This window comes from Neovison vison, chromosome 13 (assembly GCF_020171115.1).
Source record: "Neovison vison isolate M4711 chromosome 13, ASM_NN_V1, whole genome shotgun sequence".
Taxonomy (NCBI): domain Eukaryota; kingdom Metazoa; phylum Chordata; class Mammalia; order Carnivora; family Mustelidae; genus Neogale; species Neogale vison.
This window is the reverse complement of record NC_058103.1, coordinates 44,569,744-44,700,978: the sequence shown is the minus strand read 5'-3', so window position 1 is coordinate 44,700,978 and position 131,235 is coordinate 44,569,744. Positions and strand designations below refer to the sequence as shown.

At 37.8% G+C, this 131,235-nt stretch overlaps 3 protein-coding genes and 1 pseudogene across 6 annotated transcripts; 3 read left to right on the top strand and 1 right to left on the bottom strand.

The window, feature by feature from the left end:
* Positions 1-22,059: 22,059 nt before the first annotated feature.
* On the bottom strand, positions 22,060-87,531 carry WDHD1 (WD repeat and HMG-box DNA binding protein 1). 2 transcript variants are annotated; one of them, XM_044232177.1, is made up of 26 exons: positions 87,457-87,531; positions 87,152-87,244; positions 76,981-77,092; positions 69,831-69,982; positions 68,566-68,677; positions 68,345-68,395; positions 67,460-67,555; positions 62,781-62,873; positions 61,642-61,748; positions 61,141-61,282; positions 56,744-56,954; positions 53,445-53,632; positions 51,907-52,091; positions 47,893-48,134; positions 44,654-44,791; positions 42,355-42,511; positions 36,042-36,156; positions 35,023-35,154; positions 32,450-32,667; positions 32,235-32,353; positions 31,792-31,848; positions 29,837-29,880; positions 29,072-29,242; positions 27,844-27,974; positions 24,393-24,531; positions 22,060-22,321 (listed from the first exon to the last, which is right to left on the bottom strand). In XM_044232177.1, exons 2-26 carry the CDS (start codon positions 87,226-87,228, stop codon positions 22,121-22,123), a joined length of 3,390 nt encoding a protein of 1,129 aa, XP_044088112.1. In that variant the 5' UTR covers positions 87,229-87,244; positions 87,457-87,531; the 3' UTR covers positions 22,060-22,120. The 2 variants fall into 2 exon arrangements, with proteins under 2 accessions (XP_044088112.1, XP_044088113.1); XM_044232178.1 differs by lacking the exons at positions 76,981-77,092; positions 87,152-87,244; positions 87,457-87,531 and having other exon boundaries at positions 68,566-68,660; positions 69,831-69,863.
* Positions 76,201-76,376, top strand: LOC122894838 (annotated as a pseudogene).
* A 100-nt stretch (positions 87,532-87,631) lies between the features above and the next one.
* Positions 87,632-110,422, top strand: SOCS4 (suppressor of cytokine signaling 4). The gene is made up of 2 exons (XM_044229877.1): positions 87,632-87,913; positions 104,135-110,422. Exon 2 carries the CDS (start codon positions 104,227-104,229, stop codon positions 105,550-105,552), a length of 1,326 nt encoding a protein of 441 aa, XP_044085812.1. The 5' UTR covers positions 87,632-87,913; positions 104,135-104,226; the 3' UTR covers positions 105,553-110,422.
* A 2,914-nt stretch (positions 110,423-113,336) lies between these two features.
* MAPK1IP1L (mitogen-activated protein kinase 1 interacting protein 1 like) lies at positions 113,337-128,588 on the top strand. 3 transcript variants are annotated; one of them, XM_044232062.1, is made up of 5 exons: positions 113,337-113,501; positions 115,370-115,522; positions 121,533-121,554; positions 122,442-123,146; positions 124,183-128,588. In XM_044232062.1, the coding sequence occupies exons 3-5, from the start codon at positions 121,537-121,539 to the stop codon at positions 124,192-124,194; spliced, it is 735 nt and encodes a 244-aa protein (XP_044087997.1). In that variant the 5' UTR covers positions 113,337-113,501; positions 115,370-115,522; positions 121,533-121,536; the 3' UTR covers positions 124,195-128,588. The 3 variants fall into 3 exon arrangements, with proteins under 3 accessions (XP_044087997.1, XP_044087998.1, XP_044087995.1); XM_044232063.1 differs by lacking the exon at positions 115,370-115,522 and adding an exon at positions 115,180-115,214; XM_044232060.1 differs by lacking the exon at positions 115,370-115,522.
* Positions 128,589-131,235: the final 2,647 nt, after the last annotated feature.

Below are 131,235 nucleotides of genomic sequence, written 5' to 3'. Positions count from 1 at the left end.
CTCTATTTGACCACCATGGCAACCATTACATTCCTGTCCATTTATTTTGTTAATTAGTTCATCTACACTCTAGGTCTCAGCCTAGCTAAGCCCTGATGGTCATGTACTTTCTACTCCGAAAAGATATTTTGCTTATCATGGACAACTATCTTCCCTGTAAAGAATTCTATATTAACCCAAACTAACATTTTCAACTCAAACTAACATTTTCCCCTCTACACATATGATATCTCAAAATCCCAAAGCTTCCTCAACAAACCTGTAGCCATTTGTAGCAGTTCTATATCATTTCATACCTATGGAAAATCTTGGTCCACAAAGGAAACTCCTAACTGAAGATGCATGGATTGAGTTTATCCTGTTACATGATAAAGTGAAGCATATTAAATTTTCAGGATTTTGAGCAAAAATTGATTCCAGTCAGGCAGCACCAAACTGGAAGTGGTTAGGAAGGCTCCACCAAAAAGAGCCAGGGAAAAGACTTTTATAGAGAAGATATGGAAGCAAAGCAAGGAAATTATTTGGTTGGCGATAGCTTAAACAGTTGCCTTATTTGGGAAAGTGTAGTTGGCTGTTTGTGATTGATTGTCCTTGGGATTTGATTTATTTACCTTGAGTCATTTACAAGCTTGAGTTTTGGTTTGCTTGCTCAGGCCACAAAGACATTAAAGTTACCTCAATCTAATGGCCTCCTTGTTTAATTAACCTAACAATCTAAAACCCTAACAATTTCTTCATACTCTGACTGTAGAGTACAAATTTTTTTTCTAAATCTAAGGAATGTGATCATTAATACCAATGTTATATATGTTTGTTTAAACCCATCAGGTCCCAGAAAAACACTCTGAGTTAATGTACTGTCCTGTTCAGGTATCAGACTTAAATTTTCATGAAAAAGCCTAGAGACAAAAACTGTTAGAATTTAGGCTGGTAGGGAGGTATTCTTGAGCAGGGAAGCCTCAGTGCCCCTCAGTTTTCAATGAATAAGAAACTCCCACTCCCAATCTTCAGCCTCTAAATAGAGCTGTCTTTGGCTTTCAGGTGCTACGAGGTATGAAGGAGATGGGAGAGGCTTCAATGGAATTGGAAAAAGGGATATATCCCAGCAATCATAGTAAGTCCTGGGTCTTGGGAAATAGCATCACGTGGGTCTATAAATCTGCAAAGTTGTGAAGAATCTACAAGGAGAGCTGTATAATCTTTCCTCTGAAGGCTAAGTCAATTTCCTTCTCTTGACTCCCTGTTTTTACTTGACCTGTTTCTTTCCTCTTCTTTTGTCTTCTTCCACATCTGCCAAACTCTGCCCTCTCACTTTTGTTATATACCTAATATTAATGATTATTTAAAGAAATGAAATGTATTTCCAAACTGAGTGTGTTTGTGTATAACAATAATATATACATCTATCTCCTTATTGAAAGCTACACAATTTTATAAGAGTAGGCAGATGTAACATTTGTGAGTTTGGGAAATATAGTTTACTTAGAACAGTGAAACCTCTCAGAATGCTAACACAATGGGAGTGTGTATTTAAACAGTATATTCCAAGCTTTAGTCATTCAAGTAGCATCGGGCTCTCATGATTGTCCTTATTTCTGAGGATATTTTAAAAGCTCTATGAGCCATCGCACCAAAAACTTGGAGGGGTGTACAGAGATATTCCCAACTTTGTATGTTGTAATCACCTACCTCAAATATGATTCAAACCATAAAAGAGAACAGGCCCTTTAATCGCTAGGCCAGGAATGGTGTCCAACTAAATAAGGATCAAACACAAATCAAGAAATGACCAGGGGGTGCCTAGGTGGCTCAGTCGTTAAGCGTCTGCCTTTGGTTCAGGTCATGATCTTGGGGTTCTGGAATGGAGCCCCACATCAGGCTCCCTGCTCAGTGGGAAGCCTGCTTCTCCTTCTCCCGTCCCTTCTGTTGGTGTTCCCTCTCTCGCTTTGTCTCTCTCTGTCGAATAAATAAAATCTTAAAAAAAAAAAAAAGCTTTAAAAAAATTAAAAGAAAGAAATGACCAGAAGGCAGAGAAACTCAACCCTCACCCTATATCCCTGAGCCACACTCCCTCAAGCCAAAGGAGAAAGTCTAGCTACGCTCTAGGCTAATAGAGCCTTTACATGGAAACCTGTGAGCAGTGGCAGAGATTGAGAAGAAGAGCCTCCAAAAACCATTCATCCTGATCTAGGCAATTGTGTAGAGAGAAAACAGTTTGGCATTCAGACAAGCCTGTGGAATTACAATTTAGCCACTTATTAAAATCTCTGCCTTGGGCAGATCCCTTAACCACTCTACTTCATTTTCATTTTCTGGAAAATGGGACTAATAATATCCTCCTTATAAAGCTACTGAAATAACTTTTTAAAATATAACATACATGATATGCTCCCATTGATATAAATTCTACAAACAGGGAGAACTCATCTGAGATGTTAGAAGTTAAGGTATTGGCTGTCTTTGAGAGAGGGGAGGGTCTTCGTTGAGAAACGGGAACAGTGATAACTGACTCAGCTTTCTGCTCATGTTTTGGGCACATTTCTGTATGTAAGTATATTCAGCTTTTGTTAAAGTTGAAAGAAATGACCTGCGTAAGAGTCCAGTACTGTGCCTGAGAGATTCTAGGCCCTTGGTGAATGGCAGTTGTTACTTGTTGTCTGTTTTAGATGTTAAAGCCTGTTGAAAGGTATGCAGTTGAGAAATCAATAAGACTGAAGCCAGATTTTAAGATTCCAATAGTTTGTGCAGAAGCACAACATGTCATTAACAGCCCACATGGGCATTTCAGAAATACTGTTATTAGCACCAGAGGAGGAAGTAACTGCAAGGTGTGAAAAACCATATTTCATATAATTGAAGAGGATCTGTTGTACTGTTAATACAGCACTTCGCCTAGTTCCCTTGTCCTACTAGAGATACCCTGAAATCTTTCCCTCTATTCTGATCCATTCACCATTTAGGCCTGCTTATGTCCATTTTAAATGAAAATTCAGTTTCTGCTAGTTAAACACACAATTTTTTCCATTGAAAAACTGGGGCAAGCCTTGTTCTAGTCAAAGGGGTTGATCTAATCAAGCTTTGATTGGTAGCCCTTCTTGCAACATAATAGAAGAAGGCATTTAAAATGAAATCTTCAGGGATGCCTGGGTGACTCAGTCAGTTAAGCAGCTGCCTTCAGCTCAGGTCATGATCCCAGTGTCCGGGGATCAAGTCCCACATCAAGCTCCTTGCTCGGCATGGAGCCTGCTTCTCCCTCTGCCTCTGACTGCCACTCTGCCTGCCTGTGCTCGCTCTCTCTCTCTTCCTCTCTCTCTCTGACAAATAAATAAATTTAAAAATAAAATGAAATCTTCATTTTCATCATTTTCTTTCACTATCACAATTTTCTAATCAGTTTGGATACAGGATCTTATCGATTTGAGCCTGCATTTATTTGGATGTCAGCAGTTGGAGGACTCCATAAAATGGAGTAGAGAATAACAGCCTCAAGTTACTTCCCCTTGATGCCTAATGCCCTCTTTCCCCTACCCCACAATCCAAGTTTCCCAGATTGTCACCCTTTAATGTGTCAAAATTAAACTGAAACATTAAGTATTGCAAAAAAAAGACAGCTATAGAGGAGTGAAATGTACCTTTAAGCAAGATATGAAAGTTCATTTAATTGGGCTTAGCCCGGACCCCGGGGAAAATTAGGATTAGATCTCTGTTATCAGCTGACAAGAACAGATCAACATGAGTTGCCAAGTTTAAATAAATGAACAGGGGTAATTGGTAGGAAAGAGGCCAGGGAAATTTAGCAGGAAGCAGCATTTCAGAGGTAAGGATTGTTATTCCCATTTTACAGAGGAAGAAACTGTTTTTTATTTGCTGAATGTTACTAATTTGTTCTGCTGGTAAGTATCATGAAGCCCCAACTGGACCAACCCACCTTTGAGCCTTTGTGGTGAAAAAAAGGCAGGCCAAATGATCAGCAGTCTCTCTTCTAGATACAGTGCCTGCCCTAGGAGAAAGAGAATGGAAGACCTCCCTCCTGTCTCCAATGACTCTTGGAAGACCCAGGGCTGACAACCAAGAGCCTAGATTGTCACTGGGACACTTTCTTCCACACACCATTTGTCTTCCATCTGTCGCCTTGCCCTAAGACCAAATTCCAGTGGGATGCATGGCCATTCCTGTATCATTGATGTACCCCAGTCCTTGGATATCAGCCTGTGGAAGTTTTTTTTTTTTTTTTGTCCCACTTCCTCTTCATAACCCCTGTCTGACTTTCTCAAAAGAATGTAACCCTCCTTAGGCATCATGCTATTTATCTATGATACACTGCAAAGAGGCAGTTAAGAAGGTTGGCATCTGTATGGTGAGATGCAAGTTAAATGGTTCTCACTTGTTTTCCTCTAGTATGTATTAGGAAAACATCAGAAACACTTTTCATTGGCAAACATACATCCAATTCCCACAAACAGAATCTAAAGCCATGTCCAATATCCTCTGAGCCCATAGAGAAGTTTCTTATTGTTTATTTTATTTTATTTTTTAAAGATTTTATTTATTTATTTGACAGAGAGAAATCACAAGTAGATGGAGAGGCAGGCAGAGAGAGGGAGAGGGAAGCAGGCTCCCCGCCGAGCAGAGAGCCCGATGCGGGACTCGATCCCAGGACCCTGAGATCACAACCCGAGCCGAAGGCTCAACCCACTGAGCCACCTGGGCGCCCATTGTTTATTTTATTTTAGTATTTTCCTCTAACCACAAGGAAGATGATCACTTGGCAGCTATGATGAGAAGAATCCAGACCGAAGTCTGACAGACCTAGATTCCAAATCTTCTAACTCTTCTCTATACTGTGTGACCTTGAGAAAATACTTAACCTCTCCTCTCTGGGCGATATTTTCCTCACGTGCAAAAAGGGACAATTTCTTTTGAAAATAATGAATGCAAAACTCCTTGTTAATAATTATTATGATTATAGCAAATAATTTTTTAAGATTTTATTTATTCATTTTTCAGGGAGAGAGAGAGAACAAGCAGGGGGAGCAGCAGGTAGAGAGGGAGAAGCAGGCTCCCCGCTTCTGACCGGATGCAGGGTTTGGTTTGTTTGTTTGTTTGTTTGCCAATAGTAGGTTATATCAATTGTTTTCACATAAGAACAGCAGATTTCAGGCCTATGATTTCAGGTTTTGATCCCAGGGTCCTGGGATCATGACCTGAGCCAAAGGCAGACGTTTAAACAACGGTGCCACCCAGGCACCCAATAGAAAATAATTCTTTATTCTTTTTTTCCCTTAAAATCTTTCATCACCTTTAAACAAAATAAGAGCAAAATAATTGTATTTCATATAATCTTTCATCTCTCTAAGAACAAAAAGCCTAACTGTGTGCGTGTGGCTGCACCTGTCTGTTCACTTGCATAGTGTCACCATTTCCCAGGAATCAATACAATTATTTGCCCCTAGACATAGTTTCCCAGCAACACACATCTTGAACCAATTCAGCTGAATTTCCTTTGTCATTTATTGCCACCTGGCTCCAGCATCAAGTGACTCTGTAACCTTCCACAAACATTAGGAGTATGCCTACTTAAGGGAAATGAGTAAATGTTATGTTTATACACTGTCTTTCTCTTGGGATTCTACGATATAGAGCAAAAAGCCATAGTCAAGGCCACCATAGTCTGTTCAAAGGCAGCTGGGTAGGTATTTTGGTGCCACGCAAACAGAGCAGAACAAATTCTCTCCCAGGGTTTTCTGACCGGGAGGAAAGGCAGGACTTGCAACAACTATTGATGATCAAGAGAGACCCAGGAAATAATCTGATTTTTCTACACAAGAGTCTACCTTGACATTTTCTCTTTCTTTCCACTGGGAACAGGCTGACAAGTACCTTTAAGGCAAAACAACAGTCAAGTTATTGCCAAATAGTAATTTAGCAAATAGTATATAATTTTTCCATGTTTCAAGTGTAAATATTCTTCACTTTAAATTCTCTTTATCTTTTCAAATCAAATTTTTAAAAAATATTTTATATATTTATTTGACAGACAGAGATCATAACTAGGCAGAGAGGCAGAGAGAGAGGAAGGGAAGCAGGCTCTCCGCTGAACAGAGAGCCCGATGCGGGGCTCAATCCCAGGACCCTGGGATCATGACCTGAGCCGAAGGCAGAGGCTTTAACTCACTGAGCCACCTAGGCGCCTCCCAAATCAAATTTTTAAAACTTCATTTTGTTTGGATTCTTGTAGGCAAGATGTTTACGTTGGTATTCACTATGTGATTGCTAAGCAAATTAATCACTTTAAAATATAATGTACAGGGTTTTTTTTTGAAAAATAATGATAGATGTTTTTGATAGGGTTAAAATCTCCTATAACTTCACCACAGTTGTTAACAATTTGCTATATTTCTTTTTAATCTTTTTATTTTCCTGTATATAGATGGTTATTTTTATTTCATATTGTTATATTCCATTGGCAACCTGCTTTGTATTCTATGAATTTTTCCATGTTACAACAAAATTTTTGTAGCCACTTTAAAAAAAAATGGCTTACTATCCAGTTAATTTGATAAATCTCTTATTAACAATAGAGTACATCATTATCCACTATCACTCAGGGATAATCACTCTCAAATGACCTTTGCCAGGGTCTTAAATTTGTACCAGGTATAGATAAGTAAATTACTCTTTACTTTTAAGGTACTTTTCCTTAGCTTGTACTTGAAAAAAACCTATATTACAAATGATGTGAACTTGCATAAGTTATTTAGCTTCTAAACTCAGCCCTTTTATGTGTAAAAAACGAGGATGATAATAGAACCGCGTTCAAGATGATGTGAGATCAATTCCTCTCATATACTAAGCAATCACTGAATGCTACTGATAAATGCATGGTATGGGTTTTTGTTGCTTTTGTTTTGTTTTGATTTTAAAGATTTTATTTATTTGACAGAGAGAGTCACAGCGAGAGAGGGAACACAAGCAAGGGGAGTGGGAGAGGGAGAAGCAGTCTCTCTGCTCAGCAGAAAGCCCGATGCGGGGCTCCATCCCAGGACACTGGGATCATGCTCTGAGCCAAAGGCAGACGCTTAAGGACTGAGCCACCCAGGCGCCCTGAATGGTATGTTTTAAGCGAGATTCATCTCCAGTCAAAACAAATGGAAAAAGAACTGTTGGACTTTTAGTAACAGATATTAAATTAGGTTATGATCTTGCCCCAAGTGTAGGGGACAGCCCAAAGAAATGTAAGTCATACAATAAATGGACAATGTTAACTTCTGATCCAGCAGTGTCCAGCTTGCCTTCGTCAGGCACTGCCAGCCTGTCTCCTTGGTAGTCACAGACCACAACACAGCGAAACAGCGGCTCTCTGCGCTGGCCAGCTCAGTGCCTCCAAGGCAAGCTAAGGCCAGCTCCTCTCAATTGTCAAGCAAATCCTGAAGCTCTACCAGACAAACAAGATGCCTTCCTGCAAAGAGCAGCATGTATTATTTTTCTTTAGCCTTTAAATGTCTAGTTGTTATTCCAAACAAAATTATATAATGGGGCCCACATTTGGAATTTACTATAAGGTATTTTCCAAAGATTCTAAAATGCCTTGTATGGGGTTGAAGAAAAAAACTACTAGATTTTTCAGGTTTTTAACAAAGTTGAATTTAAATTAAAAAATTTTCATGGATGCCTGGGTGGCTCAGATGGTTAAGCGTCTGCCTTCAGCTCAGGTCATGATCCCAGCATCCTGGAATCGAGTCCCACATCAGGCTCTGTGCTGAGCAGGGAGTCTGCTTCTCACTCCCCCACTGTTCCCTCGGCTTGGGCTCTCTCACTCTCTCTGTCAAAAAAATAAATAAAATTAACTCAATAAAAATAAATTTTTTTAAAAGATGAGAAAAAAAAGAAAAATTCAAAGAAACATTTTATTTTTAAATAATTTTAAAGAAAATTTGCAAAAACAGCACAAAGTATTCCCATATACCTTTCTATGAGATCCCCTAAATGAAAGCATTTTATTGTGCTTGCTTCATCATCCCTCTCCACTGTTTTAAGTCACTGAATACTGTGTATGAGTTCAATGTGTGTTCTTCCTTTTTTTAAAGTAAGCTCTGTGCTTACTTAAAAACTCAAACTCATGACCCCAAGATCAAGAGTCACACACTCTACCAAGTGAGCCAGCCAGTGGCCCCTCAATGTGTTTTCTTTTTTTTTAAAGATTTTATTTATTTAGGGGCGCCTGGGTGGCTCAGTGGGTTAAAGCCTCTGCCTTCGGCTCAGGTCATGATCCCGGGGTCCTGGGATCGAGCCCCGCATCGGGCTCTCTGCTCCGCAGGGAGCCTGCTTCCTCCTCCCTCTCTCTCTCTGCCTGCCTCTCTGCCTGCTTGTGATCTCTGTCTGTCAAATAAATAAATAAAATCTTTAAAAAAAAAAAAAAGATTTTATTTATTTATTTGACAGACAGAGATCACAAGTAGGCAGAGAGGCAGGCAGAGAGAGAGGGGGAAGCAGGCTCCCTGCTGAGCAGAGAGCCCGACGCGGGGACTCGATCCCAGGACCCCGAGATCATGACCTGAGCTGAAGGCAGCGGCTTAACCCACTGAGCCACCCAGGCGCCCCCTCAATGTGTTTTCTTTACAAACACTTCCTTCATGTGAACTGGTACTTGTTTCCTATAATTTACAACTCAGTGTTTGATTTTAACATATATACAAAAGTATACACACACAGATACATACATTTATATTTTTTCAAAGTGATCAACACATATGGCCAAACAGTCAAATGGAAAAGATGGCTTTGTAATGGAAGGCTGTAATTCTGCACTCAGCTCTGCTCCTCAGAGGCAATAAATATTTTAACCAGTCCTTTTTACTTTGGGTTCTTCCCCAGCCTACACATCTCTAAATCATACACTCCTACTGTTATTTTTTACTCATCAACTTTGGACATTTCCTTTTAACTTTCTACTTTGAAAACTAAGAATTTAGCCTACTTACTCCCTCCCTCCCATAGAGGTATCATTATTAAATACCAAATCAATTAAATACTAATTTAATAATAAATTACTATTTACTATTAAATACTAATCAATTAAATACTAAATATCCACTTTTGTTCTATAGAAAGACAACTGCTCTCCCACTTTGTAATCAGAGGATATTAGCATTTTAATTATTTAACCTCTCCCCTTCATCTAAAGTCTGCCCCTTTATTTTTTTTTTTTTTTTTAAGATTTTATTCATTTATTTGTCAGAGAGACAGAGAAAGCACAGAGGGAGCTGCGGGCAGCGGGAGAAGCAGACTCTCTGCTGAGGAAAGAGCCTGAGCAGGGACTTGATCCCAGGACCCTGTGATCCTGACCTGTGCTGAAGTCAGGTGCTTAACCAACTTCTTGGCCATCCAGTCACTTACACTGTCAATTTATAACATTTTCATCTTGTTCCATAACCACCATTCAAATATCCATTATTTGTCTAAGTTCATCTTACGAAAGGGAAAACTAATATGAATTTACATTTCCATGATGATGTAAACATGAGTCATTGCAGAGCAAGTAGCATCTAAGAGCCCTTCTCCACAAGGCCAAGATCATGACCCCCTGTCACTTAGTGGAGAATGTTCCCCATGTCAAATTGAAATGGGGATTCTACCTTTCACCTCCACCAAATCCCTTAATGGAATCCCTTATGGAATCTTCATGTTTTCACAACTTTTTACTATTACCTGATCAGTTGCTGTCTGGGTATCTTTGGGCTTACCTCTTCTTTCTCAGGTTTTGTGAGCACAAAGGAACCCCTAAAATTCCAGAATGTGCTTCTCTGGTTCTCCGTGGAAAATTTTCTTTCTTTCTTTAGAGCAGCCTTCCATTTTAATTGGTTGCCAAGAATGAAACCAATTCGGAAGATTTCACATAAATTCTAGATTTCTGTCTTCTATTGAAAAATTACAAGATTAGTTACGTGGACTCAGATTCTGCAGTAATGTGCAACAGCACTGTTTTCCTTCCCTTTCCTTGTCTGGCCCCTGAGGTCATGGGTTTTCAACTCTTGAAATACAGACTTCCACTTAATCTCCTTGGCTCCAGCCCCACATCTCACTTCTGCCTCTCTTAGGTTCCAGAGGGCAGGCCATGACTTTCGGGAACTGTAGCACCTCCTTATGTATTCCCCCTAACTTACTGTGTGGTCCACAAACCAGAACAGTTTCAATGGTATCAGATGCAGAAGCTCATGCTCCATCCTAGACCTACTGAATATAATCTGCAGGTTAACAACATTCCCTTGGTGACTCTTAGGCAGATTAAGAAAAGAACTGGTCTAGACGGTAGTTTCCCTGTCCTTGGACATTCCTCCCCACCCCCTTTTTGTCTTCCTAGGTTTATTCAATTATCTCATACTTGAATGTTCCCCACCCCTTCCACTTCATCATCAATTTTGTAGATGTACTTTTAATTTTCATTTATTTTCCATTATTTAATAGGATCTCTAGAGACAAGGGGGAAAAAAATCTGTGTGGTCAGTAAGTCAACAATTTGATAGCTCTTAAAACACTAGAGCAATAGAAAATTTTGCCATGCCCTGTTTTTGTTTTATTTGCTTGCTTATGTTTTTTACCTCTCCTCTCAATAAGAGCACAGATGGGAGAGGCGATGGCAGATGTTTATGATCTTGATGGAACAGTTCCTCATGCAGGAGTCTCCTGATGCCCTCTGGTTGATTACTTTACACCTGAAAAACTCAGAGACGCTGCTTTCTGCAAGACCGGTGGCCACCATTCTGCCAGAAGTACTGGCAATTTAAAAAAAAAAAAAGCAAACAAAGGAAACAGCTTAGCGGAGACGTGCAAAACCATGTTTCTTTGTTGTTCTGGGTGTATTTTTATTTTTAGCCTCACAACTGCTACTGTACATTTGTCCCAGCCAGTCATCCAAGTATTTGTGGAAATTAACTGCAATGTTATGAATGTTTCACAGATGGATGAACCAAAGCTGATGAGAAAACAAACTGGTTCTGATCTTTTCACCATTTTGGGGATCTGAGTTTTATCTGGCTGAAAATAAATGTTTTCAATCAGAAACTGTACGGGAATGCCTGAGTGGCACAGTCAGTTGAGCCTCGGACTCTCGGTTTCAGCTCAGGTCTGATCACGGGGTAGTGGGGTTGAGTCTCACGTTGAGCCCTGTGCTCTGTGCAGAGTCTGTTTGGGTTTTCTCTCCCTCCCCCTTTGCCCCTCCCTACCCTGTGCACTCTCTCTCTTTTTCAAATAAATACAACTTTTAAAAAGAGAGAAAAAAGAAAATGTACCACGTAGAGATTTTTTTCTTCCTGCCGGAAACTGAATATCCTACTAAAAGTAGCTTGAACTAGTGTCTCTCAAAATTGGCTGCACATTGGAATTAACTGGGAAACCTGGCTCCCACTGGCCGAGGTCTGATCTCATTGGTTGGGGTGTGACCGAGGCATCGAAAATGATTCCCAGGTGCAACCAAGGATGAGAACCACAGACTGAAACGATGCGGACACTTACTGTTTCCTTTAACCAGAAGTCTGGAGATGGCACTGCAGGCAAGGCCGGGGGTTCGGTAATGTCATCAAGGACCCAGGCTCCTCCCAACTTTCTCCTTAGTCATTCTCAGGGTCTCCACCCTGATACTGATGGCTGCTGTAGCTCCAAACACAGAGTGGTCAAACACAGCAGGAAAAGGGGAGATCAAAACCACCGGCCTCTCACTTGTCCCTCTAGAAAAACTGTCCAGGGAAATCCCACCCTGACCCCTTTACCTCAAGAGATTTCTCCTTATTTCATTGGCTAGAAGGCTCTTAGACCAACGGCCAGTGAAGGAGAATGGCTTCTGTCAATTACCCTATTGCTTTTACAAAACAAAACGAGGGTTCCCTTAAACTAAGTAAAAAGAAGGGGATGACTATTGGGTGGGCAACTGACAGCGTCTGTCTCTGTAACCTTGTTATCTCAAACAAACGAACAATAACTCATCATTAACCTATGGATGCCATCAGCTCTGTAGGACCCCATGTTAATCTTTATTTTCTTTATTTATTTAATCTTTAAATAAATCTTTATTTATAAGAAGTAATATTCCATGACTTTTAATTCTTTCTTAGAGGTCTTCCAAAGAACAAAGAGAAATTTAATTTAAAAATAAATAGAATAAAATTCATTCCATCTTGGTGGTTACCATATGGGCTCATTGACACTTTTTTTTTTTTTTTTTAAGATTTTATTTATTTAGGGATGCCTGGGTGGCTCAGTTGGTTAAGCAGCTGCCTTCAGCTCAGGTCATGATCCCAGCTACCTGGGATTGAGTCCTGTATCAGGCTCCTTACTTGGCAGGGAGCATGCTTCTCCCCCTGCCTCTGCCTGCCACTCTGTCTTCCTGTGCTCACTCTCTCTGACAAATAAATAAATAAAATCTTTTTTAAAAATGTAAAAACAAAGATTTTATTTGTTTATTTGACAGACAGAGATCACAGGCAGGCAGAGAAAGAGGAAGGAAAGCAGGCTTCCTGCTTAGCAGAGAGCCTGATGCGGGGCTCAATCCTAGGACCCTGGGGTCATGACCTGAGCCGACAGCAGAGGCTTTAACCCACTGAGCCACCCAGACGTCCCTGATTGACACCTTTTATAAATTTAAGATACATTATGGGATTTTATTGATCTTATTTTCATTAGTTCATGTTTTGCCATTTCATCATTTAGGGAATTCTCTTATCATACCCTTCAAATTTTTCTATCTATATTTTAAAAGGCAATTAAATTATAAGAAAAGGGTAAAATGATGGAATCACCCAAAAGGATGATGCAAATCAGTGGTTAAAAAACAAAACAAAACAAAACAAAACGAGAGGCGCCTGGGTGGCTCAGTGGGTTAAGCCTCTGCCTTCAGCTCAGGTCATGATCTCAGGGTCCTGGGATCGAGCCCCGCATCGGGCTCTCTGCTCAGCAGGGAGCCTGCTTCCTCCTCTCTCTCTCTCTCTGCCTGCCTCTCTGCCTACTTGTGATCTCTGTCTGTCAAATAAATAAAATCGTAAAACAAAAAACAAAAACCGGCTATCCTTCAGTTTTCTTATTGCATTGCCCAAAGTATTGCATCAGTTTTCCAGGAGGAATAAAAGAAGACTGGAGGAACTATTTTATAGTTTGCTTTAAGATTTCACAGAACAAGATTTCTCATTCTCCAACCATAGCAGCAAACAAAAAATTGACAAGATGAGATGTTTCAAAATTGTTAGATGAATCAGAAGATAAATGCAAAGACACAGATAGCAACACTCTAGACTCTAATAGTGGTGGAATTGATCATATAAATGAAACCACAGATTATGAATTTTCAGATGATTTCAGGTGTTACCGATGAATTTTCTCAAACTCAAAAATCAATAAGTGACCTGTATTATTTCTTAGGACAGAAAGGGAATGTGGCATTTTCATCCAGTTGGCCATTCATTCGACAGGAAGCATGTTATTACTACACAATATTTTGTGACAAAAACCTGGACTCTCTTTTGCTTAAAGGACATATGATGGCATTCTTTATATTTTTCCTGTTGTTTGTGTGCCAATATTCGTTTGAAGTGGTGGTTATGTATAAATTCTTGTGAACTTTCCTAATAAAGGTTTGTTTTGTTTTGTTTTTACTTACTATCCCTTTATTTTTCTACAAATTAATATCATGACTTTAAAGTGGTATAATGAATATCATTCTTGGTGTATTGGCAAAGATCATTCAGATTACCCAGTTGTGGCTCAGAATCCTTTATCTGTGTCAATGAGGAAAACATTGTTTAGGAGAGGTACTGTGCCAAGCTTTGAAGATACTCAAAAACAGGTCTGCTCTCAAAGAGTTATAACCACTGTTGTATGTCAGGAATATAAATTCTCTCCCGTTAGCTACAAATGTCAACTGTAGGATATCCTCAGTATTTTCCCCTACTTCTCCCAATGTTAACACCTTAAACAACTGTAGTAGAATATCAAAGCCAAGAAACTGACATTGGAACAATCCATACAACTCATTCAGATTTTACCAGTACAGATTTATTTGTGTGTGTGTACAGCTCTATGCGATTTTAACATATATAAAGCCTCGTGAAACCATCACCATGATGAAGATATTCAACGGTACCATCACCACAAGACTTGCTTTATAGACATATCCCCCCTCCCCATTTTAACTCTGGTAACCACTAATCTATTCCCCAACTGTATATTATTTTAAGAATAGTATATAAATGGAATCACATGGTAGAACAGAAAATAAAGTATCTTTTGAGACTTTTTTTCAGTCAACATAATTTTCTTGAGTTTAATCCAAACTGTTGTATGTATCAGTATTTTGTTCTTTTTTGTTGTTGAATACTGTACTCTAATGTGAATATACCTTTTGTTTCACCATTTAGCCATGGAGGGATATTTGCATAGTTCCCAGTGCAAGGCTATTAAGAGCAAAGCTGCTATGAACAGATTTCCTGTCTGGTTCGTTTGGGATAACAAGGTTACAGAGACAGAAGTAAATTTTCATTTCTCTGAAATAAGTGACTAAGAGCTCAATTGCTGGTCATATAGAAAGTCCGTTTTCCTTTTGAAAGAAATTGCCAAATTATTTTCTAGAGTGGTGGTACCATTTTACATTCCCACCAGCAATACACGAATGATCTATGTCCTACCTTGCATTTGGTGTTGCCACTATTTTTCATTTTAGCTGCTCTGATAAGTGTGTAATGGTGTCTCATTGTAGTTTTAATTTGCATTTCTCTAATGGCTGATGAGACTCAACATTTTATCCTGTGTTTATTTGCCATCTGTAAATCCTCTTAGTGAAATGTCTGTTGATGTCTTTTGCTCATTTTCTAGTTGGACTGTATGTTTTGTTTCATTTTTAATGCTGAGTTTAAGAGTTCTTTATATATTCTAGATATACCCAGCTACTATTTTTAATCAGCTGCTGTAGCATTTAATTTGAGGGAGAAATGATGTCACGAAGAGTCTCTATCTCATTGAGCCACACGAATACTCCTCCCTCTTTAGAAAAACCATCTATATCAATTCCAATCCAGCTGTCTTCATCGTGGACACTCTTGGGGTTGGGGGGTAGGTTCCAACCTACAGCAAAACATTTCATTTGCTATTAATCTGTTCCATACTCTAAAAATCGAGTGCCAGCTCTTCATCCTTCTTTCTCGAGGGTTTTTCTTATCAGAGTCCCAAAGCAGTTAAGATAATACCGACACAGAAATTTTTCTGTATTTAATTTCTACCCCCTGCTTTTCCACTTTCATTAGATGGGTTTCTTCTGCCCATTCATTTCTCTGCTTCCGTAGAAGTTTAGTTTTCCCCTGCTATGGCAATGGCACTCACTTCTACACTCAACTTCTACTCACTCTACTGAAACTTTGCAGCTCAGTTCCTCAGTTTAACTGATTCTGCTTCTGTATCCAAATTCCAAGTTTCTGGGAGAGAGACTGGATCCCTGAATATTGGGGTCATTTGTGCACTTTCAGCACAACTGTGGCCTGGAGAAGTGAAGTCAAGTGGCAAATGATAGGTTTGTTTCTAAATTCATCTAGCCTGGGACGCCTCGGTGGCTAAGTCAGTTATGCGCAGGATTCATGATTTTGGCTCAAGTCATGATCTCATGGTCATGATCTCAGAGTCATGGAGTAGAGCCCCAGGTCTGGCCCTGCTATGCATCGGGCTCTGTGCTCAGCAGGGAGTCTGCTGGAGATTCTTCCTCTCCCTCTGCCTCTACCCCACCCCATGCTCTCTCTCTCTCTAAAATAAATAAATCTTAAAAAAAAAAAAAGTTCATCTAGCCTGGTATTTTCTTTTGAGACAAATTTTAAATATAGACTAAATTTCTAAAATTGGTTAGACTATTCAGATATTTCTTTCTTCAAATCAGTTTTTTAAATAACTTCATAGAAGACATCCCATACAGTCACCCACTTAAAGTATACAATTCAGTGGTTTTTAGTAAATCAGAGTTGTGCAATCACTGCCACTACCCAATTCCAGAACACTTCATCACTCCAAAAAGAAACCTTGTCCCCATTGGCAGTCACTCACCCTTTCCTCTTAATCCATACCCTTGGGCAACCACCCAAACACTTTGTCTCTATAGATTTGCCTATTCTGGACATTTCATATAAATGGAGTCATAGGGTACATGGTCTTTGTGACTGGATTCTTTCACTTACCATCCTTTCATATTTTATCCATGTTATAACCTGTACCAGGATTCCCATTTCTTTTTATTGCCAAATATTCCATTGCGTGAATATACCAAAAGTTTAACCATGCATCACATGATAGACATTTAGGTTGTTTTTACTTTTTAGGTATATAAATGATGGTGCTCTGAACTTTCATGTACCAATTTTTGTGTATACATGTTTTTGTCACTCTTGGATTTATACCTAGTTGTGGAAATGCTGGGTCATATGAAAACTCTAACCTTTTGAGGAATCACAAATCTGTCATGTTCAATTCCTACATTCCAGTATCTGAGGATTCCAGTTTCTCCATATCCTCCTCACCAAGACTTGTTATTGTCAATCTTTTTCATTATAGCCAACTTAGTGGGTGTGATATATCTCTTTGAGGTTTTTATTTGCATTTTCCTGCTGGCTAGATACTGAGGGCTTTTTCATCTGTTTATAGGGCATTTGTTTATTGTCTTTGGAGAACTGTCTGTTCAAGTCCTTTGACCACTTTTAAATTGGATTGTCCTTTAATTATTGAGTTTTAAGAGTTATTTATACATTCTAGATGCAAGTCCCTTAGCAGATATTATTTGCAAAAAAAAAACTGTTCCCATTCTGGCTTTTTCACTTTCTTGATGGTGTTTTTGAAGCACATTTTAAATTTTGATGTTGACTTCACCTTATTTTTTAATTCCAGTTAATTTACATACAGTGTAATATTAGTTTCAGGTATACAAGATAGTGATGCAACAATTCTGTGCACATCACTTCGTGCTCATCATGACAAGTGCATTCCTTAATCCCTATCACCTATTTCACCCATCCTCCCACCCACGTAGTTTTTCTGCTATTTCTTTCTGATGTTATATCTAAGAAACCATTGTTTAATCCAACGTCATAAAGATTTACATTTGTTTTCTTCTAAAAATTGTTTGTAGATTACATTTAAGTCTTAATCTATTTGGAGTTAATTTTTTTTTTTTAAAGTAAAAATGTATGGGGATGCCTGGGTGGCTCAGTCAGTCAAGCATCTGCCTTTAGCTCAGGTCATGATCCCAGAGTCCTGGGATTGAGTCCCACATTAGACTCTTTGCTCAGCTGGGAACCTGCTTCTCCCTCCACCTGCTGCTCCCCATGCTTGTATGCATGCTCTCTGACAAATAAAATCTTTAAAAAAAAATATGCACGTGTTTACATGTATCCAGTTGTCCTGGCACCATTTGTGGAAAAGACTAACATTTTCCCATTGAATTGCTCCACCAACCTTGTGAAAAATCAATTGACAGTAAATGTGAGAGTTTATTTTTAGACTCTCAATTCCATTGCATTGATCTATAGGTCTATTCTCCTGCCAGGACCACATTGTCTTCATTGTTATAGCTTCATAAAGTTTTGAAATTATGAAGTGTGAATCCTCCAACTTGTTCTTTCTTTTTTAAGACTATTTTGGCTATTCTGGGTTCCTTAAATTTCTATATGAATTTTAGGATGAACTTGTCATTTTTTGCAAAAAACAAACAAACAAACAAAAACCAAACCCAGCTGGGGTTTTGATCAAGAATGCATTGAATCTGTAGATCAGTTTGGGGAGTATGGCCATTCTAATAATGCAGTGTTAAGTCTTCTAGTCCGTAAATACAGGGTGTCTTTGTATTTATTTAGGTCTTCTTTTATGTCTTTCAACAATGTTTTGTAGGTCAGAGTATAAAGTTTTGCTTATCTGTCAAATGTATTCCTAAGTATTTTAGTCTTTTGATGTCTTAAGTCACTTTTACTAAGCTCTGCTTTTGTAGGTACTTATTTCATCAAAATTTTCCAACTTACTGTCATAAAGTTATTTATAATAAGTGATGAAATGTTTGGAGTGATGAATTAGTCAGTGTTCAACCAGAGAAATAGAACTAGCAGGAAAATACATTAGAAGATTTCTTGCAGGAATTCACTCACACAGTTGTGGAGATTAGAAGAGAAGTCTGAAACCCTAAATACACAGTGTAGACCTCTAGGAAGGGCAGGCAGGAAATCTGGCTTGAGCTGAAACTGCTGTGTACAGGTTTATTTCTTCTCCCTCAGGAGAGCCTCAGTTCTGCTCTTTAAGAAAGTCTTTCAACTGATTGAATTAGGCCCACTCAGATTATCTAGGATTATCCTACTTATTTAAAGTCACCTGATTATAATATAATCTGTAAAATACCTTCATAGCAGTACATAGGTTAGTGTTTCACTGAATAACTGGCAGATGTGGCCTAGGCAATTGACAGACAAAACTGATCATGATAGGCCTCTTTCAAAAATCTGTACCATTTGTAGTTAATACATTCCTTTCTATTCCTAGAATCACTTATCACTCTTTTTCTAGTATGGTTAATCTTGCCAGATATTTTCCAAATTCGTCTTTCAAAGAACCAACTTTTGGCTTTCTGATCCCATTATGTTTATTTTCAATTCCATCACTTTTTACCCTTTATGATACAGGGTATCATAAACAACAACAGGACCATCACCAGCAAAAGGCAACACTTCAAACTTTAGGTTTGTTTGGTTTTCTTTTGGATTTTTTGGGTCCTTTTTTTATACCTTTTGGGACCATGAATTTGGACAGCATATCTATGTGAAAGAAAAAACACATGCACAGAAGAAAGCCTGATGACATACACCAAAATATTAACAGTGGTTACCTCCAGATATTAGGATTGGAGGGGATATTCCTCCTTATTCTTCCCATATTAAAAAGTTGTACTTCTGGGCCCTCTTGGTTGCCATTGATTAAGTGTCTGATTTCAGCTTAGGTCATGATCCAAGGTTCCTGGGATCAAGCCCTGTGTCCCTGCATTGGGCTCCCTGTTCAGCAGGGAGTCTGCTTCTCCCTCTCCCCCTGCTTGTATTCTCTCAAATAAATTAATAAAATCTTTTAAAAATTATGACTTCTGTTATAATGCATACATGTTGAAGAGTAATATAAACTAATAATTAATATAAATTAATATAAAACTAATAGAATACTGTATGTCAACTCAAACTAAAAAAATGTATACACTTCTAATTAAGTGAAATGCCAGATTTTTAAAAAGATTTTTTCAATGCAGGATTCTTGATTGATCCTAGATTGGGTGGTTGGCAGGGAGGGAAGGCTAAAGGATGCTTTAGGGGAAATTTTAATATGAAATGCATTTTAGGTAATAATGCTCTTCTGTTAGATTTCTTTGGTATAATATATTGTGGTTACATAAAAAAGAATGTCTTTTTTCTTAGGGGACACAGCTTGATGCACTGAGGGTGAAATATTATGATGCATATTTCAAACGGCTTGGGAAAAACCCTATTTATAAAGCATATATTACAAAATGTCAACAGTAAGCCAATCCTCAGATAAAGGTTGAATTATGTTCACTGCACTACTTGAAATTTTCCTTAGGTGTGAAAATTTTCAAAATAGAAACCTGAGGAAAAACTACATACTTCTATAATAAAGCAGTTGGAAAACAAGAAAGACCCATAAGACAACCAGTCACTGATTAAGATACTTTCTACATGGATGGGTCGCATCTTTTTGTCTACAGGGATCTGTTTCATGTTGGTGACAGTGGCTCACCACAGGCTGCTGCACTGATACGATAGGCTGTAGATTACCACAGCCCCCAGAGGTGGCAGGCATAACTCAGTGCTCACTCACTTGCTCTGGAATAATCAGATGATGCTCTTTTGATGAATATAAAGTATAAAAAGAACCTCCTCTTTGAGAAGTTTTTACTATTTCATACAAAGAACGAAATTAAGCAAATGGCTATATTCTACAGCACATAACAAGCTCAGAATGGGCAATATTATTGATATCATGATGGTGGTTAATATATTCATTCACTTCCATTTCCATTTTCCCACTCTTAAGTCCCAATTCTCTGAAAAAAATTCTTTTTAAAGGTTTAATCTTATATAGCAAAGGAATAAAGGTAATGTTTCTTGGTTTTCAAGTTCTGATTTAAAATTTAAACCAAGTCAATACAAAAATGTTCCTTCAACCAAATAAAAGCCCTTTTTGGGACACCTGGTTGGCTCAGTTGGTTAAGCCTCTGCCTTCTGCTCAGGTCATGATCCTGGGGTCCTGCGATCAAGTCCCACAAAAGGCTCCTTGCTCAGAAGGGAGCCTGCTTCTCTCTCTGCCTCTGCCTGCCACTCTGTCTGCTTGTGCTCTCTCGCACGCTCTCTCTGACAAATAAATAAAATCTTTAAAAAAAAAAAAACCACCTTTTTCTTTTTCTTCAAATCCTTAGTATTATCAGATTCCTATGGAACAGTAATAACTGAAGGACTATATCCTATGTACAACAAATAAGTTGAGGAAATAAAAATAAATGTATGTCTACAAACATGTTTTCCAAAGTACTATAAACTTTTACCTCAACTTCTTGAAATAAAAATTCATCCAGTATTCAGAACAAAATCAAATGATGAAGCAACATCAAATACCCAATAACATAACTAATAATAGCCAACATCTGTATAAAACATTACTATGTACTAGGAACTAAGTGCTTTTATCTCATTTAATTCCCATAACCCTAAAGTAGGTACTATTATTATACCCACTTTACAGATGAGTGGTCAAAGGCTAAAAACTTGTCCAAGGTTTATTCGGCTGGTAGGTATTACAGGGAGTTTTCAGACCCAGGTTGTTTGGCTTTGAAATCTGTGCTCCTAACCACTGCACTATAATGTCTCTCTATACTAGCTACTAATTAAAGAGTCAGAAATGCATTCCTTCCTAACCTTAGTCATCATGATAAAGAGTACCTTTGGCTTCTACATATCTGAATTTTCAACATTTTATATTCCTTCCAACATATAATACCATCCTCAATTCTGAGCCACCTGATTTATTTTTACTATAACCCCCCTTTCATCCCCACCCCTGTGTACTCTGCTCTCATTAAGTGGCTGCATTTATATTAAACTCTGCTTAGAATAATAACCAAAAATATATGAAATAATTAAATCTTGTTTGTCCAAAATTAAAGAGGAGTTCAACACTTTCCCTAACTCTTCAACTACTCTCTTATCAAGGCTTCAAAGACTTGCTCAGGAAAGTACTGCTGATGATGATAACCAGAGTATCTTACCAAGAACACACTATGCCCTGGGCTGAAATACTATCAAAACAGTATCCACAATCTTTTTTTCCATGTGTATGATGCTTGGCAGGATGGGGATGATGGTGGAAATTATGGCAATAAATATAAACTGTATTTTCTAGAAACACTTTCATTTCATGGAAATACAATGTTAAGACCACAGCAAGCTAAATATGGAAACGTGAAAGTCATTTATTTTTTAAAAACCAGGCAAATATAAAGACAACTGAAACCCATATATGAAGAAATTTCTGAAACAAACAAAAGAAAAAAATCTCATCTAAAAAATTATTTACATGTTTAGGGTTCATATTAAAAAACATGGTCCCTAGTTCAGTATAGACATAGAGAAGAGTCTATGGTAACAAACCTGGAGGACAACTTCTGTAGTACTTCTCTGTACACGACATAAACCGAACAAGGAAACCCCTTGAAGGTACTTCAATGTTCAGAGGTTTTAAGACCTTGGCTTTGATGATTTTAAAGGTAAGAAACAACACCAAACTGGCTTCCACTAGGACATGCCAGTGGCTTCACATCAGTGACTAATCACAGTGTTTCTCAATGTCCCTCCATTTGGGAGCACAGCAATCTGCAGAGATGACAGTTTTTACACATGCCCTGTCACCTACACCAATATAATCATGGTGTAGAATGAAGACAGGTAGTTGTCACTAAACTCTCAAAAATATATAATGAGTTTTCTAAAGTTTTTTTTTTTTTAAAGTCCAGGTTTATCAATGATGAATAAAAAATCCATTACCAACTTTCCCACTTTCTTTAACTCTATTCCTGCTTAAATGCAAAAGCTGACAGCTTCTGATTGGTCGAAAGATCTAAAGGTTTTTGCTTTTTAGGCAAATTCAGATTCTCCTTTGCTTTTTCCTTCTCATTTTCAGTTTCATAACTTTCATCAACCACATGTTTTCGCTTCTTTGCTTCAGCTCCATCACTTGTAGTTCCTCCTTTGGCCTTGGCAGCCCATGCCTTTGTAAAAATATGGGAGGAGGAAAGATTTTTAGGCAGTAACAAAGAAATAGGAAGGAAATTATTTCCTTTCTTTTCCAGGTAAAAATCCATATATAAAAGAGCAGAATTTTTTTTAAAAAGCAGCATAATTAGCACTTGAATTGTTAAGCTAATCATTAAGGGTTCTCATTGTTAACAGATTTTACTTAATTGCAGAGCACGTTAAAAAATTTACATTCTACCTCTAATATTTCAATCTAAACTCTGCTTGTATTTAACCATATTAAGTGCAAAATACTATAACAGCAGCTACTTTTTAAAAAATGAAACTTTTTGAGATTATTTATAAGCAGTTGTAGGTAACAATACAGAAGGATCTCATGTACCAGTTTCCCGGTTTACCCCAATAGGAGCATCTTGCAAAACAAATGCAGTATCACAATCAGGGTACGGACATCAATACAATTCCTCTCTTTTTTATTTCTACTCCTATGTGTGTTGTGTATATTTAATTCCAATGTGTAGATTCCATGTTCAAGATACAAAACAGTTCCATCATTATAAGGATCCCTCATGTTGTCCCCAAAACCTACACGTCCTACCCAGGTCCTCACTCCTGGTAATTGGTGCTCTGTTCTTCATCCCTATCACTTTGTCATTTCAGGAATGACATTTCAGATATTCTTTAAGGATTGGCTTCTATTCACTAAGCAAGAACCTTATTAAGTTCAGTCGTTTCCATTTGTCTCTTATTCACTGACTGAATGACTGATTTTTTAAGGAGGAGACCAGCATGGAGACCAACGAAGGGCTTGAACTCACAACCTTGAGATCAAGAACTGAGCAGAGATCAAGAGTCCGATGCTTAACTGATTGAGGCACCCAAGCGCCTCTCCATCAGTCTCTTAAATCTATTTTAATATGTAATAGTTCCTCCTTCTTCCACTTTGCTTCTTTTCCCGTTTCTTTACTATAGAAAAGGAACCCTTTGAAGCTGCAGAATTTCTCACATTAACAGACTGGATTTAAGAAAACGTTTAAGATTTACCTTAACAATACTAATTACATTTTTAAGTATTCAAATACACAATCACAACCTTTACCAAGTCTCTTCCTCTTCTGCTGTATAAAACCATTCAAGTGCCATTTTATCGAATTCTTTAGAATTTCTATCCTCTTATAAATTCTTATAAAAAATGAGAAGTATGAAGTTGCCAGTGAAATTCTAATAAGGCTAGAGGTGGTTAAACCAGTTTCTAGCCTCCTCATTTTGTAATACACTTTATTCTTAAAACCCAGTTTATTGAGGCAGGTATCTATTTCACCAGGTGCCCATGCTGTGTACTGTCAGCCCTGGGGAAGTGAAATCTGAGGATTTAACTGATATACCCTGAACATTCCTTCCCCTTGCACCAGAAAGCTGCTCCTAGCCCTCCCTCACATGGCAGAAATTACATGAGGAGCAACAGGTACAAGCCACCTGTCCTAATTTCCAAGTGAAAGGCTATAATAGAACACTACCTTTTCTCCCCAAAAGCAGTATTCTCATTTTGGGTTTTTTTGGTGTTGTTTTTTTTTTTTTTTTCCTTGAAGTAAGCTCTATACCCATAGTGAGGCTTAAACTCACAATCCCAAGATCAAGAGTCACTTGCTCTACTGACTGAGCCAGCCAGACAGTCCAGTATTCTCACTTTGTATTCAATGTGGAAGTACACAGCATTTTAAAAAATTCTTCTTAAATTACAATAACCTTAAAATCCAAACATGTGAATTTCATTCTTATTTATTCACTTAGTTTGCTTTTGATTTAGAAGTAATGTAATTTTTCTTAGAGTAGCCTACTAACTTGCATTATATAGGAACTTATATACAGATATAAACAGTATATCTACCCCAAATTTAACCCCGGCACTAAATTATTACACACCCACACAGTCAAAGCTGACATTTCAGTTATTTAATTCCCTCTCAACCAAGAGTTTACCAGAGTATCTGCAATTTCCAAAAACAGAAAAAGGGAATTTTCTGTAAGAATTTTTAAAATCTGGGAATTTAATAAAGATCTCAATCTCAGCAAAATTATCCTTACCTTCCTTTCTTCAGCTGACAATACTCTAAATCTCATCATTCCTTCTTTTATTATGTCTGCTTCATCTGAAAAGTTAGGATTGTCAGACAAAATACTACTTCTGTTTTCTTCTAGCCACATCTGGAACCCAGTCTTTGGCCTAAAATAGCAATTATGTGAAAAAAATTTTATACTTAAAATGCAGTTTAAAGTGCTTTATGATTTTTCAGGTTAGTAATGAACCATTAGTCTTTGCATACCTATATAAAGTAAGAGAGACACAATTAAATATTTTTTTTGAAGATTTTTTTTTTTTTTTTTGACAGAGAGAGCATAAGCAGGGGGAACAGGAGAGGGAGAAGCAGGGAGCGGGATGCCAGCTTGATCCCAGGACTCTGGGATCATGACCTGAGTCAAAGGCAGACACTTAACCAACTGAGTCACCCAGGCACCCCGAGAGACACAATTAATTACATCTGTTAATATTCATACTACATATTACCCTGGAGACCATGGGAATAACGAACTGAAAAATCCTTTGTAAGATCAATTCAAAGATTTTACATATTTGTATTTTCCAAGTGGAGCAACCATGAACTCTACCCTTTTAGCTCTTTTTAGAATACCTACATGCTCAAGATCTCCAATTCCCCTCAGCCCTGCTGGGCCAGTAAAATTTTTCCAAGTATCCTTGGTGGGTTCTCTTTCCATTTCCCAAACCAGCTATTTGAAATTCTTATTTCTCTCAAGATCCTTACCCAACCCCTCTCTGCTCTCATAGCTGACCTGGGAGTGGGGGTCCTTTCTTGTGCAACTATTATGTAAAGCATAAACACAGCACACTTGTCAATTTCATTAGACTTTACTTCTGACACAATTGTCTTTAGGTCATAAGCAAAGGTTTGACATCAACATCTAATATTTACTGAGCACTTACTATGCGCTAGGCATTGTTCTAAAAGCCATGTATTATCTCATTTCACCCTATGAGATAAGTGCAATTACTATCTCCATTCCATGGATGAGGAAATTGAGGCTCAGAAATGTGAGATAACTTATTCCAGATTACACAGCAGAAATCAGACCCGGGATTGAACAATTTGGCAGTCTGACTCCAGCGTCCCCATGCTTAACACATCAGCTCTACTACTGCCCCACACTACCCTGTAGCCAAATGGAGCCTGAATAATAAATTTAAGGACACAGCAAAAATTAGATGCAAAAATACCACAGAAAAATATTTATGATAAAATTTTAAATGGAACCAGAAAGACAGGATATAACATTATAGCTCTAATACAAATCTCATTAAATATAACATCTTAATTTTACTAAAAAAAGATTAGAAGGGAAGAATTACCTTTATGAGTAATTGCGGGATTTTGCCTAAACTTTTTAATTTTTAGAAAAACAAGCTATTAAAAAAATATTATTAGTCTGGCTAGAACTACTTGCCAATTTCTGGAAATATCGTAATATAATTCTACTTTCAGAAAAATAATAGAGCAAATAAAAACAAACAGCAACACTAAACAAAGGTTCTTGAATTTCTAGAAATATTCATTTTAATCAAACTTGGGGCAAGTCTAGCTAATAGCTTACAATCTCTCCCCAAACAGCTATTGTTCAAGAGAAAAACAAAATTGAACATTTCTCTTCTGATTGAGTATATCAACATTTGTGACAAAATATTTAGTTAAGGGGTGCCTGGGCGGCTCAGTGGGTTAAGCCTCTACCTTCAGCTCAGGTCATGATCTCAGGGTCCTGGGATCAAGCCCAGCATCGGGCTCTCTGCTCAGCGGGGAGCCTGCTTACCCCCCTCTCTCTGCCTGCCTCTTTGCCTACTTGTGATCTCTCTCTCTCTGTCAAATAAATAAATAAAATCTTTTAAAAAAAATTTAGTTAAGCAGTGATAATTCTTTAATGAAATTTCATGTAAGTTTTCTGTATAGCTCACTGATAGTAAAAAAAAAATGGAATCTTCTTAAATAAAATCTTCATCATTTAATATCTGATTTGAATTCAGGACAAAAATGGGAAAAACAAAAACCAAAGCTACTCCTCAGATTAAATTGGTTAACATGAGTGGCACCTGGCTGGCTCAGTTGGTAGAGCATGCAGCGTTTGAACTTTGGGTCATGAGCCTGAGCCCTATGTTGAGTATAGAAATTACTTAAAAAATAAAACCTTTACGGGGCACCTGGGTGGCTCAGTGGGTTAGTATCTGCCTTTGGCTCAGGTCATGATCTCAGGGATCCTGGGACTGAGCCCCATGTCGGGCTCCCTCCTCAGCGGGGAGTCATCTTCTCCTTCTCCCTCTGCCCCTCCTCCCTGCTTGTGCTTGAGCGCTCTCTCACAAGAAAATAAATAAAAATCTTTAAAAAAAAGAGAGACCTCAAGAATGTGGTAACATATTACACTGGCAGACAAATAGGATACAGGCAAATAAGAACTCTCATATTGCAGGAGGCACAGAAAATGATACAATATCAACAGAGAAAAATTTGGCACTATCTATTGAAATTACAAGTGCACATTAACTTGAAGCATACAGGAATCCATCTTATAGCTATAGGTGTATGTGAGAAATGACATTCATATGAAGTTATTCTTTGTGCTACTGTTTGTACTAGCAAAAGACCAGCAACCACCTTCTGTCCACCAGTAGAGAACTGAATAAATTATGGTATATCCATTCAGTGTATGTGAAAAGATTAAAGAAACTCTTTATGTAGTAACATGAGATGTTCTATAAAAAATGTTAAATGAAAAGAAGCAAGGGGGCGCCTGGGTGGCTCAGTGGGTTAAGCCGCTGCCTTCGGCTCAGGTCATGATCTCAGGGTCCTGGGATCGAGTCCCGCATCGGGCTCTCTGCTCAGCAGGGAGCCTGCTTCCTCCTCTCTCTCTCTCTGCCTGCCTCTCTGCCTACTTGTGATCTCTCTCTGTCAAATAAATAAATAAAATCTTTAAAAAAAAAAAAAGAAAAGAAGCAAGGTACAGAATAACATGTATGCTACCATTTCTGTAAAAATAAAAAAATAGATAAATCTAAGTGTTTGAACATGCACAAAAAATATTGGAGGGCTATGTGAGAAATCTGTTGTAGTGACTGTGCAAGAGGGGAACTCGGTGGACAGGAAAGATGTTTACTCTTTATCACACTTTTTTTGGGTAACTTTTCACTTTCTCCCATGTAACTATCTATTTTAAGATAAACAAAAAAATTATAAAATATGTACAATTTAAAACACATATAATTTATCAGGGTGGATCTTATTAAGTAACATAAATAGACATTAATCAATATTTATGGCTTCCTTTCCTTAAAGTTATGTGTTCAGAATGTCCACTAACAGTGTCAATGTATTACTTGTAATAATGAACAAGAGGGTTGAGTGATTTTGTATTGTTTCTGTATGCCTTTTATTGGGATATTATATCTTAAGAATAATAAATTTGTTTATGTACTGACCTTTGATTTTCAGTGTTTTGAGGAGACATAGCTGGTGTTTCAGATGCTGACTTTTTAGGATGTTCTTCTTTTACATCCTCAGTCTTATCAGTTTGGGAAGGTCTTTTCTGGAAATAGGATGCTGCAGATGCCTGTAAAAACAAACATAATGAATACTGCAACAAAATCTAGTAAGATATCATATACTACAATCAACTTTTGAAAAGCGTGGGAAAATATATGTAGAATTCTTAAACCAACATGTGAAGAAGCCCCCTGAAGTTCTCAGCTGAACATAAACAAGACTACAGACACAAAATCCCCTAAAACTACAAATTCCGTATTTTCTAAGTGCTGAATTTTACTATATGAAATGGAAAAGAAAAAAGATCTATTGTACTAATGACAAATCTGGGATGAAATACAAAACCTGGGCTGAAACCAGAAGGCAAAATCAGAATACAGAACAAGACTGGGGGGTGCCTGGGTGGCTCAGCTGTTAAGCGTCTGCCTTCAGCTCAGGTCATGATTCCAGGGTCCTGGGACCAAGCCCCACATTGGGCTCTCTCCTCAGCGGTAAGCTTGCTTCTCCCTCTCCGCTCCCCCTGCTTATATTCCCTCTCTTGCTGTCTCTCTCTCTCTCTGTCAAATAAATAAATAGCATCTTCAAAAAAAAAAAGATTGGGGGGTGCCTGGGTGGCTCAGTGGGTTAAGCCTCTGCCTTCGGCTCAGGTCATGATCCCAGGGTCCTGGGATAGAGCCCTGCATCAGGCTCTCTGCTCTGCAGGAAGCCTGCTTCCTCCTCTCTCTCTGCCTGCCTCTCTGCCTACTTGTGATCTCTGTCAGATAAATAAAGAAAAAAAATCTTTAAAAAAAAAAAAGATTGGTGCCAGCTACTACAGCATCATCTTTAAACAAAGATAAGCATCAGAATCATCTGGGAAATTTTTTTAAAAGACCAAATGTGTGTGTGTGTGTGTGTATGTATGGTATATATACCATATATACATATACATATGGTATATATACCATACATACACACACACACACACACACATATATATATATATGTTTTCTTCCCCCCCACACTCAAAAAGTGATTCTGAAGCAAAATCAGATTGGAGAACCACTACCCTTGCCAGACAGTCAATCATAAACAACTGGAGCTTCCTGTCCCATACCTGAAAGAGTGAACAAAACAAACAGAATATGTGCTGCTTATTGTTAATGTGGGTAGTTGAAATTGTACCTGCTTAGACTTTGGCTTTGGAACTAAAGGCTTTATAACTGGAGACTTTTCATTATTTGTAGCTCGATTAAGTGCAGTAGATTTCTTGGATGATTTGTTCATATTGTCTAAAATATTACTTGAACGTGCTGAATTCACTGAAGTGGTTGGTTCTTTGGAATTGGCTGATACCTAAAGAACAAACTATTAGCATTTTATATTTAAAGAAGAAAAAAAATCCCAAGAGATTAATTTTTCCTTAAAGTATGTCAGGTTTATATTGTGGTCTCACATTTAGAATTGAACACATTTTGTACAATACAAATTAAGACTGATACACATATTAAAAATACCACATCCCCAAGGAAAAGAGGGAATAATCTTTCAAAACTATCAGTATTTAGGAGCACCTGGGTGGCTCAGTTGGTTAAACAACTGCCTTCGGCTCAGGTCATGATCCCGGAGTCTCGGGATTAAGTCCCACATCAGGCTCCCAGCTCTATGGGGTCTGCTTCTCCCTCTGACCTTCTTCCCTCTCATGCTCTCTCTCACTCTCTCTCTCTCTCAAGTAAATAAATAAAATCTTAAAAAAAAAAAAATCAGTATTTAGAGGGTAAGTAGAACATATAACTCTTAGACCAAGTGTGAACTAGTGCTGCTTTCATGAAGATCTGCTTTAGTCTTTAATGCCTCCAAGTCTGGAGAGTGTCATCTGGCAGTCTGGAAATACTTCTTTGTATAAAAATGTACTGAAATACATTTTAAATATCACTGGAAAGAGTTTACCTTGAAGGGGTTTACTCGTCCTTGGTTGCTACAGGTAACTGCACCTTTCGTAAGAAAGAAACCCTCACTTAATAGCGGCAAAACATAGAAGACTTCTGACCTCTCTAGTAATAGATGGAATATTTTAATCTGTATCATACAAAAACAAATGTACTTTGCAGCTTTAAAACTATTAACAACTATATATGACCTCCTACCTCTTTCCAAGCTAAAATACAAGCTAGTAAATGGAAACTACCCCAACTTGTTAATATGAAATATAACAACCCAATATTCATATAGATCTATCCTTTTCTCCTATTACCATGGAAGAACGGTGACTCGTTTTAGCTAAGTTAACAATTCCTCTACTTGTGCCCTAGATCCCAATCTCTCCTGCTTTGTCAGGAAACTCACCCTATCAGTGCCTACACCATCTTTGGATGTATACTACTTTTTCCTCTTTATTGGCTACTCAAGTTTCCTAACTTAAACAAACAAACAAAAACAAGCCCTCTCAACCCCATCGAGCCAAATTCGAGAGCTGTCAACAAAGCTATTCCCAGTTCCTCAAGGTTCATACATTCCCACATCCAAAATATAATGGCTTCCAGCCCTACTATCCTATAGAATCTGCTCTTGCTAAGGACCCAATAAAGTCCGTGTGGCCAAATATGGTGGGTAGTTTTCAGTCATCATCATTTTGACCCACTCAATAGCATTCTACATAGCTGAGTGTTCCTTTCTTTTTGATACTGTTTCCTACCCTTGAGTTCTGAGATTCCATGTTCCTATCTCCTTCCTCTCTTACCTCATTTTCTTTTGATGGTTCCTCCTCTGCCCAGTGTTTAAATGCTGGGGATTCTCCACCCCCTATGCTCACTTTTCTTCTCACTTTATATCCTCCTCCAATGCTCAATCACCCATGCCCATGATTTAAATTGCTATCATTATGCCAACAATTTTCACTTGATATCTCCCTCCCAGACTACTTTCCTGAGTTCCTAACCCAAACATCCAATAGTAGTTCATCTTCCTCCTATCTAAACCTGAGTTTCCCTAGTGTTTTCTAACCCAGTAAATGGTACCATCATTCATTCAAATATTCAAGCTGGGAAACTGAGTCATTCTGTATATCCTGAACTTTCATTCTCTACATTTTCTTCAGCAACACTTTATCAATTCTTCTTTCTTTCTCCCATTAGTCACCACCACCCGAGTCTAAGACACTATTCAATGTCACTTGGGCTGTCTCCTTATGCGCATTCCTCCTCTGCCAGTGTGCACACTCTGCCTCTGCTTTAAACCTACAAAGGCCTCCCAGTGACCTCAGAATAAAGATCAAAATCCTTACTGTGGCCTCCATGGATCTGCATGATTTAGCTTCCGCCCTTCCCTCCAAAACCACTCGGTGTCATATTTCTCTGCCTCTGTGCTCTTAGCACTACTCTTACAGTCTTCACAAATGCTATTCCTTCAGTCACACGCCTTTCCCTTGCTTCTGCTCTCACCCACTTCAGCCTAGCTGATTCTTATTCATCTCTGCTTTAAACATTCCATGAGGCCTCTCTTGGGGTCCTGACAAAGCCCTTACCTCTGACTAGATTACAGCACACTGTTATATGTTCTTATAATACTCTGTACATGTGTTTATAGGTAATTTTTTAAAATCAAAGGACCATGTACACATGGTTTAAAAATTCAGTTGATACTATGTAAGATTTACGCAGGAGTCAACCATGCATGTCTGCCCGACTTCTCTATGTCCCACCTAGTCAAATACCTGACACACAATAGGCACTTAATAAATATTTGTAAAATTAGCAGTTTCACAAACAATATTTCTGATAAAAACAAACCAAGGGCAGAAGAGTGGAGGTGGGGGTGGGCAAAAGGGGTGTATTTGAAAAGATATATCACTTTAAAGACTACTTGTACAATTTTCTTGATATTACAGAATCACAAATATTTCTTACCTGACTTAATAGCTGGCACATCAGCAGAATTTGCACTTTTGGAAAATGGATTCTGTCCTATAAAATTTAAAATACAATGTAAATGGGGAGACAAAGTTACTCTCTATAATCAACAATCAGCATAGATATATTAACAAAGCACTGGTATTCAATTTTCCTCAGCCAAGTAAAATGGGGAAAGCCACATAAATGACATTTCTCATCCTTAAATTGCCTTAAAAATGTATCTTATGGGGCACCAGGGTGGCTCAGTTGGTTAAGCATCCAATTCTTGATTTCAGCTTAAGTCATAATCTCCAGGTTGTGAAACTGAGACCCATCTGGCTACTCGCTCAGCGGGCAGTCTGCTTCTCTCCCTACGTCTCCCTCTGTCCCTCCCCCAACTCATACACATACTCTTTCTCTAAAATAAATAAATGAATCTTTTTAAAAAAAAATCTTGCCATGGTTATGTAATTCTGGTTCTTCTTCTTTATCATCAGATTCTCTGGTGTCCTCTGCATCTTCTTCAACTTGGTTTCTAAGCCTTGGCTGGCCCCACTCTGTAGCAGTATTACTGTAACTAAAAGACAATATATTACTCAATAAAGAGCTATACAAAGACCAATTTAATATTCAGAATAGTAAAAAAGAATTTAAGCAACTGATTATTTCTTACCCAGCATTCAGCTCTTTTCTGAAATCTTCCTCTTCCTCTTCTTCTACCTGGGTTGCTGCCAATTCAGCTGCCTTCTCTACAGCCAGTTCACTAAGTCTTTGGGCCAATATTAATCTCCGGGAACGAGAAGCATATTTAATGGCTAAATTCACAGCATTTTGAGTCATTAAATCAGCTAGTTCCATACAACGGAATTCCCGATCCAGTTTACAAGAAAGCTAACCCAGAATGGAAAAAAAATAAAGCCATGTCAAGGAAACTTTTTATTTAAAAAATTTTTAAATTTATTATTATGTTCAATTAGCCAGTATATAATACATTAGTTTTTGATGTAGTGCTCAACGATTCATTAGTTGCATATAACACCCAAGAGAAACTTTTTAAAAATAAGAGAATGATACTAGTAGTAAAACTGAGAAATCAGTTTTCTAGATAATGCATCTCACTGATTCTAAGAACCATATTTTTATACATTTTAACATCTCTGAAAGTGGGAGCATCTCACAATTGATGGTGGGTCAGAGTTTAATTTGTAGCATTTTGGGGGGGGCTTAAATAATGATGCATTTTACAATCAATAGTAGCTTAGATTCAATGAAATAAGGCTTAGGATTTCAGGCTATTAATTGCAAGGGAAGTAAAGACACTCCTTTACAATTCAAATGTAGTTTTCTTAAACTTGTTTCCTTGCCCACCCACCCCCACCCCACCCTCACCAAATAAGGCAGCAAGTTCAAAAAAGGAATAGATAGTAAATGATTTATTTGTTATTACTTTGCCCAGAATTGGTACACAAATACTACTAAGTGAGTTTGGGTAGGGAGAAGTAGATTTAGCCATTCATTTTTAAGTGTGATTGTCTAAGATCTCCAACTACCAGAAATAGTTACACAACTTCTAATTAACAACTCCCTTTTTCTTGCTCTATTTTTTTATATGTAACAATACAAAAAAAAGGGCATTCATTTAACATCTTAGAAAACACTTGACTACTTTTCTTTTGGTATGAATTTTTACAACTCAAAGTGAGGCAACTCAAGTACAATGTAAGGAAAATTAGTACTTCACAGACTACTAAGGGTTTCCTAATTCAGGGTAGAAGGATTATTTTGTTACTTAGACATCCCACATCTCATGCCTCAGCACAGAGGTTTAGACAATCACCTGCATGTCCTTTTCAAGGTTTCTATTATCACTCATCTATAAACAGTACTTCTTAATCAGGGTAGTACTCTGCCTCAGGGGACATTTGGAAATGAAAAGTAGTAGGATTCTCATAGTAACGAGGCTGAAGTTCCAGCATTTGCCAGGGGGACAGGAATGCTAAAGAACTGACCAGTCCTTAAGCTACTGATACTCTGTTCAGAAACACTGTTCCAGAGGAAATGCTCCTCCAATGCTACATGGTAAATAACCAAACGGATATTCTTACCTGTGCTGTGGGAAATAAGAAGGTTACTGGCTCCTACACCACAAATGACATTTTTATAAAAGGAACAAAACTTACTCTACAATAAGCTAATTAAATTTCTTTAATACTGGGGGGCACTCAGTTGGTTAAGTGACTGCCTCCGGCTCAGGTCATGATCAGAGTTCCAGGATCAAGTCTCACATTGGGCTCCCTGCTCAGCAGGGAGTCTGCTTCTCCCTCTGAACCGACCCCCCCACCGCCCCCCCCCGTCACACTCTCTCATTCTCTCTCTCTCTCAAATAAATAAGTAAATGAAATCTTTAGAAAAAAATTTCTTTGATACTATACTCAAGACAGTGTCACACAGTGGTGACAACAGTGAATACTACCTTTTTCCAACAACATGATGGCTCTAGAGAGTATAAGGCTAAGTGAAATGAGTCAGAGAAAGATAAATACCGTATGATTTCACTCATATGTATAATTTAAGAAATAAAACAAACATAGAAAAAAGGATAAACATGGGGGTGCCTGGGTGGCTCAGTGAGTTAAGCCGCTGCCTTCAGCTCAGGTCATGATCTCAGGGTCCTGGGATCGAGTCCCACATCGGGCTCTCTGCTCAGCAGGGGGCCTGCTTTCCTTCCTCTCTCTGCCTGCCTCTCTGCCTACTTGTCCTACTTGTGATTTCTCTCTGTCAAATAAATAAATAAAATCTTTAAAAAAAAAAAAAAAAAAGAAAAGAAAAAAGGATAAACAAAAAAACTAGACTCTTAACTATAGAGAACTATATGGTAACTATAGGTAGTTACCATAGGAGACATCGGTAGGGAGATGGGTGAAATAGGAGAAGGTGGTTAAAGGTACACATGTCTGCTCATGATCTTAGTTACAAGATAATGTCTAAAATATTTTACTTATTTTTTAAAATATTTTAACTGCAACATCAACTGGGAAACAATTGAGTAATGTACAGAATTGTTAAATCACTGTATTGTACACCTGAAATTAACATAACACTATAAATGATACTAGAATTAAAATTTTAAAAACTAAAAAAAAGTTTCTGAGGTTGTGGAACTTGGTGCTAATTCACATACTTTTAAGAAATCCAATCTATAGAAAAGTGCAACTTTAATTTTTCCAGCATATTTATTATACTCACCGCAAGCATTTTCATTAAAAGCTCCTGTTGTTCTTTTATTGCTTGATTTTTAGTGCTTTCTTCATACTCATAACCATTTTTAGCTAAATAATCAAGGTAATTGTGAAACATGATGGAACGCCAAAATTGTTCCTACAAAAGTGAAAAAAACAGCTTAGAGAAAACTACCAGCTTAATACTAGGCAAGTATTAAATATCTATCTTAAGATAACGGATTCTGAATTAAAATAATTTTTGAAATACTTTTTCTATAGTTTATTTCGTAATTCAAATTTTAACATGATACCAAACCTTAACTTCATCTTTTGTACTTTAAAAAAAAAAAAAAAAGGAAATATAACATTTTAAACAGTATCTTAGGACGCCTGGGTGGCTCAGTGGGTTAAGCCACTGCCTTCGGCTCAGGTCATGATCTCAGGGTCCTGGGATCGAGTCCCGCATCGGGCTCTCTGCTCTGCAGGGAGCCTGCTTCCTCCTCTCTCTCTCTCTGCCTGCCTCTCTGCCTACTTGTAATCTCTCTCTGTCAAATAAATAAATAAAATCTTTAAAAAAAAAAATAAATAAAAAATAAACAGTATCTTAGCTATCATTAATGCTCAGAGGAGGTGGTATGCTACTTTTTAAGAGGCTGGTTAACTTCCTATTTAGAGTAACTAATTACAAGATTTCAAATGACTTTTGATGGTACAGGGCTATGCCTAGAGTGAAGCAAGCCTGGTCTAAGACCCAATATTTATGGAGGTCCACCCTCTCAGGCACTCACACAACTCTGAGAGTGAGTGAGAGCCTTTACCCTGATGTTCATACCCATTTCCCTCACAGACAAAATCCCTGGACGCAGAGACGGCAACCAGGTACCCTTGTGATCATAAGCAGTCACCCTCCTACCCTGTTACCACTATTTATTTAATCATAAAGTAATGAGTATTCAACACTGTTTATCAGGGAAATTTTTAAATGTCTGCATCACAGGCAATGTATTATCAAATTCAGAGTGTCAAGGTAAGATTTCCACATACCTCCATTTGTCCTTTCTCTGTTGCAATCTGACAATAAGGAAGCTTAAAGGATAGTATAGCTACAGCAGGTCGTGGAAGGGTGGGAGGAAACCGAGAACCTTTGCAAGGAATGCACCTGTCAATTAAAAAAAAAAAGTGTCACTACAAAAACTCCCTTCCCAAATCATAAAAACTGTTAAAATATAAAATTTCCAAAATTCAATAACTTGCAATAATATTATTCCAATAGCTAGCTTAATAATATACAACAAATTACTCTTTTTTTTTTTAACTTCACACCTGATTAGGGTTTTTTTGTTTTTTTTTTTTAAGATTTTGTTTATATATTTGAGAGAGAGAGAGATCACAAGTAGGCAGAGAGTCAGGCAGAGAGAGAGGGAAGCATGCTCCCCGCCGAGCAGAGAGCCCCATGTGGGGCTCGATCCCAGGACCCTGAGATCATGACCTGAGCCGAAGGCAGAGGCCCAACCCACTGAGCCACCCAGGCGCCCCACACACCTGATTAGGTTTAAAAACTATCCCTCCCCATGCATTTTAAGAATTTCAACAACCCCTCCTCACATCAATTTTTCCTTCAGAAACTGTCCACTTTTAAAATATGGCAGCTCGGGGCACCTGGGTGGCTCAGTGGGTTAAGCCTCTGCCTTCAGCTCAGGTCATGATCTCAGTGTCCTGGGATAGAGCCCCACATCTGGGCTGTCTGCTCAGCGGGGAGCCTGCTTCCCTCTCTCTCTCTCTGCCTACTTGTGATCTCTCTGTGTCAAATAAATAAATAAAATCTTTAAAAAATAGAATAAAATAAAATACAGCACCTATGCCATAAATAGTTTTCAAGGGATCCATGATATAAAACAGATCAGCCAAGATGAAATACTGATAAAGCACTTCCTTTTATTTATCAGTTTGGGAATACTTGGTACTGCTGGTAGAAAGTGTCAAAGAGAAAAAGACGGTGATATGTCCAATAGAGATAAGTATCTACTACTAGATATTGGTAAAAGTGAAGCAGAAAATCCAGTATATACCTGGTTATAATATATACCTGCTCTGCTAAATCAGTGGTTGCCTTATGAGATAATAAATAGCTCAGTGGTGAGAGCTTTGTCTAAACCTTTTCTGATTATGATATGAAAGTATTTAAAGATGCCCATCAGTATGAATAGTAATGCAATTCATTAATTAAAAAGCATTCATTAATCGCAGACTGACATATGCATGTAGAATACCCTTTCAACTTATGTACTCCAAATTATTTATAAGAAAACCACTGGAAAACCTTGCTCACACACAAAGTACCTTGGGTGAATTTTCTAATTTCTCTAGTCATTTAAAAATACAGTACAATGTTCAATGCCTATTAATAACCACACATTTAATTTATAGTACAGCCTTTTAGTCATGGCTTAAAGTCATGACTTTCTTAAAGGGAAATACTAAGTAGAAATCAGATCCTCAGGTGTAAATTTTTTTCATAAATGTCTTCTAGTATTATCAAATGCCCACTAGAATAGTTAAAAATTAAATAAGTGGCAATACTCAGCAATCTTTTAAACTAGAGAGGCCCCCCTTCCTAATAAGATTTGAATACACTTTCTTCTTTTTGTGACCCTATAATAAAAATACAAACATGTTTTTAGCGTTCCAATACTTTTGAACATATAATCTCATTTCTTCTTCTTCCTCTCCTTCTATGATTTCATATAAATCAGTGGTTATCAGCATACCAGGTGGTAGTTTGAATACCTGAAAAAAATCTCTTGTAGCAATTCTGTCATTCACAGAAGCTAGTGGTTTATTAGTCAAGCAAAATGAAAAAGCACATGTGCATTCAGAAAGGAACAAGTCTAATGATACATATATATGTATATTAACATAATCAGAAGGAACATTGGGAATAATCTTAATTGCCTTAACATTTATTTTTTTCTATAAGAAGACTTTTACTCTCTTGTTTAAAAACATTTTATACCTCAAATACTCTATTGACTTATCACAGTAAGCAATTATCACAAAGAAAAATTAGGACTTTATTAATGGTTTTTTAAAGCTACATTTATATCAAAGCAGGGAATTAGTACCCTGCTTTGATATAAATAAAATTTCTTACACTTTTAGTTTTAAAGACTTGAAGTAAAAAGACCTGTTGTTCTCCATTAAATACCCCTTTCATTAAAGAAGAGGAAGAACAAACTCATTTGACTGCTAATTTGGTGGGTTTTGCCTATAATGAATGAGCCTCCAGGAAATTGCATGGCTAAACCATCTGGAGGAGAAAATGCAAAAAATAAACTATGGTTTACTAAGAAAACAAAATTACTTCAATTCCTTTTCAAATAGATAATAAAACTTGTTCTCTTATTAAGGGAAGAATCGAAAAAATATTAGACTAGTGAAAATTGGGGCCAATGTCCAGACTAAGCTTTCCCCGGGTAACAAGTTTTGCTTTGTGTTCTGGGTTGCACGGAGGAGACTTTGTTCACCATTTGTTTAGAGCACATACTCAGGAGTAGATAATGATTTTAGCAGCCAACTCTTCCAGGCCTTTACGTAGTGCAGCACATATAGTCAGTACTGTAACAAATGCTTGTTAAACAAAACTCAAAACAAGAATTCGTTTGCAAGCATGCTTAAAACTCTTAAGAGCTTTTAAAAGCTAAAGAGAAAAGGAAGGAAGGCTAATGTTGGTAGAGAGCAAACTGGACTGTAGCATGCAAAATCAGGAAACTCAGTTATATATTAACCAGTAGGGATTATGAAAAAAAAAAATCTTCAGTGGAAACAATAAAGATAGTTTTTGCTAAACTGAAGTGTCATTCGAATGGAGGTAGGAGTGATAACTTCTACAGATTAGTAATTCTCATATTCATGATTAAAGGCAGGTATTTCGTATGGAATCAAATGACAGGTTTAAATTCCTTTATTTATATCCCTAGGAGTTGAACAGTTAAGTCATATACTAACTCTGTTTAACTGTTTGAGGAAATGCCAAACTGTACCAAGTTTCTATCCCCACCTAGTGCTGTTTAGGGTTCCGCATGCTCAACAGCACTAATTATTGTCCATCTTTCAGATAATAACCGTCCTGGTGGGTATGAAGTGGTATCTCTGTGATTTTGATTTGCATAATGATGCTTAATAACTAATGAATACCTTTTCATACATTATAGGCCGTGCATGTTTTCTTTCGAGAAATGTCAGTTCAAATACTCTGCCTAGTTTTTAATTGAGTTACCTTTTCTTAGGTTACAAGAGTTCTTTATATATTCTGATACACATCCCTTTTAAATCTACATGGTACTCTAGTATGCACTCGTACCTAACATTACCTATTCTACTAATAGAAATTTAGGGTTCCAATCTTTTGCTAATATTAACAATCCTACAAGGCAGGTATCTTTTGCACATGTCATTTCCACATGTGCTAGCAGCACTATTTCCTAAACTTTAATGCACACACAAATCACCTGAGGATCTTGTTAAAATGCAAGTTCTGATTCAGTAAGTCTGAAGTGATGCCTGAGATCTGGTGTTTCTTTTCTTTGAAAGATTTTATTTATTTATTTGAGAGAAAGTGCATGCATATGCGTGCAAGAAAGAGAGCATGAGGGGCAGGAGAGCCGACATGTGGCTCCATCCCAAGACCCTGGGATCATGATCTGAGGGGAAACCAGATGCTTAACTGAATGAGCCACCCAGGTGTCCTGAGATCTGGCATTTCTAATAAGCTCCCTGGTGATGCTGATGCTGATGGTCCAGGGATCACACTTTAAACAGCAAGTACTAGTACATCTGCAGGAAAAATCCTAAGGCAGATAAAAAAGCACATGCCTTTCTAATTCTGGTAGTTCTTGACAAACTGCCTTCCATAGGGATTATAACCAATTATACTCCTATCAGCAATTATAAGCTTGATTATTTCCCCCCAGCCTCACCAACTAAGAGCGTTATCATTTTCAGATTCTCCTCACTCGATAAGTAAAAAGAGTGTTTTTATAAGTTTTGATTCATATTTTTCTTATTTTGATATCAATCATCTTTTCACGTATCCAAGAGCCATTTTTATTTTCTTTTCTAATTCGTGCCTTTCTAGAAATAGTCTCTACTTACAACTTCTGTGATATGATGTTCTTCAAGTGATTTTTCTCTTATTTGCTTAGCCAATATTCCTTTCCCTCATTCAAAAGCTCCATCTCCCAATACCTGACATCTAAAGGTTGGAATTTCTAAGGGGAATTCTGTGACCTTTTTTTTCTTTCTTCTAAGTGATCTCGTTTATTACTATGACTTTATTTTTTTTAAGTGTTTTATTTATTTTTGAGAGAGAACATGTGAGTGTGCGGTGGCGGGGCAGAGAGAGAAGCAGGCTCCCCACTGAGCAGGGAACCCAATGTGGGGCTCAATCCCAGGACCTGGAGATCATGACCCAGGCCAAAGGCAGCCACTTCACTGACTAAGACACCCAGGTGCCCCTTGTTTATTACTATGAATACTTTACTTACTATGAAGTATATACTTACTATGAAGGTATAATACTTTAAATACCTTCTATATTCTGGTGATTCCCAAATTTATATCTTACAGTCATGTATTATAATACCTTCTTGATATCACCACTTAGATATTCTGCAGGCATTTCAACAATATACCCAAGAGCGAATTTGTTTTCACCTCTCATTTCTATAAATGGCATGACTATACATCTAGTTGCTTTAATTGGAGACATAGGTGTCATTATTGAGTCTTCTCTCTCACTCCCAACATGCCATCTATCAGAAAATCCTACTTGTTTCGATCTCAAATCTAGTTCCCTTAATTTCTACTGCCACCACCCTAGCAGCTCTGCTGGATGACTGCAAAATCTTCCTCAATGTCTCTCAATGGAGGCACTGATAGCACTTGGGAAGGACGATCTGTAGTTCAGTAGGACCATCCTGCACATTCTAAGATGTTCAACAGCCCTGGCCACAGCTCTCTAGATGCCAGGTAACCCCTGATCATTGTGATGGCTAAAAATATGACCCTATGTCTCCAAACACTCTCAGAAAGCAGAATAAATTCCCCGACTGAAAACTGGGCTCCCTAATTTCAGTCTTACCTCTGCCAAGACATTTAGCACATGTATTTTTCTTTTTATAGTATAAATCAGATTTCATCATTCCCCAGATAAAACTGTAGAATGGCTTCATGATACAACTTCAAATGAAATATTAACTTCTCTATATGGTCTATAATGCAGCCTATATCTAACTTTCCGATATCAGCATGGACTTATGCTTCCCATCAACCCTCAACTTCTTATATGCTAGCCATTTTTGCATTCTTTCAATTCTTTAAACACACCTAGCTCTTTCTGACCTGAGGACTTTTATACATGCTGTCTATTCTGCATGGATCATTTTTCACTTCACTTTTGCCTCACAGACTCCTTGGCCTTGGGTCTCATTTTAATTCTATCTCTTTATTAAGAGTCCTATGTGATCATGCTACCTAGAATGTGCCCTTCTGTTATGCTCCATCATGGGTCTGCTCAGATTAATTTGTGGCATTTATCCCAAGTAGTAATTAACATTTACTTATTTCTGTTATCTGTCTCCCCAGTCTATAAGCTCCATGAAAGCAAAGAAATCTTTGTTCACCAAGTACCGATATAATGTCACTGCCAGTTGCTTAGACCAAGAAGATATCAAGTGTCAAAAAAAGAAGAAAATATTTAATATTGAATAGAGACTAAATGGATTGAGAGTTGTACACCTGCTGTCAGCTACTAAATTTCTATTAGCCCTCTCCCTGGTTACAATTACTGAGCCCTTTAAAACTCTCAAAAAGCCATGGGTGCCTGGGTGGCTCAGTGGGTTAAGCCGCTGCCTTCGGCTTGGGTCATGATCTCAGGGTCCTGGGATCGAGTCTCGCATCGGGCTCTCTGCTCAGCAGGGAGCCTGCTTCCTCCTCTCTCTCTCTCTGCCTGCCTCTCTGCCTACTTGTGATCTCTGTCTGTCAAATAAATAAATAAAATCTTTAAAAAAAAAAACAACTCTCAAAAAGCCACTGAATTATTCAATTCTAAATCAGAGTTTATTTATTTTTTTTTTAAAAATTTTTTTTAAAATTTTTTTTTTTAAAATTTTTTTTTAAATTTTTTTTTAAAAAATTTTTTTTAAAATTTTAAAATGAATTTCTAAGCTAGCAAATATGGAAAGCAAATATATGAACTAAGGTGAAGGACAAAAAAAAATTGTAAATACCTTTAAAGTGTATAAAATAAAAAATTTCACAGTACTTTTTAGAAACAACCAAGCACTTTCTAATAGCCTACCTGAGTTGCTGGGGATTTTCATGGATACCAACCACCCAGTAGTGATCAGATTTTCCTTTGCAGTGTTCTCTTGTGTTACATATTGGAGTCCATGTGTTACCAAGCCCTCTGTTAAGCATTCGAACAACACCTTCTGAATCCACATAACAGGGAGTACCTACATAGCAATTGAAAAAGGAATCATTTGGAGAAATAGCTACATATTTGTGAAATAAATCCTATATCAAAAATATATACCAATGATTCAAATGTCAGTTCAAAAGCAAAAAGGTGAATAATTAAAGATCATTTCCCACAAAACTTCATTAACCACACAGAGTAAGACCTAACTGAATAAAAGAAAAAAAATTGCATGACTAAAATTTACCCAAGGGAAAAGCTGATAGTTTCAGTGAGAACTATGCCACCTAGTGGAATATAGCAGTATCTATAAAAGCCAATTTCAGTTTAAAAAAAAAAAAAAAAGAGTTAAACCTGAATCTGAAGTTTCCCTAGTTAAGAGAGACTTTGAAAAATGACCGGAACCTGACGCACAGTGATGATCTAGAGAAATCTGTGTTTAGTACTCTTCTTCTTCTTGCTTTCTTGGCCTTGTCACTGTTGTATTCCTCAACTTCTACCTAAGCAATCGTTAACCTGAATACAAGTCAGCATCTGTTTCCCACTTACTCTGTTCTCATGTCAGGAAGTACACAGCATATTTGCTAATTACCCCTTTCATTATCTGTGACTTCATACACCTCTCACACTGCAAACAGCATATTCCTCAAGTCTAGATCTAACTGGTAACTGGGGAAAAAAATAAAGCTATATGAATGGAAGTTATTAATGGTCACATTAGAACATAAATAACCAATAAGGGGCACCTGGGTGATCAGTGGGTTAAAGCCTCTGCCTTCAGCTCGGGTCATGACCCATCATCCTGGGATCGAGCCCCACGTTGGGCTCTCTGCTCAGCAGGGAGCCTGCTTCCCCCTCTCTCTCTGCCTGCCTCTCTGCCTACTTGTGATCTCTGTCAAATAAATAAATAAAATCTTAACAACAAAATCCCACTAGAAAACATCTAGAAATGGTTGATTTTTTTTAAAGACAAACTGGAGTTTCCAAAGATATAAGTGAAAGACATGAATCTCCAATGGAAATATCTGAGTTAGAGAACAGGTACATTAAACGGGTACCTTAAAAGGTACTTCAAATCATCATCAGTCATAAGCCATTATTAAATGAGTCTACAAATGTAATTTTTTTTTAAATATTTTTTTTAAAGATTTTATTTATTTATTTGTCAGAGAGAGAGGGAGAGAGAGTGAGCACAGGCAGACAGAGAGGCAAGGCAGAGGCAGAGGGAGAAGCAGGCTCCCTGCTGAGCAAGGAGCCTGATGTGGGACTTGATCCCAGGACGCTGGGATCATGACCTGAGCCAAAGGCAGCTGCCTAACCAACTGAGCCACCCAGGCGTCCCTACAAATGTAATTTTTAATTTCTTAGTGCCACATGAGGAAAGGGGGAAAAGAGGCACCTGGGTGGCTCAGTGGGTTAAGCCTCTGCCTTCAGGTTAGGTCATGATCTCGGGTCCTGGGATCGAGCCCCACATTGGGTTCTCTGCTCAGCAGGGAGCCTGCTTCCCTCTCTCTCTCTGCCTGCCTCTCTGCCTACTTGTGATCTCTCTCTCTCTCTGTCAAATAAATGAATAATAAAATCTTTTTTAAAAAACTGCTAAAAAAAAAAGGAAAGGGGAAAAAGTGAAGCTAATTTGAATAATATATTTTATTAAATCCAATATATCCAAAATATTATCATTTTAACATGTAATTAATATATAAGAATTACTAAGATTCTTCTTTTTTTGTACTAAACTTTCAAAGTTTGGAGTATTTCATACTTACCACCATCTCAATCTGGATTAGCCACATTTCAAGTGCTCAATAGCCATACATGGCTACCGCAGTAGACAGTGCAGCTATTGAAATTTCCTATTTTTTTTTTGCATAGAATCTCCTGGAAAAGCTACAACTTGACTACTGACTTGTATCTCCTTGTTATCTAAAACAAACTTCTAGAGAAATGTATTTCTCTCTTTGTATGTTTTCTAAACAGAATTCACATGAACATCAGATCTTATACATAAAAGAATGGCTATCTTGCCTAACAATTCCAGTTTCCCCACTGCCAACATAGTAGAGAAATTTACACAAAGAATATAGATAATTCACCTTAAGAAGAATAATTAGGAATAGAACAATGGAACAATCTCTACTTGAAAAAATGTATTTAATATAAATAAGTTAATTTATCTTGCCTTCAGCTGAAAATCCAACCCACACTAGGTAGGATTTCCTCATAAGAGGAAGAGGATCGCCATGTAAAATTTGTTTTTTCTTTTTCCCCAGCTCTAGCAGTTGAACTCCAAGGCACTGATCACCATCAAATCCTGCACCTAGTGAGAATATATAAATAGAAATCAGGTTTCAAAGGCTATTTAGCTGTAATGCAGTCTAGAGTACCTTCTGTGAACTGAAGTGATTTTGTGATAAACTCTATATTAACTAGCACTACTTTTTATGGATAACCCCCCTGACTGAGGTACCATTCTGGTATAAAGCAGAATACTATGTTACAGGGACTATTTACACAAAGTGGTATTAAGCGGTAATTCACTCACCCAAGAAATATTTACAAAGAGCTTACTATGTGCAAGGTACTAAGGCTACAATAGTAAAGAAGACATATCCTCAGGAAATTTATATTCAGGTAGAAGACTAATTTTGGGGAAAAAAAATGTTAAGTGTTAACAGAGAATTAAAATAATAATGTGATACAGAGTGTCAGACTGAGTGATTACTTTAGACTGGACAGTCAGAGGTAGCCTGTGTGAGAAAGTAAAATTTAGCGGAGATATAAATTGCAAGTTAGTTAGGGGAAAGAGCTGTAATATAGTAAACAGAAGGAACAGCTAATGAAAAGATCCTAAGATGGGAACAAGCTTGGTAAATTTGAAGAACACAAAGAAGCTAGTATGGCGAGAATGAACGATGAGAAAAAGTGGCAAGAGATGAGGTTGAAGAGGCAGGCAAAGATCAGATCATGTAGGACCTTGCTAGCTGTGATTAAAGGTTTGATTTTTATTCTAAAGCAATGGGAAGTCATCAGAGGAATTTGAGCAGAAGAGGGACATGTTCTGATTTATGTTTTTAAAAGATCACTCAGGTTGTTATATGGAGAATGGACTATGGAAGGCAAGGGTTGAAGCTAACAAGCCAGTTACAGGGCTACTAGTCCAGGAGAAGAGGGGTTTTAGTGGAGGCGATGAAAAGACGGTTTGGAATGTTTTACTTGATAGAACTGACGTGGTGATATGACCTCACTGAGGTGGGGGCGGTGAGGGAAAGAGAAGAATTCATGATTCATTTCTGACTTGACTGGCTGGGTTAAGAGTATGCCATTTACGCAGATGGGGAAAACGAACTAAAAAGCAAGGCGGAAGGTAAAAAACAAAAACGCAAAAGTTTTATTATGACCAAATTTGAAATGAGTATCAAAACTGTACAAAGAGATTTCAAGTGGCCACTGGATATATAAGTCTGTAGATACAAAGAGAGGGTAGGGCTGGTGATACTAATTTATAGGTCATGGACACACAGATCTATATAAAGCCACAGGCCCTGGGGTACCTGGATGGCTCAGTTGGTTGAGTGTCTGCCTTTGGCTCGGGTGGTCCTGGGATTGAGCCCCACTTTGGGCTCCTTGCTCAGTGGGGAGCCTTGTACTCCCTCTCCCTCTGTCTACCACTCTGCCTACTTGTGCTCTCTCTCTTAAATGAATAAAAAAATCTTAAAAAATAAAATAATAAAGCCACAAGCCTTAAGGAGATATCCCAGGGTAGTTTCTCAAGCTGTACTTTTGAGCTACGAGTCAAGAAATCAATTTAAAGTTGCAAATAGTATTTAAAGAAAATTGAAATCAGGGGCGCCTGCACGGCTAAGTTGGTTAAGCATCTGCCTTTGGCTCAGGTCATGATCCCACGGTCCTGGGATCTAGCCCCACACTGGGCTTCTTGCTCAGCAGGGAGCCTGCTTCTCTCCCTCTGCCTGCTGCTCCCACTGCTTGTGCTCTTTCTCTCTGTCAAATAAATAAGATCTTTAAAGAAAACTGAAATCAAGGAGTAAATACTGTCCATGAGACTTTTATTTCAGTTACATTTACAGATATGTACAGAATAGCAATGTAGAATGTAGTTCTTATTAGGGCTAAGAGTCAAAAGACTGAAAGTTCCTCATCTAGAGAGGATACTAGAGAAGCAGGGCTGTGATAGAGTCCTGGAGCACTCCAGCCAAGAGGCTGGCATAGGAGGTAGAGCCAGAAGAATAGCCAAAAGAGTTATCAGTAAAAAAACATCCAGAGTGATGTTACAGAATCCAAGAAAGGAAAGAGCTGGGTAGGGGATGAGTAAAATAGGTGGTGGGGTTTAAGGAATGCACCTGTTGTGATGAGCACTGGTAATGTATGGAATTGCTGAATCATTATATTGTACACCCGGAACTAATATAACACTGTATTTTAACTAAGTTGGAATCAAAATTTTAAAAAAGAGAGAAAGATGGAACTAGAGTGTACTGTGCTAAGCAAAATAAGGCAGTCAGAGAAAGACAAATATCATGTGATTTCACTCATATGTGGAATTTAAGAAACGCAACAGATGAAGATAGGGGAAGGGAAGGAAAAATAAAATACGATAAAAATAGAGAGGAAGAAAAAGCACAAGAGACTCAATAGTTAAGAGAACAAACTGAGGGTTGAGGGAGGGGAGGTGGGCAGGGGGATGGGTTAAATGCATGATTGGTATTAAAGAGGGCACGTGTTGGGATGAGTACTGGGTGTTATATGTAAATGATGAATCACTAAATTCTACTCCTGAAACCAATACTACACTATTTATGTTAACTTGAATTTAAATAATATTTTTTAAAAATAGAAAATGTGTTTCTAATGGAATTATAAAAAAAATAAGCATAAAAAGATTATCAGTAATCTTCCTTCTTTTCTTAAGTAAGCTCTAGGCCCAACATGGGGCTTGAACTCATGGCCCTGAGATGAAGGTTGCCTGCCCCCTATCAATAATCTTGATAAAATCAGTCCTGACACACAGTGATGGGTACTGAAGACAGAATATGAAGTGAAGGAAGCAGCAACTTTTTAAGTCATATTCAAACCGTCTTGGTCCTATACACTAGAAGTTAGTTTATTTTTTGAGGCATTTAAACTCTGAAAATTCTTACAGGATTTAAACATGGAAGTAACTAAACATGGAATTCTTTCTACAATACAGTTTTCCTACAAATAAAATATTTTCCTTTTCATTACTATCAGTGGATACAACAAAATTCTGTAAATTTGAAGACCATACTGATTCAAATACAAAATGAATGCAAAAGCAGGTATATAACCCAAAACAAAATAAGAGAAAGTGAAAAATTCTCAAGTAATTTTCATTTTACTTCAGGTCTCAGTAAAATTATAAAAGACTAGGAAAAAACCTACCTCTATGATAAACAATGAAAAGCTGTTCTCCATGTCCTGCCATTGATACTATAGGGCCCGGAAGACTGAAGATCTCTTTCTGAACACCTCCAATAGTGAACAGTCGAAGGAGCATGGCACTAGTGGCAGCAGCTGCCCATCCCAGACCAAGACATATGGCTTCAATATCTTCATTCTGAGGCATGTCTACTAACCACTCTTTGCTTGAATCCCAAGAACTGAAGTGCAGACAGTGAAGCTTGCTAAAAATTAAAACAAGACAGAAACAAACTTTCATATTTGCTATTTTATATCTATAAAACTAATCATGATACCCCAGTGACAAAACCAAATAGCTAATTTTTCTATTATACATAAATAGTCCAAAAATAGCTTTGAAAAAGTAATTATGAAATATCCTTAAAATGGACTATATTAAAGCCATTTAACAGTCATGTTAATAGGAAAGTGCTCATAGCTTAATGTTAAATGAAAACAGGCAGACTAAAATCTGCAGAATAGGACCTTAGGTTGCAAATATACAGAAAAAGATGACTAAATTTTTAAAAAGAGATGAAGCATCAAAATGTTAAAGAGTTCTTTCACTGCCAAAAAAATTTAATACAGGAAAACAAAAGAAAAAAGGAAAAACAATCACACAATCCCACCAGCAAGATCACCAACCACTGCAAACAATTTGATGTTTCCAGTCTTTTTTTTTTGCATACATACAGACACAAAAGTTATTAAAGTTAAGTTTGGGAATGCAGATACTATAGTATTCGGAAACAGAGGTAGTACTGATTTTCTGAAGAGTAATTTAAAATTCTATTTTATTTTTTTTTAAGAAATTTATTTATATGAGAGAGAAAGAGAGAACAAGTGCCTGAGTGGGGGTAAGTGGCAAAGGGAGAGGATGAAGCAGACTCTCTGCTCAGCAGAAAGCCTGATGCGGGGCTCAAACACAGGACCCTGGGATCATGACCTGAGCCAAAGGCAGACACTTAACCAACTGAGCCACCCAGGCACCTCTAAATTCAATTTTAAAATGAAAAGTCACATTGTATATAGCTATGAAATAACGTATCCAGGAAAACAGGGAAAGATATCTGAAATCAAAATTGCACATGGAAACAAATGTTCTAATTATGTGAAGACTCTGAGTTGGAGACACTGAGTCAACAGTGGTTTATTTTAGTGTACTAATTTAATTCAATAACAAGGTATTTAAAAAAATAATGAAGTAGTGTGTGGATTTTACAATGTGTATACTAGGAAACCAATTAAAATGTTAAGATGAGTTTCTCAGACTTTAATGCAACTCAAGCACCTGTAGATCTCAATAAAATGCAGATTCTGATTTAGGTCTGGGGTGGAGTCTGAGAGTCTGTTTTCAACAAGCTTCAAGTGACCCATGCTCCTAGTTTGTGGACCACATTTAAGATTTTATTTTTTTAAGATTTTATTTTTTTTTAATTTATTTATCAGAGAGAGAGAGGGAGAGAGAGAGCGAGCACAGGCACAGGCAGAAGCAGAAGCAGGCTCCCTGCTGAGCAAGGAGCCCGATGTGGGACTCGATCCCAGGACGCCGGGATCATGACCTGAGCCAAAGGCAGCTGCTCAACCAACTGAGCCACCCAGGGGTTCCCCATGCTCCTAGTTTGTGGACCACATTTAGAGCAGCAAGAAGCTAATGTATCCGATTAGGATTTTAATTTCGAATCACCTCAGAGTTGGCAAAACCTATAATCAAGTGTATAAGCATTAAAATCAGCTGAAAAATCAGGAAAAGGCAATCTGGCTGAAATAACAGAAAGAAGAATAAAAATTTTTTTCTTCTTTAAAAAAATATGGATGGATTCAGCATTCCACTGCTTTTCCATCATAATTCTGTCTATTTATCTACTTACCAAATATCATTCTGCCCCCTCCCTTTTTAAAAAGAAGTTTCAATTCGGGGCACCTGGGTTGCTCAGTGGGTTAAAGCCTCTGTCTTCAGCTCAGGTCATGATCCCAGGGTCCTGGGATCGATGCCCGCACTGGGCTCTCTGCTCAGCGGGGAGCCTGCTTCCTCCTCTCTCTCTGCCTGCCTCTCTGCCTACTTGTGCTCTCTGTCTGTCATATAAATAAATAAAATCTTTAAAAATATTACATAAAAAAAATTTTTTTTTAAAGTTTCAATTCTATTTTATAATGACAAAAAAACCCCAAAAAACAGAAAAAAAATCCAGGTCAGTAGTTGTCCAAGGCTGGTATTAATTGCAAAGGGATACAAGGGAATATTTTTGAGTGATAAAAAATATTTTGAGGAGCAGCTGGCTGACTCAGTCAGTACAACATGTGACTCTTGGTCTTGGGGTTATGGGTTTGAGCCCTACACTGCTGTAGGGATTACTTAAAAATGTAGCAGCAATGTCCACAACAGCCAAACTATGGAAAGAGCCGAGCTGTCCATTGACAGATGAATGGATGAAGGAGATGTGGTATAGGGACACAGGAGTGGCTCAGTTGGTTAAGTGTCTACCATCGGCTCATGTCATGATTCCGCACTGGGCTCCTTGCTCAGTGGGGAGCCTGCTTCCTCTCTGCCTGTTGCTCCCCTTGCTTGTGTTCTCTCTCTCCTTCTCTTTCTCTCTGACAAATACATAAATTAAAAAAAAAAAAAAAAAAGTAGACACACACACACACAGAGGAGTATTACGCAGCCATCAAAAAATGAAATCTTGCCATTTGCAATGATGAGGATGGAACCAGAGTGTATGATGCTAAGCGAAATATGTCAATCAGAGAAAGACAATTATCATGATTTCACTCAAATATGGAATTTAAGGGGCGCCTGGGTGGCTCAGTGGGTTAAGCCTCTGTCTTTGGCTTAGGTCATGATCTCAGGGTCCTGGGATCGAGGCTCTGATTTTCTGAGCCCCACATCAGGCTCTCTGTTCAGCAGGGAGCCTGCTTCCCCTTCTCTCTCTGCCTGCTCCTCTGCCTACTTGATCTCTGTCTGTCAAGTAAATAAATAGAATCTTTGAAAAAATATATTAAAAAAAGGGGAACTTAAGAAACAAAACAGAGGATCATAGGGGACGAGAGGAAAAAATAAAACAGGGCAAAACCAAAGAGGGAGACAAACCATAAAAGACTCTTAATAATAGGAAACAAACTGAGGGCCGCTGAAGGGTATGGGGTTGGGGTGATGGACACTAAGAAGGGCATGTGATGTAATGAGTACTGGGTATTATATAAGACTGATGAATAACAGGTCTGTACCTCTGAAACCAAAAACATATATGTTAATTAAATGAGTTTAAATTAAAAAGTTTTTAAAAAATTAAAAAAAATTTTTTGATTGTGACAGTTGATATATACACATTCGTTAAACTCACTAAACTGTATACCTAAGAAGTACATTTTATTATACATGAATTACACTAATAAAGTAAAGTTAAAAAGGGGGCAGGGGTTTGTACAAAAAGAAATCTAGAAAAGATACATACCAAATTGTTAATAGTCGTTATATCTGAAAGTAGAATTCTGGGGGGGATTTTTATTTCCTAAAAATCCTGTACTGCTTGTTTGTTTACAATATATATGTTAAATATTATGTAATTATGTCTATAATATATAAGTAATTACAGAGATAATTATATAATTATAATTATATACCATATTATATACATCTATATATCATACATATCTTACAATAGTAATGAAACAGAGTAACAATGTTTTATCTAACTCTTTAGTTTCTCTTGCAATTATAAATTGTTAATTGTATCATGTCATTTCCCCTGCCCCCCCACAATGCAGGGTTTGAACTCACAACCCTGAGATCAAGAGCTGAGCTGAGATTAAGAGTCAGATGCCTAAACCGAATGAGTCACCCAGATGCCCCATGTCATCCTGATTTGTAGTTAGAGACTGTAAAGGACAGGACAATTAGGCAAAAAGAGACATGTTCTGAGGTATTATGTATGAAACTCTTCTGTATCTAACAATCTAGCAGTGACCAATTCTTCCTAATAATCTGGAATTTACCTTGGTAGTTCATCAGTACTTTCACATGCCAACAAAATAGCTTCATAAGATAGATCTGCTACTGTGTAATTCAAAGTGTTTGATAAGTGTGTTGCGTGGTGTATGGAGGTATCATGGAACTCCACATCTATGGCATTGTCTTGCTCATCATTATAGCAGCGAATAATTCCAACAGAGTTCCACACCTATAAACATTAAGGTTAAATACAAGTCTGAGATAAATTAAAGGTCCTAAAATCAGTGGACTAAAGTAGTACAAATTAATAAATATTATAATTCAGTCTGTATTGAAATTGAAGTTATGGGAGCAAACACAGCTTAACTACCTTTAAATAGTTTCAAGTAAGAGTAGTGACATCAGAACTACAATTACTACCTACTCTTTTCATGAGAAGAAGGCACATAAATATTTAGTAGCAAGTGGAGTATTTCATTTAATATTTTTTAAATTACATGACTGCCATAAAAAAATACAATTCTGAACAACCAAACTATTAAATTCCCCAACAGAAATATTTTAAAAATTTACTTACTTATAAATATGGATATAAATGACAGCATATTTTCCTGCTCCAACTAACTATTTTATATCGTAGGAATAAATATATACATTTTAAGGCAACATAAACCAATACCATTAAACATAAACCAATACCATTTAGAAAACTTATCTTCCACCCATATATACTACAGGCTCACAATTTCCTCTACTACAAACAGCTATAAATAAAATATGTAACAACAAGAAATTAAGACCTATTACTTGATGATGACTACGGACACCAATTAACAGTTTTATTAAAATAAAACATCACTTCTAATATTTACATACAAATTTATGCCAGGCCTATCCTTTCAAAAGGACAAGAGGCAAAGTCCTCAGTGGAAAGCCTCAAATAAATAAAAATATTAAACTTTTTAGTTCTCAGACCAAAAAGCAATATATTCATTCATCCATTTAGGAAATATATTCTTAATGCCTACTGTGCCATACCTTGTTCTAAGTGCTATCAGTAAACAAAACAAAAACAATTTCTTATCCTTCTGGAGTTTATATTCCAGTGGGATGGGATGGGGAAAAGAGGCAGATAGTTTGTTTTCCATAGTACTTATCATCTTCTAATATATTATATTAGGAGCCGCCTTCAAAAAATACCTTCTAACCAGTGTTTTGGAATCAGTATAAACTTCTATATAAAAATATGAGAAATAAAGTTTGTAAGTACAATCGAGATATTGCAAGATATATAGTCACATTATGTTCATTAAGTTACTTTGCAAAGCAGATTTTTTTTTTTTGCAAAGCAGAATTTTATTTAATGTGATTTCCAATAATAAGGTTGAAATAAGGTTAAAACTGTAAATTAACCATAAAATAAATCAACCACAAAATTATAATGAACCAAAGTGCTTTTGGCCAGTTAATCAAGGTTTTAAAAAATATTTCATACCAAACAAAACTAACTGAGATAAAACACTTAACAGTTTAAAGAGTTAAATAAAATGATTTTAAAGTTAAATGTAGATCCAAGGCTTACCATGAACCTATGCGTGAGATGCATGGGAGTAGAACCTGACTGGAACGGCTTTTGCCGGGGAGTTGGCATTGGCCCATCATAAAACGACCTTTGGGATGTTACAAGTGGTAGATTATGAATGCTATTGGCCTGATCATCTTCCTCTTCCTCTTTGGAAAAACTAGAACCAGCTTTTAACAAGGTAACATCTAGAAAATAAAAAATCATACTTAGAGAATCATAAATACCAATGATGTAGAAAAAGGAAAGCATTATGAAATCTAAATAAACTTTTCTATTCATATTTAATAATACTAGCATGCTATCTGCCTCTTCTACTACGTTAACATTTACAGTGATGGTACAAAACAATAGAGGGTAAAACTGTTGGTGTGGCAGTGGCACCAGTCTGTATTAGTAGTCAATTCGTTGTTAACCACCACTCAATTGCTGTAAAAATATTAATTCTGTTGAATCTTGATCCAACATAGATTTTTTAAAAATGTTCTTTGTGCTAAAATAGGAAGTGTGCATAAAGAGTGATGTCCATCTCAAAAAAAAAAAAAAAAGCATTTGTGCAACTGAGTTGTAAGCTGAACTAGTTGATTTTTTCATAGAACACCATTTATACTTCAAAGAATGCCAAATAAACTATGGCTATGCAGTCTTTGGTAAACATTTTCTTTAAATAAATGAAGTTGATCATTTAAGAAAAATAACTGACAGAATTTGTTGTCAATGATAAAATTTGAGTTTTCAAGCAAAAATCAGAATATTAGAAAATGGGGCACCTGGGTGGCTCAGTGTGTTAAGCCTCTGCCTTCAGCTTGGGTCATGATCTCAGGGTCCTGCGATTGAGCCCCAGATCGGGCTCTCTGCTCGGCAGGGAGCCTGCTTCCCCCTCTCTCTGCCTGACTCTCTGCCTACTTGTGATCTCTCTCTCTCTCTCAAATAAATAAATAAAATCTTAAAAAATATATATTAGAAAACTTGTACCTGCCACCATGAGCCTGACTGCTTCCTAATATTTAAGAACTTCTCATGAGATTGGTGATGATACTGATACTGGATAATAGTTTTCAAAATTAAAAGACCTGAAGACCTATAGTGAACCAGTATTTTCCAAATTACCAATGCATATATTTTAAAATCAAACATGGTAAATTAAAAGATTCATTCAAGTCAGACCAATGGATTTTAATGTAATACAGCTGGAATATTCACTGGAGTTTCTGGATTCCACATTGCAAGTAAGTTGAGTTTTTCGGTACAGAAGCAAAGAAGACTATCTAGAAGTATTTCAACAGGCTGTTAAAATACTCCCTTTTCAAACTACACGTTCAGTGAGCCTGAATACTCTACACATACGTCAAGTTAAAAACAACATATATGACAACAGACTGAACTCTGAGGCATTATGAGAGAATTCAAGTCATCTTCTATGCTAGACATTAAAGAAATTTTCAAAAGGATAAAATAATGCCAATTTTCTTATGAAATTTTTTCATCTGAAACATTATTATGTATACACAAATGAGTTTATTGTTATTTAAAAGTAAATATTTTTTAAATTTCTTAGTTTTAGTTTCTACCATGGTAAATAACGATATAACTCCACAAATAATTTTGAGATCCTCAAAAGTTTTTAAGAATGTAATGAGCTGGGGCGCCTGGGTGGCTCAGTGGGTTAAAGCCTCCACCTTCAGCTCAGGTCATGATCCTAGGGTCCTCTGCTCAGCAGGGAGCCTGCTTCCTCCTCTCTGACTGCCTCTCTGCCTACTTGTAATCTCTGTCAAATAAATAAATAAAATCTTAAAAAAAAAAAAAAAGAATGTAATGAGCTCCTGAGATCAAACATTTGAGGACTTCTGTTGTATAAAACCCATATGATTTAAATGTAGCACAATTTACCACCACAAAATGGTAGTTAGCATTTATTTGATAATACCACTTATTTGATAATGATACATTTATTTGATAATGTTAAATGTACTATTTTAGCATATAAGTTGTTGCAACAGGCACTTTAAAAATTTTTATTTTATTTTATTTATTTGTTTGACAGAGAAAGAGACAGCGAGAGAGGGAACACAAGCAGGGGAAGTGGGAGAGGGAGAAGCAAGCTTCCTACTGAGCAGGAAGCCTGATGTGGGGCTCGATCCCAGGACTCCGGGACTATGACGTGAGCCAAAGGCAGATGCTTAACAACTGAGCCACCCAGGCTCCCCTAAAGGGTTCTTTCAATTGTTATCTCTATTTCTTTAACAGATACTATACTATTCGGGTTACATATTTCTTGAGTTAGCTTGGTAGCTTATATCAAAGAATCATTCATTTTATCAAAGTTGTTACATTTATGGGCACAAAGTTATTCATAACATTCTCCTTTATTCTTCTGTTATTAACAGCAGTGCTATCTTATAGAAATGAATTATATGTATAATTTTAAATTTTCTAGTAGCCATATTTTAAATAGTAAAAAAAAACCCAAGTCTAATTAATTTTAATATTATTCTGTATTAAAACATTATAATTTCAACACGTACTCATGTAAAAAAAGGACTAAAATATTTTACACTCTTCTCATATTCTCTTCAAAATCTGGTTGCGTTTCACACTTACAACACATCTCATTTTAAACTCACCACATTTCAAATGCTCAATAGCCACAGGTAGTTAGTGGCTACCATACTGGATAGTATAGGTCTATAGGATCTATGGTGATGAGTCGCCTTTCATCACTTATATTAGTCATTTGGGTCTTCTTTTCCTTTCTGGTCAGGATAGAGATTCAACGACTTCACCAATCTTTTTAAAGAACTAGCTTTTGGTTTCACTGACTTTCTTTATAGTTTTTTGGTTGTCAATATCATTGAGTTGTTTATTTCCTTCTTTCTGCTAGTATGGATTTTAATTTCCTCTTAATTTTCTAATTTGCTAAAGCATAAGCTTAGATCATTGATTTGAAACCTTTCTAACAAGTATTTTTTTTTTTAAGATTTTGTTTATTTATTTGACAGAGGTCACAAGTAGGCAGAGAGGCAGGCAGAGAGAGAGAGAGGAGGAAGCAGGCTCCCTGCGGAGCAGAGAGCCCGATGTGGGGCTCGATCCCAGAACCCTGGGATCACGAACTGAGCCGAAGGCAGAGGCTTAACCCACTGAGCCACCCAATATTTAATATTATACATTTCCCTCTGTACACTGCATTAGCTACATTCTGTAAATTTAATAATGACTTCAAATAAAAAAACCTTTTCAATGAAAAATTGAAAAGATCAATCAATGGGATGCACAATCATATACACAAAATCAACACATACCAACTGAATTATCATCATCTTCTAGGATGTGACTTCGTTGTCTAGGACGACCTGAGGCCAGCATGAGGTCATCATCTTCTTCCTCATCATTTATAATCCTCTTTGAAAAAGAGGGGGTCTCAACTGCATTGTCATTTAGAAAATCACCAGCATTATTTGCATCATCTCCATCAAAAAGATCATTGTAATCCTTTTCCACTTTGCTAGATACCTTGAACAAATGAACACAAATTACAAAGTATCAGTGAACTATTCAGATAGACTCCTTTACTCAAATGGTAATTCTGTAATACACACCTATACATTCTACCATATAAGCAAATGTACCTGACAAGAATAATAAATGTATTTACAAGGACTGTATTTATATTTATGTGAGAACTAGTCGTTATCTTAAGTGCCTTACAGACTAAGGATGGGACAGGAGTGCAGGACAGATATGTAAAGAACTACTGTATATACCCAAATACAAGGTAAGATTTTACTCCTCAAAGGTCATTCTCCAGAGAAGTCACCTGAAGTCCCTATAAAATCTCTTTTATTATAAGATTATCTCATTTACTTTTATTAAATTGATTTTATACTGCTTAGGTAGGATATGTTTGCTTTCAATGATCTCAGTTAAAGCAGTTTTTTTGTGGGCTTTCTTTTGATGCTTATAAAAGTAAATGGATAGAACCAACAGGCAAAGGAAGCAAGAAAATTCAACACTAATCCCTGATTACTGGGAATATGAACAATGTAGATGTAGAATCTACTTTTGTAGACCCCAGATGACTGTTTCAGATCACATTACTGTATTTGTTGGGTAATCTCCATGCCCAACGAGCGGCTTGAACTCACAACCCTGAGATCAAGAGATGCATGCCCTACTGACTCAGAAAGCCGATGAGATCACTTTAAAAGGTGAATAGTGGGCCTCTGGGTGGCTCAGTTGGTTGAGTGTCTGAGCTGAAGCTCAGGTCATGAACCCACAGTCCTGGGATCAAGCCCCATGTCTGGGTCCTTACTCAGCAGGGAGTCTGCTTTTTCCTCTGTCCTTCCCTCTGCTCATGCTCTCACACTCAAATAAATAAAATCTTAAAAAAAAAAAAAAAAAAAAGAATACTAAGCAGATACACTGTAGAGCTCACAGGTGACTCCCACAGTATAAATGAATGTACAAATGTTCAATACATTTGTTATTGTATAACAATTTTTTTTACAACTGTATAACTATACAAATGTTAAGCCAATGGAAGCTTATAGTTTAGTAAAAATTCTTTTTATTTTATTTATTTATTTGACAGAGTAAGAGAGGAAATATAAGCAGAGGAAGCCAGAGAGGGAGAAGCAGGCTTCCCGCTGAGCAGGGAGCCCAAAGTGGGGCTCGATCCCAGGATGCTGGGTTTATGACCTGAGTCAAAGGCAGACATTTAATGACTGAGCCACCCAGGCGCCCCTGGTATAAAATTCTAATGAGAGCACCATCAACAGATTCAAAAAGACTTTATCACAAATCTTTTAGATGGAAATACATAAAATTGTGTTCTAGAAAACTAATGTTTAATGAAAGGAGAGAACAGAAATAAAAAATGCTTCTAAACTCTTATATTTAAACATATGATCTAAAAATAATAATTAAGAACTAAATGCTCTAGGACAGTTTGCTTTTTTTAAATATTTAACTATTTTATCTTTAGTCCTAGGAGTTTACATACTCACTTGGGTTAAAAACTTTTTTTGGATTTTCTTTTTCAAAAATAAGGAATTTTATCAGAGAAATTAAAATCAAAACTTCATTGAGATACCACATGGCCAAAATTATCAGGACAGGAAACAACAAGTGTTGGAGAGGATGTGGGGAAAGGGGAACACTCTTACACTGCTGTTGGGAATGCAAGTTGGGGCAGCCACTTTGGAAAGCAGTGTGGAGATTCCTCAAAAAATTAAAAATAGAGATAGCCTATGACCTTGCAATTGCACTACTGGGTATTTATCCCAAAGATACAAAGATGTAGTGAAAAGAAGGGCTATAAGAACCCCAATGTTCATAGCAGCAATAGCCACAGTTGCCAAACTGTGGAAAGAGCCAAGAGGCCCTTCAATAGATGAATGGATAAAGAAGATATGGTCCACACATACAATGGAGTATTACGCCTCCATCAAAAAGGATGAATACCCAACTTTTGTATCAACATGGATGGGACTAGAGATTACGCGGAGGGAAGTAAGTCAAGCAGAGAAAGTCAATTTTTATATGGTTTCACTTACTTGTGGAGCATAAGGAATAACATGGAGGACATTAGGAAAAGGAAAGGAAAAGTGAACTGGGGTAAATCAGAGGAGGAGGTAAAGCATGAAAGACAATGGACTCTGAGAAACAAACTGAGGGTTTTGGAAGGGAGTGGAGGGAAGGATGGGTTCCTGGTGGTAGGTATTAAGGAGGGCAGGTATTGTATGGAGCACTGGGTACAGTGCATAAACAATGAATCTTGGAACACTGAAAAAAAAAAAAAAAAAGGGACTTTTGCCTTATACTTACGATGATGTCCATAAAGTATTAGAGGTATTATGATAGGAATATGTACTATGAAGAATAAAAGCAAAAAAGAAAAGAATGAGCAGTTAAGGGTTAAGGTTTTTTAAGAGGTGACCTTTGAACTAAAAACTGTTTTACAATTTACTTCATTTTTATCAATGTTACACATGCATATAAATTAGTCAGTTAGGTTTATTATAAAAATGAAAATAGTCCTCCTGCACAGCCTCCAACTTACTTTTCTATTCTATTAGACAATTCTTTTGATAACTTCCTCCATAGTTTTAAATAATATTCTAATGTTATATTTTTTTTTGGCTTTTCAGTTTTAATTATTATCTATTAAATAGATTCTATTAACTTCTGTATATTAGGAAATATGAGGATTTGGTGTAATTTTCAACCACCCCTATTCTCTTGTATGTATGTACATTATTCTCCTACTCCAATCCTCCCAATATAAAGATTATTATGCCCATATAGATGATATTCATGGCTGAATAAAAATACTAACAGCTATTCATGGTTGACTATAACTTATAAAGTGTTGTGTTAGAGACCTTCTAATTCTATACATAATTCATATAATCCTCACAATAAAACTCTACATGGTAGACATTATTGCCATCCTCATTTTATAAATGTGGCATATTATGATCACTTTTCCTTCCTTTTGTAATTTTTTTTCCTGGAGTTAAGAATCCTTTCTCTTTAAGCCTTTTTTCTTGGACAGATTCCCCAAAGACAATTCTTCCAATCTCTTGCCTGAAAAGCCTAAGACCAGCTGACAATGCCATAGGAGCCAACTATGAAAAACAGGCTGGGAATTTTAATATCCAAGTATATACACTTTCATTTAATCCTTTTCAGTACAGTATTCCTCCTCCACCCAATGCTACTCAACTGTACCCAGTGCACCAACCAAAAACCTCTGTTTTACTTTTTCTAGAGAACAAATTTCCAGCATTCTGCCAGAATATAAATGACAGTGAGGGAAGGCAGTTACCTAGGTGTGCACATTAATGCTGAGACTGGAGATCTCTACTTGTTTATTAAACCAACCTTCTGTTTATAGCCCCACTTTTAGATGTGTCTAGTGCTACCAAATTCTGAAATCATTGGGGGATTCAGTCAGGCAGTGAAATACTATTTCAGGCAGGCAGTCTAAATTGCATCTCTGCTTTCCCCCAACTATGGTCTAAGGAGTCAATTTTTTGACTTTTTAAGAAACTAAACTTAAGGTTCCCATCATGCGTCTATTTTTCAGGGGTTCCAGTATCAGTATCCGAGTAGACATAAATGGGGGGGGTTACGTAAATGATCTTTAACTGGAACCCTAAACCAAGACTTAAAATAAGACTGGGTATATTTGCCATGTAGGAGGAATAAGCAACAAAAATAAGGAGTTGTATAAAACAAGGTGGCCTGTTTAAAGCAGTTCAGTAATGCCAGATGGCTAAGCATTAAGAGATATAAGGGTAGCTCTAAGAGTTAAAGCTAATTCAGAGCAGAAAAGGTTTACAGGCCTAACTAAGCTCTACTTATTAACCCTAATTTTTATCTATATTTATTTAAATAACAACCTCCAGAAAACCAGGATACTAAAATAGTATTTCACAGTGGTATTCTTTATAAAGCCAAGGAATATTAATAGGCATTCTATGGAGGGGAAAAGTTTCTCAGTAAAATATATTTAGGAAGCATTAGGTCAAACAAGTTTAAATAATTTTCTTTATGACAGGTAATTACTGAACATCTAATATAACATGAATTGTGATTGTCCAAGAAAGTAATGTATTTTGTGGTGTTTTCCAAACCCATATGACAACAAAAGACTTTGAAGAAACTATTCCACCATCTATTTATTTCTTGTTACCTTACTGCTTGATATCTTTCCACTGGGTTCACAAACATTCTCCAGAAGCCCTAGATTTCCTTCTGCATCAGTATAAGCTATTCGACCACAAGTAGGATGCCATGCCAGGCCACAAATTGCATAACCCTTCTCATGTTTCACCCTAAAAATTAAAAAGTGAGTTCTTAAAACAGTACCAAAGTATATAAACTATACATTGCTTCAGGTTAATTTTAATTAGAAAGGTTAAATGACTTCTGACAAACTAATAACTATATACTATATGTTTGTATTCTAACAGACTAATAATTGCAAAAATTTGAAATGCTTCATAATAAAACAAAAAATCTAATAGAAATGAGAAAAAAACAAAAACAATAAAAAAAAGAAGGGGGGGTGCCTGGTTGGCTCAGTCAGTAGAGCATCCAACTCTTGATCTCAGGGTCATGAGTTTGAGCCCCACACTGGGTATAGAGATTAGTTGGGGAAAAAAAAAAGGACAAAAGATATGTTGAATCATACCTTTCCATGCATTCTTTGGTTTCCACATTCCAAACTATAATTAAACCATTAATACTCCCTGCAGCTAAATATTGCCCACAGGGAGACCAGGTTACTATATTTAGGGCCTATGAGGAAAAACAATGAATAAATAACAATCTGCACAATTCGAAACTAAACACTTATTTTTATTACCAAATTCAAATTTTTACAACTCACATTCTGTGTAACTTCTAATTAAAGTGATTCATAAAGGCAGGACAGTTTGGCAAGACTTCCCAAATTTCTTTTTCTGTAATATTTAACTATCACTAGCAGCTATTACTTTACCATGAGAAAATTATATTGATACAATTTTAAAAGCAAAATCTAAAAACTGTTATTATCCTAGAATACAGATCATAAAAAGTACCCTCGCAACCATCCCTTTCAAGATGAAGAGAACCACAGTGAGTGAAGTGAACCATATTAAGCCATTGCTGACTTACTGGACCTCTTGTTTCCTTGAGAGCCAAATGGGAATGTATAACAGAAAAAGAAAGAGAGAATATAGAACAATAAACTTTCCTGCCCTAACATTTCAGAGTCTATGATCACAAGTCTCAGTGAAACTCACTAAACAATAAAGGCTAATTAATTACTGATAATGTGAAAATAACATGTTCTAATATTATGTTAGGGTTAAATATGACTTCTTATAAATTAAGAGATTTTCTTATCAAATATCACAAGGAGGGAAGCCTGGGTGGCTCAGTCCGTTAAAGCGGCTGCCTTCCGTTCAGGTAATGATCCCAGGGTCCTGGGATTGAGACCTACATCGGGCTCCTTGCTCAACGGGGAGCCTGCTTCTCCCTCTGCCTCTGCCTGCCACTCTGCCTGATTGTGCTCTCTCTCTCTGACGAATAAATAAAAATGGAATCTTAATTTTTTTTTTCCACAAGGAAAGATTTCACACAGAACCTAACAAAGACCTATTTACTGTCCAGTTACCTATTTACTGAGGGGGCAAAAGGTGGACACATGCACAACAATCTGGAGTTGTTCTCCATGTCCAACAATACTTCACTACAACTATATTTAGGCAAAGTGTAATACTCCTGCTAGCCTAATGAAAGTTTCACTTATAAAACCTACCTGAGGGGGAGGAAAAAAAAACCTACCTGAGAGATGAAATTATCTGAAAGATCATATTGATTATTCCACGTTTCTCTTCTATATAGCTTAACAGACTTTTCCACAGGAACTGCCAACAACTATTAGGAAAGACAAATGATTTAAACGAAAGTTTACATTAAATTAGAGAGAAAAAAAGCAAAAAAAAAAAAAAATCATCCAAATAAGAATACAAAACATAAAACCAAAATTGTACTTTATTTGGCAACTAACAAAATTCTGAAAAACACTTGAAATTTTGATAAGCAAAGAATAAGTGATCACTCTATTGCTTGCACTGACAACCAGAGCACTTACAGTTACATATTTCTGATACTACTTCTCAGGAATCTAAGCCCTTTGGATCTAAACATCTACCTCATTTGCCAAAAGGAAAGAAACAGATCCAGAATGCTTTAAATATATTGAGAAAAGGAAGTTGATTTTTTAGACATTCTTCCAAAAAACAGATTAACAGAATAAAAACCATATATTCTTTCCATGTTTATACAAAAAAGAGAAAACTATGTATTATTTAAGAAGAGAAAAACTATGTTAACTGTATTGATTTTTAATTAGATTAATGTTTCATGAGCAAAATAAAAATACACACAAAACTCCTCAACTATCACTTTAACACAGAATGTAGTAGTCTTAAGAGTTCACATGCTACAAAGGGCATACATTAAAATCCTAAATCCTATTTCTACTTCCCATCCCTAAATCCTATTTCTACTTCCCAAAGGTGCACATAAGCATAGACTGCACCAGAATGCATAAGAACAGGGGTGGTTGGGTGGCTCAGTCAGTTATGTGTCTGCCTTTGGCTGAGGTCATGATCCCAGAATCCTGGGATAGAGCCCCATATCAGGTTCCCTGCTCAGCCAGGAGTCTGCTTCTCCCTCTCTCGACTACGCCCCCTTACTTGTGCTTGCTCTCTCTTCTCTCTGTGTCAAATAAATAGAATCTTAAAAAAATAAAGCATACACACACACACACACACACAAAACTGTAGCATTCTATTTATACACCTACTGCTCTACAGCTTAATGTTTTTTATTTCACCATGTATCAGAAGACTATTCCCAGTGAGCACATACAGATCTACCTAACTTTAACAATTGCAGAATACCCTACTTTTAGGAATACCAGGCTTAAAGACACAAATGTAGTGATCCGAAGGGGCACATGCACCCCAATGTTCACAGCAGCAATGTCCACAATAGCTAAACTATGGAAAGAGTCTAGATGTCCATCAACAGATGAATCGATAAAGAAGATGTGGTGTGTACACACACACACGCGCGGGAATATTATGCAGCCATCAAAAAATAAAATCTTGCCATTTGCAATGACATGGATGGAACTACAGGATATTATGCTAAGTGAAATAAGTCAATCAGAGAAAGTCAATTTTCATATGACCTCACTGATATAAGAAATTTGAGAAACAAGACAGAGGATCATAGGGGAAAGCAGGGGAAAATGAAACAAGACAACCAGAGAGGGAGATAAACCATAAGAGACTATTAGTTTCAGGAGTCAAACTGAGAGTTATTGGAGGGGAGGGGTTGGGAAGGATGGACTGGCTAGATGATGGACACTGGGGAGGGTGTGTGCTATGGTGAGTGCTGGGAGTTGTGTAAGACTAATGAATCACAGACCTGTACCCCTGAAACAAATATACATTATATTTTAATTTTAAAAAAAAGAAAAAAAAGGAATACCAGGATTTATTTAATCAGTTCCTATTAATAAACATTTAGGATATTCCTATTCTTTTGCTACTACAAACAGTGATATAACATTTTCATTATATATACCCTGCAGTGCATATACATAAATATGCTTACAGGATTTATGCCTAGAACTAGTACTGTTCGTTCTGATAAAAAACTGCCACACCTACTTCCACATAGTATATAATCAAACTTTCGATGTTTGGACATCTGATAAATGAAAAACAGGCTATCACAATAGTTTCAATTTGCATTTCTTTTGGTATGAAAGGTTGGATATACTTTCATATGTCAAAAGTCATCTGTATTATCTTTTTCTATACACTGCCTGTTCATGTCCTTGACCATCTTTCTATTAGGATCTTACCAACTTGGGTTTTTTTTTTTTTTTGAAAGGTTTTATTTTAGGGCACCTGGGTGGCTCAGTCATTAAGCGTCTGTCTTCGGCTCAGGTCATGATCCCAGGGTCCTGGAATCAAGCCCCGCATCAGGTTTCCTGCTCAGTGGGAAGCCTGCTTCTCCCCCACCCACTCCCCCTGCCTGTGTTCCCTCTCTTGCTGTATCTCTGTCAAATAAATGAATAAAATCTTTAAAAAAAGAAAAAAAAGAAGGAAAAATTTTATTTTTATTTATTTTTCAAAAATCTTATTTACTTATTTCAGGGAAAGAGGAAGAACACAAGCGAGGTAGACAGGCTGAGGGACAGACTTCCCGCTGTACAGAGAGCCCAATGTGAGCCTCAATCCCAAAACCCTGAGATCATGACCTGAGCAATGCAACACTTAACCAACAGAGCCACCCAGGTGCCCCAAAGATTTTACTTTTAAGTAATCTCTACACCCAATGTGGGCCTCAAACTCACAACCTTGAGATCAAGATTTACATACTCTTACAATCGAGCCAGCCAGGCACCCCAGATCTTACCTATTTTTAAGAACTTTTTTTTAAAAAGACTATTTATTTCTTTGAGAGACAGTGTATGAGAGAGAAGATTAGTGGGAGGAGAGCAGAGGGATAAGCCAACATTAAGTGTGGAGCCCAACACAGGGCTTGATCCCAGGACGCTAAGATCATGACCTGAGCCAAAGTCAGACACTTAACCTACTGAGATACCCAGGTGCCCCGACTTATAAGAACTTTCTGAATTTTAAGAAAATTAACTCTTGGGGCACCTGGGTGGCTCAGCTGGTTGAGCATCTGCCTTTGGCTCAGGTCATGATCTCGGGGTCCCAGGATCAAGCTCCATGTCGGGATCCCTGCTCAGCTGGGGGTTCTGCTTCTCCTTTTCCCTCTGCAGCTCCCCAATTGTGTATGCTCTGTCAAATGAATAAATAATAAATAAACAGAAAATTAGCTCTTTGTCATATTTTTTCAAACATTTTTCCCAGTTTGTCATTCGTTCTTTGAAATATTTCACACAAAAATGTGTGCTTTTTATACTGTCAAGTTTATTAATCTTCTCTGAAAAATTTCACATACACATAAAAATTGAAAGAATTACATAGCAAACACGATTCATCATGTACTAGGAAGCCTTTAAGATGGTTCTCAAAGATTCTCAGCTCCTGGTATTCATACTCTTTGCCAATATATTTACTCAGTCTTCTTTTCTCCACCTTTCAATAAACTAACTCTTTACATACTGGATCTATTTCTCTGTTTAACAGATATCTATCCATGACTCAGTGGCACCCTTTAATTCTCATAGCATCATAATATGTGTATCTAACTAGATTAGACTCCAACACTTTTAATTTCTAAGACTTTGTTCTCCACATGGATTTTACAATAGCTCTACGGTCCCCTTCAAACATCTTACACATATTTCACATTTGAATGTTCTCTAAACTATAGGTTAATTTAGGAAAGAACTGACATCTTTATATCGAAAACTCCTTTCTAAAAATGGAATATATTTCTCTATTTAAGTCTTCTTTTACTCCTCTTGATAGCACGTTAAAGTTTTCATTATACAGCCCTTTCACATTTTGGTAAGTTTACCCTTGTTATTTCAGCTTTTTTGATTTCACAGTAAATGCACCATTTTCCCTACTATATTTTCTAATAATTATTTTTTTTAAATATTTTATTTATTTATTTGTCAGAGAGAGAGAATGCGAGCAAGCGAGCACAGGCAGAGTGGCAGGCAGAGACAGAGAGAAAAGCAGGCTCCCCACCAAGCAAAGAGCCTGATGTGGGACTCGATCCCAGGACGCTGGGATTATGACCAGAGCCGAAGGCAGCCGCTTAACCAACTGAGCCACCCAGGCGTCCCTCCCCACCATATTTTCTAAATGGCTGTTTTTTATATATAGGATTGTTACTGGTTTTGCATATTAGTTTGTTTCCAAATACCATGGTGGATTTTCTTACTAATAATATTTTTCCCTCAGTTGATTTCTTAAGATCTTATATTCAACCAGTTCATTTGTAAATAATGAGCATTCTCTATCCTCTTTTCAAACAATTCCTACCTTTCTATTGTCTATCAGGTGCTACTAAAATGTTAAAATCTACTAGTAAGAGGTAGACATAACAAGACTTTCCCGAGTTGTTCCATTAAATACAAAATAAAGAATATAAAATTAACTCATACAAAATGTACGCTTCAGAAAGAACCTTTACAAAGTTAACATGTTTCCTTTTTTTTTTAAGGTAGGCTCCATGCCCAGCGTGAAGCCCAACCCAGGGCCTGAACCCACAATCCTGAGAAATCAAGGTCTGAGCCCACACCATCAGTCACACACTTTAACCAAATGAGCCACCAAGGCACCCCCAAAGTTAAAACATTTCTTAAAGCATTTCAATACTTATTGGCTTGGGCACTAAAACTTACAACCTAAATGAAACAGTTATAATTTAAAAAACTAATTCTACTATTTTCACATTCAAAGTTAACAAGAACTACAAGTAACTAAAACAAAGATTGAAAAGTAAGAGTCACTTACCTTCCCACTTTTTGGCTGCCAAGCAAGTCTGCAGATTGATTTTGCATTTATCACATCATTGCATTTTTGTAGCAGTGGCCAACTAATAGTACAAGTCTGATATTTTAAAAAAGAAAATTTATTTCCCTTTATGAAACTTCTCCCAAAGAGATATGCAGAATGAAATATATTTCAGAGGTGCTTTCTTCAACTGACATATAGCTATGAAAAAAGCAACTTGATTCACTTTCATCTAACTATGATATATGATTGACCCAAATTACTTTAAATAATTCAGAGGTATAAAAAGCACAAATCTTAAATATTTAATTAAATAAGTGTATTTCCTATATAGAATAAGCAAACAATATACTCACTGAATACACGTATATATACACATGGAAAAAAAAGAAACCTCGATACATTAAATTCTTAAAACATCTACAAAAATAAAGTTAAGAAATTTATAAAATGTTAAGGTATCAAAGTCAACTCTTTAAAACAGTTCAAACATGAGCAGAAAAAACTGTGGCTATTGAGGCATACCCTGTGGGGAATACTTTCCTCATCAGCCACATTATCTCTAGAATGCCTCAGGAAGAATTAATTGTTCCCTTTGCCAATCCAGAGACCACTTCCCAACAAGTGGTAGTTCATAACAGAGTAAATATATACTGACTTATTTTTTCCCCCACTGATTTATAAAACCTAAAACTGAAATATAAATCTATTTCCCATGTGATTGGGTATAAACACAATTACCCTTCAACACATTTTCACATTAGGTTATTACAGGATTTGATCAACTATAAAGAAAAAGAATTATTAATTTGACCCCATGCTATGTAATACCACATTTAAGGCAGAAATGAGCACAAAGTTTTAAATTCAAATTGATAAGTTTACCTGATCTGAAATTTGCCACACTTTGACAGATCCATCACAACTAGCTGATGCCTGCAAGAATAAAATAAATTTCTGTGGTTACAACCATAATACCATAAGGTAATTGGTGCAACTGATAAACCAAATAGCCTTTTTATCAACTGTGTGAAATTTTTTGCTAATTCCCTTATAATTTAAAAAATACTGAAAAAAAAAAAAGAAGAAATGGAAAAAATGATTACCAGAAAGATGTCCTTAGGATCAAAGGAAAGACTTAAAACAGGAGCATCATGTCCTCGAAATGTTTTCTGTTGGCTGCAATCCATCACATCTACAACTTTGAGTAGAAAATCACTATGAACAATAAGAGTAATGTATAACAGAGTATTAATAAATACCCATGCAATAACCTCTCCTACATCTACCCAAATATTTCAAAATCACAATACCCAAATACCCAAATATTTCAAAATCACAAGAGTAAATGTCATAATTTCTTTAGAGCAACATGTAAAATTTGGCATCCAAATTTAAGGATCTACTTTTTAATCTTGGCTCTGTAAAGATACTAAAAACACAACTCAGGATTTCCCTTTAAAATACAAATACTTCCTAAGTAGCTTAGTTCATTACACCTTAAGCTTCTATTATTAATTAATTAATTAAAGTCCCAACCATTTTTATTTTTAAGTCACAGCCACTTTTAAAAGCACTATGTCAGGGGCATCTGGGTGGCTCAGCTGGTTAAGCAGCCAGCTCTTGATAGCGGCATAGGTCATGATCTCAGAGTCCTGGGATCCAGCCCTGTGTTGGGCTCCATGCTCAGGAGGGAGTCTGCTTGAGATTTTTCACTCTCCCTCTCTACCCCTCCCCCTCCTCATGCACACTCTCTATAAGATAAATAAATAAATTCTAAAAAAAAAAAAACAGTACTATGCCTTTTATTCCTCTCAGCAATTCATTAGTTCCTTTCTTTTTTCATATGACGAATAAGCATAAAGAGAAACAACAAAAATTCTGACAACTGAAGTTCTTCCCAAAATGATTTTTAAAATTTCGTATCAAACTATCATGTTTCCCCAATCTTTTTCAGCATTTATTGAACAGGCTGTCTGCAAAGCAGTCTATCTCAATTAACAAAGAAGCACAAGGTTGCCCTCAAAAACCTTTACTGAAGACTTGAATATAAAAATTAAGTGGGGTACCTGGTTGACTCAGTCAGTTAAACATCTGACTCTTGATTTCTGCTCAGGTCATGATCTCGGGGTTGTGAGACAGAGCCCCACATCAGGCTCTGAGGGGGGCACTGAACCCACTTAAGATTCTCTGTCTTCCTCTCCCTCTGCCACCCCATCCCACAAAAAATTAAGCCCCCCTGCCCCCACACACGTGTGCGCGCGCACACACACACACAGAGGACAGAGTACTGAAAATGTTACACTGAAGCCAATGAATGAGGCCATTCTGTTTTAATATTACTTCCTTTTCAGGTATCAGAGGGCCTTACCTAGATCCAGCAGCAACTTTTCCACCATCCCCATTAAAGACCACATGGTTTGCATTTGTGGTGAAGCGAGTCAGTATACCATCTGGAACTCCTTCAGGAAATGTGTGGACTTGAATAGTATTATTAGATACTGCAGTGACCAATTTCCCATTCTAAAAGAAACATTGGCAAAAAAAATCCTAATCAATTGAGTCTCTCCATACTTTAACAATCCTATAAAAAACATAAAAGCTTATAATTGTAGTTAATGTCAAGAGAAAAATCATTCAATGTACAAGTTTCCTGAAGTACCTATTAGCAAAAAAAATACTTACTACCTTTACAAAATTTAATTCTCACTTCATCAGCCAAATTTTTAGCCTCTGAATTTTCATTTACTTCTGACAAGAAAATTATTTAAATAGTATTTTTATGCAACCCCAAGTGTCATGAAAGAGACTCAAGGGAGCTTTTCAGAAAAAAAAAAAAAAACAAAAAACAAAAAACATAGCTAGTCTCAGTGAGGGAACAGCACATCAGAAGGTATGGCTGGACTACAGCGTTGCCACTGTGTTTCCACAATAAAATCATCAGGTATCTTTGGAGTAAGTAAAATCTAAATGCAGAATCCATGGCTTCTCTTTAAAAACACTAAGTAAGAAGACAGCAGAATCAGAGGATCCCAAAAAGAATACACTTATAATGATGAACGGTGTAAAATTGTTGAGAATTACTATATTGTACAACTGGAACTAATATAACACTGTAGGCTAATTATACTGGAAGTAAAAATATAAATAATCTTTTTAAAAATAATAAAAACACTAAATGAACAGAAACTTTCAGGATCTGAAAATGACCAGCAGATACCATTGCTCTGCATAGATTTTGGCTAAGAATCATAAAAGGTCAAGTATCTGCCCTAGAACCTTAATTTAATTACTTATTTCTCTAGGAGGAACTAGTCCTGACAGACTAAATCATCATCTACCAATGCCTTACATACTCTAATAAATCATAATCAATTATTTAGATTAAATGGTAACTGCCAAAGAAACAAATTATTCAAGTTTGTTAATAAATATCATACAGCAATAGGTTTCAGTCATATTTACACATGTAAGACCCTCCGCTTGTCTACAACACCTGCTCTCACTCCAATGGAAAAGGAACTTGGCAATACAGTGACATTTTACTACATAGAAAAATTGGGGAAGATGTATACATCTGTTCAAGGAACAGTACAGATGACTCAGATTTGAACTATAATACATATTTATCTTCAATTACTGGAAAATTGGTGAAAAAAACTGTTTATGCCTACTTTGTAACTACTGTTCAAGTAATTAAACAATCCACAATACACTAAATCTATCAGAAGCTAATCTAACAATAACTTAAATGCAAAAACAAGAAGAGAATTCAGGAAAAACTAACCAACTCAAGACAACACATGATGCTACATGTTCTTTGGCAAAACTGCAGAAACATCAACTATATGTATGCATGTACAGGAATTTTGCAACCTGGCTGTGCTTTGCTTGGCAGAGAGATATCTCAGTGGAATCCAACTAAGCATCCTCAGTTAGATCTAGTAAAGAATTCTGGTAACCATTAACTGGTCCTCCATTCATGTGAAAATATTAAAGTATATATATCTATACTTACTCACCCAAGAGATCTGAATAAAGGATGTGCTTTCCAACAAATTTCCAACAAATCTACTGGGAAACCAAATCATTATCAGTTCTTTATCAACTAGTAAAGCTAAAAAAAAGAAAACACTCAAAAAGAATCGGGGATCTGGTCAGATCACTCTTCTCCCTAGTAGACTGAGAAGAATGGGTCCAAACACAGGCTGACTTGAGCTCCAGCCCACAGTGTTCCTTTTTCCTTTTTTAAGATATTCATTTATTTATTTATTTATTTATTTATTTGACCGACAGAGATTACAAGTAGGCAGAGAGGCAGACAGAGATAGAGAGGAGGAAGCAGGCTCCCAACTGAGCAAAGAGCCTGATGTGGGGCTCGATCCCAGGACCCTGGGATCATGACCGAAGGCAGAGGCTTTAACCCACTGAGCCACCCAGGAGCCCCTGCCCACTGTGTTCCTTACCAACAGTGTCAATTGACCTTCTTCAGAGCTTTGACCTTTCCAAGAATAAAATGGAGGTAATTTCACATACTTCCCCGTATCTTTGTTAAAAGGCCTTGACAATGTAAAATATTATGCAAGCTTTAACTATTACTACCAGTTGATTCATCTCATTTTTACTGTTTTTGGAGAGTGATATTTTCTCCACTTTGTTCTCAAACAAAACGTCTGACCATACTTCCGTATACCAATGACTCCAAAAATAGAAAGTATATTTATAAGCAATTATATTTTAAAAGGAAATCTGTTGTAAAATTTTCAGCTTCACATGGCTGTGTGGTAAAGTCATTTCAATGAAGTACCATAAAGTCTATTCCTAAAGCCAAAGAAAACATTTAAGCACAAACTATCAGACTTGTAGTGGATTGAATAATGGCCCCCAAAAGACATGCCTAAGTCCTAAATCCAGTTACCTGGATTTTTTAGAAATAGGGTCTTTGCACACGTAGTAAATTAAGGATCTAAATCTAATGACTGGTGTCCTGATAAGAAAATGGACAGGAGATTTGAGACACAGAGAAGAAGGCAATGTGAAGAGAGAAGCAGAGATAGGAGTGATGTCTCTTCCAACTAAGGAACACTGAGGATAGCTGGCAACCCACTAGAAGCTAGAAAAAAGGCATGGAACAGACGCTGTCTCAGGGTCTTGGAGTTAACCCTGCCCACACCTTGATTTCAGGCATCTTACCTTCTGAACTGTGAGACAATAATTTTCTGTTGTTTTAAGCCATTGAGTTTGTGAAAATTTGTTACAGCTGCCCAAGGAAACTATTACAAGACCACTTTTTTTTTCCTTCTTTACAGTTTTTTCATACACAAATAATGCAGTGCATACATACTGTATAAGAAAATTAAAAACATGAAGTTGTTCTGGCCAAAGATTGAGTTTCCCTACTCTAATGAAATAATCTCCACTAACATTTTGGGGTTAAGTCTTTCTAACTTTCTTATATACATTTACGTATATATGTATCCTTTATCTTAAACATGAGACTACACAATACAGACTACTCTGCAACTCTCTTTCATTTTTCAACTCTCTGTAAATATCTTTGCAGATGAAGATATATAGCACTCACTCTTTTTTGTGGCTACATAAAAATACATTTCATGGGTCTACCAAAATTCATGAAATAGAGACGTCTGGGTGGTTCAGTTGGTTAAGCATCAGCCTTCAGCTCCAGTGATGATCCCAGGGTCCTGGGATCCAGTCCCGGACCTGGTTGGACTTCCTGCTCAGCAGGGAGCCTACTTCTCCCTCTTCTTGCCGCCCCCCTTGTGCTTTCTCTTGCCATCTCTCAAATAAATAAATAAAAATCTTTTAAAAAATTTTTACAAAACAAATTTTCTCCTGAAGGACACTTCAATCAGTTCTAACTTATAAATAATAATTTTAAAAATATACTTGACCACACAAATAGAAGGAATATAAGAATTTCCTCAGGGTAAAGGGTACCTGGGTGGCTCAGGTACCTAAGCAACTGCTTTCAACTCAGGTGATGATCCCAGATTGTAGGATCAAGCCCCATGTCAGGTTCCCTGCTGAGTGGTAAGCCTGTTTCTCCCTCTGCCTGTCCCTACCCTTGCATGTGCTCTCTCTGACAAATAAATAAATAAAATCTTAAAAAAAAAAAAAAAATACGGCGCCTGGGTGGCTCAGCCGGGCTGCCTTCAGCTCGGGTCATGGTCTCAGGGTCCTGAGATCGAGTCCTGAGTTGGGCTCTCTGCTTAGCAGGGAGCCCTGCTTCCCCCCTCTCTGCCTGCCTCTCTGCCTACTTGTGATCTCTCTCTGTGTGTCAAATAATAAATAAAATCTTAAAAAAAAGAATTTCCTCAAGGTAAATAGCCAGAAATGACCCTGTGCATTCAATGTTTTATACACAGTATGAATTCACTCCCTTTTTTTTTAATTTGAAAGAGTGCAAATGAGGGAGGGGGAAGCTCCATCCAAGGAGCAGAGGAATATGACAAGACTCCTTGTTTGTTTGTTTGTTTGTTTTAAAGATTTTATTTACTATTTGACAGAGAGAGACACAGCCAGAGAAGGAACATAAGCAGTGGAAGTAGGAGAGAGAGAAGCAGGCTTCCTGCCAAGCAGGGAGCCCGATGGAGGGTTCCATCCCAGGACCCTGAGATCACAACCAAAGCCGAAGGCGATGCTTAATGACTGAGCCACCAAGGGGCCCAAGAAGACTTTTTGTTGAGGATGAAGCCTGTCATGGGGTTCTATCCCACAACCCTGAGATCACGAACCAAGCTGAAATCAAAAGCAGGTCAACCTACTGAGTAGGTCAACCACTGAGCCACCCAAACATCCCTCAATTTACTTCTTAAAAAGCTCCCCAAGCACACCTGGGGACTTGATTTCTGCTCAAGTCATGATCTCAGGCTCATGAGATGGAGCCCTGTGTGGGGCCTACTTAAGATTCTCTCTCTCTTCCCTCTGCCCCTCCCCCCACAAAAAACAAACAAACAAAAAAACCAAAACTCCCCAGTTACATTTCCAGCAACTGTTGTGCAATACTGTAAAATAATAGAAAATACATATTGCTCTCTGCCTCTTATTCCTGGCAGAGTTCCTAAAACCCTTGAAATTTCCTAAGTGATAAAACTACTAGGAGCAGTTTTTGCTCTAATATTTAGTCTTTGATCCCAGTTCCCGACACAAGCTCCTAAATCCCCTGAGATTTCCTGGGTGATAGAAAAGACCCTTAAAGGAGGCAATTCTTGGTGGGCTCCTGGATAACTTCAGGATGAAGGTTGGTCATCAGAAAAATCAAACCATGATTAGAAACAGAACTTTCAGCCTTATCCCATCATCATCCAAGAAAGGAAGAAGGGCTGGAAATGGAATTAATAATCAATTATGCCAATGTAATGAAGCCTCCATAAAAATCCCAAAGGTATGAGGTTCAAAGAGCTTCTCAGTTGGTGAACACATCCCCATTAACAGGAGGGCAGAGGATCCCAACTCCATGGGAGGGAAAAAAGCCTTTCAGACCTTCCCTATGTACTTCTTCATCTGGCTGTTCACCTGTATCCTTTCTCTATATTTCACTACATAATGAACTGGTAGGAGTGTTTCCCTGAATTCTGTGAGCTACTGTAGCAAAAGACTGACTCCAAGTAAGTGGGATCCTCTGATTTATAGCCAAGTAGGACAGATGCTGTGGGTAACCTGGGGACCTACTACTTGCAACTATTATCTGAAGTGGGGGACAGTCTCATGGGACTGAGCCCCTGAACTCTAAGGTCTGTGCTCACTCCTGTCAGTGTCCAAATTGAACCGAACTGTAGGACACCCAGCCAGTATTACAGAAAATTGCTTGGTGTAGGAGAAAAAACCCACACATCTGGTGCTGGAAATGTTATGAGGAAGGTAGTAGTGTGAGAATAAAGGAAAAAGATGGGAAAGTGTTCTTCCTTTACAAATACTTACTTCTCCAAACCCTCACTATTACTGGAATTAGCAATATTTTTCACCCTTGCTAATCTGATAGAAAAAAAAAAATTCAATTGTTTAATTTGTACTTCTTTGCTTATTAGTGAAACTTAACTTGTATCTAATATATGTTGATCATTTCTATTTTTCCTTCTGGGAATATATTTTCCATTATATATGACCATTTTTTTTTTAGATTTATTTATTTGAGAGAGAGAAAGAGAGCACACGTGAGAATGCGCAGGAGAGGGAGGGAGGAAGAGAGAAGCTCAAGCAGACTCCATGATGAACATGGAGCCTGACACAGGGCTCAATCTAAGCCTGAGACCACCACCAGAGCCAAAACCAAGAGTTAGAAGCTTAACTAACTGTACCACCCAGATGCCCCTACATAGGACAATTTTTAAAAGAACATCTTAAGTATCTAAAGACTATCTCATTCCTCTACCTTAATGAACCTGGGTTTGAAAAAAACATGAAGTCTGTGAAAATACTTTTTTCTACCCAAATACAATACACTCAACTTAAAATTCATCACAAATAAAAAGCTTAGTGGTTTTTAGATACTCAGTTTGCAAAGGTCTTCTGAAAACATGTCTCCATTCTTCAAATAACCTACATATCATTCCCCTATTTACACCTTACATAAAACATTAGAGGGGCACCTTGGTGGCTCAGTTGATTAAGTGACTGCCTTCAGCTCAGGTCATGATCCCGGAGTCCCAGGATTGAGTCCCGCATCAGGCTCCCAGCTCCATGGGGAGTCCGCTTCTCCTTCTGCCCTTCCCTCTCTCAGCTTTGCGCAGTGGCACTATCATAGCCAATGAGGTTTATCCGAGGCGCGATTATTGCTAACTGATCTCCCCTCTCATGCTCTCTCTCACTCGGTCTCTCTCTCTTTCAAATAAACAAAATCTTGTAAAAAAAAAAACCCAAAAACATTAGAAATATGTATATGTCTTGAAAAAGTTAAAATATTCCTCTTTTCTTGTGTAAATAATTGTCTAAATTAGTGAACTAAAACCCTGAGAATGCCATGGAGTTTTCTCTGAAAGGGAAATAAAGGGAACATTTAAATCTCAATAGAAAAAGTATAATTTCTTGCAAATATTTTAATTGGTTTACCATTAATAAACCATTTATCACCTTTAATAAACCATTCAGATTTTATTTTTTTAATTTTTATTTAAGATTATTCATTTATTTGACAGAGAAATAGGGAGCATGAGGAGGCAGAGCAGCAGGCAGAGGGAGAAGGTGAAACAGGCTCTCTGCCAAGCAGGAAGCCCCATGCAGTGCTCAATCCCAATAGGACCTGAGCTGATGGCAGTCGCTTAACCAACTGAGCCACTCGGGTGCCCCCCATTCAGATTTTAAACCCATTCAGATTCAGATTTTATGTGTAAAAATTTTGAGAAATTTATTGTATTATTATGGTACACATTTGAATATTATGATTTCATAAGAGAAAAAAAAGCACATTCAAAACTTCAACAAAAATATTCTTTACCCATTTATAAAAAAATCAAACAGCAGTGTCACTTCTCATGGTTTGCTATAAATGTTTCCAATACCTTCAAAGCACATGAATATGCCTTTTCTCCAACGTTAATGGACTTAGGATCATCATCATCTAAGTCTTCCCAAATCCTCACATCACCATCACTTCCACAAGTCACAATGTAACTGTGAAGGGAACACACTCATTAAAAGGTCATCCAAGTTTCAGGAAAGAAAAAAAAAAAGTCACCCAGTTTCAGGCCTATTAATTTTTTTGGAATACTTTATCTTTTTTTCAATAAAATTAAAGTGTTACTCAATGTTTTCTCACTTTACATACATAGGTCTTAATAAAAAGGCCTGCTAATCTCCTATCCTATAAAACGAAAAGTGAGTTTAATGTTCCCTACAGTTTCTCCTTGGCATAAAATTCTTTATCTGGAATAATATAAGAAAGGTGAATGGGTAATCCCTGTTAACAGGGACCAGGTCTACCTTGCTCACCACTGTGCCTCTAGCACAAAGCAAGCTGACATACAGAAGCCTTGATAAGTATTTGTTGAATGAATAAGTGGATGGATACAAGAGCTCAGTAATCCTAAACTGATTATCAAATGGCCACCTGTATCTCTCAAGTCTTGTTTTAAACCCATTTTCCTGGTGTTTTTATTCATTTGGTATGTGTCCTGACACATATAAAAGCAAAAAAAAAAAAAAAAAGTAACATGGCAAATGGCAAAGAGAAGCCACATAAAGAACTGTAGAGGTTCATAAGAAAGGTGGTGTCTACATGGGGAAGTCAAAGGGCAAGTAGAACTGGATATGCTGAGATTGGTGAAAAGAGCAGTTTCAGAGGAAACCACATGAACCACAATATGAAGTTAGTAAAATATGGAGGAGTTCACTTAGAGCAGAGCAGATAGTACAGGAAATTGAGAAAGAAAATGTAGATTGGGGGTCATCCTATTTACAATGATCTTAACGCAAGTGTAGAAGATTGGATTCCCTTCTATAGGAAATAAATAGAACCGTTAGTCCTTTTGTCTAGGACATTCCTTTTCTTTTTCTTTTTTTCTTTTCTTAAAGATTGTATTTATTTGCTAGAGACAGAGAGAAACCACAAGCCAGAGGGAAAAGCAGACTCTCTGCTGAGCAGGGAGCCCAAAGCGGGGCTTGATCCCAGGACTCTGTGATCATGAACTGAGCTGAAGCCAGACACTTAACCAACTGCGCCACCCAGGTGCCCCAGCCAAGGACAATCCTGATTTATGCATAGAGCTGGTTTAGAATCGGTCAATTTTTTAAATTTTAAGACATATTAGTATTGGGGCACCTGACTAGCTCTGTCAGAAGAGCCTGTGACTCTTAATCTTTGGTTGTGAGTTTGAGCTCCATGTTGGGTATAGAGGTCACTAAAAAAAATACATAAACTTTTAAAAATAAATAAAATGTAGTATCTTTTTAAAAAAAACATATTAATATTATTTGCATCAAAACTGGTTGGGTGGGTTTGACAGACCTCTTTGCATTTCCAGCTTTTGCCATGATCTTGTTTACTAGTGAAACATGTACAATTAAAGAATTCTCCCTGTATCACATAAGTAAATCTAAAAGTGATAACCCATCTCCCCATTCCAATCCTTTTTTTTATTAGCATATAATGTATTGTTTGTTGCAAGGGTACAGGTCTGTGAATCATCAGTCTTACACTCACTACTTGATGCAACATAACTAAGACTTCCTTCCGCAGACAATAGCGGCTAACAAACAAAAACTAAAGTGAAGCCAGTCAAGAGGCCTTACGGTGATTTCTTTCAGTCCTCAGTAGTGATGGGGTAAGGACTTCATATTGCTGTCACTACTGACTATTTGACCCAATCAGCCGGCCAGCAAGGGAGAAGCTGCAGGTGCCAGTTGGCAGTACCAATGGCAAATTATAGTGAAATACAGTGGAATTAATGAGAAATATATGCAACAAATAGTTAAGTTAAATAGTTAAGTTGAGCTTTTAGAGTTGCCTAAACATTCTTCTGACTGTGTTTTTGTCATTTACTACAGGAATAAAACTAAATGTTAACTTTATTATTGATTATGCCTTTTAATGAAGTACCTTACAGTAGCAACTAAAAAAAAGCTACAAGTTTAACAAAAGTACGCATTTAACAAAAAATTAAATACTACATTTCTGCTTCTCAAGAAGTTGATAATGGATAAGTTCATGTAACATGAACAAAATGTTAGTTGACGCTTATCATGGGGGCTGGATTGATAACACCAACCATATGAAGTCAGAAGACACAAAATTCCTGAAGAAACCTGAGCATCTACTTTGTAAGTTAGTAGTTATTTTGTGACTTCCTGAAAACCATGCTTCTACAGCTGCAGAGTCTGCATCTTGTCAGGCGGAACTTTTCATAATTTAGTAGTGTCCAATAGAGCTTTATCTTAAAGGATGGAAATGGTCTCAAACAGGCTCCTGAGTAATTAAAGTGGGGTTTAAAATGTCACTCATGCAACTGAGGAACTGAATTTTAAATTTAATTAACTTTAATTAAAATCTAAAGAGCCACCTGTGTCTAGTGGCTATTGTACTGAACACTGCAGCATTAAAACAGATGACAGGGGTTCTAAATTAATTTTGTTCATTTTTCATTTTAATTTTTCTAATTCAAGTATGAAGTAAAGTTATAGCTGTTAATACGTTGTTGCCATTAGTAAAATAATTTTTCAAACAGTTAAATGATACTGGCTTTATTTCAAAGTCATCAGAGGGTTTAAATAGAGAATCAGTCAGATTAATTCCAATAATGGCATAGTCTTCTCTTCAGCTCATGAAAACAAAGTAAAGCTTCTAGAAGTTTATTCTGTGGATGTGAAACATCTAACATTATTGGTGATTCTATATAACTTCATTTGAAAAGTTCAATGCTAAAGATAAAATTCTTTATTTTTGTACTAATACAACATTTTGGCTGAGCACAGCACTATAGCAAAAACAATGCACTTACTGAGTTAAGAAACCTATGAAACACATATGTACTTCAAATTGAAAGTGTAATTCATAACCAAATGCACTGTGATAATGTACCAATTAAAACAGAAGCCATAATTGTCAAATTCTGAGATCATTTTATTTATACCAGAAAAACAACAAAATTTTTTTAACAAACTGATATTAAATACATAAAAATACTTCAGCATTGCATGAGGTGCTTTCTCTTCTGCCTATCATCACTTAGTATTTTTTAAATATTTGAGCCTTTGAAGAGTGACTTTTTAAAATTTAAATTCAATTAGCTAACATATAGTGATGATTAGTTCTAGATCTAGTGTTCAGTGATTCATCAGCTGTGTATAATACCCAGTACTCATCACAGCAAGTGTCCTCCTTGATGCCCATCACCAAGTAACCCCATGAAGAGTGAATTTATAAAACCTACATGTCCTATAATGATGGTATTATTACTGGAAACAGGTTCCCTAAGTCTTAGTAGCATCTTGCTCAAAATCAGCTAACAATGTCTAATTTAAGCATTCAACTTAAGGCTTTGAAGCTTTCAGTAAAATGCAGTTAATGAAAACAAAGCTTATGCACAGGAAGATAACTAAAACTTATCCCTTCAAAAGCAAATAAGAATTGAACAAATTGTACATTAAAAGCTGAAAGACTGAATGATATAATTTTGAAACTCATTAATTGTACTCTGGAATATCTTGACCTGTGAGAAGAATCTTTTGAGGGAACTCCTTTTTCAATTGTATAAATTTATGAACGTATTCATAAATTTATTTTTAAATTTTTTATTTAAAATTTTTAAATTTTAAATTAAGTACACTTAAAATTTGTGAAACATTCAAAGAAACCACACACAACTTACCTGATGAATTTTATCTTTAAAAATATTAAAGAACTAATAAAATAAAGTAAAATAAATTTTAAAAATATTGAAGACCTCACTACTGAAAAAGGATACTCTGAATACAGGTTAAAACAAACAAACAAACAAACAAAAAACAAAAACAGAACTTGTAAAAATACTGAAGGTGAAAGATTTACCTATTTAAAATAAATTTTTAAAAATTGAGACTCTTCTGGGACACCTGGGTGGCTCAGAAGGTTGAGGTTCTGCTTTCAGCTCAGGTTGTGATCTCCAGGTCCTAGGATGGAACCTCATGTCAGACTCCCAGATCAGTGGGGAATATGCTTCTTCCTCTCCCTCTGCCTCTCCCCCTGCTTGTGTTCTGTTTCTCTCTCTCTCTCTCATGAGTAAATAAAACCTTTATGAAAAAATAAAAATAAAATAAATAAAAATTGAGATTCTTCCATTTAACAGAATTTGCTTTGACCTTACCAGGTATGTGAGAACCTAAAGAGAGTATTTTCTGATTGAAAAGTATTATGGTCTAGGGTCTAGGGTCACATGGGTGGCTCAGTCAGTTAAGCATCTCTGTTGGACTCAGGTCATGATCCAGAGTCCTGGGATAGAGTCTGCCATCCATCAGGGCTCCCTGCTCTGCCTGCTGCTCCCCCTGCTTGCCCGCTTGTGCGTGGGCTCTCTCTCTCTCTCTGACAATTAAATAATCTTCAAAAAAAATTATGGTCTAAAAAAAAAGTCACTGGGGCGCCTGGGTGGCTCCTGGCTATTGTACTGAACACTGCAGCATTAAAACAGATGACAGGGGTTCTAAATTAATTTTGTTCATTTTTCATTTTAATTTTTCTAATTCAAGTATGAAGTAAAGTTATAGCTGTTAATACGTTGTTGCCATTAGTAAAATAATTTTTCAAACAGTTAAATGATACTGAGCCTTCGGCTCAGGTCATGATCTCGGGGTCCTGGGATCGAGTCCCGCATCGGGCCCTCTGCTCAGCAGGGAGCCTGCTTCCTCCTCTCTCTCTCTCTCTCTGCCTCTCTGCCTACTTGTGATTTCTCTCTGTCAAATAAATAAATAAAATCTTAAAAAAAAATAAATAAAATAAAAATTAAATAAAAATTAAAAAAAAGTCACTGAAGGTCTCACTTCAAGGTCTCACTATAAATTTAACTCTGAGGAAGACTCCAATTTTATAATAAAAGTAAAAAGACAATATTGAAAAAAATATTTTTCAGAAAAATATCAGCAATATCATGTTAGAGAAAGGCTAAAAAATGATTAAAGTACATGAATATGTATTAAAAATATTCTATTTATGTAAATGTTTGGATTATATATTTAATGTTTAGAAAATCAAAGTAAAATTTTTTTTAATGTTTTAATGTCACAAATGTTTTTATGAAAAAATGTTTTGAAACAGTTTTTGAAAAGAAATGTTACAGATCTACCAAAATAGAATAATTTGCGAATCAATAAATAATTTTAAAAACTAATTTTAACTCTTGAAATTTTTCTCCTCATTCCCAAAGGTGCTCTGGTTTGGATGGTAAGAAAATCACTCTAAGTTTCTGAGTAAAAAAACCACTGTAAGGACTAATTCTATCATGCCTTTATCCTCTTTGTGACATAACTACAAGAAGCCAATGATTACCAAGTTATTTCTCACCATCTGGATTCTCCATCCTCACAAAGCAATGTTCTGTCCCTCATCTGACCCCCCTCTCCCTGACCCTTCCACTGGCCTCATGAAATTCATGGTCAGGCACCAGAAAAATCTCTCCATCCTCAGCTTTTTTCCCCAACATTTCTTCTGAGAACACTGCTTTATCTTCAGTCCTCTTAAAGGGTGGCTGATTTTTCTTCTACATTCCTGTGGGGTCTATTGATGGGCCTCCCTTGCATTTCACTATTACTTCCATTCTATTGCTACAAACTATTCTTAAAAAAAAAAAGAAAAGAAAAAAAAAAGAAAACGGCAAAAAACTGCTATCAAAACACTTACAAATCACTAAAGAGAAATCTCCCATGTTCCCTAAGAATTTTTAGCACAAGGCTGGCTCACTGTCATTCTCTAACAACACTATTCCTATTGTAATTCTTAGTATTATCAGTATCCATATAGACAAAGACTTACACCAAACCTTGTCTTCCACCTCATCCTCAAACTCCCCTGGTCATAGCATAAATTTTGTCTTTATCAATATTGCAACTGCTTCATAACTTCAATTTCAATCACCCTAATCACTTATCTTTTCACCTTATACCCTTAATATCCTAACTTCAACAATTTTTTTACTTCTATTAGGATCTACAATCTATTGAAACTACTTCCTCACTGTCTCTCACTCTCCTTCAAATTCTCACATCCCTCCTAATCTGGCTTAGATTCCAGTCTGTCCTTCAGATCACTCCTTTACCTCATCCTCAAACTCTCTGACCCTTCTTCACTGTGTCATATTTACCTGGCAAATTCCCTATCTATGCCTATTAATAAATTTGTACTTGAAGCGCCTGGGTGATTCAGTTGATTAAGTCTCTGCCCTTGGCTCAAGTCATGATCCTGGGGTCCTGGGATCGAGCACCACTGCAGGGTCCCTGCTGTGTGCTCTCTCTCTTTCTCTCTCTTCCTTAAACAAGTAAATAAAATCTTAAAAAAAAAAAGTTTGCACTTGCAGAGCTAAACACAGCTAGAGAAAAACACATAACTGGGCTGTCTGGTCTCACTTTAAATTTGTGATCACTAACCTAAAGTAGGCTTAGTGCTGCCCAGTATTCCACCTAACATTTCCCTAGGCCTTTCAGCTTTCCTTCTCTTCTGAACATCTATCTCATATATACTCCTCTTTCTTCAAACCTTTACTGCGTCCCACTCTTAACTTTGCTTCTTCTTTTACTCAGAAAACAGAAGCAGTCTACAGAAATTGGCTGCATGTTCTCCCCATCCCATTTAGGTGCTCCTTCCTTCCACTTGTGAATTTGACCACGCTCTTACCTTTGGCCACTGTCTCCCCCTTATGCACTATACCGTAGCCCCTCTCACCTACTGAAGGCTACCACTCCAGCAATTCTCCCTCTTTCTAGTCTAACATCAACTTATCCCTCTCTGTCAGATCATCCCCACTCTACATATACTGTATGTCTCACCTTAAAACAAAGACCTTTCCTGATCTCAAATTCCTATCCAACTACCCCTGCTCTTTATGTGTCATCCTTACTAACTCCAGTTCCTTCCTTTCCATTTTCTTGAATCTACTGAGACAAGGTTTTCATTCTTACCACTCCATTTAAAAAGCTCAAGATCATCCAATGCCTCCATATCACTAAATCTAATGGTGGATTCTCAGTCCTCAACTTGACCCACCACCATCTGACATAGTTTATGACTTCTCTCCCTTTTTTTTTTTAAAAAAAAGAATTTATTTATTTATTTGACAGAGAGAAACACAAGAACAGAGGGAATATAAGCAGGAGGAGTGTGAGAAGGAGAAGCAGGCTTCCACCAGAGCAAGGAGCCTGATACAGGGCTCCATCCCAGGACCCTGGGATCATGACCTGAGCCAAAGGCAGAAGTTTAACAACTGAATCACCCAGGCGCCCCACTTTATTATTTCCTTCTCCTTAAAATGCTTATATTTCAGGGCACCTGGGTGGCTCAGTGGGCTAAGCCTCTGCCTTCAGCTTGGGTCATGATCTCAAGGTCCTGGGACTCAGTCCCACATCGGGATCTCTGCTCAGCATAGAGCCTGCTTCCCCCCTCTCTCCCTTTACCTGCCTCTCTGCCTACTTGTGATCTCTGTCAAATAAATAAATAAATTTTTTTTTAAAAAAAGCTTATATTTCATATGCCTTCTAGACATCATTCTTGTCTCTTGATTTTCTGCTTCTCCAGTCACCCTTTCTTAGTCTCCTTGGCTGGATCTTCCTCTCCAACTTAATCTCTAAATGTTTTGGAGTGTCCCAGAGCTTAGCCCTTGAACCTTTTTCCTTTACATTTACTCTATCCCTAGGCGATTTCATCTAATTTCATAGCATTAAATATCTACTTATTGACAACTTCCTCATGTAGATTTCCAGCCTGGACCTCAATCTTGAACTCCAGGAAACATCAGCAAAAATAGATTTCTAGGGTGCCAAGGTGGCTCAGCCGGTTAAGAGTCTGCCTTCAGCTCAGGTCATGACCCCAGGGTCCTGGAATCAAATTCCACATCAGGCTCCCGGCTCAGTAGGGAGTCTGCTTCTCCCTCTCTTTGTACCTGCCACTCTGCCTGCTTGTGATCTCTCTCTCACACTCTAATAACAAATAAATAAATATTTTTTTAAAAAACGATATAATTTGTTTCTAGCTTACATTTATTACTTCTCTTAGCTTTCAACCCATTTTATCCAACTGTCTACATCTCTAATTGATCTCAAAGAAACATTCTAAGTGCCCAAATGTAAACTCCTAATCTCTACTCTCATTCTACCTCTGAAATAATCTCCTCTCCAAGCATTTCAGATATCTGTGAATGGCACTATCATTTCTCCAAATGTTACATCCAGAAACATAGACATTATCCCATACATCTCCCTCTCCTTCATCTTTAATGTCTGATCCACTCTATTGAATCTACCTTTTAAGTATTTCCTGAATGTATCCTTTTTTCCATATACATCTTCTCTAGTTCAAGCTTCCATCATACTCTACCAGAGTAATACAGATCCCAGTCTTTCTGCATCTACTTCTACTCCTCCAATTCATCCTCCACGTAACTTCTCAAAAACAAGAGTCTGGTCACATCTCTCTGCTTCAAATTTTTAAAACATTCCTACTGCTTTCAGAATAAAAATGTTATTCTATTATTATTATAATATATATAATATATATTATAAATTTATATTATATATAATATATAAATACATATAAATATATATTATAAACATTATTCTAATATTATCATATAAAGTACAGAAGATCCTGGCTAGGATAACCACTACCTACCTTCACAGATTCATCTCTCATCAGCCCCTGTATCACACTCTACATTTTGGCATTCCTAGCTTTCTTTCAATCCTTTGAGCATGGTCCCTACCCCACTGGAATTTTGCAGTGTTCCCTCTGTCTGGAATGCCACCACTACCACCTCACTGCCATCACCACCCCATCTCTTTTTACTCCCTAACGTCTACTCAATCTTCAGATCTCATCTCAAGAAACAACCCCTCAGAGAAACCTTCCCTGCTTCCTCAAGCTGTATCAACTTCCCTTCAAATATACTTATCATTGCACCTATCACTAATTTCTAAACACACATTTGCTTTTGTGATTAATTTGTGCTCAATGTATGTCAATTTAAAAAGACTTTAAGGTCAATTAAGGAATAGATTGTGCTTTGTACTACTGTGCCTCTAGCCTCCACCAGACTTGACACCCAAGTATTTTTTTCAGTGAAAGAATCAACACAGGAGTGACCGTGGAAGCCACACAACTGGACAGTACTGCAGAGGAATGAAACTTAAAAAGGTAAAAGAGACCAGGGTTTTGGGAAAATATCACAATTTAGCAATCAAGTAGAGGAAATAAGTTGGGAAAAAAGCTATCAAAAGGGGGTATGGAGTAACTGAGTGATGGACATTAAGAAGAGTACCTGATAGAACGAGCACTGGGTATTATATAAGACTGATGAATCACTGGGGCGCCTGGGTGGCTCAGTGGTTAAGCGTCTGCCTTTGGTACAGGTCATGATCCCAGGGTCCTGGGATGGAGTCAGGCATCAGGCTCCCTGCTGAGCAGGAAGCCTGCTTCTCCCTCTCCCACTTCCCCAGCTTGTATTCCCTCTCTGTCAAATAAACAAATAAAATCTTTAAAAAGAAAAAAAAAAAAAAGACTGATGAATCACCAACCACGACCTCTGAAAGCTAAAAATACATTATATGTTAATTTTAAAAATAAATTAATTTTTTAAAAAGCCGTCAAAAGGTTAAAAACAACAATGAAAAAACGAAATAGCATTACGAAAGCCACGGAAAGATACAATACCAGAAAGATAGAACAGGCCACTGAATTTGACAAGTAGGTGATTTGACAATAAAATAATGTGGGACGCAGAGAGGAAGGCAACAAAAGAAAAATACGGGAGAAAGGTCACATCTTTCCAACTCGTCTGGAAATATGATTTTACACTCGCTTTTCCGACATACTAGTTAACTACCATGTCGGTCCGAATTGAACAATAAATCTAAGGAAAATATGTGTGCCATTTTAGATTTCAGCCTTATTTCTCTCTACCTGGGTGAGTCATTTTAGGTTGACTACTTATCTACCTTAAAACAACAAAAGTGCTAATACTTACACCCGAAATACTGTTTTTGTTTTTCCAAGCACCTTACCTCCCCAAATCATCAAAACAGACATCTGTGTGTCCCTCTGTATGTCCAAATCTCATCGGCTTCTGTGTGGCAGGCATCTTTTCTTCTACCTACCTAAAAATGTTTTATAAAAGCTAATATTATTTTAAAGGTGAGGAAAGACAGTGGCTGATGGGGAAGGAAGTTAGTCTCCGGCGGCCCCTTTCCCCCCACCCTGGTGGCACAAACAAGATATAGTAGAGGGTCTGCCAGACAATAAACCGGGAAAAGGACACGCTTCCCTTCGGTGCGCGACACGGGCACCGGCAGCGGGAACGAGTACTCACCAACCGGACCGACCTCCTCCACTGTTGAAAAACGCGTTGCAAGAGCCAACTGAGCGCCGCTTCCCGCGCTCTGGGGAGCTCGCTACACTGCGCCTGCGCCCGCTCTCCCACGCCCAGCGCCGGGCGGGACCGAAGTCGCCGAGTGGTGGCGTCAGCGGCGCGCCGCCTGTAAAAGAAAAAGCCGGTTGCTAGGGGAGTGAGAAAGAAAGGGAGGGTGCCGAACGCGGAAGTGATGGCAGCGCCTTGGGAGTAGGTGGAGGCGGTGACCGCAATGTGTGAGACAGGAACTCAGCGCCGACGGGTGGGGGCTTGCACAAAGGCATCGGCCTTTTAGGACCTACACGAGGTGCAGAAGTGGCTGGGCCTCCCTTCTCCACCTTAGCGAGCACTCAAGAGGGATGGCGATGGTGATGGCGGCAGTTTCTCGGAAAGCCCCAGTTAAGCTGCGGTCTGAGAGGTGAGTGGGGGAAGGGTGGTTGCTGCCTGGCTTTGCCGACCGGGGTCGGCTGTCGCCTTCCAGCCTCTCCTAACATGAAACCATATCCGAGTGCAGCTGAACGTGTTCAGCTCCTCCTTGGCGCCCAGTTAGAGAATGAGGTCTTTGAGCATCTTCTCTCAAGGAGACCGAGACCCTTCCCAAACCTTTAATCTTGGCATCCTTCGTGTCCTTACCTTGTCGTTTCTATAGAGATAAAGGAGGGAAGATTTTCATCTCAGTTCTCAGTTCCAAGAGGTATGGCCTGCACATTAATGCTTATTGGGGGGGGGGGGCCTTCTACATATATCCCTTAAGAAGAAAGTAACTTGGGTTTCCCTCTTCCCCCACCTAAAATTCTCTGAACTGCGTATTTAGAGCTAAAGGAAGAGCCAGAACTAAAGAATATTGTTGAAAACTTAGTTCGCGCCTTACAATCTGAACCAAGGTCTCGGCTATTAAGTTCATGCTTTGATTGTGTCCCTGTGTTCTCCCATGTTGGTAGACGGGTGTGATGAATACCCTCACAGTTACATATTTTTGTGGTACCCACCTTCTAGTCTGCATCAGACACTAATTTATGAACTAAGGGAGACGTTTTTCTGGTGTAGACATTTTCCCATTGTTTTTCAACCTAGTTCCATTGTGAAAAGTTGCACAGTTAACACAAACGGTGCTATTGTTCTTCCTGTCTTGGCATTCTGTGAAGGTTGTTTGGAGTACTAGGGTTCCACATAGGCTTCCTAGATACTCAAGTTTGGTATGTTAATGAAGAGGAAAAATGTTTGGCTGAAAGTGAACTTGGAATTTGTGGAAAAATAGCCAAACTATTGTGGATTTCCCACAACGGCAAAAGATACCTGAGATGATTCTTTCTGAGTGACTTAATTTTATTTGGAGATCATTCATTAATTTTTAGATAGACTGATTTGTAATTTTTTTTATCCAAGTAAATATCACTGGATAGACTATGGGACTGAAGTGGAACTCTGATAATATTTGTCTCTATATTGAATATATCTTGATGAGATTTCAAGGCCGTACTATTCAGAGCTCAGCATAAAAAAAAATCTGTAAATTGGAACAGGAGTTATAGGTATAAAATGCCCTAACTATGACATCTATAACACTATGTGACTTTAAAACTATGAATGGCTTTGTGGCCATTCATGGCCACATGAATGAATGGCTAGGTGGCTTAGTTGGTTAAGTGACTGCCTTCAGCTCCGGTCATGATCCTGGAGTCCTGGGATCTAGGCCCTCGCTCCCTGCTCAGCAGGGAGTCCTCTTCTCCCTTTAACCCTCCCCAGTCTCATGTACTCTCTCTGTCTCTCAAATAAATAAATAAAATGTTTTTTTTAAAAATAATTAAACTATGAATGGTATCTATATTTCTCTCCCTTAACTCTGCCTTAGCAATCAAGCCATTTAATCTTAAAGAGAAATTTCCTTTACAGATTTCATATGTATGGAAAGAGCTTAGGCCTTAGAGTCAAACAGCCCCAGGTTTTAATTACTCAGTTACTCATTGTATGACCTTGAATATGCTTTACTTTTTCTGAATGTCAAATTTCTTATTTCTAAAATGGAGATAATCTGCTTCCATGGATTGTTATAGTGTATAGAAGATACTCATGGATGTATAAAACTAATTGCTACTAATGTCTGGTGTTATTAACAGGGTACCTTGGGTGGGTAGTTAGTGCTTTTATTTAAAATAGACTGTTTTTGTTTAAATCATTATCCTGTAAAAGTTCCCAAGTATTAAAAGATATACTCTTACTTTTGCTGGTATTACATTTCTCTTTCAGTCAAATGCCTACAAATTTTAATGTCAGTGAGTTCATGGTCTTGATGGAAACAGACATTCAAACAACATGTACAAGATAGTGTGGTAATGAAATGCAAGTAACTTAAATGTTAGCAAGATAGTGTGGTTATTTAGGATAATGTAGCCTTTAAAAAAAAATCTGTTGTGGCTGTCAGATTTTTCCAAATGGATTTATTTATCATTAACAGTGGGTGTCTCATAGGAATGGGTAGCTGAATGAACTCCCTGAAAATGACACCAAGATCACAGTTTAAACTGCTATGAAGATTAGTTAGCTTTGCTCTGTTGTGACCATTTATAGTGTCCTTACACTCACAAATATTGTTCTCAAGAGCAATAGGATGAGAAAACATGAATATATTACAATTCTGCTGATGGTGATGAGTATTAGCTACATTATATACTCTTAGAGACTCAGTTTATCTAAGAAACATACCAATGTTGTGTTATGGAAGGAGTTTTAAAAAATGCATTTTCAACAAAATATGTACTTGATGTAAAAATCACTAATTATGTGAAAGATAAGGCTGGAAGAGAATGTTTAAATAACTGAAGAGAGGGACATCTGGGTGGCTGAGTCAGTTAAGCATCTAACTTGATTTCATCTCAGGTCATGAAATTTGAGCCCCAAGTGGCCTCTGCTCTGGGCATGGAGCCTACTTAAGATTCTCTCTCTCCCTCTGCCCCTCAACCCCCATCTCTCTGACATGTGTGTGTTCTCTCTCCCTCACTCTCAAAAATAAATGAGGAGAAAGGCAATTTCTAAAGGCAATTTAGAAATCTGAAGATCTGTGTATCTCTGAAGATATCCTGAACCTTACCAGCCTATTTAATTTATTTTTGGAGTAAATAATACTTGAATATGTGTAAACTTACTAAGTTATAAAAGACAATACAATAAAAGTTCTTTTCCCAGCTATCCAGTTCTTGTGGCTAGAGGCAGTGACAGTATTTGATTACATTGTCACCTGGATAGTGGATCCTTACATAGCAAGACAGATATAATCACACTTTTATTGATGAAGAAACCGATTCAGAGAGATTATAGTTTGTCCAAAGTCACATTCCTACCAAATGTCAAAATGAGAGATGGAACTCAGATCTTTTACCTTCAGATTCAAGGTAGTCTACCATACTGCTCCTCCATATCATAACTGTTGCCATAAAACTTAGAATTTAGTAAAACACATCAGGACACAAAAGCATTTTAAGTCTAGAGTCACCTTATACTAGTTTATTAAAACTTGTATTGGTAAAACTTATCACCCAAGCTTAAATATAAGGATATGTAATTTTTTTTAGGATATGTAATTATTATGAAACAATGGAAAGAATAATTTATAATCAGAAGAAACTTTGCCTACTCTTTCTGTTGAAATCCATGTATTTACTAAATTTGCTGGCTAGAAGCTGCATTTTTTTAAAAAAACATTTTATTTATTAATTTGACAAATAGGGATCACAAGTAGGCAGAGAGGCTGTGGGTGGTGGAGCAGGGGTGGGGTGGGGGATGGGGCCGGGAGGCTCCCTGCTGAGCAGAGAGCCTGATGAGGACCCTGAGATTATGACTTGAGGCAAAGGCAGAAGCTTAACCCACTGAGCCACCCAGGTGCTGCAAGAAGCTGCATCTTTTAATAATTAAAGGTTTAGGGCGCCTGGGTGGCTCAGTGGATTAAGCCGCTGCCTTCGGCTCAGGTCATGATCTCAGGGTCCTGGGATCGGGTTCTGTATTGGGTTCTCTGCTCAGCAGGGAGCCTGCTTCCTCCTCTCTCTCTCTCTCTCTGCCTGCCTCTCGGCCTACTTGTGATCTCTCTCTGTCAAATAAATAAATAAAATCTTAAAAAAATAATAATAATAATTAAAGGTTTAGGGTGCCTGGGTGGCTCAGTGGGTTAAAGCCCCTGCCTTCAGCTCAGGTCATGATCCCAGGGTCCTGGGATTGAGCCTCATATCCGCTCATCCTCCTCTCTCTGCCTGCTTCTCTGCCTACTTGTGATCTCACTCTGTCTCTGTCAAATAAATAAATAAAATCTTAAAAAAAAAAAAAAAAGAAAGAAAGAAAGAAATACTGAAGCCCCCTCAGCCTCAGATTTTCAAGCCTTATATGTGACCTTTGTTGTCTCTTGTTCCTTTTTTTTTTTTTTAATTTTGCCACTTGCCCACCTCTCATTTTTAGAAATTAATTTTACATTAAAAGTTCTGAGTACTCCTGGAAGCTAACTAATATGCATTTTCATTAATCTCAATGTATGCTATTTTCATACATCTTAAATACTGGTGGTAAAAACATAAGGCAGCTTGCATTATCCAGATTTTGCAGTGTGAAAATTGAAGCTAAATGAGATTTTAAAATCAGATGATATAACTAGTATGTGACAAAGTCTGGATTTTAGCCTGTATTTGATGATTTAGCCCTTCATGCTATTTCATCTGTCCATGATCATTTTTAAATATAATATAGTGAAAAACTAGATTGTTGATTTTTTATAGATGTTTAAAACATTAAAATTTTCTCTTTATTTTTTTTAAGATTTTATTTATTTATTTGACACAAAGAGAGAGATATCACAAGTAGGCAGAGAGGCAGGCAGAGATGGGGGGGAAGCAGGCTCCCCGCTGAGCAGATAACCCAATGTAGGGCTCAATGCGGGGCTTGATCCCAGGACCCTGAGATCATGACCTGAGCCGAAGGCAGAGGCTTAACCCACTGAGCCACCCAGGCATCCCTAAAATTTTCTCTTTAGACTAAATCACTCTTACAGGAAAATAAACTGCAAGAAACTAGAACAAAATGTCTAAATTTACTACCTTTAGGTAATTGAATTATAGGTTTTTTAAAACTTTTAAACTTTTCTGGATGTTCCATAAATTTATACTGAGCATATATTGTTTTTATAATTAAAAAATTATAAATTGGAAAGAAAAAATACATCTGTTTAATCTAGTATATTCCCTAAAGAGTTAGAATCATGTATCTTAAATATTTTGGTTTTTAAGATTCTTCTAAGGTCCTTCCACTTTTAGAAGTCCAGGTACTGCCAGCTCTTAGTTTTCTGTTCTCTCTTGTTCAGTGACCGGTTCCTGGCCATTTCTCTCTGGCATGCTCAGGGAACATGCAATCATTTAAATATTAGCCCAAGTTAATATTTCTTCTAAAATTTACTCCAAAAGGATTTGTGTAGACTACAGGAAACTGTGGCTTAGCAGGCTTCTTTACTGAAGGACCTATCAGAACCTTTTGCTAAATATGCATTGTAGTAGTTCAGATGGGAAGCCATTCCTAAGCTTGTTTAACAAGGAAACCCCTATCTCTTGAGAATGTGTATTACCATCTTTTAGAACTAGTGTCCATGAAAGTACAGGCTGGCAGACACCAGCATAAGCAAACTATAATTGGGAAAGTAAGTGGAGAGTATGGGGAGAAGGCGGATATAGTAGTACCAATTAGTAATTCCTTTTGTTTGTTTATTATTCCAGTTAGGTCCCATGAGCCCTGACTTGATAGCATGAAAATGGCAGACACCAAAATATTTACTGGAAAATGAACCTATATTGCTCTTGTAATGAGAAAAACAAAACAAAGCATTTTTTTAGTGCTGAGATTTTTTTTTTCATGTGAACAAACCTGGTTTTCGTGTTTTTCCTTAATATGTCAAGGAATTCATCGTCATCTACTGTCCAGTATATTCCATTTGTGGGCTCTAAATGTCTCCACAGAATCCTCTTCAAGTATCAAACTCTGATCAAATGTTAAGGACTATGACCCATACAGTCCAGTTGAGCTATCACAAACTATGATCAGAATGCTTTCTGATCATAGTCTGTGATCAGTTTGGGGACATATAATGGCAGGTAAACTTTGGAGTCCTGGATTTGGTCAGGAAATTCCCAGAGCTGAATTACTACCAGCGTAATAATTTATTTATAAGTTATGTAGTGTAATAAATAATTATTTTAGGATCAAATTTATTTTAATTTAGTATTTACATGAATTCTGGCCTTAGGTATGCATAGTAGATAAAATCGTTGTTCAGTGAATAATTAATACATACAATAATGCTCTGGTATCCAGTGTCATAGAGAATACAATGAATTTTTCAGATAGATGAAGTTCAACCCTTTAATTATTGGCCTTTTTTTTTTTTTTTTTAAAGGAGCCTTCATGCCCAACATGGGCCTTGAACTCATAACCCCCTGAGATTGAGAGTCTCGTGCTGTGCCTACTGAGCCAGCCAGACAGACATCCCTAATAGTTGGCTTTTTAACAATTTTCTGTAGAAATCTTGAATTAAAATCACCTCTTTGGCCTTATTCAATAGACCTAATTAAATGCTATTTAAACCTTTGTTAGTAGAATGGCTATGTTGGATATTTATTCTAGGTTCACTGTCCTTGCAGTAGAAGCTGGAATCACATGACTGCTGGGAATCTGAGAACTTGCTTTCTTGAAAGTGACTTTTATATAAATTTACTTTTTTAGATATTTGCCTCTTGCTCATTAAGAAATAATAATTTGGGGACGCCTGGGTGGCTCAGTTGGTTGGGCAGCTGCCTTCGGCTCGGGTCGTGATCCCGGCGTCTTGGGATCGAGTCCCACATCGGGCTCCTTGCTCGGCGGGGAGCCTGCTTCTCCCTCTGCCTCTGCCTGCCTCTCTGTCTGCCTGTGCTCACTCTCTCTCCCTCTCTCTCTCTGACAAATAAATAAATAAATAAATAAATGATTTTTAAAAATTAAAAAAGAAATAATAATTTGGGGGGGCACCTTGGTGGCTTAGTGGATTAAAGCCTCTGCCTTTGGTTCTGGTCATGATCCCAGGGTCCTGGGATCAAGCCCTGCATCGGGCTCTCTGCTTAGCGGGGAGCCTGCTTCCTCCTCTCTCTCTCTACCTGCCTCTCTGCTTACTTGTGATCTCTGTCAAATAAATAAATTAAATATTTTTTAAAAAAAGAAATAATAATTTTTAAAGATGTCACTGTGTACTCCCCAGAGCAATGTAATTTAGCTGCCTTCATAAAAAATTAATTTTTGAATCAAGAGCCAAAGCAACCTTCTTTGGTTAAAAAAAGAAAAAATTTGCAGTTACCAACAAAGATCTTTGATTTGTCAGCACCCTTTAAAGTATCATCTTTGATTTCTATACTACATAAAAAATGGTAGTAAAGGCACTTTCTTATTTTTTTTAAAGATTTATTTATTTCACAGTGAGAGAGAGGTCACAAGTAGGCAGAGAGTAGCCCCCCGCATTGGCGGGGCTCAATCCCAGGACCCTGAGATTATGACCTGAGCCAAAGGCAGAAGCTTAACCCACTGAGCCACCCAGGTGCCCCATAAAGCCATTTTCTTATCACTTTGAATCTCTTCTGCCTCATTTATTCGAAATTTGTAAAATTCCAAGAACTAGTGATAGGTTATTTGAAAGGATTCATTCAGATTCAGAACCCAACACTTTTTTTTTTACATTTAGATTTTATTTCTATAGGCAAGATACCAAAACACTTTTCTAATACTCATCTTTAGTCTTTAAAAATAGAACAGTAAAAATAATGTTCTCATTAAAAACTGTTATTTTTATGGAGAACACTGTGGTTGAACTTTTATTTTTTTAAGAATTTTAAGGTTTGGGGGCGCCTGGGTGGCTCAGTGGGTTAAAGCCTCTGCCTTTGGCTCAGGTCATGATCCTAGGGTCCTGGGATCGAGCCCTGCATCAGGCTCTCTGCTTAGCAGGAAGCCTACTTCCTCCTCTCTCTCTCTGCCTATTTGTGATCTCTGTCTGTCAAATAAATAAGTAAAATCTTAAAAAAATAAATAAATAAAATCTTTTTTAAAAAAAGAATTTTAAGGTTTGGAAAAAAAGAAAAAAAAAACGAATTTTTTTTTTTTTTAAAGATTTAATTTATTTACTTGACAGACAGAGATCACCAGCAGGCAGAGAGAGAGAGGAGAAAGCAGGCTCCCCGCCGAGCAGAGAGCCCGATGCGGGGCTCGATCCCAGGACCCTGGGATCATGATCCGAGCCGAAGGCAGAAGCTTTAACCCACTGAGCTACCCAGGCGCCAAAAAAACGAATTTTAAGGTTTGCCCCCCCGGGTGGCTCAGTCGGTTAAGCTTAGTAAGTGTCTGACTGGATTTCATCTCCGAGCATGATCTCAGAGTCATAGGTTTGAGCCCCATGTCAGACTCCACACAGCATGGAGCCTGCTTAAGATTCTCTCCCTCTGCTCTGTTCCCCACCCCTTGCATGCACTCGCTCTAAAAAAAAAAAAAAAGTTAAGTTTTAATGAAACTTGTGGAAGAGATTAAGAAATTATTTTTCTAGGGTGCCTGGGTGGCTCAGTGGGTTAAAGCCACTGCTTTCGGCTCAGGTCATGATCCCAGGGTCCTGGGATCGAGCCCCGCATGGGGCTCTTTGCTCAGCAGGAGGCCTGCTTCTCTTCCTCTCTCTCTCTGCCTGCCTCTCTGCCTACTTGTGATCTCTGTCAAATAAATAAGTAAAATCTTTAAAAAAAAAAGAAAGAAAGAGGGGCGCCTGGGTGGCTCAGTGGGTTAAGCTGCTGCCTTCGGCTCAGGTCATGATCTCAGGGTCCTGGGATCGAGTCCCGCATCGGGTTCTCTGCTCAGCAGGGAGCATCGGGGAGCCTGCTTCCTCCTCTCTCTCTCTCTCTCTGCCTGCTTGTGATCTCTCTCTGTCAAATAAATAAATAAAATCTAAAAAAAAAAAAAGAAAGAAATTATTTTTCTAAGTGTAAAGATTTGTGAGTTTATACATATAATGGATTTTTATCATTTTTGTAAAGAAATCATGTAATAGTGAAGGAAATTCTCAATATCTTTTTTCTAAAAAGATCTCTCTGTAGCACAAACTTTTTTAAGCATTTACTTTCTTCGTAATTAAGATGTTACCTACACCATGAAATAACCAGCTAAATATTTTGTTTTGCCTTTCTTTTTTAATATATCTGCTAAGTAGCTTCTGAGAACCACTTATCCCAGTAAAGATCATCAATTTTAGAACACCTTCAATTTCAACAACTTCAGTACTTTGCTAGTTACCTTAAGGTAACTAGCAAACCTGATACATTATAAAATTTCTATGATTGTGTCTATTTATAAATATTGTAAAGATTATATTATTTAAGGTAATATAATCCACAAATCTATTCTAGCAACATGGAAGCAGCTACAGTTCACTGTAGGTAAACAAAGAAATGGAGAGGGCTGCCTTCAGGTCCTCAGCTTTTTGGAACTCCCACTCTTCCTTCAGGAACAGGACACCATCCAACAAGTAATTTTACAATGAGTGATGGGAACATTGCCAACCATATATTCAACAGTAATGAATTTTAATTTTTCTAATGTTTATACAAATATAAGTAGAAGTTAAATTTTCTTACTACTTTGAAGACTATAACATTAAATGACATTTTGGACCATATATTGATATATGGTATGTTTTACCAAATCAATTTTTGCCATAATTTATAAAAATGGGAGGGACTTCTGAAGCATGAACTCAGTTTTCTAGCAAAAGAATAGCTATGTAAAATTTATAGAAGGCTATAATTCTCAGATACATATAAAACTAAGTCAAGATTTTCTGTGTATTAACTCTTTAAGTACAAGTAAATGTATGGAACATTCATCTAGGGCTATGGTATGTCACATTATTTTATGGACATCTGCAGCATTAGCACATGTAAGAACAGTTAACCAAAAATCCAGAGAATACTTAATTTATTAGTAACTATTATGTACAAGTTGGTAAGCCTTGTCAAAGTAAATCTGTTATGTTGGCATGTTAGCTTATATAGAATAAGGGTGGAAATTAGTTCTCTGGGAGAAAATGTTCTCTAGCTTCGTGTCTCTTGAGTTCCAGCTATATCTGGCATGTTGATCCTTTTTCACTGAAACATGTTATCCTCCTGAAAATTCTATTTGCTTATAAACTTTTTAAGTTAGAATTGGACTAGAGACAAATGTATTCTGTCATGTTGTCATTATAAACTATTTCTTTTTTTTAAAATTTACTTATTTGAGAGAGAGAGAGAACAAGTGGGAGGGACAGGAAGAGGGAGATAGAATCTCAAGCAGACACTGTGATGAATGTGGAGCTGAACATGGGGCTGGGATCACGACCAGAGCAGAAAACAAGAGTTGGACATTCCCAACAACTATGTCACCCAGGAGCCCCAGGAATAATTTCTATTAAACTGGCTTATGTGCTTTAATAAAATAATATAGGTATAATCTGTTTCTTAAAAAATAAGAACATTTATTGATTACTTAATACATTTAGGATCTGAGCTGAGTACTTTATATACATCATTTCATTTAATCCCCAACAGTTGAATACAATAGCATCAATATCTCTTTTTTTTTTTTTTAAGATTTATTTATTTATTTGTCTGAGAGAGAGAGAGAGCATAAGCAGGCAGAGTGGCGGGCAGAGGCAGAGAGAGAAGCAATCTCCCACTGAGAAAGGAGCCTGATGCAGGACTCGATCCCAGGACGGTGGGATCCTGACCTGAGCCAAAGGCAGCCACTTAACCAAATGAGCCACCCAGGCATCCCCAATATCTCTATTTTATAGATGAAAAACACTGAGGTTTCAAGTAATGTGGCTAGTATAAAATAAACTGGACTCAAACCATACTGCTAGTGGCCACCATTACTGTGCTATGGAACTGCATTCTTGTCATATCCATGCATAAAGATGTTGAAAATGTTAAAATGATTTCTGCTGAATGGTAGGGTTATGGATAGCTTGGGTTTTTGTTTTTGTTTTTGTTTTCATAATTATAAGCTTAGTTTGAATTAATCATGACTATGAATATGGTTATTTATGTTCATCAAAATGATATATGTACCCAGGTTAAAAATGAAATTGAAATGTTAGATAATATAAATGCTACAGTCCTACCCATTCCAAAGGCATCCACTTTCAATCTTTTAACTGTTCTTCAGATATTTACCTTTATATTTCTAAATTCTATGCTAATACTTCTTTCTTGATTCATCAGTTATCAGACATTGTCACTTGACTTCCTTTCTTTTTTTTTTTTAAAGATTTTATTTATTTTTTTGACAGAGATCACAAGTAGGCAGAGAAGCAGGCAGAGAGAGAGGGAGGAAGCAGGCTTCCTGCTGAGCAGAGAGCCCGATGCGGGGCTCGATCCCAGGATCCTGGGATCATGACCTGAGCCGAAGGCAGAGGCTTAATCCACTGAGCCACCCAGGTGCCCCTCACTTGACTTCCTTTTATGATAGATGAGGATTTAACTCTTTTAGTCTCCTTTTCTTTTTTTTTAAGTCTCCTTCCTTTCTTTATATTTTCTTTCTTTTTTTTTTTTTTAAGATTTTGTTTATTTATTTGTCAGAGTGAGAGAGTGTGCATGAACTACAAGCAGGGAGCAGCAGGCAGAGGGAGAAGCAGGCTCCCCGCTGAGCAAGGAACGTGATGCAGGACTCGATCCCAGGACCCTGGGATCATGACCCGAGCGGAAGGCAGATGCTTAACCAACTGAGCCACCCAGGTGTCCCATCTTTCCATTTTCTTAATTGCATTTATATTGCAGTTTTGATGAATATGTAAATGATATTTTCAGTCCTGAGCCAGATGTTTTACAACTCTACTTTCTTGTATAACCCTTGAATTTTTGTGTAATTGATAATTACCTAATTCTTCTTCTGTTGGCATTGTTCTGAAATGCATTTTCCAGAAGTCTGTTCTTTTTTTTTTTTCCTCAAGATCTTCCACCTTGGAGTCTATAGCCTTGTGTCGTTAAGTGAACTAGTTGCTCTGGAGACCCTATTATCTAGAGACTTTCCTTCTTCATCATCCTAAGAATTCACATTTCCTCTCTCTAGTGTTAAATATTTTATTTCCTGTGTTATGTCTTTTGTTGTGGGTGTACATTCTAATTTTAGAAGACTGTATCTTCCAATATGAGGTAAAATTGTTAATGCTTTGCATATCTGAAAATTTCTTTAATTTATCCTCATATTTGATGGATAATTTGGCTGGTTATCTCTTCAAAGTTGGAAAGTTCCATCTTCCAAAACTAGCCTCTGGCTTCCAGTGTTACTGTTGAGAAGCCAGATGCCATTTATTTACAATCCTTTGTGACCTTTTTTCCTCAGGAAGATTTGTTTTGTTTCAAAGTTTTTATTTATTTATTTGACAGAGAGAGAGCAATCACAAGTAGGCAGAGAGGCAGGCCCAGAGAGGAGGGGGGATGCAGGCTCCCCGCTGAACAGAGAGCCTGACGTGTGGCTCGATCCCAGGACCCTGAGATCATGACCTGAGCCAAAGACAGAGGCTTAACCCACTGAGCTACCCAGGCGCCCCAGGAAGACTGTTTTTTAATTTTTATCTATTTTGGGGTGTGGACTTTTTTATTTCTTTATTTAACTGTGGTAAGAACACTTAACGTGACATCTGCCCTCTTAACTTTAGTGTCTCCACTTGATCTCTAGGGTTCTAAAATTTTAGAATAATGTAGCTCAGTGTGCGTTCCCCCTCATTGTGCTGGGTACTCAGAGAACTCTATCAGTATGGATGCACATATCCTTTGGTTCTGAGAAATTTTCTAACATAGTTTCCCTTCTTCATTTTGTTATTTTCTGTGAAATGTCTATATTGATCCTCTAAGTTTTCTTACCTTTTGTGTCTAATAAACCATTTTTTTCCTATTTCATGTTACTTCCTCAATTTATTCTCCCAAGTTTCCTATTGAATATTTTATCTCTGTAATCATATTTTTAATTTACAAAACTTTCTTATTCTCTGATTGTCCTAGACGCCTCTTACTTATTTATAGGTGTGATATCTTCTCTTAACTTGGAAGAAATTAATTTTTATTTTCTGCTCTTTTTGTGGCTATTGTTTTCTCTAAGCTTTTAGTTTTAGCCTCTAAAACTGTTATTGTTCATGTTAGAGGCTTTCCTCAAAAATCTGATGACCTGTGACTATTCATTCATATCGTGGAGTGAATGAAGCACAACAATGCTGCCCGACAGCTGTGTGTGAGTAGGTGGGGCTTGTGGACTGGCAAGCTTCTCTGCATGCTTGGGTGGGTCTTCCAGTTTTATTTGTTTTATTTTGTTCTTTTTGATTCATTTATTTATTTTTAGAGAGAGAGAGAGTATACGTCAGGGGAGGGGCATAGGAAGAGGGAAAGAGAGAGTCTGGAGCAAACTCCCCACTGAGCATGGAGCCTGGAAAGGGGCTTGATCTCACAACCCTGAGCTCATGACCCGAGCCACAGTCAAGAGTCCACTCTTGGATCGCTCAACCAACAGAGGTACCCAGGCACCTCCCCCCGAGCTTTTTATTGGTGGAGTCCCAGCTGTCAGCATCTAGAGGTCTTTTCTCTTTGGCCATTCTGTTTCTTCTGCAAAGTATCTTTTAGTCCCCTATTAGGAGGTATAAGTCTGGCTGCTGGAGTTTTGGGTGTTGGATGGAAAAAGGAAGTAGGAGCTTTCATTCTGATTTTTGTCCCAAACCTCCCCTCTGCCCTCAATGTCTGATATCCAGAGTTCTGGGCCTCGCTAGTTCCGTTTCCCCAAGTGATAAATATCCCATCTCCTCTAAGTGTAGGAGTAAAAAATGGAGAGATCCAGTTGTACTTAAGCATAGTTTCCACCCTGTTCTCCACCCACTTCTATATCCTCTGGTGCCTCAGGGTCCTGGACTTTGCTTACTCTGTTGGTTTGCTTCTCATCCCTGTCATCTCTGTGCCTAGTGTTACCCAGCTCTCAGCTGCTGAGTTATTTACTGCTCCTCCATTCATATTCTGCCCTTATATTTTGTGATTGAAGTTGTAGACATCTGCTAGTCTTGTCGAAGATAAGATTTGTGTTTTCTCATTTTTTCCTTGTTTTAGGTTGACTTCTGAGAGGATAGAGCAAAAAGATTTTCACTTGGCCATTTCAAACCAAACAATTACTTATTTTATAATCAGAAGAAAACAAAAAGCTGTTCTCATTTTGAGGGGAAATGAAGTTACAATATTCACTAACAAATTTAGTAATGGAAAGCAGCAGGTGTAGTAGCTAAAGGAAGCATTAGAATCACTAAACAATTTTATAGGAGACTTGGTTGTTACTGACAGCAGAGAGAAGTTGAGAGAGAAAAACTGAAGAGGCCCTGGTAAAGATGGGAATGCCATCAAGATCAGAGATAGGGAGCTTATCTTTGATAATAGAAGTGAAAGAAGAAATGGTACAAAGTAGAGTTAATAGGCAAGTTGAGGGAGTTTATATTCAGTGGAGTAAAGTTGCTTATAGAGTTTAATAAACTGCTCTTTGGATATTTTCTTAGTAGATCACCAGGCATTTCAGATCTTACATATTTTTCAGAACTGAATTAAAAAAGTAGAAACTACGTAGTATTAATGAAAAAGGTCTGCTTAAGGCTCCTTTATTTTTTATCTTGAAAAATATGTTTAAGTATAAGCTCTTAATAACAAGTGTCTCTTCTAATCAATGACTCTTCATATTCTTCAGCTTACTTTGTTGCTTCTTGTTTATTTTTGTTCAGTGGAACTTAGTCAACAAACAGCTAAAGCATAATGTTGAATATAATTTTGGTATAATAAATGATGATGTATCCTCCAAAATTAGATTTAAAAATACTTCCCTATGGATTTTAAATGAGTATTCACTAGTGAGCTCACTAAACAAAATAGTCTGTATAATCACCAGGTGCTATTCAGCGTTCAGAAATGGAGTATTTTATTTGGCAAGTCTGATTCATTAGTTCACACTTTTAAGTACTTGCCAGTCTTATTTGCTACTACAGATGCTTGCTTGAAAAATCCTATTGCTTTGAAAATGCATTCAGGTGGCTCTAAACATTTACATGACTGGTGGGATTCTGATGTTCCTCTGACATAATCAGAAACTTAATTGTAAAGTCTCCAAATTCAAATTTCATTTGCATAATATTTGAGATTATGAAATCCTTATTTAGGATTACAGAATTCCAATTCTGGGCTTAATATTCCACCTAAGAATAGTTAAGCTAATCCCCTCTATGACCAATCTTTACTATTAGTCTTAATAAAACTCAGTGCTTCACATTGTTTAATTCTAATATATCTAGCCAATTTTATTTTATTTTTTTTTAAAGATTTTATTTATTTACTTAACAGAGATCACAAGTAGGCAGAGAGGCAGGCGGGGAGGGGGGGGGAGCAGGCTCCCTGCTGAGCAGAGAGCCCAATGTGGGGCTCAATCCCAGGACCCTAGGACCGTGACCTGAGCTGAAGGCAGAGGCTTTAACCCACTGAGCCACCCAGGTGCCCCTGTAGCCAATTTTATAAGACAGTCATTGCTCTATAGAAATTTAACTGCTTGTTTCTCAAGATTACCAAGAAAAATACAAGGGTATATGTGTAAAGTAACAGATTTTTTATTTTTTTATCCTATTTCTTATTTTCTAAAAACTGCCCAGACTGATAGTGAAATTGACCATTTACTGAAATGAGTTGACAAAACTGCATTGGGAATGCTTGCATGACGTTCCTATTGTTCAGTGATGATTATTAATTCTCAACAACTTTTAGAACTTAAAGTTTATATTTTCAATCAATAGGAAACAAAGCAAGGAGAGGGAGGTTGAGGGTTGAGGGAATTACAGGGTAGTGGTTCTCAAACACCAACTCATGTATTTCTACCTCTTGTAATCAATTCACTGACTAGTCTGCTGTGAAATAAAAATAAGGGGAGGAGAGATTGACATAAGGTATACCTCAAGACTAGCAATTGTTCATATTTTGAGCATACAGTTGGACTAAGAGGCGGCCTCACTTTTTCCAACCTACATTGAAAATTAACTGTAGGAAAAGAACGTATATTCTTGACTCCTTGGCACTATGAAATTATAGTATATAGAAGAGCAGATCATTTAAGTGAAAACAAAATATCTTGGAACTGTCTTCCAACATATCCAGTATTCTTATCTTGTTCATGTACTAGTTATGCTTTTTCATCTTATGTCTGATTGGGGCTTAAAATAGAAGCTACTGTGTGTGAAGTAAATGACAATTGGATGCCTGGATGGCTCAGTTGGTTATTAAACTTTGTCTGATTCTTGGTTTCAGCTCAGGTCATGATCTCATGGTCAGGAGATCAAGCCCTATGTTGGGCTCAGTGTTCATTGCAGAGTCTGCTGAGATTCTCTCCCCCGTCTCTGCCCCTCATCCCTACCCCACCCCTGCCCACTTGCTTATCATGAGCATAGAGCCTGCCTGGGATTCTCTCTCTCCCTCTTCCCCTCCTCTGTTCCTGTAGTCTCTCTTTCTCTCAAAAAAAATTTAAGAAAAAAGAAGTGAATGACAAATGACTGCTGTTTTGTTTTGTTTTCCTTTAGATATATCCAGAGAGTGCCCAGAAGAAACTTCCTGCTGGAAAAACTGAAAAAGCAGTATTTATAACACTGGAATTTGTGGATAACTTGTTAAAATGGCAGAAAATAGTGAAAGTATTAGCAAAAATGTAGATGTGAGGCCCAAAACTAGTCGAAGTAGAAGTGCTGACAGAAAGGACGGTTATGTGTGGAGTGGAAAGAAACTATCTTGGTCAAAAAAGAGTGAAAGTTGTTCAGATGCTGAAACAGTGAATGCTGTAGAGAAAACTGAAGTTCCTTTAAGGAGCCAAGAAAGGAAGCACAGCTGTTCATCTATCGAGTTGGATTTAGATCATTCCTGTGGGCATAGATTTTTAGGCCGCTCTCTTAAACAGAAACTGCAAGATGCCGTGGGGCAGTGTTTTCCAATAAAGAATTGTAGTGGTCGGCACTCTTCGGGGCTTCCATCTAAAAGGAAAATTCATATCAGTGAACTCATGTTAGATAAGTGTCCTTTCCCACCTCGATCAGATTTAGCCTTTAGGTGGCACTTTATTAAACGACACACTGCTCCTATAAATTCCAAATCCAGTGAATGGGTAAGCACAGACTCGTCTCAGAGTGAACTGAGGGATGGTCAGCTAAAACAAAGAAGAAACGTGGAAGAAGAGGTAAACTGCTTCTCACAAACCAATGTTCAACCCTGTGTCATAACCACCAACAGTGCTTCTTCATGTAGAGGTGGTCCCGTGACTGGCTCTGTGATGAACCTGCTTTCAAATAACAGTATAGAAGATAGTGATATGGATTCAGATGATGAAATTATTACACTTTGCACAAGTTCCAGGAAAAGAAACAAACCCAAATGGGAAATGGATGAAGAAATCCTGCAGTTGGAAACACCTCCTAAGTACCATACCCAGATTGATTATGTCCACTGTCTTGTACCAGACCTCCTGCAGATCAATAACAATCCATGTTACTGGGGAGTTATGGATAAATATGCAGCTGAAGCTCTACTAGAGGGAAAACCAGAGGGTACCTTTTTACTTCGAGACTCAGCACAGGAAGACTATTTATTCTCAGTTAGTTTTAGACGCTATAGTCGTTCTCTTCATGCTAGAATTGAACAATGGAATCACAACTTTAGCTTTGATGCACATGATCCTTGTGTCTTCCATTCTCCTGACATTACTGGGCTCCTAGAACATTATAAGGACCCAAGTGCCTGTATGTTCTTTGAACCACTTTTATCCACTCCTTTAATTCGGACTTTCCCCTTTTCCTTGCAGCATATATGCAGAACAGTTATTTGTAACTGTACAACTTATGATGGCATTGATGCCCTTCCAATTCCTTCTTCTATGAAATTATATCTGAAGGAATATCACTATAAATCAAAAGTTAGAGTACTCAGGATTGATGCACCAGAACAGTGCTAGGGAATGTGTAGGAATATGGGAATGATTATATACATATTTTCATTTAATATTTTATTTTTCTTATGTCACTTTGAATTTTTCTACAAGGGCAGTTGAAATCTAAAATAAATCTCTGCCCTAAATTTTACTTCCAGATCAGTTTATTTTTCTTATGATAAACTAATTGTTTAAAGGTACATACTAGGGGTTAATGAATATTTTTGACCAGGTGTTTGGTTTTTGGTTTTACAGATAGATTGTATACTTAATTTTTTTTCTTAATTGTAATTTGCTTAAGGTCCAGGAATATTTGAAATTTGGTAGGCATTGCAAATACAATTAAGTAATCTATATTTCATACTTTCCTTTAAAAATAAGCTTATGTCCTTTCCTACACGTTCCCTTGTTAACCTATGCCATTGGCATCCCTATACATAAAATATAGTTTCCTCATCCCCCTTTCCCGAGTTGTTTTAAAATTCTTCAGTTAACCTGAGTGTGTTGTAATTCACAATCCATATCAATGTAATTGAGTCTTGTACCTTAATAATAAATAATAGGGATGTTAAAGGTAACAAAATGGTTTGAAATTAAACTTGAAGTGTTTTCACTTTATATACTAACTATAAAGCAGTATTACTAAATTTGATTAATCTGATTAGGAAGAATCAAATGAGAACATGACTTTTCGGAAGTGAATTTATTTTCTACACTGTAGCATGGTCATTTATTTTTGAATAGGTCTTTCACTCAACCTAGATGAGTTGCTATCTTCAGAACAAATATTGTTCCTTTCTCACTGGAAGCTTTAAAAATAATAACACTATTAGTATAGTAGTTACTAACATATTAAAGCAACTATGGGGTTTTTCTGTATTTACTTATGAAGCATTTCTTCTGATTACCCTTTTCATAGAAACTCTGAGCCTGTTATTTTGGGGAGATGCCACGGTTTTATAAACAGCCAGAAATTTCCATCAGTAACCAAAGAGGACCTAAGTAGTCTTCATTATTTTAAAGTGAGCTTCACTAAGGATTCAAGAAGTAAAACATGGAGCTCGGTTTTCTGAAACTTAATACTGGTTTTGATTTTCAAGTTTCAAATAATTATTCCTGTCTTCAGAATTAACATGTCTTTACTGTGGCTTCAAAAAAAGGAAAAACGTTTTGAGAGCTACATGGCTTACACCATACTGAATAGCACTAGGCACTAGAAGTAGTATTTTAAATTTGCTATCCCAGTACAGAAGCATTTTTAGAAATGTCATTCCAGTATGATAAAGGTAAATGGAGTGATACCTTATCTAACTCCACTTTTTTAAAGAGTCAGTGCATAATAAACTTCTTAGACAGTTAATTTCTTCTGGTGAGCTGTCTAGCCCTTTGCACAAATTGGCATTTTTAATATCCTAGTAATTGATTAATTTCTTTTTTTTTTCCTAGTAATTGATTTCTTGATGCTAATTTAGGTCCAGTAGGAAGCTGCTTTTACCTGGATTGGAAGAAATTTGACTCAAGTTTCCAAGTTAGATGTTTCTTAAGTATCATTGCTTTTATGTTGAAGTAGCATTTCCCTTTCCTGCAGTTCTGTTGTAAATATAAAGATGGCATTTTCAGTAATAGCTTTAAAATAAATTTTAAGCAGTTAAAACAAAATTAAACCAAGAAAATATCTTACCATTTTCTAGCATTTTTTTTTTTCTCAGTGATCTCAAGATTGTCTTATTCCAGGTAGGGTAACTACTAATTATGGCACCTGTCTGTGGAGTAATGAGGCTCAGGATATCATTAACACCGATATCGGGATAAATATCTCTTCTAAAGATGATACTTCCCTTTTTCAAAAGTAGAAAAGTCTCATACTACCTCATCTTTATTGTGACACTTTGAAGATCACTGAGAAGCTTGTCTTATTTACCAATAAACCACTTCCTAAATATCCATTTTTGGTGAAAGAACACTAATAGTGTAGTAAGACTCTACCCATGATTATAGTTTTTTATCAGAATTTGATAATGAAACTTTCTGTTTCTATGAAACAATTATTGTTTTAAATATTTTTCTTTTAAAAGTAACTTTTTATCAGTACAGAAAAACCTTAGGGATGACTAGCTAACAAATATTCTGTTATAGAGTAATTTTATAAAGAAAAAATGAAATATAATTATGTTGTCTTTTATAATGGTAAAAATTAATGTTTATATGAAAATCAAGATATGAGTAGCTTTTCATATATTCAAACTGGTTGCTTATGATATATTTTCTTTGGCTTTCTTATTTTTTCAACTTAAAGGTATTAATAACTGTTAACATTTTCAAAATACTGCCATATATATATCCTTGAAGCAAATGATCTAATAAATGAGAGCAGGGAAGAGACTCATTTACTCTGAAATGGTTTGTATTTTTCCTTTGGTATTTGCTAGAGTGAAAAGAAATATGGAAAGTACAAGTATAAAGACTTGAGAAGGGAATTGTTAACCACGAAGGAAAAAGGAAAGAGTAATTAATTTTTTAAAACATTAAAGAATTGAAATTCAGAAAGGTTAATACCTTTCTCTTTGTGGGGATAAATTTGGAAGAGCATCCAGTATTCACAAACCTATTTTTAAAATGTAAAATATGTAATTATTGGAATATATAAAACAAAAGTGACTAAGTCATGAAAGGAACGTAAGGAAAGATACAAATATATCTAAATATAAATTTTGTAACTCTAGGTTTGTGGGCATTTGAAAAGTGTAAATTCCAGAGTTGAGAAAGCATCAGCATGGTGGAAATGCTTAGAGCTTATTGGTGAGAGAAGATGGAGCTAAAAGAAACAAGATAAAATATTAAAATTAAGAATTTAGGCATCACCTCAGGGAAGAGCCTTGATAGTGAAAGGGAACTACTTAACTGCTAATAGCTGGTCTGGACCAGACACTTAACTGCGCTTTGGGAATCATCCTGCACTAATCAGGAAATAAACTTGACTTTTCTATTTCTCAAGCTTTTCAGGACAATCCCACCACCACTACCATGCATCTTTTTTTTTTTTTTTTTTTTTTTAAGCTATAGCATCTTGATTCATATTCTAATTCCTAAAATATTCTGAATGGATTTTTTTGGGATCCTGGAGCATTTTTGTATGAAAAATCCTATGTGATCTTTCTATAGCTATGCCATTCACTTAAATAATTCATAGAGAGAATGGTTTAATTTAAAGGAAGAAGATTAAAGGAAGCTTTTAGTCAGCCTGTGGTTAGATTTATTGATTTGGTGAACAGAACTGTGTTCTTTCCTGAATTTCAGCTAATGGTCAAAGAATGGCTTTCAGTTAAAGTTGTGACTTATTATAAATAATATAAAGAATGTCTAAGTAATTAGAAATCCTTTAAAAAGTAGAGTAAATGTGGCCAATAGGACTCATACAAATTCCATTTCTTTTTATAAGAAAAACACAAACCATTATCATTTATTCATGAGCCAAAGCCATTAAGAAGACAAATCAAGTTATCAACTTCCTGTCTCTCTGAAGTTTGGATCATTTTATAGACCCACATAATAGAGCAGTTTTTTCCCTTGAAACAAAAACCTTGAAACCTATCTCTTACAAATATACTTAGTTTTCATTTTAAAACTTTTTTGTCGCTTTTATTTATAATGAGTCAAATAGGTTATATGTTGATTGGTGGAGTAAGTTTCACAGGAAAGTAGACTTAACTATTTCTGGAGACAACACAGGGAGAACAATGTTTAAATGTAAAAAAAAAAAAAACTCCTATGTGTTAAATAATATCCAAATGAATGAAAGATTTTAAATCAAGCAGACTATTGTTTCTATTTTGGAAAAAAAAACTTTACAATTTTGGTTTTAACTGTAATCAGTTTTACAATTATTTTTATTTCTAAAGAATGAACAGAAAGCACAAAGTTTTTTTTCTTTTTTTAATGTCCTAGTAGAAATGAACAATGCTACAAGAGTCTGCCTATGCCATTCTAGTGTATTAAGATATTTGACACAGTGGATGTGACTTTTTAAATGGATTGGTTTCTAAGAAGTGTAGACTAATGGATATGACCCAATGGAAAGGGATTTGGGGTACATTAATCCTATTTCAAATAAAAGTGGAGTCTATTTTTTGTTTAATTCTGAATAGATTACTCAATCATAAATATCTTCATCTCTTAGCGTATAAAATGTAGATAAATAATACTTGTCACCTGACTTCCTGAAGGTTATTCCTTCATTTAAGAGGTGACCCTTGGAGCATACTTGAAAATAATTTCTGTAATTTCTTGAAAGTAACGTGATGATAGATTTTCAGAGTATCCCCTTAGTGGATCCTGCAAGTTCACATTCACTTCTTACAGTCTGTAATAGGCTTTCTTGGCTTGATTTGACAATAGAGATAACAGTACAATTTGGATTTGTGGTTTAGACTCGAATTGAATGAACAATTGCAGTTTTCTCCTACCCTTAATAAGGTTTATGTAAAATTGATGTTTGCCTGTTATTTTAAAAGTGGATTACATTTGCAGGAAGTGAAGATAATCACTTTTGCTGTGGTTATAATCAAATCTTAGCTTTCAGACTTGAGAGTAAAACTCAGAGGTTTTCTTAAATTACCCTGACTTTGCTAGGATTGAATCAATTCTGTATAAACCAAGTAAGAACTTGATATATACTTGAATATAGACGGAGTTTAACTAGTAACTTCACAAAGCTGTTAGTACTCTTGTCAGCTGGGCTTGTATGATCCTCCCCTTACCAAAAAAGAAGTAAACTGTTCCCATTTTTATTTCTAATCCTGAAGTTGAATGTTTCTTCTTGGATGTGAGTTCAAATAAATTGATCTGAATAAATTTTCACTTCTTCTTAATTAAAACTTCATATATAAAATCCAAAGGCTTTGTATTTTGTTTTTAAAACATTGTGTATTCTGCGGTGCCTGGGTGGCTCATTTTGTTAAGCATCTGACTCTTGATTTTAGTTCATGTCATGATCTCAGGATTGTGAGATCAAGCCCCACCTTGGGCTCCACGGTGGGCATGGAGCCTGCTTAAGATTCTCTCTCTTCCTCTTCTGCAAACGCTCTCTCTAAAAACAAAAGACATTGTAATCCTGGCTTTGCACATTCAACTTAGAAACAAAAAGTTGGGGGCACCTGAGTGGCTCAGTGGGTTAAGCCTCTGCCTTCGGATCAGGTCATAGTCTTAGGGTCCTGGGATCGAGTCCCGCATCGGTCTCTGCTCAACGGGGAGTCTGCTTTCCTCTCCCTCTCTCTCTGCCTGCCTCTCTGCCTACTTGTGATCTGTCTGTGTCAAATAAATAAAATCTTTTTTTTTAAATAAATAAATAAAATCTTAAAAATGGGGGCACCTGGGTGGCTCAGTTAAGCATCGGACTCTTGGTTTCAGCTCAGGTCATGATCTCAGGGTCCTAAGAGCCCCACCAAAGGCAGAATCTGTTTGGAAGTCTTTACCTCTCCTTCTGCCCATGCCCTCCCCCCTTTGCTTTCATGCGAGCCCACTCTTTCTCAAATCTAAAAAAAAATCTGAAAGTTTAAATCTATATTATACACTTTCTAATTTAAAATACACTTTCTGTCTTTAGTGTGTCAGTTTGAGTCTTCTAGAAGCAGATGCCAAGATGTGAGTAAATGTGCAAGAGATTTATTGGGGAAACACCTATGAAGGAAGAAGGTGTGGATGCCTTCCTATCACTTTGCAAGTCTGACACACATGAAAGAAGTGCAAAGACAAATGATGGTGGGCTTCAGACTGCACTGCAAGAGGGGGTATAGCTCAGTGGTAGAGCATTTGACTGCGGACTGCACTGCAGTTGTGAAGTAGATGGAGATTTAGTATTAAAAGGTTGACTGAAGGAGCCCACATGGAACAGGAATGGCCTAGCTCTCCAACACTCAGTATGCTGTTTCTGGCTGAGAGGTGGGAAAACGAGGTTGTCAGTCACTGATAGTGACCAGGACCAGAGTGAGGTGGGTGAGGCACTCAATTTGGGCACAAAAAATTTTTGACCAAAAATCTCAGCAATGAAAGCAGTATTTCAGTACAACGTTCTTTTTTTTTTTTTTAAGATTTTTTTTTTAAGATTTTATTCATTTACCTGACAGAGATCACAAGCAGGCAGAGAGGCAGGCAGAGAGAGAGAGAAAGGAGGAAGCAGGCTCCCTGCTGAATAGAGAGCCTGATGCAGGATTCGATTCCAGACTCCTGGGATCATGGCCGGAGCCGAAGGCAGAGGCTTCAACCCACTGAGCCACCCAGGCGCCCCTAAGATTTGTTTTTTATTTGTTTATTTGACAGACAGAGATCACAAGCAGGCAGAGAGGAGGTGAAGCAGGCTCCCTGCCGAGCAGAAAGCCCAATGCGGGACTCGATCCCAGGACCCTGAGATCATGACCTGAGCCCAAGGCAGAGGCTTATCCCCACTGAGCCACCCAGGCGCCCTCAGTACAACGTTCTAAATTCAGAATTAAGGGGCGCTTCCGCTGAGGAAGCCAGTGTCCTGAATGGAGCTCCGTGACTGGGTCTCTGCTCATCGGGAGCCTGCTTCTCCCTCTGGGGGTCCCCCAGCTTGTGTTCTCTCAGTCTCAAAATATTTTTAAAAAATAACATCAGAATTAATACCTAATGAAGAGAAATGCAACATTTTACATATAATTTTACTGACTTCTGGTGACTCAGGTTTCCTTATACCTCCACGAGGCACTGTGGATTTACTGCCTCCTGAGGGCAGGTAAGTCTTTCACACTGATACCATTTTCCCATAGACCATTTTCTTTGAGAATGTCTTCAACAGGCTTGGGTATTTGCACTTTCTCTACGTTTTTTCAGTAAAAGATGTGTGTGTGCTGGTGAAGCATACCCAGGAATAAGTCTTCATTTAAGAAAAAAATATTTAAAAATATTTGACAGAGTCAGAGCGAGAGAGGAAGCAGGCTTCCCCACTGAACAGGGAACTGGGTGAGGGGCTAGATATTAGGACCCTGAGATCATGACCCCAGCACAAGTCAGACGCTTGATAGCCACCCAGGCGCCCCAGGAAGTTTCTAGTAAGATGCCCCTGCCCAATGACCCACTAACGGGCCACACAAAAAAGCTAAATGTTTTAATGATTCTGCATACTTCTAACGTGTTTTTACGTGTACGTACATATTATATGTACATATATTTTCACGCTATGTAATTATGGCATCTATATAACTCGCTAGCAGATTCCTTGGCGGGGGGGAATGTGTCAATCATCCTTCAGACCCGACCTGGAGTACGTAAAGGTTTACTCAAAGATGGACATATGGAGGGAAGCGGCGCTGATCAGGGAAGGGCTGCGTAGACAACTTCCAGTCAGTATCAACTGCCGAGCCATTTACAAACGTCTTCCCTTCCCCGTGCAGTTCCTTTAGCGCTCCTCAGTTTGGGCCTGAGGGCCGGTGGCCGCGTCCACACCCAGACCGCTTCAAGGCCCGGCTGTAAAAATCTCTAAACCTAGGACATCCAGAAAAATCAGTCCTTACACCACTTCAGGAAGCAACGTTCCGTCAGGGTGCCCAGGACGTCACTGACTACAGGAATTTCCGGAAAACCGGGGAGCCTTCCGCCCGCCAGAAGAAAACAGCCACGCGGGGCGAGCCGGAAGAACTACCGCGTCACGCCGCGCTGCGCCGCCGGGCAGGCCGCAGTGCCGCCGGAGGCCTGCCGGGGGCGCGCGCGCTGCCCCGCCCGGCCCCGGGAGGAGGGGAGAGCGAGGGCGGGGGCGGTGCGCTCGGCGCTTCCTGTTCCGGCGCCAGGAGGAGCCGCGCGCTGTTAGTGCTGCCGCCGCTGCCTCCGCTGCTGCCGCTGCTGCTGCCGCCGCCGCCGCCGCTGCCGCCACCGTCAGTCACTCCGCGTTCGGTTATTCGGCACTCGGTTCGCTAGGACTCTTCGCCGCTTGTGAACTTTGCTGCGGGCTCGGATCTTGCCGGGTAAGGCTGTTTCGGCGCTAGTGGGGATCGTGGAGGGGGCCAAGGGAGTGCCCAAGCGGGAGACAGGCGCGGTAACGGAGGTACCTCGAGTCGCCTTTTCGGGGGCCAGGATTAAGCGCCTGCCCGCGCCGTCTTCCTTCGAGCTGCGAGGTGCCCCCCTGGTAGCCCCCCAGGGAGAAGGCGTCGGAAGCGGGTGACGTCGCGCCCGACGGGTTTCTCGGCGCTTGACGTCGGGCCTGGCTTGGGGGCGGGGCGGCAAGCGTTCCTGGCCCCTCCCCCACCCACCCCACCCCACCCCCACCCCTTCCCGGGCGGCGGGACCCGCTCGGAGGCCGGTTCGCTCCGGTTGATCCCGGACTCCCTTTGTTCGTTTGGCCCTAAAGGGTTCCCGGCTCGCGGCCCTCGGCCCCGACCCCCTCCCCCATTTATTAATTTCTAATAAAACGGGAGATACGGGCCTGAATAGTCTTAGGGGAATCTGGCACTTGTTTAAAAGATTGTCCTCAATGTGACAATGTTCTGGTCGTTATTTAACCAAAGGAATTGCTGGCAGATACATTCGATGAATACACATGACAGAGACCATGAGAAGTGCTGAGTTCTATGATACTCTCTCTTTTTTAGGATTTAGGAGCTTATGTTACACATGGAAGCATATAAATAGCTGAACCATTTCCTCTTCGAAGACCAAGAGCAGTGCTTTTACTAGATAAAATTTCTAATGTTGAGGCATCAAACCATACCGAAAAAGAATTTTTACAGCATTAAAGCTGAAGAAAAACACAGGTCTTAACTTCTGATGATTTTAAAGCTTTGCTTTGGGAACGAACGTTTATTACAGGCCAAGATAGCCTTCAGAGATCTTTCAGAAGTTCTTTGTTCTGCTGTATTCATTGGGTAGGAAGAACAAATTATTTTTGGTACTGGCGTCTCTGATTGGAAACTGGTTTGTTTCAGAAAATTCAGTTGGGTTGTGTGTGTGTTAGAATGTTCTTTTCCTCTCTCCAGGAGCAGTAGAGGTAGACCAATTCCTTAACTTCAAGCCTTGGGGCCAGTGTGTTTTGGAATTCAGAAATCTTTGGATTGAATCTCTAGATTTAGGAAGAGAATAAGATGCACAGACCAGAGGTATCAACCCCCCCCCCACAAAGTCCCTGCAACATCCCCTAAGACAACATTTATATTTGTGCAGTGATAAGTGTGACTTAACGGAAACTATAAATATGCTTAGGTTAGATTTTGCCACCAACTGTTCTGTGCCAGACTTGGGAATGTTTCTTTTATTTTCAAAAGTTTCTGAATGGAGAACTGCAGATAAAGGTTTGCAGACCTATAATAGCAGTTGTAAAAGCTAACTTTGTTCAGTTTTCTTTGTGTGGCAGACATTGACCTGGAGATTTGTTTATGATGTAAGTGTCAGGGCAGGTCCGTGAGAGAGATACCATTACTGTCTACTACATCTCTGAGGTTTGAAGAGTTCAGCCTGTCCAGAGCCAGCCAGCGAAGAGCTGTGGTTTTATCTAGGCGGTGGTATCTTTCACCGTCCTTCTCAACCTGTGCTACGTGCCTGTGTACAGAGGATGAGGGGGGAATGTACGTGTCGCCAATCCACTGTTTTTAGAGCACTGTTTTTATAGACACTAACTTACCAGTACCATTTATGCTTTCATGTCACTAGTCCCTTCATCGATGAAGAAACTAAGAGTCGCTCAGGTGAGCTGAAGCTGATGGGAGACTCTAAACCTTATCCTAAAGGAGCTCTGCTAAGACTCCTGTCCCTCCCCTTTCTGTATTTCAACTGGTCTGAACTGCTTATATTTCCCATAGTGTACTTTTCACCTTTTGCACAATTTGCTCTTCTTTCCTAGGGCGTCCCACCATCCCCTACTCCCAGCTCTTCTTTCATTGTTCCTACAGACTGCAAAAGAACCTCTTCTCAGGATTCTTCCCCTGATACTCCCTTCCTTGATTCCTTTAGGAGTTCTTTGAGGTCCTCTCTTGGTGCCCTGTGCTTACGCCAGGTAAGGTAGTTAAGTGTTTAAAGGGTAGTTCTCTACAAGGCAGAATTCCTTAAGGATTTATTCTGTGCAATATTACTCATTTCCGCAAAACCCAACACAGTGCCTGGTATGTATGTTCCAGGCATAAGTATAAAAAATGATTTTTTTTAAATTACATGTCTTTAAAAAGTTTAAAATACTCCAAACTTTTATCAAGTCCCCAGTTCCTTGAGTTACCCAAATGTAAAATAGAACTTATCTGATAAAAGAGCCAATATTAAATATGATCAAATATTCTATTTCAAATTTTGTATTTTTCAGTATATTAGCACCATTCCCCTACCCCCCCTCCCAAACATCATTGTAAAAATCCTGTTTTTTCTTAGTTTCTTATTTCTTTTTTTAAGAGGCGGGAAGGGTCAAAAGGAAAGGGAGAGAATTTTTTTTTTTTTTTTTTTTTTAAGATTTTGTTTATTGATTTAGACAGAGTGTGGGAGTGAGGGACAGGGGCACGGGGTTGGGGGAGGTGGATCTCAAGGTCACTCTGGGAGCAAGAGCAGGGAGCCTGAAGTGGAGCTTGATTCCATCACCCTGAGATCCATGACCTGAGGTGAAACCGAGAGTCACACGTGCAACCAACTGAGCCATCCAGGCACCCCTTTCAAGTTTCTTTTAATAAACATCTTACATGTCTGTAGTACTTGATAGATTATTAAAAATGTTACTTTTAATTATCTGTAAAGTAGTCAGGAGTTAAAGCTGTTTTGCAGATGAGAAATGGTCTGTGATTAAGAAGTTCAACTTTTAAAACCTTGTGACTGGATAGCCATTTTTTTTTTAACGATTTTATTTATTTATTTGACAGAGATCACAGGTAGGCAGAGAGGCAGGCAGAGAGGAGAAAGCAGGTTCCCCGCTGAGCAGAGAGTCCAATGCGGGGCTCGATTCCAGAACCCTGGGATCTTGACCTGAGCGGAAGGCAGAGGCTTAACCCACTGAGCCACCCAGGCGCCCCTGGATTGCCATTTTACTCTAAAAGTCCTAAGAGGGGATGCCTGTGTGGCTCAGTGGGTTAAGCCGCTGCCTTCAGCTCAGGTCATGATCCTAGGGTCCTGGGATCGAGTCCCGCATCGGGCTCCTTGCTTGGCAGGGAGCCTGCTTCCTCCTCTCTCTCTCTCTCTGCCTGTCTCTCTGCCTGCTTGTGTGTATTCTCTCTCTCTGACAAATAAATAAAATCTTTAAAAATAAAAAATAAAAGCCCTAAGAGTTACAGCAGTGTTTTACCTTTCTAGTATATGTCAAAAGAGATTTGTGCTGTGTTTCAATTACTATTCTTGCTGCTCAGAAAATAGAATGATGATTTTTCAGTTGATGCATAGATCTGCCATAGAGTAGCAATGCAAAGTTTTGGAAATAAGCTTTTCAGTGTTTCAGAATGAAAAAGGAAAATCTCTCTTGCTCATAAACACTTTTTTCTTTCTTTTTTTTTTTTTTTTTTTGGCCAGTTGAGGGTTACATTGGCCTTGTCTTAATTAGCATAATCCATTGGCGTTTGAGTGGCTCAGTTAGTTAGGTGTCTGACTCTTGATTTTGGCTCAGGTCATGATCTCCTGAGGTGGAGTCCCATGTGGGGATCCACACTGCATGCACCTGCTCAAGAGTCTCTCCCTCTGTTCCTCCTCTAAATTAGCATAATCTAAGTATTTTTTAATGGTTTTTTAGAAAATCTAGATTTAAAAAATTATGTAGCTCTTCTCTTATTCAAACACTAATGTCCAACTCTATTTTTTGCCTTTTTATGATGAAAGTAAGAATAAATTAGAATGTTTCCTGTTAATAAGAACACTGTATGTTCTACACATGGAGAGAAGGTCACTTTACTAAAAGTGCTGTACATCAAGAAATGATCTATTTTTAATCCCTTTATTCAGGGCTTCATTACTTAGAAGATTCTAATACCGGGCGCCTGGGTGGCTCAGTGGGTTAAGCCGCTGCCTTCGGCTCAGGTCATGATCTCAGGGTCCTGGGATCGAGTCCCGCATCGGGCTCTCTGCTCTGCAGGGAGCCTGCTTCCTCCTCTCTCTCTCTGCCTGCCTCTCTGCCTGCTTGTGATCTCTCTCTGTCAAATAAATAAATAAAATCTTTAAAAAAAAAAAAAGATTCTGATACCTCCTTTATCTTCCAGGATTTAACTTTTTTAAGGATTTTATTTATTAGAGACAGAGATAGAGGAAGTGGGAAAGAGAGGGAGAAGCAGGCTCCCCGCTGAGCAGGGATCCAGACTCAGGGCTCAATCCTGGCACCTGCGACCATGACCTGAGCTAAAGGCAGACCCTTAACCACCTGAGCCACCTAAGCGCGCCCAGGATTTAATTTTTAACTTCAAATTTGGAAAGCCGGAGTTGTGAGTCAGTTAAATAGTATTAACTTGTGGAGTAACTTACATTCTAATGTAATTTTACAGCCAGTTAGCTTTATATTGTATATATATGTGTATATATATATTTAATTAAGAGAAAAGAGAGAATTCTGAAAACCCAAACAGCAGGACCACATGAAATTGAATGTATTACTTTGTTAGTTCTCTGCTTCATAATTAATGTGAACTTTGATACAGAACCATTTTCTGTTTCAAAAAGGCTCACTCACCCTATTCAAAAAGCATGTTAGTCTTATGTAGACTTTGAACTTGCCAAACTTGCCATGCACTGATAAAGTCCCTTCAGGTGTTCATCCTAAAAATTTACTATTGTGTGACACAATGTTTTAGTATAAAACCTTAATGTGGGAATGAATGGATAGTTGCATTTGCTATATATTCTAGATGTTTTTGATGATCTGAATAAATAGCAAGGTCATAGCAGTTGTAGCCTTCATATTCTTTTTCTTTATCATTCCTGTTAGCCAATTGTACTTGAAAGTAACACTCTAAGAATGCAAGGGTGGCTCAATATTAAGCATGTTTTTTATATATAATTGTCTTTGTGGGTCAAAGGAGAAAAACTAATCAGCTCATTAGGTGTCAAAAAGATCTGAAGAAATGCAGTGTCGTCTTTAAATGGTTTTTTCCTCTAAATGTTTTTTAACTAGCAAAATAGGAATAAGTAAATCCAGCAACATAGGCATAAATAGACATCTTCAATGTAAGTTTTTTCATCTCAAACTGAAGAATGGGAGTTTTATTTAAACATTAGAAGCATTTCCAGGAGATTTGGGAGCAAGACTATTGTGCTCACTATTTAAAATTTCATTATTAAGTTTAGCTGATGCAGGGAAAAGAGATGTAAATATTGGAAAGAGAATGTAAAATTATTATTATTATTACAGATGACATAATTCTTTACCTGAAATCCCAGAGAATCAACTGTGACACTCAGGAATAAAGTAATTTAGTAATGTCACTGCTTACAAGTAATACACTAAAATTTTAAAAGCTTTTCACATGAGGTGCCTGGCTGGCTTAGTCAGTAGAAGATGCGACTCTTCTCAGGGTTGTGAGTTCGAGCCCCACATTAGGACTAGAGTTTACTTTTAATATAAATAAATAAGTAAACTATTGAGTGATGAATGACAGTGATGGGAACTAGGAAGGTATACCTTGTTCTTGAATGAAAAGATTGGATATTTTGAATATGTTACATGTCTACTAACTTAACTGTAAATATAATGCAGTTCCAACCAGAACACCCAACAGATTCTTTTTATTCTATTTTTTACAAAAAGATCTGGAAAAAAATAAACAATATTTAGGAATCTAGGGGGAAAAGACAACAGCAGTAGGTCAACTAACATTAAAATCTGTTAAAAATGCAAAGCTAATGAAATTAAGATGGAATGTTGTGGTGCAGATCAGTAGGAAAGAACAGACTTCAGACTATCTATAGGAATAACAGAGACTCTATAGCCTGGTAGTAAAGAGCCTTGGCTCTGGAGTCCAACTGTATACCTGAGTTTGACCCCTCTTCTACTTGTCCCTAGCTCTGTCCCCTTAAACAAGTTAACTTGATGAGCTTCCTTTTCTCAGGCTGTCAGCGACAGAGTGGAAGAATTTGTGTCTATTCAGTGAGATTACTCACCTAAAATACTTTGAGCAGTGTACCTGTTCTGTAGTAAATACTCCATTTGTTGTTAGTACTGGCAGTAGAATATGTTAAGGGTAGCTTGTATCCACTGAGAAAAGGTAGATTATACATTAAGTCGGGGATGCCTGATGGCTCAGTCGATTACGCGACTGACTGGCTCAGGTCATGATCTCAGGGTCCTGGGATCAAGCCCCACATCTGGCTCCCTGCTCAGTAAGAAGTCTGCCTGTCCCTCCGCTCCTCCCCCTGCTCATTCTCTCTCCCTCTCCCTTAAATAAAATCTTTTAAAATATGCGTATTTGGGGGCACCTGGGTGGCTCAGTTGGTTAAGCAGCTGCCTTTGGCTCAGGTCACGATTCCAGGGTCATGGGATCGAGCCCCGCATCAGGCTCCCTGCTCAACAAAGAGCCTGCTTCTCTCTTGTCTCCCTCTCCTGCCTCTCAGCCTACTTGTGGTGTCTCTCTATCTCTCTGTCAAAATAAATAAATAAAAATACTTTTAAAAAATACGTATTTTAAGTTAAACCATATTAATACTGTTAGAAAGCATGGGTGAATTTTTTGTCTCCTGTGTTTCAAAGCTAATCTTAAAATTTTATAAAGCACTAAAAAAAGATGTACTAGTAGAAAGGAGTGAAATTGTCAAAGGCGAGAAGAGCACATACTTTCTTTATTTAAATGAAGTCAGAGAATAAGCAAAAACTAAGAAAGTGGTTGCTGAGTGGAAGGGCAGTTGATTGGAAAATAGCATGAGTAAACCTGGAGTGAAGGAAATTGTTTTGTACCTTGGTTAAAGGGACATATCAGAGCTTGTTGATCTAAACACTGCACATCTGTGCGTTTTATTGAGTATAAATTATGCATCACTTTTAGAATTTGACGAAAGGACAAAAGTGGCTCGAAGACATAAGCAAATCCACAAAAAAAGTTTATTATAAATTGGGTATGAAATTTTAAAAGATGCTCTACTTTGCACTAAATTTTAAAAATGTGGAAGTTAAAATAACAAAGTGTCAATTTTTAACCTGTCATAATTGAAAACTATTTAGACATTTAATACTCTCCAGTGGTGAAGAGGAGTTTTCAAAGATAGTGTAGGGGCACCTGGGTGGCTCATTTAGTTAAGCATCTGCCTTCAGCTCAGGTCATGATCCAGAGGTCCCAGAATCCACCCCCCGTGTTGGGCTCCCTGCTCAGCAAGGAGTCTGCTTCTCCCTCTCCCTCTGCCCTGCCCACTGCTCCTTCTGGCAGCACAAGCGCCCTCTCTCTCAAATAAATAAGTAAAATCTAAAAAAAAAATAAAAATAAAAAAAAATAACTGGCAAAGGACTTTAAAGTGGCATGGACTTTTTTTTTTTTTTTTTAAATAAGATTTTATTTATTTATTTGCCAGAGAGAGAGCATTAGAGTACAAGCAGGGCGGGTGGCAGGCAGAGGGAGAAGCAGACTCCCTGCCTAGCAGGAAGCTGGATGTGGGAGTGGATCCCAGCACCCTGGGATCATGACCTGAGCTGAAGGCAACAGACTGAGCCACCCACGCGTCCGGTGGCATGGACTTTTAAGATGTGTTTTAGATAGCCTTACCTGTTGACCGCAGATTTCCCTTTTAGTACTTTTCCTGATGACACATTTCCAAGGATATGTGTTGAAAAGTGTTCACTGTATCATGGTCTGAAGCAGCCCAAAGTGCAAAGAACGTAAACTACCACCAAAATGAGAGGCAGACTATATGGTGGATCACTTCTGTGTGAAATGCAGCCAGTGGAAGGGCACGGCATTTACAGAATTACATGAACTACAATGAAAGTTTGCCCTCTGTAAAGAGAAAGACCTTGCGTATGTGATTAAGTAACAATGGTATATACAAAGAAAGTTCCTTAAAAAATACATAAGAAATGGTAAGCACTGGTTTTGAAGTATTCTTTTTGTTTTTCTCTTTCTCTTTTTTAGGAAAATGTCTGATGAATTTTCGGTAAGTTGATGCATTTATCCTTTGTAAGTATTTTGGCTTTTAAGAAAATGACATAGTTCTAACTGCAGGCCATGTAAGTCTTTTACTTTAAAAGAGATGCTTTTTGTGATCCTTGCTTTTGGCTGGGGAGAGGATGTGATTTTCATAGATGATCTGCCTTAATTGACTTAGATATGATATGTTTGAAATTTTGTTCTGTTGTATGTATTTATGAATCCTTAAGTTAAAAATTTTAAAAAGTGTTAGGTTGCTTTTGTTCTCTGTTAACATGGCAGTGCTAATAATAGACAGCATTTTGGGGCACCTGGATGGCTTAGTGGGTTAAGCCTCTGCCTTCAACTCAGGTCATGATCTTGGGGTCCTGGGATCGAGCCCCACATCGGGCTCTCTGCTCGGAAGGGAGCCTGCCCCCCCCCCGCCTGCCTCTCTGCCTACTTGTGATCTCTCTCTCTGTCAAATAAATAAATAAAATCTTTTTAGAAAAAATAGCATTTTTTAATGTAACATACACCAAGTACTATGTTAAGGGTATTACATGAATTATCTCATTTAAGCCTCAAGTTAATGCTAACCTTTTTTTTTTTAATTCAGAAACTAAAGCTCAGAGAGGGTATTTAAGTTGTTTGCGGTAAAGTCAGGATTTATCTCTTCAGTATTTTGAGTAATTGTATTTAGAAAATACGATTTTCTCTAAGAAATTTGCATTGGAAGGTTGATTTTTATATTACATGAATTGCTTTTACACTGAGCAGTTTGGCTGTTGAAGATGTTCTAGGGATTTGCAGTCCCTCACTCTGCAGCTAACTATCCTTGATGGCTTTATAATCATGTTTGACATGATTTGTCCCTAAATAAGATAGGTAAGACGTGCCTGTTTTATCTTCCAGTTGGCAGATGCACTACCTGAACATTCCCCTGCCAAAACCTCTGCTGTGAGCAATACAAAACCTGGCCAGCCTCCTCAAGGCTGGCCGAGTTCCAGCCCTTGGAATAACCCAAGTGCTCCACCTTCTGTGCCATCCGGACTCCCGCCAAGTGCGACACCCTCCACTGTGCCTTTTGGACCAGCACCAACCGGAATGTATCCCTCTGTGCCTCCCACAGGACCACCTCCAGGACCCCCAGCACCCTTTCCTCCTTCTGGACCATCATGTCCCCCACCTGGCGGTCCTTATCCAGCCCCAACTGTGCCCGGCCCCGGCCCCACAGGGCCATATCCTACACCAAATATGCCCTTTCCAGAGCTTCCAAGACCATATGGTGCACCCACAGATCCAGCTGCTGCTGGTCCTTTAGGTCCATGGGGATCCATGTCTTCTGGACCTTGGGCACCTGGAATGGGAGGGCAGTATCCTACCCCTAACATGCCATACCCATCTCCAGGGCCATATCCCGCGCCCCCTCCCCAAGCACCAGGGGCAGCGCCACCCGTTCCGTGGGGCACTGTTCCACCAGGAGCCTGGGGACCACCAGCACCATATCCTGCCCCTGCAGGATCATATCCCACACCAGGACTCTATCCCACTCCCAACAATCCTTTTCAAGTGCCTTCAGGACCTTCTGGTGCTCCACCGATGCCTGGTGGCCCCCATGTGAGTGTTAAATTTGTTCTTTAAAATGCACTAATAGTCACATAAGCACAACTGAAAAATTATTTGCCTACTGTTTCGGATAGAAGATTAGAAAGCATTTAAAACTTTTTTAAAAGAAGGGGTGTGTGTATACAAGGTAAGAGTAAATTTCAAACTTCAGATAAAGCATTGAGAAGGATGAAAACAAAAGTATTCCTAATACTTAGAAAAATTTCCCAAAGATCCCCCAAAGACTCTGTGATGTAGAAAGCAGTGTCCTCAGTAACATCCTTGAGATAAACTCAGGTGCATTTCATGGGACCTTTTTTTTTTTAACTATTTCTCAGTCTCATTTTGTAGCATCACACCAAAGCACAGTTCAGTAAAACAGTCTCTGCTTGGGTGACTTCATCCAGATGTACATTTTTAGAGCATCTAGGACAGTGAAATCACATAAGATTGCCTGTCCTTCCTTTAACTCTCCCTCGTGTTTCTCAGCCCAAGTTTTGTTAGCTCCTCAGCAGCACTGAGCTCCCGAAGAGCCCACTGGTCTGCACTGTCAGGCCCAGGCAGTGCCTCGTGTTGCCCTCCCAGCCAAGCCAGAGGGCCGGGGTTGGCATCTGAGTTGGAGGACCTGTCTTGGACGTAAGACCAAATAGAAAGGTGTCCCTCTTCTCACCGCCCCAGAAGTAAGCCAAGAGTCCTCAGAAAGAATCCTGATTCTCCGTGGGGGTTGGGGGGGAGAAAATGACTTTCTCTTAACAAAATCATCAGGTCTCCAGCTAGATGAATCGAATGTCCACCTCAACTCTCAAGGAAAACGGATCCTAATAAAAAGCCCCCAAAACTTGACTTTCATCAGTATAACTTCTCTAGCCAAATTCCCTTAAAAAGCTTTTTTTTTTTTTTTCCCCCAAATTATATGTCAAAATAAATGGGATGAGTTGCCATTTGGATTTATTAGGCAATAAGTTTATTTTATTTTAAACCACAGCAAGGAGTTAATAAACTCCACTTAGAAAAACTGGAGGTTTACTTTTTCTTTCTTCTATTGCAGTCTTACCATTAAGTTAATGGACGAAGATATGACGCTTTGCTTTTTGAAGTACATATATATGCACATGAATGCATATATAAAAATTGCTGGTCTCACTATTCTTAGAGGGCATTCATGAAAGAACAACCCTTGCACCTCTCAGAGAAGATATCTGCCTCTTGTACTTGGATGTATAGTACATCTGATGGATACAATCAGATAAAAATGTAAAAGTAAATCGTTCAAATGTGATTTTTATTCGGTTTTTATGGAACGTTAAAGTGATGAAGTGTATTGAATAGTTCTTTGATACAGATTGTTTAAAACAAGTTTTCGATTTGTTTAAATTATGAAACCACACACTTAAAAATCTAAGATGATGTGGATTATTGTTAGAATCTGCAACCTCATTGGTGAATTATTTCAAGTATTTTTCTATAATCACTTTTTCCCTAAATAAACACACTTTGAAAACAATCACATTGTCATAATTTAAACAAATGATGCCTCTCAACATCTTGAACTGCTCTGTCGGTAGAAAAAATACACCTGGGCCTCGTGAGGGTGTAGTTTGGATATATATTTTCAAGCTGTTGGTAATTATTGTCAGATGTTGAGTTCATTAGCCAGGCAGTGTTCATTTTTATCCTCGAGCTTTTAGTAAAAACTTTTCTTTGATTTTTGAGTTCCACCTGATTTGCTTTATTTTTAGCCAGATGGGTCACACAGCTCTAAAATCTGCCATTTATGAAAACTTTGTTCTTTTTAATGCAGGCCAACATGTGTGTAAATTAATTCTTAGAGACTTGGTCATCTCTTTATTGCTTTGGCATAGATTTCGAGCTGTCAGTATTGCTTTGGAAAGAACTCGAAGAAGGAAATAATTCTCTCCTTTGTCTTGAACCTCAAGCCAGAGGAAACCCCGGAAATTGCTTCATAGTGACAAGTCACTTGCATTCCCACAAAACCCTCTTCTACTCAGACCCTTCCCTGTAGGTCCCTCTGCCTCAGTTCTTTAGAAGGAGCACATCCCTTAGTTTCTCCCTGATATGGAAAACTGGCAAACTCTAGGGGTCTGTTGTAAACACATATAGCAGTTATGGTTCAAGAACCTTAGTCATTTAGACATGACTCTGTACAAGTGCGATCAAAATGTGTACATGTCTTTCAGAGTCTGGTTAAGCTATGTCATTGTGTTTTGCAGTTTCCTACATCTGTTGTAAAGTGCTTATGGCTAACAGTTCTTTGTTTGTTGACAGGTAAATAGGTAGAATTGAGTGCCATTCTTAAAAATTACCCTCTAGCTCTAACACTGAAACTAGTAATAATAATAATAAGCTGTAGATCTCTGCAGTGTGACTGTTGCTTAAATTAGTGTTGTTTGTAACCACCGAAATAGCCTGAGTAGCTTTTTGTCACCTTATCTCTAAATCAGATCCTTAGAGTCTTAGAAGTGACTATGTTATTTGTCAAATAACATTGTGAACCTATGAATGTATCCATGGGGTTACTAAAATATGTTGTGAATTTCTTGCCTAGTCTAGGAGAGATTTATGCTGGAGCTCTTGTTTTTGCTTAGAAATAAAATATTAAGTAGTTTGTTTCTCTTACATTTTAAATGTCAAGAATGCCAAATGCTGCCAATTTAATGGTTTCATAGCTACCTCCTTTTAAGAAAGCAAGATGGTCATCTTTGAGAAGAATACAGTGTTTAAGCTCCCTTTTAAGTAGGTGATAGAGTCAAGCTTTTAGAATTGAAGCTGATTTGTTCGATATCTTCAGACTGGGGAATGTCGTTAGGCAGCTCCTGCAGAGTGGCACCAGCGGTCTTGAACAAGCCGCACCAATCTACAACACTCCTGGAATCTTTGTCAGAGTAGCTCCAAGGCAGGAGCCTTGGAAGGTATTTTAGCTTAAATGATCAGGCAGTATCATGCCAGCTAGCCTGGGGTGGGGTAAGAGGAACAGTGAGATAGCAGCGAAGATTTCCTGGTGGTTATTTTGGTTGTGCTGCATTGGAAGAAGTTGACAACTCTGGCTTTAGATAGAATACTTAATGTAACACTAGAGGATACTGTTTGATTAAGAGAAGTGGTAGCAGGTTTGGGGATCTGTGGTCATGCAGTCCATTTATTAGAGGAGAAAATCTGCTAAAGGATTTGAAGGACCATGAACATGAGATTTGGAATTCCTACTCCCAGTAAATACATAAACTTGGCTAGTGACCCGTACTGCCCCGTGTGCCCTAGACATAACACCTTTTCTTTGCTTTTCAAGGACTTTCCAACTGGTAGCTGTGAAATTCTTTTTAAGCTAAGAATGGAAATCACAGGGACTAGAATTTGCTTTTATGTTCCTTTTGGTTTTTTAGAACCTTATTTCTCAACCTACGAGGAGAGTCTTAATTCTTGTGGGTACTCTGGGACAGAAATGTATTTTTAGGTTTAGGGTAAAAAGTTAAAAGCAGTTGTTGTTCCAGTGGAGGAATGGGGAAAAGCACAGGGGAAGGTTTTTCTCTTTACAAGGAAATACCGTTGCTTTCGAAACCAGTCCTTTTAGGCTGGCATCAGTTTAGGGAAGAGACTGTTTCTTAGAAAGTTTGTTAGTTCTCAGAAGGGAATACACAGGATGGAATATGCTGGCACTTGCACTCTCAGAACAAGAACTTGAAGGCAAATTTGATGGAGATAATCGAGATGTGTTGAGGACTCGTGTTTCTGGAGTTGGAATCTTAGATTTTGAAACGTTAAACCTAGAAATGATAAAAAAAAATGAAAATAAAGACCTTAGGTCCTCATCATCATGTGATGAGAATCAAGGCTCCTTTCCTTAAAGGAGGGCTTGAAATCCTTGGCCTTGTCTGTACTGGACTTAGTCTGACACCTTTTCATGCTTTTGAAGATGGCTGTTCACAACTGGGACTCCACAGCCTGTTTTGTGTAAAGTAAAATATTGATTATTCAGGAATAGGCATACATTTGTTTTAATTACCCAGGGCCTCCTTCCTTTGTCAGTTTTCCTGTTGTTTTCAGTAGAGAATAATAAAAGGAGAAAAGAAAGGGGGGTGAATTTTTGGCCTTGGTCTGGCACACCACTACAACAGAATATTGGCCTATTTTCTAGGAAAGAAGTCAGTTTTGCCCATAAAATTTGACCTCACAAATAATGATAAGTGCTACCGATTGTACTCCGGTGGACAGCTTTTAAAATTATGTGTTTAGAAGAACGAAGCTCTACTCCTGTTTCAGTTTAAGATGCTGTGCCTCGTTCGCATGTCAGTCAGTTGCCTAGACTTCTAAATGATCAGTGCCAGTGTCTTTCTTCCCCACCCTGAATAATCGAGTGCTAGATTTATAAAATGCCAGGGTTATAAACCCTTGACATTATACCTAAGCACAGACCTTCAGGTGTTGGTTTTTGAAAAGCATAAGGTTAAATTCAGATGAATCACACTGGTAGAGGTACTATGCAGAGAAGGTGGTGGGCAGCTTTCAGGGAAGACTGAAATTTACTCTTAATTAAGCAATATTGTGTATTGAAGATAGACCCTTTTTATTTTCAGAATTCTGCCAAGTAAAATTAAAATTGCCAATAAAATAATCAGTATTAAAGAAATGCCATGCAAGCTTCTGGCTAGAGGACACATCTGAGAACTGCATTCGTTTGGTAGACACTCGAGTGTCCAAACAAGCTTTGCCACCTTGCAGAGGCACAGAGAGGAAAGAGAACACCTGTCCTGCAGCGCCTTAACGTCTACGGGTGGCATTTACAGAATGAATTAGTACACGCATTTTTGGTTTACCTAGACAAACATATTTTAGTTTGCTGCTGGTGGAAATGAGAGGCCAGTTTTTGGACATTTTAAAGAGCAAAGTGTGGTGTACCTTTTTTTAAAGTAAGAAATTAATGTTTCTCAAGATTGTAGTGTTTGTCAGTGCAACTGCTCACGTGTGCAAAGTAACGGGTTGTTTTTCCTCTTCACTTCTTCCCTGGATGAAGGCACTTACTGCCTGTTACTGGTTAGCAGATACTGATTTGTTGCCATTAAGTAAACTTGACTTATGCGTGCTCTATAAAGGGTTTTTTTTTGTATTTTTTCTTAATATTGTGACTTTTTAAATTGACTTAATAATGACAAATTTAATGTATGTAATTGTCTATGCATTTTAAGTTAAACTGCCTAAAATGTGATTTGAGACATAGACATTTGTTTTGTATTATGAACTGTAAGCAATCTGTTTGAGACGTTAGGTTTTATCACCTGCTGCTGTATTTGTAAACAAAAACATATGTTGCTTTAAGAAGTAATTATAATTAGGAATAGTCTATGGATGTGATACTTGATATTTTTTAAGATAAACTTGTTTGCTTTTGTGTATTATACCTGAAAACTTTTTAAAAAAATGTATTTTCATGGTTTCACAGTTTTTCCCTGTATCTTATTCTTTAGGCCCAATTCTGGGTTTCCCTGAGAAGTCCGGAGCCTAATTAACTACAAAATTGTTATCCGAAAGAAAAAAGGGTCTGAGATGTTCCTCGGTGTTTGACCAGCATTCACTAAGTCATTTAAATAGGCTGCCTGGGAATAGCCTTCCCCAGGCCCTCCTTCAGCAACATGGTGTCCACTGTGTGGGTTTCCTCTCTCCCTTCAAGGCTACATTATTCTTTGTAACCAAATTATCGGTGTATACAGAGTTAGGGAGCTTTCCCTCTCTGCCCCAGCTGCCACCACCCCCGCTTTCTTTTATGAAAGATGGTTCTATTCTGTGTAACTACTATGCCTATGGTGAGGGTCACATTATCAAACTGGGTACAGTTTGCCATTTCCACAGGGGAGTTGCTACCCTGTCTTGAACCCCGGTGTGGGTGGGCCTGTAAATGAGTCATTTGTACTACATTGTGCTTTTGGGAGATTCTTCTGCTTTTTGCCTTACAGTTGAACAAAAGGCAATGTAAATTTTTAAGTTCTGTTTGATGTCTTATTTCCTATCCCTTAACGGGACCCACCTCAAACAGAGTTCTGAAATAAGTAGTAGAGTGCAAGATGATTCTGGAACAGGACTAAGGGCTTTTTCCCCATCGTGAAATGACATCACTTCAGCAGACTCGTTCCTCCCCAGATACCTGACCCAAGCAGGTTCTTTTTTTACCACCATATTAAAACTTAGCACCAATCCTTTTCCAACAGATGTCTAAAGCAAAACAATTCTTTTCGCCTTTTTTTTTTTTAGTAACCTAATACAATAAAATTCTTTTTTTTTTTAAGATTTTTTTAATTTACTTATTAGAGTTCACAAGTAGGCAGAAAGGCAGGAAGGGGGGAGGAAGCAGGCTTGCCGCTGAGCAGGGAGCCCGATGCAGAGCTTGATCCCAGGACTCTGGGATCATGACCTGAGCCAAAGGCAGAGGCTTCAACCCACTGAGCCACCCAGGCACCCCAATACTATAGAATTCTAATATCAGAAGAGAATTTGGGCCATCCCATAGTTTGTTCCTGTGGCATGTGAACGTCATACTTGCCATGTGGGCATTAAACAGTACTTTCTATTTTGAGACCCTGGGGTTCCCAAAATGACGTAGAGCTTAGTCCCTCCCTATTCTGTGTTTTCTCTAAAGCAATTCCTCTCTTCCACTTTTTATCATTTTATTTAGTGTTTTAGCTTGGGCTACGGTAACAGAACATCATAGACTGGGTGGCTTAACCGATGGGGATTTATTTCTCAATTCTGGAGGCTGGGAGGTCCACAGGGTGCTGGCCTGCTTGTTTTCCTGCCACGGGGTCTCTGTGGCTTCTCGATGGCCATCTTCTCACTGTGTTCTCATTCATGGTGGAGAGTGAGAAGCAAGCTGTGTTGTCTCAGACAAGGCCACTAATCCCATCATGAGGCTGCACTTCTGACCTCATCTAAGTGCATTAGCTCCCAAAGGCTCCATGCCCAGATACCGTCTTACCTGGAGTGAGGGCTTTGGTGTGAATTTGGGGGGACAAGTTTGTTCGTAACACAGATACATTGTTGGGGGAACAAAATATTTTGCTGCTTTTAAATTCCAAAAATGGTTGTAGATGACTGTCTCCTAGTTGACGTTTGCTAAAATTATAATCAGATACAAGTAGAAGAGAATCTTAATCCATTTAGAATTGGAAGCTACACCCAAAGTGTTAGTGTCCTATAAAAGAGGAAATTTAACACTTCAGTTTTTGCTTTGTTCTTACTTTATGTTAAGCCTCATTTTTTAAAACCATCATTTAGACAAGCATTCCTTAAAGGTTGGTAGGCAGATTTAAAAGAGCCCTTTTTTAGAGATAAGAAGGTTAAGTAAATTCCCAAGGTCATAATCATAAAGGATGGTGCACAGTTCTTGTCTTCAAGGCTTAGGGTTTGTCCTGGTTTTTTTGCTCAGGCATCCGGTACCCTTTTTATGCAGTTGCTTGCCTACCAGTCTAGACCCTTGCTGTCTCTTCCACAAGACACCCTAACTTGTTCTTGTCTCCTTAAGATGCCACTGGTAGGGGCGCCTGGGTGGCTCAGTGGGTTAAGGCCTCTGCCTTCTCGGGTTGTGATCTCAGGGCCCTGGGATCGAGCCCCACGTCGGGCGCTCTGCTCAGCATGGAGTCTGCTTCCCTGCCTCTCTGCCTGCCTCTCTGCCTACTTGTGATCTCTGTCAAATGAATAAAATCTTTAAAAAAAAAAAAAAAGCCGCTGGTAGGTAGGTTCCAAAGCTGTGGGAAACTGATGAAAACATTCAGCTGGTTAACTTTCTAGATCAAGAAGCCAAGTTAGATTGAGCTCCATGTATTTTCCTACTTAACAGTTTAATTTCTTGGGAGCTAATGATACCGTTTACGTACGTTTTACATACTTTGGCTCATTCTGTTCTTAACACCCCTGCATTTGAGATTCATGCAGTCTAAGAGGAGACAAAAACAAGTAGTTGGCAGTAGATTAAACAGTTCACAGGTATTATCTCAGTTAAGCCGCACAACAAACCTAAGACAAGGACAGTTCTTGTCCCCATTTTATAGATGATGAAACTAAGGCTAAGAGGTTACTTAGCTCTTTGGTCTGTGTGACT

What these genes read in the sequence shown, in the direction of transcription:
- WDHD1 (XM_044232177.1), bottom strand. Translation starts at nt 87,228, where the DNA reads ATGCCTGCCACACAGAAGCCGATGAGATTTGGACATACAGAGGGACAC. An exon ending in ATCTCACGCATAGGTTCATG is followed by an intron (nt 52,092 to 53,444) that starts GTAAGCCTTGGA and finishes TAATGTTTATAG; the next exon opens with GTGTGGAACTCTGTTGGAAT. An exon ending in TTTCATTGTTTATCATAGAG is followed by an intron (nt 44,792 to 47,892) that starts GTAGGTTTTTTC and finishes TATTCTCACTAG; the next exon opens with GTGCAGGATTTGATGGTGAT.
- SOCS4 (XM_044229877.1), top strand. Translation starts at nt 104,227, where the DNA reads ATGGCAGAAAATAGTGAAAGTATTAGCAAAAATGTAGATGTGAGGCCC.